Genomic DNA, 136,701 nt, shown 5'->3' on the forward strand with positions numbered 1-136,701 from the left:
ACTGTAGGCGGTTCAAGCATAGGCGATGCTGGGGTCTCCATTTGCCTCAGTAAAGGTGATATTGGGGCTGAGTTCTCTAACTGAGCTGTATGAGGACTGGTATCAGCCTCTTCCACTGACATTATGGCGTCACGTACCGGCGTGGGTACTGAGAGAAGCAGTGGCATGTCGCACCTGCGTCTGACGTCATTCGTAGGACAGGCGGAAAAGCTTTCTGCCGCACGACTGGAGGGCTCCGAGGAATATTCGAGGTGTGGCTCTACTTCAGCTCGGTGTGAGAATGGGGGTGTGTCGGTGAATGGCAATGCAGCACAGTCAAGATGATTCTCTGTGGCTGTTTTGTTGGAGCAACGCCCTTCAAAAGGTCCGACTTCGGTAGCGACCTCTGGCCGCAGTGAACTTACTTCGGGTATCGACAAAGAGTCTAACTTCTCGTGTGGTAAGCTGCAGCGAACAGCTGCATCCTCGAAGTGAAAAGCCTCTAAAGCTTGCTCTTCGATACCGGCCAGGTTGGACGGGGTGGTGGGGAGAGGTGGTAAGGAGTACGACCAAAATCAGCTATAAGCTTGCAGCTCTACTCTGCCCATGACTGCTGCTTCGAGCCTTCATACCGGTGCCACGCCGCTGCACCTTACCGAAGACGGTCTATGGCCATATACCATTTCTGATTCTCTGTCCAGGCCGCGCGCATTGCTAGCGCGTTGACGGTTGCCACCCAGCTGTCGGCGTCGTTCCGGACCCCGTGGAATGCCGGTAGTTCGCAGATGGCTGGTGATTGTGGGGTGGCAGGTGGCAACGCAGAAATCACCGACGCGAAGCAGTCGAGCTGGTGTGAGTGCTCGATGAGAGTAGGCGGAAGCTGCCTGCGTTGCTCCGGTGTGCTTGCCTCAAAGTTGTATGAGGCAGCTACATTCAACACTGCGTTAATGTCACACAATGCTGGCAACATTGTAGGAGCTCGCTCGGCGATCAACGCTGTCAGTTCCCTAGTCTCGACGCGGAGTAGCACGACGGTACGCCGCAGGTCCGCGGTGCTGTCGGGCGTGAAGCCCGACGAGTCAGCGGTCGTGGTCGTTAAGTAGCAATTGCGGCACTCACCCCGGAGAGGTCGACGAGCAGGGAAGCCTGGGCCGCGTTCCGTGGCGGCTCGTTTGTTGAAAGAGTACCGCAACGGGGATGTAGGCCATGGGGAACGTGAGCGGCATTCCCAAGGGACAGGAGCCGGTTCGGATCCCTGCCGTGAAACGATGGCAGGGTTTCAATCAGGTCATGGCCTAGAACCACAGGGGAGACCTGGACGCCACCCACAGGTGGTCTGAAGGGTGGCTGAAGCGGTGAGTGGGACCCCATCGCTAAGGAAGCGTGAACGGCGTTCCTTGATGGAGACGCCCGCGCTGCCGACGAACCACGAAGACACGTACCGGTGGCTTTCTGCAGAGGGTTCACTTGTAGGCTTGCGCTGACAGCAGAATCCATAGCCAAAGACACGTACACGGCGTTCCTTGTGAAATGGTACCGATAACGTGTACTGCAGCCGCCTAGGAGGCCTTGACGCTGTCCCCGAAATGTGGTGGCAGTGGCGGCAGGTGAACAGCTGCCGAGGAGGCCTTGACGCCGTCCTCATGCGGCGCTTATCACGGCTCTCCTGGCTGACGAAGCAGGGACGTAAGACTTCTTCTTCGTCAACTGCGCCATTGTAATGTACTAGACAGAGAACAAGAGACAACACCCGATCCCGGGCCAGCTGTTCTTATTATGTCTTCTTTTTTTCTCTACCTTCCTTTAGCTGCCCACGTGCCGAAGCGCCAGCGTCTTTCTTAATCATGACAATATATATATATATATATATATATATATATATATATATATATATATATATATATATATATATATATATATATATATATATATAACTGGAATTTTTTAACGTACAATGATACCACACAGTACACGTGCCTATATCATTTCATTTTACCTCCATCGAAATGTGACCACCGTAGGCGGGATCGAACCCGTGACCTTCGAATGAACAGACGAGCACCCTTACCGCTTCACCACTGCAGCGGTTTCTCCCGCTCTTCTGATGGAGAATCCCGCACGCCTACTTTACATCGTAATACCTACTGTAACTGGGAAGAACTGGTCACATTGGTGCTAGGTGAGAGTAATTTTATCAACGGGTTGAACCAGCAGTACACAACATAGTTCTACTCAGATAATAGTTGTAGGCTTGATTCGACTAGCCGCTGCTGCCCCCTTCACGGAGCCGACAGGCCGAAATGTTTGAGTACTTATATCCGGTACTTATATTGATACTTATATCGTTGATACGCTCATTAGTATGTCTTTGTCGCAGGTAAGTGTTCTTCCCTGCGTTCTCTCGCACTATTCTTTTCTTTTGCTTCTTATTACTTAATCACACTTTTTTGCTCAATATAACTGCATTTGATCTGTATTTATTTTAATTTCATATGTCCGTTGCCTTACTTTCAGTCCTTCTGTTCGTCTGTGACATTGCCGATCATCCGCGGTGCGCTAAGCAATAATTCACGTGGTATAAAGCGGCAACGGCGTAGTGGTTAGAGCATCCGCCTCGCATGCAAGAGGTCCGTGGTTCAAATCCCGGTGCCGCGCAGTTCCCAACCGGATTAAAAAAAAAATCCGCGTGTTGATGCAATTGCATTAAGAGGCCTGGGGTGCGGCATCACCGGTAACCACCGCAGGGAACGCACTCCCTCACCAGAGAAGGATTAGCCACGCTGATGCAGCATCTGGCCACTAACTCCCACATGCATACGTCAAATAACTCACGGCCCTAAGTCCCCAGCAGCTGCGAAACAACTGACTACGGTGGCGGTAAGATCTGCAACGCAGCAGAGGGTGCTAAGAATCTCTGGATCCGGACAGGCCACCATTAGAACCTGAACTTGGCAACGTTTAACGCTAGAACCCTATCTAGTCAGGGAAGTCTAGCTGTACTACTCGAGGAGCTAGAGGGTGTTAAATGGGATATAATAAGGCTGAGTGAGGTTAGGAGGACAGATGAGGCCTATACGGTGGTACAGAATGGGCACGTCCTTTGCTATCAGAGCTTGGCAGACAGAAGAAACATAGCTGGCAACGCGCGAATGCACCTCCGCCATCACTGCGCAGCGATATATGATGGGGTGACACAACCTCATGGAGCTCACTGTAGACGACGCGTATTTCAACTGCCCTAACAAGCAGAGAATTCATAAAACACCGCAAGTTGGAACGCACATGGCGCACTTAGTCTGCGAATCTTTCCAACAAGATATTACTCGTGTCAGAAAACTCAACGTGCTTACCTCAAGCATTTGTGTCGTCAGCTCTTTGGTAAACGGGGCAGTTGGAACTCTACTGACGGGAACGGCTGTGTGCCCGTGATGCATACATCATCAAGTTGTACAATAGTATGGCAGTCACGCGTTTTTTGTCAATGTATTTCTCTGGACAAAAACCTGCACAAATAACGGAACGCTTTCAGCGTATGTCAGTAAGTTGAATTGTAACTCATCTGTCATCATTCGAACCACCTTTTTGCCTAGACCACTTTCTCTCATGACTGAAAGCTTGAAGTTTATCAATGACGAGAAGTCAATTAAGCGATGTCAGCAATTCTAAACGATGGTGTTCAATCCAGGCGCCGGTTGTTTGCTGCAGTGTTGCACACGCATCGAAAAAAAAACAATCACAAGATGCCTTGAGTGCGCCTGTTTTCCCCTTGTAGCACCCGCTGACAACGATGAGTTTCGGGTCAAACACCACGCAGAGACTCAAAACATCACAAAAAGAAGCATGATGCAAGGTCGAGTAAGGCTATGACGAGTATAACCGGCAAGAATTATCCGTACTGAATTATCCCTATCTGAAGCTGTGCTACGAGTGGACGGTTCTTTCGGAATTTCACTCTCCAGGAACCAATATGACCGATATAGTGTTAGACTATGAAGGGAGGGTAATGAATAAAGGTGTATTCTCCGCTAGACTGATAAATATTAACATATTTAGTGACTCTTGAAATGAAAAAGAAATGGCAGCTGATCCACAAATGCAGATGGAATGCGAAGGTATCCGGAGGCCCATAATGTCCACGTTGAAGTCGCCGACTAGTATGAAGAACGGACGCGCGCGCAGACAGATGGACGGACGGCCAGACTGAGGAATGGATCGATTGACAGATACACTGGTTGACAGATAGGTGCATCGACAGACATGCTTGGAGGGGCAGAGTGATGCATGGACGGACGCATGAACAGTTGGGCAGACAAGTGCACGGATTGACGGGTGGACAGACGGACAGATGTACGTACAGGTGGACGGATAAGTGCATTGAGCGATCTCGGTCTTACGGTCTACTTTTAAACCGTATGAACTTTATCAACACTCCACGTACGGTATGTGCATTTACCACCTGCATTTTGGTCCGACGTGGAGCTACGACAACGACGCTGTCATCAGACGTGGAGCTAACCTAAAGAGCTTACTCCTAAATTTTGCCCATATAAGGGAAGCGCTCGTCCTCGGCACGCCATCTTTGGTGCCCACACTTCATCCTGCTTTGTTATTCAAAAATACACACTTAACAACATTCCACACACTCCGGAGCTGAGTTCAATAGTTTGAGGAAATACATGTTTTATGCGGTCGTACAGCTTCGGATCCCCTTGGCATGCTTATTTTACAATCGCGAATGACTACACCCTGAGTCTTTATTAAATGCACTGTCTATATTAGTCTTTTATAAACCACACCTGGAAAAAAGTTTCGACGACGACTTTCAAGTTATCTTACAGTTCTTTCGCATTTTCTTAGTCAATTGTGCATGTAAGCTTTGTCACAGACGTATAAGAGCCGTTGCGTCATCAAAATACACTTTCGTGGTATTTCTAACGTAGAGCGAATGCTCTTTATATCCATAAATCAGAAAACCACTTGCGGACTATTCTATGGTACTTGCTCTATCAGAAAAGCTTTAACAAGTGCAGGTGGTGGTGATGTCACAACAGGCGGCGTTAGCCTGCCCTGCATGGCCGGCAGTTGTTTCGCCTTTAACAAGTTCACTATAAACAAGTGCACTATTAAACACTACATACACTTGCTTACTACTATCACCGTTTCAAAGGGCACAGGTCATGCAAAATTTGCTTTCGTGACCTGCTATGGTCTAGAGATAAGAATATGATCTCAAGAATGATGTGCCACTGGTGTACTTTTCGCCTTCATTCGAAACCACGCACAAATAAAACACTTACAAGTTGCACGTTGCTCAGCTCTCAGCACTCAAAACAGCAGGAATCATGATTATCACTGCATCTAAGGCGCTGTGAAGCACGTTTCAGTGTGCCGACAGAGCGAGGAGGAGAGTGAGGGGTTCGGCAGTAGCACTTGTGTTCTTGCCACTCACGAGGCGAGCTACCTCAAGGCGAAATTGTATCGTAACAATACCTTTGTCATCGATACATGTGCTCTCTTGGCCCGGAGATAATTTTGCATCATGTACATCAGCGTGGTACTCTGTTATCGCGTTGTAGTCTCTTTGCTTCAGCACTGCTTCTGCGCAAAATTATCGCGCTGACCTGTCAAATGCTTGCTTTTGCACGGCTGCTTCTCAGTTATTAGCTTGAGTCCAGCTTGATGAGTTTGAAGAAAGTGTGACCTAAATCTACTGTTCTTGAGCCCCATTTTTCAATTGAATGACCGGAATACCTTGTTCTGGCAGTCAGCTTTGCTAATAGGTCATACATATTAATGTCATTCAGCTGCGAGAGTTGTTTCGGTACGTTACACATGTGTAATGCAGCTTGTCCGAAGAAAGCAGAGGTACCTAAGAGCCCCTGTAGAATTCTGTTCTTCGCATGATATCGGATCTTGAAATCTCAACGGCAGATTAGTGTTAGTGGCCACAATTTTTTGGATTGCGCTCATTCGGGCAAACATGGTTGAGCTTAAATCTCCCATCTGGTATGATCCCAAAAGTAAGCTTATGTCAGTTTCAGCCTATAATTCAGAAATGAATGCTAAATCGGAAATAAACACGTTTTGATGCAGCAGATCTTGCGCAATCGTCTTCTTGTGTGGAAGTTCCATCAGCTGCTCACAGAGAAATTGTACTTCTATCGCTTTTGTCATGTTTTGAATAATTGAATAGATTCTTGAACACCGCCTTGACGATGTTCACTTGTTTTTTTGGCACCCCGCCCAATCCTTTATATCCAGTTATGCTCATTTCAATGATGCACAATGTTGGTAGGTTTTATCACTGAGATATGTGTGTTCTCTAATGTAAGTTCGTATATTTTTGTTACGAAATACCCCTCGGACAAAGCACGAGTCCCATTCGTGTAGCAATGATGGCTGGATTGTTTGTAGTAGAACCACGTTCACTTTACGTCGCGATGAGTACTTATTCATTTTAGCTTGTAAGCTAGGGGTCCTCGCTTCGCTTCAGCACTGCTTCTGAGCGTATTAGGTGTTGCGAACAACGGTTGCGTGCTTCAATGCGCTTAAGCCATATCGATTATTGACAGAATTCGTTAGAGCGATGGCCCTTGTTCGTTCACTTGAATGTTTGCTAGCAATGGCTAAGCGACTATTCTTCCGCCCAAGAGCATGACTCTGTAGTGCGGGTTGATGAAAGACAAGAGAAGCAACTACCTTGTTCATTTCTCACGTGGCTAACCAAAGCAAAAGCTGTAGCTTGAACCTCGTGAAGCGTGCCTTGCCGATGATCTCGGGCAACACTACCATAGGTATTCACAAAGGCACTTGTCTCACGATATTCTACCTTCGTGCACCCATAATTGAGAAATTCCTGCAGTTCTACCTTTGTTGATTCAAGCGCTTTGACGTGAATCTTTCGGTTTTTTTGCTTCAAACACTCCACGAAGATATCGTCTTGGATTGCTCTTGTTGGGACCTCGATGGTCATGACAGCAGTGTACAGCTCTAAGCATCGAGCACTTTAATTCATCTGATGTTTATGTGGACCCTGTCTAATAGGTTGCACAACGAAGCCACATCAGGGGATGACTCTACTGGCTTGGGACTTAACAGTTTTGCCTAGTATTGCTGCTAAATGATGTTCTTGTTTTTAAGTACATTCAATGGAAGAGCGATGACACCTCCATAGGACGAATCCGTGGCTTCAATGCCGCCGATATCCTTCGCAGTCTGTCCGATAAGAAGCTTCTTCAAATAGCGATACCATTCGATGTTTGAAAGCCTGCAATTGTCATGGATGGAACATTTCTACGCGTGCAAGAAAGGCTACCGCTGTGTAGGGTTTCCAATGAAGTAAGGCATCTCCAGTTTAGGGAAACGAGAACTGAGGAGCTTGTGTCTCACCTGATCTTCAAAGGCGTAGCTTCCTGTGGTCACAATACCTTCGTTCTTGCCGTCCATAGTTGAACCACTTCGATGATCCTTGGCGCTAGCGTTTTGAGCTCTTCCATGTAATGGTAGAGCAACGGAAACGTAGTAGCAGCGGTCATCATATTCAGCTATGGAGAGATATTATTCTGCGTCTTTCTGACGATTCTATGCGACAGGGCAATGAAAGGCACCCTATTTCACTCCTAACTGATTCAAAACGAGTCCTTCAAATACTCATGTTTCAAACTCGCCGGCACACAATGTATCACATTGTAAAGAAATACTTAGGTATAACTTTGTTGCCAAAGCTCTCCGCTTATTGTCAAAGGTATCCCGAAGTGCAAGGTACAATGTAATAAATTCAAGTGCCGTATGCGCGGGTGTGCCTCTTCAACCTTTCCCCGTGCGAAATAATGTGTGCTGTTATTTCTTTCATTCTTACACAGCACGTCCTCCTACAACGACAAGCCCTATGACTGCATCAAGTACAGCAGCGACGAGGGCTACGACACTAAGTACGGCAAAGGCAACCATGACACGAAGAACCATGGAAACGACTCTGACCCCAACCACAGCGATGATCATTACAACAACGACAGCGAAGACGACTGCGATATTAACCACGACGAAGACAACTATGGCACCAACCACAGTGAAGGCGACCACAACGCCAACTATGACGAAGGCCACAACGACACCAACAGCGGCTAAGATGCCTATGACACCAATCACGATGAAGACGCCTACGACATCAACCACGAAAAATATGACTATGACACCAGCTACGACTAAGATGCCTACGACCCCGACCACGTGGAAGACGACTACCACAACCAGCACGACGAAGACGCTACAACATGAAGGAGAATGACGATGGTGACTACAACAACCACGATGAAGACACGTATGATATCAACCACAAAGACGACTATGGGACCAATTACGGCGAAGATGACTACGACGCCAACCCTCCTCTTAACCGCCGCTCGCCATCACCTCGACGCCGCTCGCTATCGCAGATGCGTCGTCGTCCTTCATCGCCGGAGCGGGAAAACTAATTGCCACAGTTCCAGAGGCAGGAACTGCGTCTCCAGCGAAAAGACCAAGGCCTCTCACTTCACCAACGAATGTTCTGGACGTACATGTGGACGGCGTCGTTGCACTCGCTCTTGTCGACACTGGTGCCGCAGTTTCAGTGATAAGTGCTAGACTCTGCCACTTGCTCAAAAAAGTTATGACGCCATTAGCAAGTACATCACTTCGTACAGCCAGCGCAGATCACGTCACACCGGCCGCTGCCTGTACTGCTCGCATCGCGATTGATGGCCTCATTTATGCGTTCAATTGCTAGTGTTGGATTCCTGCTCTCATGACCTCATTTTGGACTGGGATTTTCTCTCCGCTAATAAGGCCAACATCGACTGCTCTCGCACTGAGGTGGCATTTGAAGTGTTTGACGACGCTCCGTTATATGATGCTCATGAAACCGGGGACAAACTATTTGTTGCTGAAGACGTCATCATACCGCCGCACTCTTTTGCCCTTACCATGGTGTCGTGCAACTCTCTCGGCGAGTCTAGTGCCCTTTTCACTCCATCTGCTCTTTTCGTTCGTCGCAAGAGTTCGCCGCTGCCTTATACCCTTCTAGAACTTCATGACGGCGTCAGCAGACTGCTCATCTCGAACCTGTTGTCATGTCCTGTAACACTACTTCGGGGTGAGTGCGTCGGGCGTGTTTACAGTCTCGACCCTTCTGCAATTATTGACATGTCAACTGGTTCTTTCGCCGAACACGAAGTCGCTGGAGTGACCTGTGCCTCTTCGCCACAGACTACTAGGCACGACGTACTGAGCAGCTCCATCGCCGACATGTTAACCGTTTCGCAACGTGCTCAACTTCTGCGACTGCTGAACAAGTTCCGTTATTCCTTCGACTGCCAGCATACTCTCCTCGGCCGCACGTCAGCCGTGTGTCACCGCATCAACACGGGTACCAATGCGCCATTGCGTCAAAGACCCTATCGCGTGTCCGCAGCCGAGCGCCAGGTTATCGATGACCAAGTAGCTGACATGCTCAAGCGTGGCGTCATCCAGCCTTCGAACAGCCCCTGGGCATCTCCTGTCGTTTCGGGCAGTTGCAGAGTTTCCTAAACCTGTGTCTCTGGAGGATCTGCGTAGCTTTCTTGGCCTCTGCTCGTATTTCTGCCGCTTCATTCGGAATTTTGCTATGATCACCGCCCCCTTGACTGAACGTCTACGTAGTGACTCGAAACGTTACGCTTGGTCACCTGCCTGTGACGATGCTTTCGAAAAGTTGCGCCGCCTGTCAACCTCGCCGCCAATCTTGCGTCATTTCGACCCAACTGCCCCGACAGAGGTACACACCGATGCCAGTGGTGTTGGACTCGGCGTCGTGCTCGCGCAGCGCAAATCGGAATTCCAGGAGTACGCGGTCGCATACGCAAGCCGTACCCTCACCAAAGCGGAGAAGAACTATTCTGGAACAGAGAAGGAGTGTCTGGCAATTATATGGGCTCTAGGTAAATTTAGACCGTACCTATATGGTCGCCCTTTCGACGTAGTCACCGATCACCATGCGCTTTGTTGGTTATCCACGTTGAAGGACCCCTCCGGCCTGGAGGGGTCCTTCCAGCTCGCTGGGCTTTGCGGTTTCAAGAGTTCGACATGCGTGTTGTCTACAGGTCTGGCCGACGTCACACTGATGCAGACGCTCTATCACGCTCACCTATGTCCTCCGAAAGCTCTGCATGTTTATCTGCCCTGGAGGAAATGGTCGCGTTCCCAGAAAACTGTGACATGGCGTCTGAGCAACGCAAGGATGACTAGATCAGCTTTCTTCTGCGATTCCTTTCAGATCCGTCGACTTCATCTTCTCGAACGTTGCGCCGTCAAACGGCTCACTTTGAGGTCCGCGATGACCTCCTTTATCGCAGAAATTACAAGTCTAACGGCCAAAAGTGGTTACCTGTCATACCTCGCCATCTTCGTGCTGCAATATGTTCAGCTTTCCACGCTGACCCTCAGTGCGCACATGCGGGCATCTTCAAAACATAAGCTCGGCTTTCCTCCCGGTTTTATTGGCGAGGCATGTACACCTCTTTACGCAAGTACATTCAGTCATGCCCGCACTGCCAACGACGCAAAGCTCTGCCTCACCATACCTCTGGTCCGATCCAGCCAATCCCTTGCCCAGCCAGGCCTTTTGACCGCATTGGGATTGATCTGTGCGGGCCTCTTCTATTCACGGCTTCCGGAAACCGTTGGATTGTTGTCGCTGTCGACCATTTGACGCGATACGCAGAAATAGCCGCTTCGCCTGCTGCCACGGCACACGACGTATCTGCTTTTCACCTGCGGCACTTAATTCTCTGTCACGGCGCACCGCGTGAACTTCTCAGCGACAGAGGACGTGTATTCTTCTCTGAAGTCGTCAGCGCACTCCTTGCCGAATGCCGTATCATTCACTGGACTACCACCGCCTACCATCCGCAGACGAATGGATTGACGGAAAGATTCGACCGTACCGTAGGGGATATGATATCAAAGTATGCTGCCTCAGACCACTCCGACTGGGACCACATTCTACCTTTTGTGACATACGCCACAATACTGCTCCACAGGCGACTACGGACTTTTCACCATTTTTCTTGTTATATGGCCGAGACCCTTCCACCACACTAGATACCACTCTACCCTACCACCCCGATTCCTCCGAGTCTACGCCCATCTCTGAAGCTGCCCGCCGCACCGAGGAATGGGCCCGCCGCGCCGAGAAATGTGCCCGCCACGCAGAGGAAGCTGCCCGCCGCACCGAGGAACACCTGCACTTTTCGCCTTCTTCCTAAGATAGCTGCTCCCTACATGAAAGTCCCTGGAGTGCATCTCGACAAATAGGCCTAAGCTGGCGAGGCCCGTGATGGCCGCATAACAAGGAATAGAGACAAAAGAATTGTCAAAAGAATGCTGATGGACGGCAACCGATGACCCCTTCTGGGGTGTCAAGGACTCTGACAACGAAATACCTCGTCGTAGTTATATGTTCGCATACAAAAAGTACGATGTTCGACTATTGGGTGATCGCATAATGGTAGCCACTGATGGGTTATGTTCGCTAAAGGCAGCTTAGCGCTAAAAACGATTTCAGTTGGATTGCAATTTTTTCTGCTTTCGTTTCGCTGTATAGACGTATAATGTGTGCAGGTTCTTATTGTGAGTAAAGTTTAAGGGTTGGATTATGATTTGCTATTTTATGCAATCTAAAGATGTGTTTGCTGTGCTACCTCCGATGCTCGCCTCTGTCTCTCTTAACTCGGTTCGCTGCAAGTATTCTTGAGATAATCGTGACGCGTCCAGCGGGCTTAAGGCAAAAACGATTAGGAAAATGTGATCTAATTCACCCAAAAAATTTCAGACTTTACAACGCTGTCACCTAAACTCACTCTCGCAAGTGTTCTACCTAAGCGCAAGCACTCCCAGTGAACATCACCCCAGGTTCTCTCTGTGTGGCTCGATGGTCCTCTCAAACACAAATAATCATACCAGTCGGACGCACACTGTCTTGAACTCAGCCAGGCCCTTTGTAATCACCAGTATTCTGCCCCGCTTGACTCACTGAGAATGAGACTCAAAGTTTGGTTTCATTCTGAATGCATGTGAGTGTGCTTGCTAAAGAGAATGCTTGTGTTTTTTTGGGAGAAAAGATTCTTGAAATGAAAATTGTTGAAGAGTGGGTTAAGTAATGCAGTAGCTGTCTCTAAGGCGAAAACACCAGAAGAGCCACACTTGAGGGGAAAAGGAGGAAAAGGGTAGGGGAAGAATTGAAGGGGAGGGAAATGTCTATACGTGAAGAGTAGAGGCGACAGGAACTCCTAAATGGATGAAAATAGAACGAAAATGGGAGAGACATCAACTGACTGAGCCTAGCTGTCAGGTGCCATCTTGATTTAGATATGAAAAGAGGACAGTGATTTGTTAAGCAAGCCAAAGACCCAACGAGACATCGCGGTTTCTGTTACCAAAACGTGAATCGCCTCTTTTCCCTCCTCACTGTTGTTGCTTGATGCCACTTTGGAACGAGTGTCAGTGAACATAGTTCGAAACAGGCACGTTGAAACATGAGACTTATGCCTATGAAAAACGTCAACCACTCCTCCCGTAAACGTTGTCTTTGTATGAGCCGAACGCCACCTATGCATTGAACTAGCTCAAAGCATCACTGTTAGTTGAGTTTGTGCCCGTTTAAACTTGCCTCACGTTCTACATGGCGGCAGCTTTACTTTGGGGAAAAGAAAGAGGCAAGCAATCTGCTTAGAGACTTCTTTTGCAGAATCATTATACGTCTTCTTGTCAAGAAGCGCAGAAAATGTGCTTCGAACCATTCGTATTATAGTGATGAATCTTCGTACGCTCACATGTCTTTGTACTCTTTATGCCAGAAGCAAAATTTAAGCTTAGGCAAGGGTAGTAGCATACCATAGCTGTTTTTGTCGGGTTTTGTTTTTTATAGATAGTTGAGAGCGCGCATCGTAAATGTTTTTATTCATGAGCATTCTTCTGTCTTCGCAGCACGTTCATGGCAGACATCGTCGTTGCCATCACTTCAGCAGGGTGGACAGGTTTTGAGGGACTTTGCAGCAGCGTGCCACCCAATTCAATATACACGGATAACTTATGCCATACCGTACTGGTAAGCTTTATTTATGGCAACTATAATGAAGGTGGACGGATATTGCAGGAAAAGAAAAACAGAAGGACAGGGAGGTTAGCCAAATTCAGAGGGCAGAAATTGAAGTGATAGATACTTTAGGGGATGCTCTGTTGTGGTTAGCTGCCGTGCAGCAAGTATGACGTGGCTGACGACTAATCATAGTTTATCAAGCTGTCGATCAGAACTGAACCCACGAACTTGGAAAGCTGGAAGGTACTGTGTTCTTACATCTGCTCGCACTTCAGCACTTGGGTGGGTCAAAAGTTCACCATAGAATTGCTGTGATGTAAAAGAATCACAAAGTCACAGTCATCATCGAGAGCAGCAGCAATACAGGATAGGATTTCTAAGTGGAAGTAGAATGGATGCACGATAGACATTATAAGTGTACACTTCAGCAGCAACACAACAGGTTTAAAAACAACAGGTTTAAAAATTTCGGGTTCTGGCGGCCTTTATGTGAAGCGCTTTGGCAAACTCCGCTAAATGATTGGAAATTCGTGAAGAGGTTTAAAAATACCAAAGAAAAGTCACAGTTTCGCCGCAAAAGCGAAGCAACGAATGCGATAGAAAGAACTTGGAATGTAACACGGAGAACGGCAAGCACATCCAAACATGCAGCACGCGGCTCACGCACGAATGACGCGTGTAAACAACACACACGCAGAGGGTGAGCGAACTAACAACGTTTCCCGCTCGACACTTAAGGCGCTGTATAAAAAAATGACGCGCGAAACGTAATCACAAGTTCAGATCAGCGCAATCTAACAGGTAGCCCAGCTGTTACTTCGCTGTGTATGAGAAGTGCGCTCATTTCGCAAACAGGGCCTATGCAGCGAGCGAACTGAACTTTGTGTGCTCAGTAACTAACGCAATCGTGTCGGTGAAATTTCAAGGCACACGATTCTCCCCTCCGAAAGTTAAGCGAGCGCACTCGAGCATCTCACCCCTCCCACCCCCATCCCCTACATTCACGGGACAAAATACGCGTGGGAGATGAACGCCCGTCAGCGCATCGCGACGAAATGGGTGCCGAGAGCGTGCGGGTTTTTTTTCTGTCTTGAGTTTTCATAATATATATATATATATATATATATATATATATATATATATATATATATATATATATATATTGTAATGTAGTATACACAGAACAAGAGACAACACCCGGTTCCGGTCCAGCTGTTCTTATTCTGTCTTCCTCTACCTTCCCTTAGCTGCCCACGCGCCGAAGCGCCAGCGTCTTTCTTGGTTATAACACTCGGCCATGACTGCGCGCGCACGGATCTGGCGGTAAGGTTTCTGGTGGGTGGGGCTTGGCTGCATCGTGGTGGTAAGCCCGGACCACAATGCGACATGGAGCGACGGTCTCGGGGAAACGTCTCTGGTGGATGGCACTGGCTGCTTCGAGCTGGTCGCTTTTTTTCCACGCCACGATGTTTCTTGTAAAAGTGCTGTGGACTCAGGCGGCCGGCACTGGCTGCCCCGTTGCGGCCGACGCTCTCGGCCGTGCCGCGATTTGGTCCCGGTATCCCAAAGGTAGATCTGGCGGTCGATATACTGGCTGCATCTCAGAGGTCGGCCTTGGCCACGCTGAAACTGGGTGCCAGAGTCTTCCACAAGTATATCGGGAGGTAGAGACTGGCTGCATCGTTGTGGTCTGTCTCGGCCATGCAGAGACTCTCTGTGGGAAGCAAACATGCACCTGACAGCGCGCCTCAGATGGGCCGCAAAATCAGCGGCAGACGTTGAACTCTGGACGAGGGTAGTCGAAAGAGTATCCCAAAAGACGCGCTGGATACCTTGGCTTGTGTGGAGAATGTGTACTCAAGTTCTGAAATGTGTGCCAGAGAACATAAATTACGACTGGTTTGGCATCTGCGGCAGGATATTTTGGGAAGCTGTCATCGTATTAGCTGCTGTCTGCATCTTGAGCGCCAACTTTCTCTTCATGATATTGATCAGTTAGACCAGCAGTGGTTACATTGGGCCCTACCGGCGCCATGACTGTAGGCGGTTCAAGCATAGGCGATGCTGGGGTCTCCATTTGCCTCAGTAAAGGTGATATTGGGGCTGAGTTCTCTAACTGAGCTGTATGAGGACTGGTATCAGCCTCTTCCACTGACATTATGGCGTCACGTACCGGCGTGGGTACTGAGAGAAGCAGTGGCATGTCGCACCTGCGTCTGACGTCATTCGTAGGACAGGCGGAAAAGCTTTCTGCCGCACGACTGGAGGGCTCCGAGGAATATTCGAGGTGTGGCTCTACTTCAGCTCGGTGTGAGAATGGGGGTGTGTCGGTGAATGGCAATGCAGCACAGTCAAGATGATTCTCTGTGGCTGTTTTGTTGGAGCAACGCCCTTCAAAAGGTCCGACTTCGGTAGCGACCTCTGGCCGCAGTGAACTTACTTCGGGTATCGACAAAGAGTCTAACTTCTCGTGTGGTAAGCTGCAGCGCACAGCTGCAGCCTCGAAGTGAAAAGCCTCTAAAGCTTGCTCTTCGATACCGGCCAGGTTGGACGGGGTGGTGGGGAGAGGTGGTAAGGAGTACGACCAAAATCAGCTATAAGCTTGCAGCTCTACTCTGCCCATGACTGCTGCTTCGAGCCTTCATACCGGTGCCACGCCGCTGCACCTTACCGAAGACGGTCTATGGCCATATACCATTTCTGATTCTCTGTCCAGGCCGCGCGCTTTGCTAGCGCGTTGACGGTTGCCACCCAGCTGTCGGCGTCGTTCCGGACCCCGTGGAATTCCGGTAGTTCGCAGATGGCTGGTGATTGTGGGGTGGCAGGTGGCAACGCAGAAATCACCGACGCGAAGCAGTCGAGCTGGTGTGAGTGCTCGATGAGAGTAGGCGGAAGCTGCCTGCGTTGCTCCGGTGTGCTTGCCTCAAAGTTGTATGAGGCAGCTACATTCAACACTGCGTTAATGTCACACAATGCTGGCAACATTGTAGGAGCTCGCTCGGCGATCAACGCTGTCAGTTCCCTAGTCTCGACGCGGAGTAGCACGACGGTACGCCGCAGGTCCGCGGTGCTGTCGGGTGTGAAGCCCGACGAGTCAGCGGTCGTGGTCGTTAAGTAGCAATTGCGGCACTCACCCCGGAGAGGTCGACGAGCAGGGAAGCCTGGGCCGCGTTCCGGGGCGGCTCGTTTGTTGAAAGAGTACCGCAACGGGGATGTAGGCCATGGGGAACGTGAGCGGCATTCCCAAGGGACAGGAGCCGGTTCGGATCCCTGCCGTGAAACAATGGCAGGGTTTCAATCAGGTCATGGCCTAGAACCACAGGGGAGACCTGGACGCCACCCACAGGTGGTCTGAAGGGTGGCTGAAGCGGTGAGTGGGACCCCATCGCTAAGGAAGCGTGAACGGCGTTCCTTGATGGAGACGCCCGCGCTGCCGACGAACCACGAAGACACGTACCGGTGGCTTTCTGCAGAGGGTTCACTTGTAGGCTTGCGCTGACAGCAGAATCCATAGCCAAAGACACGTAGACGGCGTTCCTTGTGAAATGGTACCGATAACGTGTACTGCAGCCGCCAAGGAGGCCTTGACGCTGTCCCCGAAATGTGGTGGCAGTGGCGGCAGGTGAACAGCTGCCGAGGAGGCCTTGACGCCGTCCTCATGCGGTGCTTATCACGGCTGTCCTGCTGACGAAGCAGGGACGTAAGACTTCTTCTTCGTCAACTGCGCCATTGTAATGTACTAGACAGAGAACAAGAGACAACACCCGATCCCGGGCCAGCTGTTCTTATTATGTCTTCTTTTTTTCTCTACCTTCCTTTAGCTGCCCACGTGCCGAAGCGCCAGCGTCTTTCTTAATCATGACAATATATATATATATATATATATATATATATATATATATATATATATATATATATATATATATATAACTGGAATTTTTTAACGTACAATGATACCACACAGTACACGTGCCTATATCATTTCATTTTACCTCCATCGAAATGTGACCACCGTAGGCGGGATCGAACCCGTGACCTTCGAATGAACAGACGAGCACCCTTACCGCTTCACCACTGCAGCGGTTTCTCCCGCTCTTCTGATGGAGAATCCCGCACGCCTACTTTACATCGTAATACCTACTGTAACTGGGAAGAACTGGTCACATTGGTGCTAGGTGAGAGTAATTTTATCAACGGGTTGAACCAGCAGTACACAACATAGTTCTACTCAGATAATAGTTGTAGGCTTGATTCGACTAGCCGCTGCTGCCCCCTTCACGGAGCCGACAGGCCGAAATGTTTGAGTACTTATATCCGGTACTTATATTGATACTTATATCGTTGATACGCCCATTAGTATGTCTTTGTCGCAGGTAAGTGTTCTCCCCTGCGTTCTCTCGCACTATTCTTTTCTTTTGCTTCTTATTACTTAATCACACTTTTTGCTTAATATAACTGCATTTGATCTGTATTTCTTTTAATTTCATATGTCCGTTGCCTTACTTTCAGTCCTTCTGTTCGTCTGTGACATTGCCGATCATCCGCGGTGCGCTAAGCAATAATTCACGTGGTATAAAGCGGCAACGGCGTAGTGGTTAGAGCATCCGCCTCGCATGCAAGAGGTCCGTGGTTCAAATCCCGGTGCCGCGCAGTTCCTAACCGGATTAAAAAAATCCGCGTGTTGATGCAATTGCATTAAGAGGCCTGGGGTGCGGCATCACCGGTAACCACCGCAGGGAACGCACTCCCTCACCAGAGAAGGATTAGCCACGCTGATGCAGCATCTGGCCACTAACTCCCACATGCATACGTCAAATAACTGACGGCCCTAAGTCCTCAGCAGCTGCAAAACAACTGACCACGGTGGCGGTAAGATCTGCAACGCAGCAGAGGATGCTAAGAATCTCTGGATCCGGACAGGCCACCATTGGAACCTGAACTTGGCAACGTTTAACGCTAGAACCCTATCTAGTCAGGGAAGTCTAGCTGTACTACTCGAGGAGCTAGAGGGTGTTAAATGGGATATAATAAGGCTGAGTGAGGTTAGGAGGACAGATGAGGCCTATACGGTGGTACAGAATGGGCACGTTCTTTGCTATCAGAGCTTGGCAGACAGAAGAAACATAGCTGGCAACATAGGGAAATACAATAGCAATAATTAAAGGGTGGTAGGTATCGTAATAAACTGAATAAAAGATACAAGATGAAGGTAGTACAGGCTTACGCGCCTACATCAAGCCATGATGACGCTTCAGCTGAAAGCTTCTCTAAAGACGTGGAATCGGCAATGAGTAAAATAAAAACACAATACACTATAGTGATGGGTGACTTTAATGCAAAGGTAGGGAAGAAGCAGGCTGGAGACTAGGCAGTAGGAGTATATGGCATCGGTACTGGAAACGCCAGAGGAGAGCTACTAGTAGAATTCGCAGAACGCCATTATTTACGGATTTTGAATGCCTTCTACCGAAAACGAGAAAACCGCAAGGGGACATGGAGGAGCCCTAATGGCGAAAATGAGAACGAAATAGACTTTATAATGAGTGCACACCCAGGAATCGTGCAGGATGTGGAAGTGGCTGCCAAAGTACAATGCAGTGACCATAGAATGGTTTGGTCTCGAATTCGCCTAGACTTGAAGAAGGAACGACAGAAACTGATACGCAAGAAGCCAATCAATGAGCTAGCACTATGAGGGAAAGTACAGGAATTCAGAGTGTCGCTGCAGAACAGGTACTCGGTTCTTAGTGACGAAACCAACCTTAGCGTAGACACAATGAATGATAATGTGACGAGTATCATTACGAAGTGTGCAGTGGAAGTTGGAGGCTGGGTAGTTAGACAGGACACTAGCAAGCTTTCCCAGGAAACAAAGAACCTAATTAAAAAGCGTCAAATCATGAAAGCGTCAAGTACAACAGACAAAATAGAACTGGCAGAGCTTTCGTAGTTAATTAATAGACCTAAGGTATGCGATGTAAGAAGGTATAACATGGAGAGAATTGAACACGCTCTGAAAAACAGAGGAAGCGTCAAAGCAGTGAAGAGGAAACTTGGGATAGACAAATGTCGGATGTATGTATTAAGGGACAAAGAAGGCAAAATAACTACCAACATGGATAGGATAGTTAAAATAGCGGGGGAGTTTTACAGAGATCTGTACAGTAGCCGACACAACCACGACCTTAATACTATAAGAACTAGCAGTAACCCAGATGACACCCCATCAGTAATGATAGAAGAAGTCAGAGAAGCTTTGGAGAGCATGCAAAGAGGCAAAGCTGCTGGTGAGGATCAGGTAACATCTGATCTGCTGAAGGATAGAGGACAGATTGTGTTAGAAAAACTAGCCACCCTGTTTACGAGGTGTCTCCTGACGGGAAGAGAACCAGAGTGTTGGAAGAACGCTAACATCATCCTAATACATAAGAAAGGAGATGACAAGGACTTGAAGAATTACAGGCCGATCATCTTGCTCTCTGTAGTATAAAAGCTATTTACAAAAGTAATTGCCAACAGAGTAAAGAAAACATTAGAATTCAATCAACCAAAGGAACAAGGAAGATTTCGAACAGGCTACTCAACAAATGACCACATTCATACTATCAATCAGGTAATAGCGAAATGCTCGGAGTATAACTAACCACTATACATAGCCTTCGTAGATAACGAGAAGGCGTTTGATTCAGTAGAAATATCGGCCGTCATGCAGACAGTGCGGAATCAGGGCATCGATGAAGTATATATAAACATCTTGGAAGAAATCTACAGGGGATCAACGGCTACCATAGTGCTTCATAAAGAAAGCAACAGAATACCAATCAAGGAGGGTGTAAGGCAGGGGGACACAATCTCCCCAATGCTATTTACCGCGTGCTTACAGGAGGTTTTCAGAAGCCTAGAATGGGAACAGTTAGGGATAAGAGTTAATGGAGAGTACCTTTGTAACCTGCGCTTCGCCGATGACATCGCATTGCTGAGTAACTCAGGGGACGAATTGCAACTCATGATTACGAAGTTAGACAAGGAGAGCAAAAAGATGGGTTTTAAAATGAATCTGCAGAAAACGAAAGTAATGTACAACAACCTCGGAAAAGAGCAGCGCATCGAGACGGGTAATAGTGCACTTCAAGTTGTAAAAGATTATGTCTACTTAGGGCAGGTGATAACTGCAGAGCCAAACCACCAGATTTAAGTAACTAGAAGAATAAGAATGTGGTGGAGCACATTTGGCAAGCACTCTCAACTTATGATAGGTAGATTGCCACTATCTCTCAAGAGGAAGGTATATAACAGCTATATCTTGCTGGTACTTAGCTACGGAGCAGAAACCTGGAGACTTACAAAGAAGGTTCAGCTTAAATTGAGGACGACGCAGCGAGCAATGGAAAGAAAAATGGTAGGTGTAACCTTAAGAGACAAGAAGAGAGCAGAGTGGATTAGGGAACAAACGGGGGTTAGGGATATCATAGCTGAAATCAAGAAGAATAAATTGACATGGGCCGGGCATGTAGCGCGTAGACAGCATAACCGCTGGTCGTTAAGGGTAACTGACTGGATTCCCAGAGAAGGCAAGCGGGTTAGGGGGAGGCAGACGGTTAGGTGGGCAGATGAGATTAAGGAGTGTTTGGGTGTAAATTGGCAGCAGCAAGCACGGGACCGGGTTAACTGGCGGAACATGGGAGAAGCCTTTGTCCTGCAGTGGACGTAGTCAGGCTGATGATGATATATATATATATATATATATATATATATATATATATATATATATAGAGAGAGAGAGAGAGAGAGAGAGATACGTATTTACTTACGGTGCATGACGCTGCCCCCGGCGGCAAAAACCAGCTGAGAGTATCCATATAGTTTTTATCGCAATAATAGTTGCATACGTCATAGGACATGGTGCTTCTGAGAAGCCAAGTGCACCGAGTCTAGTAGGGCCAAACTTTTGAAATACTGAATAGAATTGGAGGGATAGAGGTGGATGGTGAAGGAAACAGTGCGCAGCGTGCAGAATGATTAGGCTATATTAACATAGTTTGTTCGGTCTAGCTGAAGATAGACTTTTTACGCATGCCCTGTTTTGATGGCACATCGTACTTAGCCGATAAGGGCTGCTAAAGGACTCTTCCTACACCCATATCGCTAAGCTTGCTGGCGTAAAACCTCCGCTTCGGGGCTCTCATGGGGGACAGATAAAGTATATAGATAAAAAAGTGAACACAGAGACGTGGGCTTAGGAAAGCACACCATTGTACACTCAGAATGCTAGAGAGGTGTAGCTGATCTAGTTTCTGTGAGCAGTTTTTTTTAATGCAGCACCAAAAGAATGGTCATTGTAGTCGAGAGGTACGTTGGTGCTTGGAGTGTCGTTCATCAGAGAATCACTGCACGTTATAACAATGAAGTTCCCATTACGTAATGATTCGGACGAATTAACTGTGTTCAAAATATGGGACCGTTGTGGTGTAGGGAGAGCGTTTCAATTTTGTGAAACTGTATGCGTGTTCGTGCTGTTGATAACCTCCCATAACGAAGATGCGAATTCATTATAGCGTCCCGTGTGAATTAAGATGCCTGAAAATCAATTTTCTGCGTTTGTCTGCACGTTGTCAGATAGGGTGTTGGCATTATTATGTACGAGAACACACAGATGTGTTTTTGTCTATGTTCTTTTTTATCAAATTCAGCCCATTTAGTTCACAGCGTCGTGGCAAATGAAGTGCAGCTAACTCAAACTGCTGGTCGTAAAACTGCTAATTGGGCGATCTTTTGCACACCAAAATATGTGACAAAAGTGGCTACCATAAAGTAGGCTGCATTATTGTATATATGACCAAGCGTTGTGTGTGATGCAACTTATGTGAGAGCTTACAATGTGGGCTCAACTTTGCGGCTCGTGAAGGTCGGAGAATTAACTGCTCGCACAGGACACATATTGTCGGTAGAGCTTTCTGACTAAGTCAACACTACGATACATTCTTATTTGGCCTTGGTCATCTCAAAACGCAGAGTTTTAGCAGGTGGCAGACAGAAACAATAAACTGAAAAAGTGATTGCACAGCAGCTCCTTTAGAGACGCAAACAGCGGCTGCATCTTGCAGATGCAAGCTGTAATGGCGACCATTAGAGCTTCTGTGCACCCCTTTAAATCGCTGCTGCAATTTGTGCTAGTAACCTGCATGCGTCAACTTTACATAGTAATACGATGCCCTCTAACGTGCTGTATGTAGCCCTCGACATGGTCATTTCTTTTCTTAGGGGCGAAGCTCCTTACAGCGGCACCCATTCGTCTTCCGTAGCCGTAGTAGTAGTCGTAGTGTGGAACCAGCATTACATTTTGACCTCCAAGGCGGTGCCGGTGAGATATTTCTTCTGTGCGTTGTTGAAGAATAAAAGATAGTGCTCAATGTACATGCCAATGGCTGTTAAGGGGAAATGAGAGACAAGAGAATTCTGTTTTTAGTTAACGCGTACGCTGGGAATTTTTTATTGATCGACAACGCACAGAAGACAAGAAAGGGTTGCTACGTAATACTCGCTGGGCTTAACCTCCTAGGCTTTAGAAAGGTTTAGCGAGCGTTGGGCCGCAGTGCCATGAATATAGTAAACTACTATATACCATGAACTCGAGGTGGTTAAAGGTGGGACGTAGACACGAAACGCAAGCCGTGAGAAAGTGTGCATGCATCTCCTCTCGCTCATTCCTTGGAATGTCCGCTGGATAGCAGTGCTTCTATATGAGGAATATATGATGATAAGATGCGAGAAGGTGGTACTTGGAGTGTTGAATAGGTGGACGAACGGACACACAAACAGATGCATGGATGAACACACGGATGGCTGCACGGCGGGTGAACGCATGGACTGACACAGGAGCGGATGCATGGACGAAAGCAGTGACGGACGCACAAATGAACGTGCGGATGCATGAACACATTCACGCACAGACCACCGGATGGACGCACGGGTGGCCGCACAGACGCGCGCATAGATGGACGGAAGCAAGAACAAATGGACCGACGGATGCTTCACCCCACTATCCATCATTAACTCCGTGAATATGCTACTATTTCTCTATTTCCTGGATATAGCCAGCACTGCAGCAAAAAAATGTCTAGCAATGATGAACAAAATCCCTTGATGCGCACATTGTTATGAGGTGAGGACACCTGTCGCGTCTTCTGCAGCATGGCTGCCATACGTTAGCCCACGGTGTCGTTTCGCCGTATAGCCATTCAACAGTGACTCTGCTGAGAGGCGCGAGACTCGAGGCAAAAAAGCGGTTTGGCGGTGGCGTCAGTCCATTCAAAGGGTGACAACACCTGAAAGATGGCGGAGGCATTGAGGCACATTAGTAATAGTAATGCTACCGTGACATATACATTGCAAGACAATGGTTCACAATGACTGGTGGAAAGTGTCTCCACCAATTATCGCGACAGTTGCGAAAGAGGCAATGGCAAAGGCGATTTGCAAAGGCGGACATAACGTTTGGCGCAAGGGTGATGCGAAGGTGACAAGGGGCTACGAGAATTCTTTTCGAGGCCTTTATCCTACGCAGATGATATCCGCCACAACCTATGCAGCAACACTGATGGAAAAACTACCCGTGTCCCTAGTTGGTCACCTGCCTCGACCAATTGTCTTTTAGCGTATCGGTGTGTACCAACTTTGCTCTTCTTCGTACTGAGCGCTGCTTAGTAATCAAACTATGAGTGTGTCTGGTAGAAGTTCTCCCAGTGCCCCTCCACGAGTAGCCTTTGACAGCACTTCTTTTTATGGCTCTTTTCAGGGATCTCATTGGTTCGCTGTGTCAGCAAGAACTACGTTCATGAAGCCGTCGATAATCACAGGCCTGTCCTTTGAACTGTCCGCCCTAAAATACGTCATGGAGAAAATCCCGGCATCACTTAACGATAGCGTCTTTCAGCCGTGCTTGTCCGTAAAGAAGGCTGGACGAGAAGCGGTGTGTACGTTTTGCCTTCATTTACATTCACTTTCTCCGGCACGTGTAATAAACTAAATTGTGGGTGACTGTAATCGTCACTTCTGTGTCTGACACCGTCAACTTAAGTGTCCCCTGGCTTATTAGCCGCGTATATGCGCTTTTCGCTACAAGTAGACACTTTTAGTCGGGCGTACGTAGCGAGCCCACGTACGCAACACTTCCGCGGTACAGAACTGCGCATGTGCAGTACGTAACGTATTCATTCCAGAGATGCGCGCGTACGCCCGTAACAAGACTATGCGTACGTAACGCTACGCTATCTGCGTTATGTTCTCGCGAGACCTAAAAGAAACCAGAACGAGAGTATATGGTTGCTGCAGTAGCGTTCAACGAAGACAGAAACAGCTGAACTGATGCAAGGCATGTGTACTTCAAAGTTAAAGGCGGTGTTTTCATGCCAGCGAAGGTATATTCAAGCGTTTCGTTCAGGCATCCATAGAGTTTCCTTATTTAGCAAACTATATGCCGGCATCCTGATGATTCAGAAGAAACTTCCTGGCGTCCAACAAAAATCCCAAAGAATCACCTTTTATAGGAAGGATAGACGCCGTTCTTACATTGCGCACCGAATTTTAAAACAGTATAGGTGAACGTGTGCAGACAGTGCACCCAGGAATGATGCTAAAGATCTACACAACGAACGCCATGGCCAGACTTGTACGCTGGTGGCCCTTACCCTGGGAGTCAAGATGTTTTTCGTGCACTTCACGGAGGCCGAACAGTACTGGGATCTAGCATACTTCTAACGTTGGTGGTGCTGATAAGAATTCCATACCCTTGTATCTCGCAAATCATTTATCTAATCGAGTGAAGTTCATCAAGGTACGTCAAACTAAACGTGTTGACACACACTGCAATTGCAGCGTACGCAACGTAATTTCGTCAGCGTACACAACTCCGCCATACGCCCAACTAAAGATGCCTAATGTCGTCGAAAAACGATAGTATTTTGGTCGGCCTACTTTGGTGCTTTACGTAACATTTTCACCACATCCTAAAGCACTACCGTTTTAAAAATTATGTAACTATGTGCTTTATATTGAAGGAAGAATCCGCACAATATCTACGTATTCGCGTTGAACTTTCAATATGCGTAATATTTGCTTTTTCATAGATTAACGGTGAGAAGTATAAACGCAGCAACAGTTCAAGATGGCTAGGTGTTCAGCAAGTGCTTAAACATTGGGTAGCTTCGTATGACAGACAGATGGATCAAAATATTCGTGTTCAAGTGTGTCAAGAAATACTATTGTCCCTTATGATTTGGGCATGAATATAATGCTTCACGTGGCTGTCTCGCACTCCCACGTCGACGATTGTCTGACCTGGTGTATTCCTTTTGTCAACTAAACGCTCTGTGCACTGCTGAAACCCATTTTAGAGGCCCTGTAAAGACGCGCGCGTCATTGGGATGGGCTCTGCCCGATAGCAAGACGATCGCATGTGCTCAAACAGTTTTCAGTGAACTCCATTATTTAGAATAATTAGAGCAACTGTTACTTCGGCTTCATCTAAATAAAATGTATGGTTCGGTATTATATCTACTCACTGTACATGTTAACTTGAAACGGAACCATCTATGAATAATTTTGTATACAATGACGCGTTTTGAAAGTAAATGTGCAGCAGAAATTGATGGCTCTCTATGAAGAGGTACATCTTTATCAGACAATAAGTTTTCCGACGCAAGATGTCACTTATGGCTTTTATGTAAATGAGTTCCCTGAAAATGCATACGGTTTTTTGTGTGACCACCTTTCACTTATCTTTATTTTCGTTTGTCATTACAATTGTTCGAATGCTGTTATAAGGTGGTTCCAATCAAGATGCGATAGTTTGATTGATATACGGAGTTTAACGTCCCAAAACCTCCTTATGATTACGAGAGACTCCGTAGTTGAGGGCTCCGGTAATTTCAACCACCTGGGGTTTTTTAGGGTGCACCGAAATATAGGACACGGACCTAAAGCATTTTCGCCTTCATCAAAAATGCAGCCGCTGCAGCCACGATTTGATCCCGATAACACGATAACCAAAGTGGTAGTGACACTACCAGATCGGGTTCGAAAATTTTTTCCTCCTTCAATGTTTTTTATGTCTTATTACATTCTGTGCAAGTGAAAGTTTGAGTCGTTTTTAACCACTTTTTTTCGCTCTTCCAGCTTTACAAGCATAGAGATTTCAAAGGTGGCACCAAAAACTACCTCGGTGATCCTCTACATGTATACGGCGTTTTCTTCAATACCTCGAAAACGCTTACACTGTGCGAATACAAGAACTCGTTGGTTAAAAAGGTCAATAGGCGCCATCGGCCCTTCTTCATTTGAAAACTTGCTCTGTTTTCTTTTTCGCACTGTCTCAGATACAGTGGAAATATTGTCTGAAATATTGAGCTACATTGCCATAACGACAAAGCAAAGCATTGCTAATTACTGACAGGAATGATGTAGGACGCTTTCTGGTCCCATTCAATCAGTTAGCAGATGCAACGAATGTTTTTAACAACAATTCAACTAGGCGACACCTGTCTACGTAATTACACACAACGCTGTGACGCAGCAATTGAGGAAAACCTGAAGTATGGGCTGATTTTAGCAGTTGTAAAGACTCTACGGTCGAAATAGGCAAGGAGCAAAAACAACGAATTTACCCGTTTGCAAAGCAGACACAGATAATTTTATGTCGCTGAATGAATAAAATTTCATTTTTTTTTCTGACCTGAGCATTACAAGCAACCATGTGCCGTTTCAGCGGGATGTCAGAGAACAGTGTACCACCTACAGCGCAAGAGATTGGGGGCGGCATTTTATACAGAAATGCTTATTAAGACTCCGACCCAAATAACTGTGTTCGCGGAGGTGAACCAAAAAAGTTGTGAAACGGGGAGACGTAGAAAGACGTCGTGACACGTGCGTTGCTCTTGAAAAAGAATCACGCGCACTTCATGCGCCGTTGTAGTTCTAGCACAAAGAAAGCAATAGTCGGTGTTTTCAATGGAGCAGGAAAATATTAAACCGTGTTTGGAACGAGTGTTTGGAACTGTTGTCAAAAAAGCGCGACTTTCATGTCGCTCATACGAGGGTGTGTTATTACGTTTCAACATATCAAAAGCCTTTTGAAAGTGATGTGCCACGGTTGAACAGTTCTATGGGCGGCCTCTAGTAGTTCACAAGAACCATTTCGCGTGTTTGACGTAGTGCCCTACAAACTTCAAACAATTAGTTCTGGTTATGATAAAAGAAAGAGCACGTACAATGCAGTGGAGACGCACCTATAGAAGAGGAAAAAAGCAGAAAAGCAGGGATATGAGCAATGGAAATATGAGAAGACAAACTCAGACCAACAGTACATCGCTGGCGTTTTGTTAGAACTTACTGCGCATGTGCTATTGCACCCAAACCACTGGCATCACAGGTTCTTGCGGAGATGTCGCTTCTGAGCTCGCCCCTCGTGCGACTTGAAGCAAGAAACCGCGTACGAGGTGCCTGCGACATTTTCATTACCAATTAACTATGTTTCTCCAGACACCGTAGTTAATCTTGAGACAGCTCACGTAGCCATGCACGCTCGTGTTCATAACTCCTTGTACCATAGGTCTTGTCACAAGGCAGCTGGCGGTATCTCCTTACTATTCCCGTGGCCGCCTTTACACAGAAATTGGAGCCTTGCAACTGATGCAGGCGCACTTTTTCATACGTGCAAAAAGAGCTGGTGCTAAGCTGAGCGAGCTAGTACAGGCAGAGAAGGCGAACATCCCGTGTACGTTTGCAAATCACATTGTAATACCACTCTATTGATATTGCAGCGCAAGTGTTGTCGTTGCAGCCGCTGTAGGCATCGCCGTAAAATTCCGTATTGAGACGAAACAGGCGACAACACTCACAGCTAGCTATTTTCAATGCACCAAGCGGAGGGATGACACAACCCCCCTTTTCATTCCCGCGAAAATATTATCGGGAGTACTGGGAGCACCGCTTAAGAAATGACTGCGCAATTTCATCTCTTGGTCCCGGTCGCATGCGCGCTATCTTGACCAGAATGAGCATGCGGCTAACGCCTTAATCTTGCTGGCTTGTCACCTTACTAGCACTCAAGGTTCAGACAGCACAAAATGAACTCCCTTCCAATGCCACGATGACATTTTCTTGCGAGAGAGATTTGTGGATAGATAGATATGTGGGGTTTGACGTCTCAAAACCACCATATGATTATGAGAGACGCCATAGTGGAGGGCTCCGGAACTTTCGACAACCTGGCGTTCTTTAACGTGCACCCAAATATGAGCACACAGGCCAACAACATTTCCGCCTCCAGCGGAAATGCAGCCGCTGCAGCCGGGATTTGGTCCTGCGACTAGCGGGTCAGCAGCCGAGTACCTATAGCCACTAGACCACCGCGACGGGGCAGACCGATTTGTGGAGTAAGGCCACATGGGATACTAAAAGAGGTCCGATAGTCTTATTGCGTATAGCATTTCAGTTTTTCGTCGTAGTCGCTGGTGTACCTTTGCAGCATGTCCGGACGTATACTAAAGAAAAAAGTTATCAGGTGCTAAACTATTTGTAAGAAAACGTTTCAGTCAATAATGGTGGAAAGCACATGATTTAGGAAAGCCAGCTAGCCCCGCCGCGGTGGTCTAGTGGCTAAGGTACTCGGCTGCTGACCCGCAGGTCGCGGGTTCGATTCCCGGCGGCGGCGGCTGCATTTCCGATGGAGGCGGAAATGTTGTAGGCCCGTGTACTCAGATTTGGGTGCACGTTAAAGAACCCCAGGTGGTCAAAATTTCCGGAGCCCTCCACTACGGCGTCTCTCATAATCAAATGGTGGTTTTGGGACGTTAAACCCCACAGATAAATCGATCAGGAAAGCCAGCTACCTGTTGGAAAAGCCACTTATGAAAGAGAAGTCTTAAAGGGCCAGTTAATAGGCACCAAACTTTTCATTACACCCCCCAAACAAGCTCGCGCATTCTTGCTACGCCTGACCAACCTTCTTCCACACGCAGTGACCTCAACTCGGCGATCAGGGACGTCGACTTCATTACTCTTTGTTCAGACCTGGTTCAGACCAATCGACGAGCTGCGTGCTGCCTCACGCCGCCAATCGCCGAGTGGACGTCACCGTGCGTGGAGGGAGGTTGGTCTTGCTAGGAAAGATACGCGAGCTTGTTTTGGGCGAGGGGGGGGGGTGTTAAAAAAGTCGGAGCCTGTTGACTGGCCATATGAATGGGGCTCTGGTTTTTTTTTTGTGCAGCAACATGGGAGAGGTAGGCAGCAACTTCGTTCTTGCTGTTCTTTGCGATTCCTGTCTCCTTATCTTCAATCTGATCAACTTTCTTAAATTTTTGTGGCTTGTAGCCAGCGTCTAGAGAGCGGATTCAACCTCGATGTCAGTCGAGCCAAGACAAGCACTTGCGTTTACAGTTATGTCTTTTTTTATTTTTGCACATTTTTATCATCGCCTATGCACAGTTATTTCCCGTTTTAAAGATAATTTTAAAGTATACGATGCTTTAGTGGTCTTGGTACGCTGCGATGCTTATTGTAATCCAAACACCCCAATATATATAGCAATAAATTCATTACAGTGCTTGAGCACGTCTAATTTGCAATGATAGTGAACATGTCATTACATTCAAATGGCAACCGCAATAATATTTGGAATTGTTCGGCGTCAACATATGCTTGGAATGCATTTACTCGATTGAGTGGTATTGTTCGTGTGCCATACGATAATTCTTAATGGCGCCTTTTCAATATATACAAAAAAAATCACTAGTGGCATGGCAGGGCTGACGAGTGTTCAACCCAGCGCTCGCGAGCAGCTTGACAGGTGTATCATTAGAACATTCCACACGATTCAGCCCTTATGCAAAGGACATGCGTTCTACATTGCAGCAAATATAGTCAAAGGCAAAGAAATATATATTACCACTAAGTGATTGAGTCGTCAAGGGTGCGTTGATCACCATAATTGTCGCTAAATCCCTATGCTAGAAAACATTTGTATAGGGTATAGCGTGTGATATGGGAGGACAAAGGAAATACAGAATGCTTTTGATAATACGGATATACTTGTTATATGCTTCGTTTTGAAGGTTTGTTGTTAAATGTGTAAGATTGTTAAATATGTCCTACAAAGTACATTTAGGCATCTCTCCCTTCAGATCGTTTCATGTATTTGAAAACACATCTGTCATTTCAGAAAATTATTAATCTCCCATTCAATGTTGCTCACTTTGTGCATATCAGCTTCTCTGTCATTGTGCAGTCGTGTTGCGCAGTTGCGCAAAATAATGTATGACATAACATTTCATCGTTTACAGTTCGTCAAAGCCGTAAAGGACATCGCAGTCTTGCGCAAGAGAACTGCGTGGCTCCTCTACAATGTGCACAACCAGGGCCCCAGCACCCAATGTCCTGAACGTCCATGCACGGTCCTCAAACTCTTTAGTGCGGCACTAAAACGCTCGTAAGAAGCAACATACCACTCATAAAGCTGCTGTTTATATGAATGTTATTCCATTCCCGTGTTAGTAAGGGCATTCTCACTCAGCTATTTGTTTTATTTAGAAGATACAGTCTGAATAAAGATGAACACACTACAATTAACTTATTGATGCCTCGAATTGCTATCGCGGAAAATGTACTCGTGGAATTTTGAAAAAAAAAATGGCAGCATATCCCCGGAGTGAATGATGGAGAGTGGCGCAAAGTATTCGTCCTTTCATTCATTCTTGCTTCCGTGTGTCCATGCGTCCGTCTGATCGACTGTCCATGCGTCTATCCACCCGTCCGTGCGTGCGTCTGCTATAAAGAGTTTCGGGAGCTGCTATAAGAAGTTTCGCCCCTAAAAAAACAGTTTCGCCGCAAGGGTGGTGTACCAAATGCGATAGCAATAACGTGGAGTGTGACGCTAAGAGCGGCAAGCAGATTTAAACGTGCAGAGCGCTGCTCACGCACAATTGATGCTCGTAAACAACACACGAAGGACGAGAACCAACTAACAACGCTTCCAGCTCGACATCTGACGCACCGTATAGAAAAAAAGTAACAGCTTAGCCGCAAATACGAAGCAATGAACGCGATAGCAATAAATTGGAAGGTCACGCGCCGAATGGCAAGCAGATCGAAACGTGCCCCGCGTTTCTCATGCACAAATGACGCACGAAAAGTACGCACAGGTACAGATTAACGCAAATAAGCGTCTCAGTTGTTACTTCACTGTGCCTGAAAAGCGCTCTTTATTCACAAACGAAGACTGTGCAACTATTGCAGTGACCTTGGTGCACCCGGTAACTACAACAAAAACGTTCCAGTGAAAGCCATACACCAGCCAAGACGTACAATCATCCCACCATGAGTTAAAAGCGTGTCAGCGAGCATCCACCTTCTCCACTCCGATAACAACGCACGCGTGGGAGGTGAAAATGCGCTCTGCCATGCGTTCGTTGCGCCATCTTGCTGGTAATGCTGAAAACTCAATAGCTCCCCTCACTTTACGAGATGCCCATCACCAGCAGTAAGTGGTAGATACAAACAGCTTGCCATTTGAGCGTTGAAGGACGAGCTGCTCGGTGGCTCAGTGGTTAACGCCTCGCACTCACGTCTTGAAGGTCTCACGTTTGATTCTGCACGCCAGTGTCTTTTTCATGATTTTTTCTTTCTTGCGTTTTCATATATGTAGACACGGATACACATACGGTGAGTGACGGTGACGCCGACGGCAAAATCTAGGGGAGAGTGTCGATATAAATGCTATCGCAATCAAATGACGCACGAAACTTTATCACAAGAACATATATGAGGGCGAAGTAACAAGTGTCCCAGTTGGTATTTGCTGTGTTCGAAAAGCGCACTGCTTTCATGAACGTGGCCTGTCGCGTGAGCAGAGTAATCTTGTGCCGCCTGTAACTAAACGCAATTGTTCCGACCCAAACCGAAGGAGCAGATTTTCCCCTACAACAGGATAAGTGCGCTGATAAGGCTCCTCACCTCCGCGCAGCAAAGCACGCGTGGGAGATGAGCGTGCGTCGACGCATCGCGACGAGCTAGGCACCGACCACTACTTCGAGCGCACTTTTCCTGCCATCTAGCCAGTAATGCTAAAAACATGCTATTTCCTCCGTGGTAGGTATAACTAGCTCACCGTTTCAACGTTGAAGGAGGTGATCCTTCGTCTCTCAGTGGCTGACGCCACGGGCTCACGAACGAAAAGTCGACGCTCGATTCAGCACACCAGAAACATTTCCTTTATTATTTTTAGTTCTCGCGTTTTCATACATGTAGATACGTATACATATACGATGAATGATGGCGACTCCGACACCGGCAGCAAAATTCAGCCGAGAGTGTTCAAATAATTGCTATCACAATGAGGAAAACTTCGTCCTACTTAACATGCGCTATGGCAGTCATTATATACGGTACTCTACGAGGACATGCAGACTCCAGAATTCTGACTTTGATAGCGTATTGCGTAGATGGGTGCGTAGTGAGTCCCTACTTGCTAACTGTGCACTGTGGTACACAAAGTCTAGTTACGTTTCACTGTAACACCGGGACTCATGTTCAAAAGCAGACAGCAACGCTTGCGAGAGTAGGTGGACACCACGGCACGCTGAAGCGCGTTTCATATTGTAAGCTTGCGAAAGCAATAGAGACGCATAATCTGAATAGAATCACAAAATCTTCGTTTTGGGTTCTGCAAATATTATTATTATTCGTTGCTCATTGCTCATTTCATTAGAAAGTATTGCTGAAATCAGGCCTGCCGAAGCCATATAAGGCTTGAGCGGCAGTGCCTGGCAGCAGCGGAAGGCAACAATTGTTGAAGCCTTGTATTTTCTTATATAAAAAGTACAAAAAAACGGTGCAGGAAAGAGAAAAACTACTCCGTTTAGGGCGATTTGCCCAAGAACCTATTCTAACTTTTGTTTTGTCCGGTGTCACAGTACACTTGGAGGCAGCCTATGGAAGTGCATAGAAACGCTAAAGGGTCGAATGCACTCAGCGTACCTAACACGAGGCCTGGCTAAAAAATAAGTCTTTGCGACGGAAACATTTTGAAAAAAATTCTAAATTGGTTTTCAAACTATAATTCCAAAAGTATCAAATCGTAACACTTTCCACTAGTGAGCAAAGTCCAGCATACAAAAAGTTCGTAAATCATTGTTTTTGGCATTGAGGTTAAGGTCATAACTGATGTCGAAGATATGTCAAAAAATGTAGTTTAGCCTCATTTGTCAGCATACTACAGAGCAGCTGTACCCTCTAAATCACAAGCTATTACTATCTGGTGCTGTTTTTTTGAGCCAATAAAATAAGCTAAGATACGCCATAGATAACCAAAAGAAGTTTGTGCTTGACAAAAGTAGTCAACACCGACTGATACCACTTCTACATTGAAAAATGCTTGACTAAAGTTCGGGAGGACTGGAAAACACTACGATAGAGCTATAGAGTGTGAGCCAAAAAAGGTTCAGTAGAGAAAGTCACAGTGTCACCGCGAGTGCCAAGGAGTGATTAAGTTAGCAACAATTTAGTCACACGATTAAGAGGAAGCAAAGGGGTATTTTAGGAGCTTCTCTGAGGCGCGAAGAATGAACTAAAAAGAGGCACCCACAGGGCCAGAGCGAAATATCAGTTGTTGCAGCTTGACACTCGCACCACGCTGCACAAATATAAAAAATGACGCTAGCAAACGCGCAGGTATAGACAAGACGAATGCGAACTGAGCATAGTCACAGTGGCTACTTCCTGTTTTATTCACGCTAAAAGTGTTGATTACGCCAGTGCCGCCTCGTGAAACCTGTAGTACACGAAGTGATGCACCTGCGCCTCCTGTGGCATTCGAAATGTTGCTGCGCTGAAGTTCCACATCGTTTATGGGTACAGAAAAGGGCATTTATTAATGCATCTATCAAAAAGTAAGCGTTCTAAACATGAACCACAAACTGACGAACTTTCGCTTCTAGTTCATGAAGCAACGAAGGAAGCAAACAGAAAGGTAGAAGTCAGAGAGGTTCAGCAGAAAGACTTCCGGTCGGCTACCATACATTTGATAGCACCTCCCATGTTAGTGCACCTCCAGCGTGTTTATGCACACCGTTAGCATTCGAAAAAGTGAGCGGCACGTGGCGAAGCTGCATTGAGCGGCAGGCGACGAAGTGAGAGGTCGCAGGTTCAAACTCGGGAGGCGCACTTCGCCACTTCCTATTTTACTTTATTTATATTATGTAATGTACTTGTGGCATCACAAGCTCTCTGTCTCAATACGACTCACATGATCTGGAACTTGCAGTACTCATGGGCACGTTTATACAAGTATTTACAAGCCTCGGACAAAACGCCATCTATGTTGACTGGCACTTAGGCTCTGACAGTTCATAACGGGGAGTGTAGCATGAAAGAAATAACGCCCAATAAATTAACGCCCAAGACAGATAGTCGTGAACTGAAGTCCAGGCTTTTCAGACACTTTAGTTTGGGACTTCTGTACACTCGTGCAAATAAGGTGAAAATTGTAGCTGGGAGTTATTCGTCGTGGGGAGAATTTGTGAAAGGATGATAAGGACTGTAAGAGGCTGCCTGCAGAAAATATTAGGGAACTGTTAGTGAAATTATCGGGGTGGAGGATGTAGAAAATTGCTCGTTACACGGACTGAACAGTCGAAGAAGGGTAGTAGGGTAGGGGTTTGTTTGTTCTTGGACTTTTGAATGTAAATCAGTAATAATCGGTTAGGTATGGGGAGACAAACTCTTCTCTCAGTGTACTGCATGTACGTTCGCCCGCTGCTTGAGTTTGGGCGCGCGGTATTCGCTGGGGCACTTGCTTATCAGACAAATCCACTGGAAGTCATCGAGAGACAAGCCTTAAAATCTTTTAAGTTTGTCGCAATCAAGATCTCGTATCTACATTCGAAGCTTCCCTAACTTACTAGCCGTTTTAAAGTATTAGCGGCACAGTCATTTCTCGGGGAGTAATATTCTACGGTAACGCCCTTAGAATACGTTTTTGTTGCCCGTCTTGACTGCTTTTTCGGACAATTCTGGCCGAGATTTCATGCGGCTTAAATTCCAGATAAACAGCGTTTTCTGGACGTGTTAAGAGTTCAAATTCATGTCGTGCTTTTAATCAGTTACAGGAGTAAAGCTATTAAAACGCAGTTTCATGATATCTTACCAAACAATTCAGAATTGATTCCACCCAGATTTTTAGAAGCTATATGAAGGAATCACCTCGTACATACGCCAAGGAAAACAGCCGTATGAACTGACGCGTCATAATCGGAAGAAAAGTGCGAAATTGGTAATTTCTCTGCGATCCTAGAGTGGTTTTGCTTTCTTCGCCTCTCAAATTTTGAGCCTATTTTTTAAGCGAAAAGTTTTGAAGAAAAAAAAAACGCACAACAACCTCGGAAGAGAACATTGCTTCGAGATAGTGTGAAAATTGGCAGATCCTACGTACTGTGGGAATTATTGATATGCGAAGCACGAATGAGGAAGGGTGAAAGGTCACTTTAGAGTCAGCACAACGTGAAGAGGCGGAGGTAAATAATGTCGTACATGACTTTGATGTCATGATTATCATGTTTGAAAATTTCATTTACCTTCGTCATCTATTAACGTCACCTGATACCAACTTTGGTATATATGGAGCTAGCAGAATGGCCGTGAGCATGTAATGAGCGTAACATGCAGTCATATATACCAGGACAAGCATATCATGATTATCATGTTTGGATGGGTCATTTACATTCGTCATCAATTCACTACACGTAATACCAAATTTGGTATATGTGAAATTAGTGAAACGGCTGCGGGAACGCTATGGGCGTAGCATGTAATCAAGTTTTACAGGAAACACATATTATGATTATCAGGTTTCGACGTGTCATTTACCTTCGTCGTCTATTCATTTCCCGTGATAACAAATTTGGTACATGTAGAGCTGGCGCAACGGCGGCGAGCACGTCATGAAAGGCCCAATATACTCCGACGCAATGTTGACGCACGCGCAAGCTGGGTGCAGCGACGCCAGGCTAGAAAAATTGCCCGCAGCTTCCCTCGGGGGAACACTGAGGAGGATGCGGAGCATATAATTGGTTAACGGGGTGTTAAAGTGCGACTTACTTGGGTCGATGGCTAAATTGGTTAACGTGGTTGTGAAATGGGGTGTTAAATTGCGACTTACTTGGGTCGACGGCTAAATTGGTTAACGTGGTTGTAGGAGGGGGTGTTAAATGAGTGAACACGTAGACACGTATGCGAAAGGGCGGCGCTGGTCGAAGGGACGTCAATCATTGTGTTTGTGGATTCGTTGGAATTCATTTCACCGCGACCTTGGACGTCGACGCGCCGTACAAACCAACCGACGAGCGGCAACTGAGCGAGCGAGCGCCGACCTTGAGTATATATACAGCTCGACGGCGCATGCACTGTCAGCTGTTGAATGTTCTCGAAGCGCGACGCCACATGCGCGTCCACTGGAGAATCAGGAGAATTGTAGATGTCGAACGCGGTGTGTAGAGGAGGAAGGGTACACAGATGGTGGAGGAGTGAAGCACGCGCGGTGTGTAGAGGAGGAAGGGATGCACAGATGGTGGAAGAGTGGGCGACGGCGCGACGGCGCATGCGCGCGCGTCAGCTGTCGAATGTTTGAGAAGCGGTGCGGACGGCGCGGACGGCGCACTACAAGGCGCGAATATAAGATGCTTCCGCATCTAAAAACGCGAACACTATTTAATGTGACGCAAGGCGCGACCGGTGCGACCAGCGTCTGTCGGCGCGGCCCGGTGGCCCGGAAACGTGACATGCTGCTTTTCGCACCGACGACGTTACTTAGACAGCACCGCGTCTGCCTCTCTTCGTGACGGAGGAACGCCGTGTGCGCTCAAACGTGCATGCGCCAAAGCAATGCAGCGCTGCGCACGCCTGCGAGTATATGGCATGCAGATCCACACAAAATACCAGTGGGCAGATCTTTAATATAGGGAGATATCGGCGCCTGGCGTGGCATCACGGACACGACGCGATAAAACGAACGTCGGCGCGCACGCGTGCCGGCTCACGTCGAAGTGTATGGGCTCCTTGAGTTTGGCGTCTAATAATGTTCTTACATGACATGCATGTCAAGATTATCACCACGAAGGTATGCACCAGTCACATACCTTCGTCATTCATTACGTGAGGTAGTACTAAATTTTGGCATGTTTGAAGCTAGCGAAACGGCCGCGATTGCATCATGAGTGCGGGACGTAGTCATGTTGGTACATGACGCGCATGTCATGATCGTCATGTCTGTACCTGTAATTTACCTATGTCGTCTGTTCGCGTCAAGTAGTACCGAATTTTGTACATTAAAGCTAGCGAAACTGCCGTGAGCGCATGATGAGCGTAGCATGTCGTCATGGTTTTACATGATACACATCTCATGATTACCATGTTTGCACCAGTCAAATACCTTCGTCATCCATTAATGTCCCGTAATATCGAATTTGGTTCATGAGAAGCTAGCGAAACGGCCGCGAGCTCATCATGAGTGTGGCATGTAGTATTGTTGTTACATGACACGCATGTCATGATTTTGATGTGAGGGTCTATCGCTTGTGTTCGCCATGTCGTCATGTCATGCCACACCAGTTTTTCAACAAATTTTGAGCATGAGACCACCGCAAGAGCAGCAAGACTATGGCATGTGAATCATGTCCTTCATGACACACATATCATTGTTTTCATGTTAAGACTAGTCAAATGTGTTCTTCATACAGTCCTGTAATGCCATACACAGTTTAGTATTGATAACATTGTCGAAATGGCCAGGAGAGCTAGATGTCGTAGGTGGCTAGACAGACAGACAGACAGACAGACAGACAGACAGACAGACAGACAGACAGACAGACAGACAGACAGACAGATAGATAGATAGATAGATAGATAGATAGATAGATAGATAGATAGATAGATAGATAGATAGATAGATAGATAGATAGATAGATAGATAGATAGATAGATAGTGAAATGCGTCGCATTTAAAAGTACGTCTACTTAGTACAGGTAGCTCTACGGAGCCAAACCACGACATTGAAGTAACTAGAATAAGAATTGGTGGAGCACATTCATCAATCATTCTCAAATAATGAACGTAAATTGCCAGTATTTTCAACAGGAACGTATAATTGCTGTAACTTATCGGTACTAACCTACGAAGCAGAAACTAGAGGATTCATATGGTGGTTTTGGGACGTTAAACCTCACAAATCAATCAATCAGAAAGTAAAAAAATGCAAAAAGGATTCAATTTGAGTTGAGACTACGAAGCGAACAATGGAAAGAAAATTCACAGGTTTAACCTGAAGGCACAAAATAGTGAAGACTGTATCAGGGAACAAAAGCGTGTGAAGAATATTACAGTCCAAACGAAGAAGAAGAAATGAACATGCGTGGGCACGTAGCGCTAAGGCAAGATAACCACTGGTCACTAAGGATCACGGACTGGATTTCAAGAGAAGGTTAGCAGGTGAAGTGGAGACGGAAAGTTAGGTGGGCACATGAGATTAGAAAAATTGGGCACGAGAAATGGGAGCAGCAGCAAACACATGAGCGAGTCGACTGGCGGAACATAGAAGAGGGCTTTTCCCTGCCATAGACGTAGTCTGGCTGATAATGGAACTGATTCTTCAAAAATCGACAGATCCCGCACACTTGGCCTATGGTTTCTTCCTTTGATTTGGGACGGCCTTATGATCTCCCATAGTAGAGTACCTAGTACAATACATTATTATCTCGTTTTTCTAAATACGCAGCTAGTTGCAAAAGAAGTAGTGAGGGAGTATTTGTCATGCGGTATTTTTCGTTTTGGAGTCAAGCGTTACGAGTTCAATAAAGTTGTTTTTCTTTATTAGAAAAGTGGTGTGCGCATCAGGTGGTTACCAATTGCGCAAGGCCACAGCCACTTAAAGGATAAAATATAGTCTGACGTGCAATTAAGTTCGTAGTTAGGAGCGTAAAACACACAAGATACAAGAGATTGACTACAGAAGATCTTATCTTCTCTTTTTATTGCTTCTAGCAACATAGATCAGTACGAACTCGTAAAATGTTTATGCTTCTATATTTGAGGTAAAATAAGTACTAAGCTCAAAACATGGACATCAGTTTGATATATTGAGGTGCACGTGCTACGGTGCGATGATACAATTGGTAGCATTCGTTAACGCGTCTTCTATGGTCGAACGACGTTTTTACATAACTTCCCGAATCATGTAAGTAAATATCTAACCTTTATTGCGCTGTTACAAAAAATTATCAAGCTCTAATATTAGAATGTACGTTGATCTGATAGTACACCTGTACCATAGGGGTACCTACGTATTGTTTTCTTATAAAATTAGATAGCCAGGATTGCAACCACAATGAACGGTGCTCCGACAGAGGAAGTTTTTGCTGCACAGGATCTTTGAAATTAAGCGTGACTCTGTGGCACGATAATTTATGTCCACGCAGAATTCATCGGTACGACTTCTGCTGTACCACACTGTTGTTATACACGCACTTACGGCAGAGCTTTAGATATTATACTACGCTCACACTCGTGCCTCGCAAATCAATTGCATTTATCGCTAAGGAACTTCAGTGTCTATGCTTGCTATTGAACTGCCATTGGCTGTACATTCACTTCGCACGTCTTCATTGCGCTTTTTCTTGTCCTTGCACAGTAGTACGGGCTTAAAATATGGCTGTACGAGACTCAAGATTTTGTGTAACACGCATATTTTATACTTGCCTAAGTATGTTGCAACTCTCTGGTTGGTCTTGTTCTGCTTTTGAGTGGCCTTTAGAATCCCTATGCATGCGCACATTTGTAGTGGATTTCGCTGTACATGCCTTGATGATCTGCCATAGCTTATATCATTTCTTGTTGATCTATTCTGGCAAGTTTATCTATTTAAACAACACTGTTTTCATTGCAGGTTTTATTGTAATCACCTTTCTGTCATTTATTTATCTTTTAAGCTACAAGAAACTTGCATTTTAAGCAATAAAAAAGTTGTTTGTGGGCACTGACAGTGTGTGTTTTAACCTTCTTGTCCTCATTAACTTTCTTCTGTACGATGCAACTTACCAAAGCATCTCTTCAGCCCGAATCCGTGACAACGAAGTCTTTATTAGTATAGCATTAAAATGACTTTCAAAAGGCCAGTCCTCACTATTTGCTGACTGTGCTGCTGTTTGCGCGTAGGCCTGGCGTTGCTGCGCGAGATGTTTAACAGCTGATTTTGCAAAATTCCGATGTCAGCGTCGTAGGTGTCAGTGCTATTGGTTGTGAGCAAAAAACCGTCGCCCTGATAACCAAAAAATTGAGAAAGATGCAAATAAAAAAATAAATAATTAAAAGATTACGAGTCTGAATGACGACTAAAGCCAGGCTGTTAGCGTAGCAAACGAAAGCTAGCATTACCACAGAGCCACCAAATTTGCTGATAACACTTAAAAAATCTATATAAATGCCATCTTTTTGAAGGAATGTACCTAACGCATCACATATGCATGCCAAATACACTGACAAGTAGTGCTGTTTCTAACAAATTGACGAGCCCTTAAATTATTGCTTCTTTCCTTGACATTGCGTGGCAGAAGTGCAGAATTGAGCCAGGTGTCAAAATATGGTAGAAGATCAGTGAGTTGACGTCCTAAAGGCTAAGCCGTTACAGTGTTCTCCGACATATCTAAGCCTAATCAACAGCAGAATCATAAATAAAGTGAACAGTTCACGTGTTGTTTATGCACACGTAGTGGGCCTTTCGAATATTTGCAAAAGGTAAAACTATGGAGTAATTGGCACCTAATATTTGTGCTCGCAATAGGCATTTGAATATACAATGAAAGAATCAATCTTCCGCGTACAGTCAATCATTTTCTTACGGCATGGTTAGGCATGCTCTCAAATCTGAAGCAGGCTAGCAGTTGAGATGGCGATGTGCACGAGGCCTGATTACGCTACCGCGATCTGTTCTCTTAGACGAATGTGAAACATTCTCTAAATTTTGTTTTTATTTATTCAGGGAAATGTTGAGGAATTCGTCGATTTTCATAGCAAACTCACCTTGATTATTCTAGAATTTTTGCAAATGACTATGTTTATACGTGATTCTTTAACGGAGCCATTTCTTGACTGAACCTGAAAGTTGGTTGCCACCTATTCATGTAGTTAGCAATGATTACCACCTGCTGAAATCAGAAGTTCAAATTCGCTTTACGGAATAATTTGCTCAATCATCCGTCTTTCAAATATTTTGTTACCGATAATTCATAGCTAATTAGTTGTATGAGTTGATTTTGCTTATGCGAGTACAAAGAACATACTAAAAAAATCACCTACGACTGGGCGAACACCCTGAATTGGTTATTAGCAATGAGGTAAAGGGCAGAAGAAACAGAAAAACCACCCCATTTACCGCAAAGCTTTACCTATCCCTCTGAGTGAGCAAGCTACATAGTGGAGGCATCATCAACGTCATCATTAACCAATGGTATCCAGCGTCCACATATGTAGACAAAACATACGAGCTCAGTGCGACGATTCTAGCGAACTGTTCACTGTAAAAGTGAGTTACAATATGAGCGCTACTATGGTGTTTCATAAAAATGCCACCAAATGGCAATAGCATTTCAAGGCGCACCTGCAAATGGCCACAGAAGCATGGCATTCTTCGCAAGTTATGCCTCGAAGTAAATGCCTGCCTTTTTTATAAGTTTGCCGTAAATGCCGAAGAATGTGCTTGATATTTTGTGTAAGTCTAAAGAAAAAAATCAGTGTATATATATATATATATATATATATATATATATATATATATATATATATATATATATATATATATATATATATATTTATATATATATATATATATATTAAGTGTGAATATACATCATAAGCGACACAAAACCATCCACCGCCGTCAGCGGCGTCCGCAGTCTTCTCTCTCTCTCTCTCTCTATATATATATATATATATATATATGATGTTACGGGGAATAAAGTATACACAATGGATTTACTGGCGAGCAAAATGCGTACAACGCTGCTGCAGTCCGAGCACGTTCCCCAGAGCACTTCGTCGTCGTCAACCTCAGGCATCTACTTTGCCCGTGACATTACCGCCGGCGGCGGAAGCACCGTCCCGGTGCGATCGATTCTCGGGGCGTGAGTAGTATGGTTTAAGCCGTGAGACGTGCACTATATCGGTCGAGACTGAAGCTGGTACTGACGTGGTATGGAGTGGAGCTATCTCATAGGTCACGCTGGTGACCTTGCGTACGACGCGATATGGGCCATCGTAACGGGACATCAGTTTTTCGCAGAGACCAACACGACGCGATGGTAACCACAGCAAGACGAGCGACTCCGGAGAGTACTGTACGTCGCGGTGCCGGCGATCGTAAGAACTCTTTTGGTTAAGCTGCGAGGCACATAAACGATCCCGGGCGAATTGGCGGGCGATGTCAGCTCGGGCCAGGGCATCACGAGCATAAGCAGTCGATGAGGGGGCGTCAGATTGGAGCATGGTGTCCATGGGCAAAGGCGGGTCATAACCAAACAGTAGGTAAAAAGGAGAAAATCCAGCTGTATCATGACGTGAACTGTTGTATGCAAAGGTAACGAAAGGTAAGTGTATGTCCCAATCTTTGTGATCCTTGGAGACGTACATCGCTAACATATTCGTCAGGGTACGGTTGAGGCGTTCCGTGAGGCCGTTGGTTTGCGGATGGTACGCTGTAGTGAACTTGTGGTGGGTAGAGCAGGATCTCGTCGACTACGTTAGATAGAAAACAGCGGCCGCGGTCGGTGATCAACTGACGAGGAGCACCATGACGCAGAATGATGTCATGAAGAAGAAAATCGGCTACATCAGTAGCGCAGCTGGTGGGGAGGGCGCGTGTAACGGCATACCGCGTTGCGTAGTCGTTAGCAATAGCAATCCACTTATTACCGGTGGCCGACACAGGAAAAGGTCCTAGAAGATCGAGGCCGACTCGGAAAAATGGCTCATCTGGTACTTCAATGGGCTGGAGGGTACCAGCAGGTCTCAGAGAAGGTGTCTTGCGGCGCTGGCAGAGGTCGCATGCCGCAACGTACTGTCGCACAGAACGGTAGAGGCCAGGCCAAAAGAATCGGCGGCAAACGTGGTCATACGTGCGTGACACCCCTAGGTGTCCAGCTGAGGGGGCATCATGGAGCTGGTCCAAAACATCTGAGCGAAGATGCGCAGGAACAACGAGTAAAAGCTCAGCACCATCTGGGCGGGCGTTGTAGCGGTGCAAGATGTCGTTGTGAAGAACGAACAGTTATAAGGAGTGGTCAGGGTGGGGGCAGTGCAGACCATTGATAATAGCACGCAAAGACGGGTCGCGGCGTTGTTCAGCAGCTATGTCAGTGAAGTCGGTAATTGAAAGAACGAGTACCTCTTGTCCATCTTTCATCATGTCAGGGGGATCAACTGGGTAACGGGACAAGCAGTCGGCATCCTTGTGAAGTTGTCCGGATTTATAGGATACGGAAAAAGTGTACTCTTGCAAGCGCAGCGCCCAACGACCAAGGCGTCCCGTAGAGTCCTTGAGTGAGGAGAGCCAGCAAAGCACATGGTGGTCCGTAATAACTGAGAATGGTCGGCCATAGAGGTACGGTCGGAATTTCGCAATTGCCCAGACGAGAGCTAAGCACTCGCGTTCTGTGATCGAATAATTTTGTTCCGAGCGCGACAACAGTCGGCTTGCGTACGCGGTGACGCGGTGCATTCCTTGTTGCCGCTGCGCCAGCACTGCGCCTCTGCCGTGGCACCTGGCGTCAGTACGAAGCTCCGTGGCGGCAGATGGGTAGAAGTGTGCTAGAACTAGTGGATTGGTGAGAATCTCAACGAGCGACGAGAAGGCGTTTGCTTGCTGTTGGCCCCAGGTGAATGCGACATCCCTTTTGAGGAGGCAGGTTAGAGGACGGGCTACTTCAGCAAACTTCTTGACAAAACGACAGAAATAGGAGCACAGTCACAGAAAACTTCAGATGTCTTTGGCTGAGCGGGGTGTGGGGAAGTCGCGAACTGCTCGGACTTTCGCAGGGTCTGGTTGAACGCCCGAAGCGTTAACAAGATGGCCGAGTACGCAGATTTGGCGTTGCCCAAAGCGGCATTTGGACGAGTTAAGTTGCAAGTTGGCACGTCGGAAAACATCAAGCACTGTGGACAGACGGGTAAGATGGTCGTCAAAAGTAGTCGAAAAAACAATAACGTCGTCAAAATAGCAGAGGCAAATGGTCCACTTCATGCCTCGAAGGAGAGAGTCCATCATGCGCTCAAAAGTTGCGGGGGCATTGCATAATCCAAAAGGCATCATCTTGAACTGATAAAGTCCATCAGGAGTCACGAAGGCCGTCTTTTCTTTGTCTTTGTCGTCCACAGCAATCTGCCAGTAGCCTGACCGAAGGTCTATTGAAGAGAAATATTTGGCACCATGTAAGCAATCGAGTGCATCATCTATGCGCGGTAGGGGATAGACATCTTTCTTGGTAATATGGTTGATATGGTGGTAATCAACACAAAATCTCCAGCTATTGCCTTTCTTTTTAACAAGTACAACGGGTGAAGACCAGGTTCGATTATGCCCTTATGAAGCATTTTATTGACTTCTTGCTGTATAATAGCACGCTCCGGGGCTGACACAAAGTAGGGCCGTCGGCGAATGGGCCGAGCGTCACCGGTGTCGATGCGATGAGTTACCACGGATGTCTGGCCCAAATTACGGTCGCCGAAGTCAAAGATCTCTCGATAAGAAGCAAGTACACGGCAGAGAGCAGAGACTTGTTCAGAGGTGAGCTTGTCAGATAGCATTGGCTTGAAAAGGTCGGAACAGGAACATGACGAGAGCGACGTTGATGGAAAATCGGGTGGCGGATCGGTGGTTAGGGCGGAAACTGTGTGGTCGACCAGTGGTGTCAGATGCGCAAGTGACATGCCGCGAGGAATAACTTGCACTGAGAATCCAAAATTGAGGACGGCAAATGAAGTTCGGTTGTCCTTGATGGTAACCACCGTGTTGGGGAGTGCCACATTAAGTGTCATGGCCACGTCAGAAATTTTGGCAGCAACATAATCACCATCGGGTACTGCAAGATAAGACGAGAGTTGGACTTGGATTGCGGCTCGCGGCGGAAGTCTGGGGAAATCGACAGAGCGTAGGCGAGGTGGGCTGGTAAAGACGGTCTCTGAGAAGGATGGTAGTTCGAGCCGAAGAAGACCTTTGGAACAGTCAACGAGCGCAGTGTGTGAAGTCAGAAAGTCGAGTCCAAGGATGAGGTCTTGAGGGCAATTTTCCAGTACAGCAAACAGAACTTAAGTTTGACGCTCAGAAATCGTTATTCGCGCAGTGCACATTCCAAGGACAGCAGGAGTACTCCCATCCGCTGTACGAACGGTAGGTGCAATTGCAGGCGTCAGAACTTTTTGGAGGCGACGGCGGAGGTCTGAGCTCATCACAGATATTTGCGCACCGGTATCAATAAGAGCAGTTACACGTAAACCATCAACGAGAATTGTCAGAAGGTTGCACCACTGGTCGGGAGTAATCAGAGGATTTGCAGTCCGAGTCGTGTATGCAGCGTCACATCCGGGGGCTGCACCGGCTAGTTTTCCGAGCGACGGTCGTAGGGAGACCGAGAACGGCGGGGTTGGGGCGAGCGGGACTGACGACGCACGGGCGATGGCGAGCGGCTGGTCCGACGTTCTGAATTTTGCTCTGCACCTGTCTCTGCTTGGTAGGACGCGGCATAAGGTGCACGTTCGGAGCGAGGTCCCCAATCGTGGAATCTCGGTCGAGGTGATGAGGTCCAACGGCTACGGCAATGGCGAGCGATGTGTCCTATCCGATGGCACGTTAAACATATGGGCCGATCATCATGAGTGCGCCATTCAGCTGGGTTTTGTCTTGGCGCGAACGTACGGTTTGGAGTGGCAGCCGCAACGACTGGAGCCAAGCTGGAAGTAGCAGGGGCATTTTGATGAGGTGGCGAAATGCCCATATTCGCGATCTCTTGGCGAACCATGGCCTGTATCATTGAAACAGCATCGAGGTTGTGTCCTGGCGCGCTGACGCTAGACATAGCGGGTGCCATAGCCTCGAGTTCCCGACGGATTATTCTGGTGACGTTGTCCGGCGCTGGTGGTCGATGTAGTGTGAGCAAATCTTCGCAAGCAGCCGTGTTGGGAAGGCGTTCAAATCAGTGAACTATGCACCTACTTTTCGCCTGTTCGAAGCGACGACATGCTTCAATGACCGACTCCACCGTCGAGCAGTCCTTGCACAGCAGAAAATTGAAAGCGTCATCGGCAATTTCTTTCAGGATGTGTTCAACTTTGTCCTCGTCGAGCATGTCCTTGTCAACCTTGCGGCACAAAGCCAACACGTCCTGGATGTACGCGATGTATGGCTCTGTGGATGTCTGGGCACGAGTCGCAAGCTCTTTCTTTGCGGCCACTTGACGTCCGATGGGTTTCCCAAACAGATAGCGCAATTTCTGCTTACAGACGTCCCAGCTGGTCAACTCTTCCTGATGTGTTTCGTACCAGAGTTTTGCCGTGCCATGCAAGTAGGAGATGATGTTCGCCAACATAAGCGTCGGATCCCAATGATTGCTGCTGCTGACGCGCTCATATAGGACCAGCCAGTCGTCGACGTCTATGCCACTTGTGCCGTTGAATGGGCCTGGGTCACGAGGTCGCGCCACAACGATCGGTTGCGGGGCTGACGGCTCTTGTTGACATTGAGTAGCCTGGACAGTCATCGTGGTAGCTGCAATGCGCCGTCCGCTGCGAAGATCCAGCTCGTGGGGCTGTATAGCGAGTTGTACCCCGCACCTTCCACTAATGATGTTACGGGGAATAAAGTATACACAATGGATATACTGGCGAGCGAAATGCGTACAACGCTGCTGCAGTCCAAGCACGTTCCCCAGAGCACTTCGTCGTCGTCAACCTCAGGCATCTACTTTGCCCGTGACAATATATATATATGTATATATATATATTTATATATATATATATGTGTGTGTGTGTGACGTATGAAGTGATGGTTGGTAGAAGCAGAGGAAGAAGAAGTGCTAAGATAGAATAAACATGGGGTATGAGCCAGGCCACGTCTCCCAGTCGTCATAGTGTTACACGAGTCGACAGGATGGAGACCTCCCAGCCACTTCATCAGTGTCTCATCATCGACGCAGTTCTACACAAGACACCCTGACCATAGATCGACTACGAAATCATCTCCTAGCCGCACACAGAGACCAGCACCATGACAGAATCATCGACCGGCCTTCCCATCCCCAAGTACACAGGAGCAGCGGACGATGCACCTATACAGGACTGGTTCGACCTGTTCAAGTTCCACGCTACCGTTGCATCTTGGTCGGAACGGGAAATGGTTACGAACTTCAGCGACTACGTCACCGGTGAGGCATTTAAATTTTAGCTCACCCACATATTCTACCACGATAAGTCTTGGCAAAAGATAAAACAAGAAATGATCGTTTGGTTTACAAAATACGATGACGACTACGATGAAGACTTGCTTGTAACCCACCATCCACAGACAACTGCACTCAGTCGTCAATTTTACAGGCAGTCTTCAACCATTCGAACGCACAACAATATTCGACCTTTGACAAAAGACGAAGTGGCACACGAGTTCAGTGGCAGACGACAACGCGATTTTGGGAAAAACACAGTCATTGAGCGCACCTCCCTTCTGCACGAAAGTCGGCATTTGCGAAGTCATCGCTTCAGCATATGACCCCAGACGTTGCCCAACCACCTGATGCCGTTCATTCTTCGTCTGGCATACGTGGTTCACCACCTGGGTTTTCACCACGCGGTTCTTCAAGCGCTCCTAACGCTCACCACTTGCCTTATAAGGACGCCTTGCTCATGGTAGACCAGCTGACGCATGAAGAAAATACCGAACAACATCATGACCACTCGAAGAATGAAAATATTGGTTTTACATCACTTCGCTCTTTCGTCGCTCACAACGCCCATCTCGCGTCTCACACACCCACTACTGTCGGGATAGAGCTTCGGAACTCCGAATATACTCAGCCAAGTCCAGGGCCAACCGTCCACATTAATGCGTCAGAACAGCTTACTTCCAAAGTTGCGGACACAGTGAAACAGCCCCAAGTAAAATCTGACCAAACCAAGCCTCTCGCAGCGTCACCGTCGAGTTCACAGCAACCCGAGAGCCCAACCAACACAGTAGGCTCAGAAGGATCAACACCAAAGCTCTGCCCTGTGCCAGGAACGCCCATCAAGAATGGTGTTGCAACAGCTTCAGCAGATTTTTCTGCCAATACTGGCACACTATCTTCATTAACTGACTCAAATCGCTACACCCTATCAAGTGTCAACTATTTGCTGGTCACGTCAACCTACAAAGAAAAGCGGGCTCATGGTTCCAAAGGAAGTCCACCTCGTCAGACAGTGCAGCATCAGCAATGTGAACAAAAGCAACAAGAGGAACCCCAACAGCTAAAACGCCCACACCAACATCGGCAACGAACAATTAAAACTACATCGCGAGGATACTTGCGGTCTGAAGAGTGTCGTGATCAACATACACTAAAGAAAAGACTGATTCCGCATCTGAGCTATCTTCGCAGAAAGAAAAGCCAAGGAACTTTTCCGCACCAGCGTTCAAGATTGCGCCTTCGGTCTGAACATCTGCGTCATCACCATAGTAAACTCCCCAAGAGCCACAAAACAACCGCTTGTGCTCTGCAGAAACACAAGCAGCGCCTAATCAGCCACGATCAACGGGCGCGCAAATTGCAAGCATGGCGTTTGTATGACATACGACAAAAAATGCGACGTCAACGAAATATTCCATCCTGCAAAGCGTTCCAACCTCGTTCGTTATTTGCAAGAATACCGGCTGTGTTTCCATCTGTTTGCACGTCCAAAGCATTTTTGTGTTATCCAGGACGCAACCACCAGCCTCGCCCACCAGAGTTGTTATAGAGTTCACCGGACTGCTCCCTCGGGCTTGAAGATTTAAAAAGACTGTGGAACTCTGTCGGGACGTGATACTGTGAATTTGGACATTGTCTGTTTATTGGCTTCAATTTTTCGTAGGTTATAAACGGTGCCATCTTTCGGGGGGAGGGGGAATCGTGTGACGTATGAAGTGATTGTTGGTAGAAGCAGAGGAAGAAGAAGTGCTAAGATAGAATAAACATGGGGTATGAGCCAGGCCACGTTTCCCAGTCATCATAGCGTTACACATATATATATATATATATATATATATATATATATATACATATTGGTGTCAGTAACGCGCCTTATATCCAGATGGTAGCGTTGCCTCCGGGACATCCACCGCACGACCCGCTCTCGACGGAAGACTGAGAGAGAAGGCGGGCGCGCGAGAGAGAGGGGTGCGCGCGCAACTGCAGCGAGCGAGGAGAGCGGAGGATTTGGTTTGGAAAAACTTTATTGACAAGTCCGAAGGCGTGCGCCCTAGCACACGGCGGGCCGCTCCCACGATGGGACAGTAAGGCCGAGCCCTAGCGCCGCATCGTGGGCCCTCTGGACAGCCCAAAGTTGCGATGTTATGTCTGGACTCCGGAGAGCGGAGTCCCACTTTCTGGACGATGCTGTATCGGTGCCACGTACCGAAGGGCACTCCCAGAGCATGTGGTGTAAGGTGGCTAAACCGCCACATTTTGTACACGAGTTGGTTAAATAAACATCAGGATAAAGCTTGTGAAGAAAGGCAGGGTTAGGGTACGTTTCTGTTTGAAGTAATCGCAATGTAAGCGCCTGCGCTCTATTTAGCTTCGCATGTGGAGGTGGAAAGATTCTCCTATCCATAGCGAAATGTTGGGTTATTTCATTATATGTAGTTGGCGGATCCCTGTTTACGAAATCTCCAGTTCGACCCAAAGGTCCTCCATGGCCGCGGACAGCTAACCCTCGCGCCCTGGAGTGGGCCAACTCATTGAGATTTATGATCCCTCCGTCCATGTTTCCCATATGAGCTGGGAACCATGTAATGGTATGGGTTGTAAGCAACTTATCACCGAGTATATTTTTGGCCTCTTTGCACACAGCTCCAACACTGAAGGCACGAATGGCAGCTCTAGAATCGCTAAATATGTGTTCATTACGCTGATCTAAAAGAGCCAAGGCGATGGCAACCTGCTCAGCTGCATTGGCAGTTCTGGCGCATACCGACGCCGCATTAATTGTAATGCCTTTGTGGTTGATTGCCACTACCGTGAATCGGTCTCTCTGGCCATCATATTGCGCCGCGTCTACGAAACAGGCCCCCCCGTCAAGATCCGCAACTTGGCGAAGAAGGGCCCGAGCGCGCGCTCTCCTCCTTCCAACATTACGTTGGGGATGCATGTTCCGCGGGGCAGGCGAGACAATGATGTTTTCCTTCTGATCCCTCGTCAACCCTTGGTACAGAGCCTCAATCTGAGCTGGTGGAATACCCATTTCTGCGAGAATCATCCTCCCCGCTTTTGAGCCAGACAGCCTAATTACCTGTGTTCTTTCTTGTGCTTCCGCAATTTCCTCCAATGTATTATGAATTCCCAACTGCAGGAGACGATTGGTGTGGGTGTAGTTGGGGAGCCCAAGGGCATTCTTTACAGCTCTCCTGATCATTGCATTAAGCTTGTCCCTTTCCATTCTCTTCCAGACATGCATTGCCGCCACATATGCAAAATGACACAGCAGAAAAGCATGTATAAGCCTGACCAAGTTGTCCTCTGATAGTCCTGTCCTTCGGTTAGCCACCCGTCTTATGAGCCTAATAACACTGTCTGTCTTTTTTTCCAACCTTTTAATCGTGATGGTGTTGGTGCCCGTTGCTTCTAGCGTCATACCTAAGATCCGAATGGAAACGACTTTGGGGATTGATCGTCCACTTTTGGTACTTTCCCTAAAGCATATGATAGCGTGGAGCACTGTATTTTGATAGATAGATTAGAATACCTTGATTTCCCATCATACATAGAAGAGTGGGTTCACAATTTTCTTGCAGACAGAAAAAATTATTGTTTTAAAGATGGGTTTTCATCATCTACTTATACCCAAACAAGGGGAGTACCACAAGGGTCGGTGCTTTCCCCGGTGCTATTTCATTTACTATTGAGCACCATTTCACGTAAACAGGCTATAACAACTTATGTTTATGCAGATGATATCGCATTTTCTTGCAAAGGCAGATAACATTGAGACCTTATATAAACGGTTGCAGACTTACCTTAATATATTGGAAAACTGGCTTGATTGCAACTGCTTTCTACTTAATCCGAGTAAATTTGCCCTCTTTGTTTTCCCGCTGCAATACCCTGTGAACATCTCTCTGTTTTACCATCATGACAATATACCACAGGTGGAATCTGTTAAATACATTGGAGTAAATTATCACACATCACTTAACTTGCGACCTCATATCGAATATATCGCCGGAGAAGGTGAGCGGGCCATTGGCATATTACGTAGGCTAAGCAACTACCACATAGGAATGAGAAGAGACACATTGGTAATGATATATCGCATGTACGTTCGTCCCATTTTGGAATTTGTTTGTGTACTTTTCTCTGGAGTTCCAGCATACAAGTTTCGGCCTCTAATTCTTCTGGAAAGGAAAGCTTTGCGCTTATGCCTTGGCCTTCCCAAAACAGTTGCCAACAATGTGTTGTATCTCGAATCGAGGGTCCCTCCGCTTTCTTGTAGAATTCGCCTCCTGACTGTTCAGACATTTTTAAGAATTTCTGAATCACTATTACGACATTCAGAAACAGCCTTTATGTCCACTCCGGAATCATTTTTTGCTGCTAGATTGCCGCGATTTCACACGCGACAAATTATATTTGTGCAAAATTTACTGGAGCCTCTAAACGTACGTATATGCTACACCATGCCGAGTCATGATTATTCAGCCTCGGTGGAAATTCAATTCGACGACATTTTTCCTATTAATGCCAAATTACTTCCCCATAATACTTTGGATGGTTTGCTACAAGATCACCTGCGAAGTATTACAACGAACGTTATTATTACTACAGACGCCTCGCATTATGACGAAAAGTCAGGGGTTGGTACTTTCAGCCCGATTTTAAATTGGATTTATTCCCTTCGACTACACGATTTCATACCCATTTTTGTGGCTGAATTTCTGGCAATAGTGCTCGCCTTACACAAGTTGTTTACAGCAATTGCATCAGCTGTCATAATAACACAATCCCTTTCTCTTTATGCGGCACTTTCTGTTGGTGCTGATAATCACGTAACAAAGGCGTTCCGTGCACTAGTATATGCGCATTTGAGAAAAGTACGATTAGTTTGGGTGCCTTAACATAAAGGCTTGTTTCTAAATGAAATAGCCGATTCCTTAGCTAAGTCGTCAATCAGTGAACCGATTCTACCGCTCTGTCCATCATCCGCTTATGTGACTGCTGCTCGATTCCGCAGACGTACGCTTATGGAAGTCTTTAAAAGTTCAGCACTAACAAACTCTACAGAATGTCGCCGTTTATTATATCCCTGGCAAAGAGACTTTTGCCGCACTCGAAAACAAAAAGTAGCTATCACAAGGCGGCGCTGCCGGGTCCAAATCTCAATTTCTATAAACAAAGGTCTGCTCAGGCACGTTCGCCACTGTGCGCATAATGTGATGAACTGGAAACAATAGATCATTTCTTTTTGACCTGCAGGCGGTTTAACACATTACGAAAAACCTTTTTAGAAATACCTTTACGTGGTATTGCTATGGACTTATCTGTGCCTGTCATTTTGTCTTTTGGAGCTTCCATTTCTGGTTTCTCTTATGCGACAGTATGAGGGGTGGTGCGGGACTAAATTGATAAAACTAATAGGTTGACTAATAACCAGTTTCATTATCCTAACATATCCCCATATAATCTGATTTTTTATACGTGTAAAATCAGATTATTACTCTTTTCTAAGTATAAATTCGTTTATGTACATATTTGTATGCATTACATTAGGCACCACACTTTCCTGGGCTATCGGTAATCTTTTTGTTATACCTCCATTATTCTAAATCTGAACCGTAATTTTTAAAACCACTCTATTATTGGCCAATGCCCCGTAGCGGGTATGCACCACTGACACTAGGTGAACAACAACAACAGCTCTTCTCCCTGGTTACGGTTCATGTGAAACCGACTGTACAACGTATCTAGCAGGTAAAAACCCGGCTACTTCAGCAGCTTCATTTGTTAGAACTTGAGTGAGCTAATCGACTGAGCAAATGGGCAGCATTATGGTCACGTTTAGAACCAGGCAGAGATAGAAGCAAGGGTTCGCTTCTTCGTCAGAGCTGTTCCCTGTTGCTCTTGAATGCAAAAGCGCTTTCGGGCTTTTGCACTGTGTTTACAGTAACGATCTGTGTTCTTGCCTTAAACTAGACGGGACAAAAACCACTTTGATTGAATGAAATAAGGAACCACCATGAACGAAATATCTCTTTTTGAAAGCCACTAGGAGCTCCGAGCTATGAATTACCTTCTTTTTTGACTAGGAGGGGATACGCGCTATCTTAAATCACTAGCCGCCATGACATATTAATTATTCAAATTCTGATATTTATTGATCGGCGTATTCTCTTGTCGTGCTATATACCGTTTTGTACCTGATATATTTGTGCCCTCCCTGTGGTGGGTCATGGCGTCTCTCATAATCATATAGTGATTTTGGGATGTTAAACCCCACATATCGATTAGTGCGCTGTGTCGTGTTCTGTTTATTTCTGTTCGAATTATGATTTCAAGGTCACTTGCGTTGTATCCAAAAAAGTTCCGGTCACCTCATTTACCGGCTCCTGACGTTGAAACTGAAAGCACGTTTCCAATTACTTTTCAAGCATAAGAAAACCCTCTCTTTTGTTTTTGACATAAAAGAAGCGTGCGTAAAGTACATAGAAATTCTTCGTAATTTTTTGTAGTCCAGAACAACTTTTATTTGAATATACTCTGCCAAATAAAGGAAGGGAACCGTAGGATATCAGCGGGCTATTTTCTAAAGCTTATGTGAACCACAAATGCTAATAAAGCACATCGGCGGGAAAATTGGAAGTCATGAAGTGGCTGTGTTTGTAAACCTTGAAATGGTCTATATATGTGTAAATAAAAGAGTTGGTCACGAGCGATCACACAAGGCGCACGTGTACATTGGCACTCTGTGTCTCGTTGTGTGGTGGCATTGCGGTGCTCCCGCCGGCTGCGTCGGCGCGCTGCGTTCTACTTATTGCATCTTGACGCCGGGGCCGCCAAGACGCAATACAACAATCCCCTTATCTGTGAGGGGATAATAAGAAATGCATTTTAAGGAGGAGTAAGGATCCGTCTAGAGGAGCCACTTACACCCGTCGACAAGTTTATCAGTTGGTGCCTGTTTATGGGGTGCACAATATTACGTCAGGCTTTTTTTATCATTGCGCGTGGGTTAAGTTCACCATGTGTTCAACAAATGAAAAAACAATGACCCTGGTTTTCAATATGAACGGCCATTACGACTGCTCAGAGACTTCGTGACCTTATTGTCCGTAGAAGTGTGCGCATTATTTAGTCAATGATTGAGAGGAGAGCCTGCCTTTATTCAAAATATAGCCCTCATCGAATATTACCATTGAGCCATCATTCATACGGTAGGCATCCTCAACTCAGTACTGGTCGGTTACAACGGTAACTATTGTGGGAAACATTGAAGCCTATTCATACATGTTCTACTGTTGCAAGGTGCGGCATTCTCATTATAGTGCAATTAGACATGTAACCGCTATATAAAGAGGGCATCAACCTGAGAAGGGCATCACTCGCAACTCAGTCTATTTTCAGTTCAGCTGTAATAGATGTAGCCGTGTTAAACATGTGTATTGGCATCGCTTCACAGGCAGCTCAAGGGATGCTCGATAAGGGGAAAGCCCAAGTTAAAAAAAAAAACAGCCACTTTCATACAGAACTAAACGAGTGTAGGTTGCACACATTTATTTATAACATTAAAACTTGAAAAGATTTGTGACTGCCCCTGTTTTGGATGACTATTTTTAATGGCTGCTTCACTGTGAGGTTTAAATCATGACTTAACTAGAACAACCCTTCATAACAAGACTTTTGCTGTATGTAAGATGCTTAAAATGATTTAGTCTTCAACACGCATTATATATTTCCTGTTTTCTTCAAAAAACGCATTTGAACCTCGAAACAACATGAATATGTGGGGACTACGTGTGGTGGTTCATTTTCAGGTCCTGGCTCTGTGGACTGTGAAAGTAACCCAACCACTGCCTGGTAGCAAGGGTTGCGAGAGTTCATCAGCACTCGAGTCGCCTCTTAGCGAAAATATAGTGTAGGGAATCCTCATAATGGGTAAGCAATTTCTGAGCCAATGGCATACTTTCTTAGGCTTTTAACTAGTAATAGCACCATCAGCTTGGCGACTATATCGAATGCAGTGCATGAGACGCCGGCATCTGGTGTACAGCCGAAAATTCAACTTCGAGAAAAGGTGCGATGAAGGTAGTTTGCTTTAAAATATGTTGCTTGTCCTACGAATTACACAGCCCTGCCCTGGGCACTTTGTTGTGAATATCGACAAGAACATCACCTACCTCCCTCCTTTTGGGATCCGGTGTCGTACCGTGGCCACCTGTAAATTACATGCCAACATTTTTGTTTTGCTCTAGGAAGACATGCGTGTTCGTTTATCATATTATGAGACCATTTGTCGTCTTCAACTTGACTGCTCTTGACAGTATGTTTTAATTCAATGGTGTCGCACATTTGGAGGTATGGACAGTGGTACATTTCAAGTCATGATTTGCTAATGTCAACCCGAATCGCACAGGTTCATCTGTATACTCCGACGTAAACTAGCCTTTCATATATGCAGGCTTCACTGTTACTTTGTTCAGTAGACAGGCGTATTTAGGCGCAGATTGAAGGCGATGTTTGCTGCTTATGAGTAGCTCTGCTTTTGCTAACGTAGCGAGTATTCGTCATGCCGTATTGCAGCGCGTTTCACAATTTCTGACGCGCAAGGCAGCACATGAAGATGTTTTAAGCATTGTTAGGGCGCTGTAAAGCGCGTTGCCCTAAAACCACCAGCGTATTAAAAAGCTTGACGCGTTTTAGAGTGGTGACAAATGGTAATCTGTATCGTGTTGCGTACCATTCAACTACGAGTCTTCCATGACCACTGATGGGGCTGGTGACCACTTCAATGCAGGTTACGCTCTTTCAATGACGCTGGTGTATCGATCTCCTGACATAATGCTAGGACTTTTCCGTAGGGTTGATCACTAGGTAAACGGTTTGCTCTAGCACCTTCTTTGCAACGCACTGCGACCGTATGTCTTCTCTAGAAAACCTTTCGAAGCAATGTTCTCAAAATACATTGCGTAGTGACCTTTGGCTAAAGGCATGCACGTTCTTCTTTCACAGAGGAGTCCGCATTCGCATCTGACATCGCGAAGCCTCCTAAATCAGACTCCGGAATTTCGTGTAAGTGCCCCTCCTAATGATTGACGCTTTGTTTAGGACTGTAAAAGTAAATAACAGAAAATACTGGCTACAATTGCAGTTATTGTAAAAAGTAAGGTGTCTCAGCACGAGTAAGCAGTGAGGACCCGTTTCAATCGTTGCCTGACACAAAAGTTCATTGGAAGTGAGGCAGTCGAAATAACACGTACAATGAACTAATCCTTTGCAGCGTGGTAAAGACATGCACTAATTGATCGTTAAACATAATAAAAAAAGGTTATACAAAATTGCAATGTGTACTTCACCTCTATCTCGTTAATATATATATATGCATATATATACATATATATGTGTGTGTGTGTGTGTGTGTGTGTGTGTGTGTGTGTTTCACTTCATGTCCGTGAATTTCAAATGATTGTCGTTTAACAGGTAATTTAAGATCAGTTGGTGGAAGACATAAGTGTATGAGGTTGCTACCTTTCCAGGCCCTTCAAACGAAAACAAACTTTGTGGCGCATATTTACCAGCAACTTGTTGACATTCTGTCATGGAATATTTGGTGTTTCAATGCAACAGAAGCGAATGCATCGGAAATTTTCCGACAGTGTAGCCAGCAGAGGAGTAAATGCGAAGCAACACTTTAAGCTTATTCTACTATTCTGACGCATACGTGGGTACATAATCACCATTAAAGGGAAGGTATTAGGGAAAGAAACAATACCATATCTCCTGCTCGCAGCTCTCATGCACCTACTTCCACGCTTGAAAAGGAATGGTTCCTGCAAAGCATAAAGGTAGAGACAACGAAGTCGCCTTTAGAATTGTCCAGTAATTTATTTGTAAGTGAGCTCTGCGGCAGTGTCTTCATCGTCTTGTCTGTGATCAGTATGTTGGCATAGTAGCCATTTATATGGCATTCTAGAATCACTTCGGAACGTGTGACAAGAACATGTATTTTGTAACATGTGTCCAGGAAGTCTCCCGTAGCTCCGTGCTGAGTCTAGTGCATGCGATTCTTCGGTTCCTTATTTGTTTCCGTTTGTCATGTTTTTATATGTATTGCCAACCGTGCTTGAACGTTAAGTCCGAATCAAGAATTAGCAATTATTTAAATACATATTCATCATGTAATAAACGTCATTTCGAACAGAATATCCTACATCAAAACGTAATCTTATTTCGTGAAGGTATCTTGGGGTTAGTTTAAAACTTCATCCTTGTACTTTTAGATAATTTTCAGCACTTTCCTCTCATTCACTCATAAATTGTGCAAAAATATTTCGCAAAACAGGTTTTCTTGAAGCACCGTATCTTTGACGGCTCATCCAATGTTTCCTTATTTTCTTCAGCTTCGGAGCCCTCTGATTCGTAAGTTATCATTTTCGCAGTAGCTACACTTTTTTTGACTTCCAAGGGTAAAAAATACTGATAACGTCGCTCAGAAAAACAACGAGAACTGGAGATGCACTAACAAGTTGTATTGTCTTTACATTTACTGAAGCACGTTTTCTACCATCTTTGACAAAGTCTCACGCATACCAACTATCTGTCGATTGCTTGTAATGGTACAACTTGACACCATAGCGGAACTAATGACAGTTATTAACCATAAGCCGGAATAACTACAACAAACTAAAACATCTCTAAGAAATGGCTAGCTACATGAATTTTTTTATCATAATGAGTTTGAACTGTTGTCAGCTTTTCGGCCAAGCCTTTCCACAGTAACGTTAACTGCTATGAAGTTAAGAAAACGAAACTGGTTAATTGAGGTGACCAGTTTTCATATGGTACAGCACATATACCATGACAATGTTACAATGACGTCACGGCAAGCTCAAGTGTTTTAGTCGACATACATACTTATAGCAGTAATGCTGGCTTGATGGATAAAGTGCCCGTAGTTCCTGGCTGGAAATCTTCTGGTTTGACTCCAGCCCTGTGATAGGCTTTTGGATGTAGGCAAAGTGCCATAAACCAGTCTTAGATGCAATTTCAGCGAACGAGCCAGGAGCCCTGAAGGCCGATGTTACCTGCATTTGATTTAGGATATAAACCACATCAAATTTGCCTAACTAGGCGGATCGGCAATCAGTATACTGTCATATCCTAAATAATAATAATATTAATAATAATAATAATAATAATAATAATAATAATAATAATAATAATATACGACAGAATATTAATATTACTTTTAATATTGTCCTCACCAATATTATTGCAATTTGTTGACTTTACATCAAAAACCATGACTTGGTTAGGGGCCGTGCTGTCGTGGACAATTCCAGAGCAATTTTGACATGAGGAATTTTTTTTAATGCGCACCTCATGTTCGTGCCTTGTGGTGAACGTGGTAGCTTAATGTGGCTGCACTGATCTTCTAAAAGCTCAGCTGGAAACACACGCCTTCATAAGGAAGCCATTCTACAACTCAGTGTAGAGCTTTAAGATATCAGAACGCAAACATTTGGTTCTCTGGCAGCAGCCTTAGTCAGCATTGCTTGTGTATTCTTAGCCAATAACAAATATGCAAGATCGGTCAACTTTATGCAGTCGTGGCAGTCCAATTTGTGAGTAGCAGCTACGGCGAGGTTGTTTACTTTCGTAGTTTTGCCACGAACTACGAATCTACGGTGTTATTTCCTAAGCGATTTCCTGTGTCGCACTCTCACAAACTTACTGGTAACATTACTACAAAGCATTCTTATGCATTATCAAAATGTACACGAGCAAGTTTGAAATAATGTTTGCAGAGTACTCACTGAACCAGTTAAGACAATGTTTACATGTCTGACAGCTTATAGGTTAGGCATTAAGCATTTATTACTTGCCTCGAACGAATTACTTTCGTCATACATCTTTTTATGACGTGTAAATGTTTTGATGTACTTATTAAGTAAGCAAACTCCCATGCAGTGAGTCTGATCGCCGAGAAATCTTACTGGCAACCCTAATGTGTGTCAACCTGGTGGCCATGATCAGCCTTGTGGCTCTCTTCGTCATTGGTGCCAGCAATATTGGTGAGCAACGCTTCTTCGTGGCACACTCTCGGAGCGTGCGACACGTGTGAACTCTGCGCCATTTCAATACGTTTTGAGAATGCTCAATAAACGCAGCTGATAGGTAGCCCAGTCACCATAGAACACGCGAGGGAAACATTTTAGTGTGGAACATTGAATTGATTGTGTACATAGTTTTCAAAATTGGATAGAAATGTTCAGCTGTTCTTGCTACAGGTGACAATGTTGCAATTTTTTATTGAGCTACACATCTTGAAATGACGCCAAACAGATGTACAAATGATGAACGCTCAGATATATGTTGAAGAGTTGCAGATGTCTATTTAACCAGTTGTTTATACTTGCGCAACGTTGCCGACTGTAAAATGCCTGTTAGCAACACCAGAAGCTGATATGAAGCGCTGATCCTCGCGAAGATACTGGACAAAGACACTGCTACATAATTCAACTTCAGCGCGTCGCAACTAATCACAATTGACGTTAACCCGACGTGACGGCTGTGTCAAAGAAGTACATACGTAATGTTTATTAAATTTGGTAGGCAGCACTGCAACCACAATTGACGTTTCACAAAGATTAGCGCCTATTTGAAAAGTAGTTCCGAGACATGGCGTAGCTCAGTGGTAAAATGCTTCATTTCCACGCAGAATTCTTGTGTTCGATTCCAGCTGGGACTCTGACATTTATTCTTTGCATTCGTGGGGTCGATGCTACCCGTTCGTTGGTATGGGCCACTGTGTGGCGGGAAGCGTTTGACGAAGTACGCGACAGGGTTGTGACATTGTTCATCGCTTGATCAATGCGTCATATTCGTCAAACCATTTTTCACTTCCATGTAAATTTTGGTTCAAGCCAAGTTAAGGCGATGACCACGAGAGCACGCACACATAAACGGCAAGGTAGATAGATAATAGATAGATAGATAGATAGATAGATGATAGGCTCAATGTCACTAAAATTCCCTGAAAATGGTTAGCATTTCAAAAAATTCACAGACCTCACGTGCAGTCGTACAGTGGGAATCGATGACATGCGAAGCATGAATAAAAATGTTGATATCTCACTTTAAAATCAGCATAATGTTACGAGGTGGAGGTAACTGATGCCGTACATGACTTCCGTGTGATTATTATTACGTTTAAATGCGTCGTTTGCCTTCTTCATTTATTTTTGTCACGTGAAAGGAAATTTAGTATAAGTCAAGCTAGCGAAACAGCCGCGAGCACGCTATGAGCATGGTATGTTGGCCTGTTCTTACATGACATGCGTGTCAAGATTATCATGGCTGTACTAGTCATATATTTTGTCCTTCATTAAAGTTACATAACACCAAATCTGGTATATGTGGAGCTAGCAAAACGGCCGCGAGTGCATCATGAACGGGCCCACTCCAATGTAGCGTTGACGCGCGCGCACGCTGGGCACAGCGACGCAACGTTAGCGAAACGCGAGCACTCTATAGTCTGACGCCAGGCGTGACCAGCGTCCGTCGGCGCGGCCTGACAGCAACCGGTGTGATGTGCGACATGCTGCATTTCGCACCGCTGCATCACCAGAGAACACTGCGTCCACCTCTTATCGTGATTAAGGGACCCCGGACGCGCTGCGACGCGTATGCGTCAACGCAGCGTGGCACGCGCCTGCGATTATATGGCAGGACCGGCACCTGGCGTGGCAACGCCGGCATTACGCGACGAAATGAACGCCGGCGAGCACGCGCACCGCATCACCTCGGAGTGACTGGCGGCTTGACTGTGGCATGTAGTCATGTTCTCACATGACACGCATTTCTTGATTATCATGTTTGCACCTTTCACATACCTTCGTCATCCATTGGCGTCGCGTATACCAAACTTGGCATATGTAGAGCTAGCTCAACGACCACAAGCACATCATGAGTGTGGCATGTAGTCATGTTGCTACCTTGAACGCATGTCGTAATTATCATGTTTGGATGTGTCGTTTACCTATCTCGTGCGTTCGAGTAGCGTAATACCGAGTTTGGTAATTATGAAGCTAGCGAAACGGCCACGAGCGCATCATGAGCGTAGCATGTAGTCTTGTTGTTACCGGACACGCATCGCATGTTTATCATGTTTGCACCAGTATCATACCTTTGTCATTCATTCACGTCGTGTGCTACGAACTTTCATGTAAGTGAAGCTTCCGAAACGGCCGCCAGTGCTTCATAAGCGTGGCATGTAGCTACGTTGTTACATGAAACTCATCGCATGATTACCTTGTTTGCATCAGTCACATACCTTCGTCATCCATTCGCGTACTGTAGTACTAATTTTGGTATATGTGACGCTATCGAAACGGCCGTGAGCGCATGATGACCTCAGCAAAGTAGTCATGTTGTTACATTACACGCATTTCATGATTTTCTAGTTAGTGTGTGTAACTTGTGTTCGCCATGTAATCATGCCGTACCATACCGGTTTTGCAACTCTTCATGTGAATGGAACCATCATAACAGCTGCAGGAGCATGAAATGCAAAGCATGACTTTTATGACAAGTAGGTCATCATTTGCATGTTATGACTTGTAAAATATGTTTTTCATACAATCATGTTATGTCATACGAAGTTTGGTATCGATACCATTATCGAAACGGCTAGGAGAGCTAAATGTCCTAGGCGGCTAGATAGATAGATAGATAGATAGATAGATAGATAGATAGATAGATAGATAGATAGATAGATAGATAGATAGATAGATAGATAGATAGATACACTCAAAGTCGCCGAAGTTCGCCTGAAAATTCTTCGCATTAAAAAAATGGCCGTGTATTCGAGTGCTTCACAGCGAAGGACGTCGAAAGGTGAAGGTCTTCTGTCTGTAGGGGCTGTGTCAGATATAGACGCTGTCCGACCGTAATATCAAGGATGGCAATATTTTAAGCGCGAAGCTCCTTAAAGTGGCACGCGTTCGTCCCTCGTCGCAGTCGTAGTGCGTAACCAGTTTTATGTTTTGATCTGCAAGGTGGTGCTGGTGGGAGGTTTTTCCTGTGCGTTGTTGAACAATAAAAAATGCGCAGTGTGCGCGTTACCTAAAAGCCGAATTCTCTTCTCTCTCATTCCCCATTAGCAGCCATTAACATGTACCTTGAGCACTATCTGACAAGAAAAGGTTGCTACGTTATACTCGCTGCGCGCGTTGGATTTAGAAACGTTTAGCGAGCGTTGGGTCGCGGTGCCATGAATACAGTGAACTAGTATTTGCCATGAACTCGAGGTGGTTAAAGGTAAAAGTAGCCATTAAGCCAAAGCCATAAGAAAGTATGCGTGTGCCGACTCTCGTTTTGTCCTTGGAATGCCCGCTGGATGGAGATGCTTCTATATGCGCAATATATGATGAAAAGATGCGAGATGGTGGTACTTGGAGTGTTGACTAGATGGACGAACGGACACACAGACAGATGCATGGACGAACGCACAAATGGCTGCACGGACGGATAGATGCATGAATGGACTCAGGGGCGGATGCATGGACGAACGCAGGCACGGACGGGCGGATGGACGGTCGACAGACGGGTGCATGGACAGATGAAAGCAAGAACGAATGGACGGACGGATGCTTCGCCCCACTCTCCATCGCCCACCCCGTGGATATGCTGCCATTTTTAAAAACACAGAGCAACTGTTAGATAACAGCACCCTGTCGTTTTAGCGAAGCGTAAGAAACACGGGCGTTTTCATAAATATTGTCGCATTGTAAGCGCAGCGTAAATATTACTGTGCTCATTGGAATTTCGCATCTGCGCATTTTCTTAATTAAGAAACACACTACTTATCACTAACGTATTGATGTTGCGCCTCAATTATGCGATATAAATTCTTTTTGAAGGACAATGTTCACAAGAATGAGCGCAGCTACTAGACCAAGATAATTGGGCTTCGAGCATGGGTGTCAACATTCACCGAGTGGACGAATCATTCGGCACGCACCATCTGATAGATAGATGAATAGTCAGACAGACAGCAAGACAGACTAAAATTTTCACGTTGAAGTATGCTCAAGGTGACGATCAGTGCTTACGAACGGAAGTGTCTCTTTTTGCTCTTGTTATCTTACTCCCTGCGTACCTTCCAACGCGCCCCTTAGTACGAAAATAGAAATAAAGAGCTTCAAATATGCGCTCCACTGCTCTTATACTTGACGTGTTCAGAAAAGATGTGAGGGTTAATTTGCGGGAAAAAAAGACTCGATGAAGCTATTCCTTGTCTACTTGAAAAGGTGTTGCACCTCACTTTTAAACAAAATGCTTACGCAGAACAATGATGCACTCAGAGTGAATATTCTTAGAGTTATCTTTGACAACTGTAACCTAATATTCATCATCTGACTATTTTATTGAATAAATAATATTGTTTGGCAATAATGAGAATGTACCCTACGAAAGTGCATTGAACATAGTTTCTTGCATTTTTTGTTTGAAACAGCTGTGTAGTAATCATGAAAAAAAGTGAAAGTAACACAACTGGACAAATAAACTTTGTGATAGTGCGAACTGAGTCCACAGCCTTCAAATCAAATCACGTGCGTGTGGCTCTGTAGATCTGCTATCGCTGCAATGTCTCCCTCCCCCTATGATACACACAAGGCGTTAATTCCCTGTGTGCATCCAAATGATATTAACTAGCACCACTGCTGGCGAATAAAGTGTATGCGAATTCTCCTGTCGTTTTTTTACATGGCATTATGTACCACATGATGTACTTGTTCTGTGTTGTCTGAAGATTTCTGTAGTTTTTTGTACCAACAGCATTATATAGTGGTACTACTGTGCCTTCCTTGTATGCGTATTACTGCCCTTGGTGCGTTACGAGTTAAATAATGTGCATTGTTTATGCTGACAGGAATGTTATTTTGGTATTGTATTTCCTGAATTGTATTAGGAACACGTTTTATTCGAGGACAAATTTATGTTCTGGGGTATGTTACAAAAACAAGAATTTAAAAGCGAGCAGCTGAAAAATATGTCCTTGTATGCACTCAAAGGGCATTGAGTGTGCTGGGAAGATACCCTCGCTGTGACACTACGAAAGTAAGTAAATTGATCACAGAATACGTTTTCATTGATCGATGTCCTAATGTAGCAAACAGATAGCAGTGTGAATATAGAGATTTTTTTCAATTGTGGTGTAATAAAGATAAGTTGAAAGAAATAAAGCGCTTTTGCAACTGAAATTTAAGACAACCAATCTCGTCCAATTAAAGTTCTTGATTCGGGCATAAAAAAGGAAGCAGTTTGTTCGTGTCTTTTGTTTGCTAGTTTGAAAACTTTTCTAGGATTCTGCATGGTGTGATTCACGGAATTGAGAATACCCGTGACTGGGGCAGGTGTTAGATTCCTGCCTCTTTTGTCACAGGTAAGGGTGATGCGGGAGACGCCGTCACAGATGAACTCGACGAACTGAAGCGAACCACAAAATTCGAAGAAACTGTCTCAACAACGCCACGAATGGGAGGAAGTTCAAGGGTCACGGTACAGCCAATGTTCACTGCAACGCCTACAGGTTAGTGCACTTTTTTATCTCACGGGGTAAGTGATACAGTGAAAAATAGCATACATAGTTACTGTACAATACTGAGTACAGCTATGTGCAACTTCTCTAGAGCATATTATGAGCCAACCCTTAACTACTGAAAACTGAAGAGTGTATGTTCTCAAATCACAATCAGTAGTGCTTAAATCAATCACCCGCAAACGCTGAAGCTATCTCAAGATTTTGCAGGAAGCTGGGCCATAATAAGCCTGGTATAAAAAAATAAAGAAATGAATTTGTACAACTCACCAAAAGTTTGCTTTCATAAGCCCAAGAGGCAACCTAATGTGAATCATTGCGTTTTCGTTTTGGGGTGAAGCACCTCTTAATTTAACCTCATCATGCGTCACCTGTAACCGAGAGGAGAAGAGACAAGAAAGAAAAGAAGGCAGTATCTCTCGAACAGTACAATAGACTGGGCTGTCTTGTTGAAGTGCATTCGAACTGCAATAGAGTGAGGATAATCTAGACGGAGCTGTGCCGCTACTTTTCGACTGGCTGCTGCGCGGGCTTTGTCGGGGTAAGGGGAGAACGAGTGCCTTTCTCTGTCTCCTGAATAGCCGTTGTATGTGGTGTATCGTTGGTGGGACATGTACGAAGTAAAGTGTCGGGCACGTTCACGACGCTTGCGCTCGGCTTCCATGGCTCTCGTCTCGTCGGTGTTACTCACGCGCCGTCTGCATTCTCGAACGTGATCGGACGCATGAACGAATGCACGGACAAAAGGGCATGCACGGACGGAAGGATGGACGGACTCTTTGCCCCACTCATCATCAATAATTCTATGTATAATATGCTGTGATTTTTAAGTGCGCTCTATGTATAATAAGCTGTGATTTTTTAAGTGTGCACATTTAGCAAGTCATGGCACAAAAAATGAAATACATGAAACTAATATGGCGAACCTCTGGCCTAATTTCGCATAGTTACAATGTAGGCCCATAATGTTGTGCTTTCTGGCTCCCAAAACATGCATCCGAAGCCATATAAGAATCGGATGGTTATTGGAATTCATACATAAAACTTTATGGCCGTTATTTGACACAATGAGTTCAATATTATAAAAAACGTATAGTAGGTTTACTATTCTGAACAGGTCAAAGGACATCACATGGGTACCCATTTCGTGAAGCTTCCACTGTACCTTTCGCCAAAGCGTCCATGTCACCAATAGAGTTGACTGTTTGAATAGAAATTTTGTGCTTTGACATAGAAACATAGTGAGAGCGCAACAGAATACGACACACAAAAAGAGACAGATGAGAACATGAGAAAAGTACCAAGTGGTAGTTTGCGCCTGTCCTCATCTGTCTGTTTGTGTGTGTCGGGTTTCGATGGGCTCTCATTACGGTTTCAATAACGCAAATGTTTGAGGTACGCATATAGATGATATCCGGCAGAAATAATAATTGGCTAAGTAGTTCACATACTCAATGTTGAATACGAACATTTTCTTTAGCCGCGCTTTTTCTGCCTGCGTTCGTTTGTTCCTGCATTCAACGTAGCCACGTAGTGACGTACCACCGCACCAGCTCAGACGCAGGGTGAGGAGCTTCTGTTCATCCACTTGTTGAAGCGGAGGCACCCTCTCTCGCAGACCGCTGCAGTCAGCCCTATGTGACCGAAACGTTTTCGTGATCAGTTGATTAATGCGATTACATTTTGCCTATTCCTTTAAAAAAATAAGCCGTGTATGTGCGGGATTTCAGGAAGGACGATAATATCCTGTATTGATAGAGAGAATAAAACGCTCAATTTGCGTTCTACTTAAGACGTATGTATGGCAAGTGCTGCGTGAAATTTGGCGCCAAGTGGGTGGTAATATGAAGCAATCAAATTTTTTAGAACGAAGAGCTACTGCTAAGTGACAGCAGCATGCTGATTTAGCGAGAGATACTGTATATGCTCCCTACGGGAGGGTCGCGCGTAGGTTCGCCATTATGTTCAATAGCCGTGCAGTGAAGCCACTCATCATCCTCGCAGGAGAAAAATACTTCGTGAAGTTGCGGCGTGGGCGGCGTGCCACAGACTTATTCGCGCGCGCTGAGCAAGATGCACTGTTGCAGTAAGGCGGTATATTGCTGTACGTAGCGAAAACCTTTGAGGCCCATGTGTTCAAATTTAGGTGAACGTTAAAAAAACCCTGGTGGCAGAAATTTTTGGAGCCATCCACTACGGCGTCTCGCATGATTGTATAGTGGTATTGGGAGGTTAAACTCAAGCATTAAATCAATGAGGTGAAAATCAATAAAAGGTAACTCATTCGTATTAACGTCGCAGCGTGACTTTTACACCAGACGTACGATGCACTATGTTCCTGCAATGACACTTTTGCGACTGCCTGGTTCATTTTCAACCCGCTAGATGGCGCCAGCTGTACAGCCTGTTGGGTGTTCACATGTTTGTGGCTTCGATGTTCTAGCCATTGTGGCTTTGATAATCCTGCTGAAACAATGTAATCACTATTGGCGCTCACACTTTGGCTTATATATGGACACAATGTATGGAATAACCGCAACGCGGGTATCACAAGTTTTCACGAATGAAGGGGGATTTGAAAAAAAAAGCGCCGCAAACGTAAAGCCTACCCTGCGGGTAGTTTACGTTTAGGAAAGGTTTACGTTCTGTAAAGACCCGCGCATGCGCAGATTATATCCGGTACCTTGATAACACAAGTTCATTACGTACAAGATAAAAGTCCCTAATGATGGTCTCGATGAGAAAGAAGTGAGTGTGGGCAGAGAACGCGGGGACGCCATGCCATCATGCACGGAAAGATGGCTTCGCTGCTGAATATGTCATTTGACGCCATTTTGCACCACGTGACAGCGCTCGCCGAATAGCGGCATGAGCAGCGAAACAAAAAAGTACGCGCAACTCTGCTACCTGAATGTAGCAGAGTTTTGCGCTTCTAGATCAGTATTTTTTAGTTTTCGCGAAGGGTGGGAAATATCCGCTTTGTCGTTCAGAGCATCACATGGCCAGCGCAGTGTAATAAACAGTGCCATGTTTAAAATAACATATCTATAAACTTTCTAAACAAATATATGCTCCCCACAATACTTCCGTTTTGATTTTGTGCCTGAAACATGCATGGTGTGAGCTTTTTGTTCACAATGATAAAAAAAGGTAAAGCAGTTATCAAAGCAGGTTATAGGTGGACCTTAAGCATGGGCTTAAACTTTCGCCGGGTCGCTGAATTGTTGGTCACGGATACAAACAGACAGAACATCTAAAGTTCGCGAGTGAAAATATGCCAAGAAACACTACCGTCTTTGATATACAGTTTAAAATTTTAGACCTGGTTCGTTCATTTAAAGCACAGTTTAAACACAGCGAGCCTGGTTGTGACCTCAAGCGCTTTATATTGGTTGGAATTCCACCACATGAGATTTATGAATGAACTGCAATCTGGGTCCTTGATGTGCTGCCAATTGTTTAAATATAATGTTTTCCATTCCTTAAAGTTTATTGGTGCTGTTATTTTACACATTCACGTTCGCTATAGGCCCTATCGCTGTTTATAAACACGAGTGCTGGATGATTTCGGGTTCTGTGTGCTGCCATGGCCTAATAGTATTGGTGAGGAACGAAGCCTTAACGAGTGCCCAGTTCATTTTCAAGAGTTTTCTCTCTGTGCATGGTCAAATGTTTCAAATACACTTTCTTTTAAGCTGGATATAACATTATAAGGGCTAGTTTCTAAGTTTGAGCGTCTCCTTTTTACCTGAAAGTGGAAAAAGAGTGTTTCCTTACTCCAGCACAACTTTAAACACAACATTTCTCCTTCGGTGTTAAGGAATAATAAATGAAGTGACCGCAAGTTTCTTGGGCAAAAACACGCATGGCTGCTATCACTCTGATGAAACCAACCGAAAAGGCGAATTGTCATCGCAGGCAAGAACCACTTCCTGGCCGTTTTTAAGGATGAACATTGTTTGCGGAAATAACCATGCATATGTTAGCAATGAAGCTCCCATATCTTTCTCGAAGGCGTATTCAAAGCTTTTTATAAATCGCCTAATTTCATTACAAGCATTCGCGATGTCAGAGGTGGCGCCGAACGTCAACCTAGGATAAATAGGAAGAAACAACTTGGCATGATTTGTGCGGGGTATAGTGGGAGTGGGTTTATTACTGATACTGTGAGGAACTGGTTCATTCAGACAGGCTGGAGCTAAATCACGCTGGTGATGATATTTTTAGGTGAAGAAGATGTACAGGTGATGATGATATCAAGGAAAATAAAGAGTCATTCGTTTGTCGCGCTCACACTAATTCCCCGCGTGGTGAAAGCGGCCGCCTGGTCGCTTGACAGTATTATGAAATACGTCGCGCATAAGGCTTTAAACGAGATACGTGCACTATCTCTGTTCCTCGGCAACGATGATCAGGACTAGCGCTAAGAGGAGAAACGCGGTAATTGACAGGAGATGTGTGTTCGACCACCGTGTACGGCCCAATGAAGCGACTGATGAATTTGTCGCATAGGCTGGGGACGCGCAGTGGAGTCCATAGAAGAACTTCGTCACCGGGGGAAAAACTCACAACACGTGAGACGAGTCGTAGCGAGATTTTCGAGTGTCTTGAGAGAGGCCGGTGTTAACACGGGCCTGGTGACGGCACTGTGCGAGACGAGATAGGAATTCTTCAGAGAAAGGAGCCGTCGAGGGAGCAGGGGCCGAAAAGAAAGAGACATACAGAGCGAAACTCGGCGAGCGACCATGGACGAGAAAAAATGGAGAAAAGCCGGTAGTGCGTTCAGCAGCCGTATTATAGGCGACTGTCACGAAGGGTAGAATTGCATACGAGTTCGTGTGGTTTAGGTGAATGTACATGGCGATGATGTCCGATAGGGTCCGATGAAACCGTTCAGTCAATCCGTTGGTCTGCGAGTGGTAGCTAGAAGTGGTCTTGTGAACAGTGTTCGAGGCACGCAAAACTTGCTCGACAATGGAAGAGAGGAAGACTTTGCCACAATCACTCAGGAAAATGCCTGGAGCTCCATGACGCAAAAAGATGTGGCGAAGAAAGAAATCAGTGATCTCAATGGCAGTCCCAGATGGTATAGAAGCTGTTTCTGCGTAGCGGGTAAGGTGGTCAACGGCCGTGACAATCAAGCGATTCCCATTGGATGATATAAGAAGAGGGCCATACAAGTCGATTCCAATGACCTCAAAAGGCGAGGTGGGACAAGGAAGAGGTTGCATTAAGCCAGCCGGAGCAGTTGTCGGTCGTTTTCGCCGTTGGCAATGGACACAAGAGGCAACGTACTAAGCGACGGCTGAAGAAAGGCCAGGCCAAAACTACGACTTCGTATTTTGTCGTAAGTCTTGTGATAGCCTAGATGAGCGGCGGTTAGATCATCATGAAAGGCTTTCAGAACTTCACGTTGCAGAGAACGTGGGATGACGGGTACCCACTTGTTTCCATCGATGTGGTAAATGTAGCGACATAAAGCATCACCGACAAGCTTGCGTGTTTAAGTTGTCAATGGAGTCTGGTGTTTAGAGGAGTAGTAGAGCCGGTCAAGCGGTCAACAATGATACGGCAGTATGGGTCGACACGTTGTTGTGAAAGAAGGACGGTTAGGGTGGCAGGTGATGAACTTAGCGCTGCGATTGGAGAGGTGCTGTCGTTTTGGAGTATCGATGGGGAGTGGCTTCCGCTGGGCAAAGGACAGCGTAATAGATCACCAGCATCTTGATGCTTCTTCCCAGATCTGTAGGCGACATCGAAATCCTAATCCTGCATGCAAAGCGCCCAGCGACCTAGGCGACCTGATAAGTTTTTCAGCGATGAAAGCCAGCATAAGGCGCTATGGTCGGTCACGACGGTAAAATGACGGCCGTGAAGATATGGTCGAATTCTTTTCACTGCCCAAACAACAGCAAGGCATCCTGCTCGGTGATAGTGTAGTTCTTTTCTGGAGCGATAAGAGCACGACTTGCGTAAGCAACGATGCGTTCGCGTGAGTTTTTGTCACGCTGTAAGAGTACCGCACCAAGACCATGACTACTTGCGTAGGTGTGAAGGATGGTGGGTGCGGTAGGATCGAAGTGGCACAGTACCGGATCCGACGTGAGGGCTTGCTTCAATGCCGTGAAAGCGCTTTTGCAGTCTTCGGACCAAATGAAGGGGACGTTCCTTGCGAGGAGTTGATGGAGCGGAGACGCAAGTTCCGCGAAGCTGCGTATGAAGCACCGGAAGTAAAAAGATAACCCAAGAAAGCTGTGCAGGTCCTTTTGACGTAGTGGACGAGGAAAATCGAGGACAGCGGCAAGCTTCTCGGGGTCAGGCCGAATTCCTTCTTTGCTGACAAGGTGACTGAGAACCTTGATTTTTTGTTAGCAAAGGTACATTTCTTGGTGTTAAGCTGTAGACCGGCTTTTGCAAGGCGTGTGAGGACTTCGTCAAGACGTTGTAGATGCTGCGAGAACGTGGATGAAAACACGACTACGTCATTGAGATAGCACAGACAAGTTTTCCATTTCAAACCACGCAATACGCCGTCTATCATGCGTTCGAAGGTGGCGGGCGCATTACAGAGTCCAAAAGGTATCCCATTGGACTCGTACAACCCATCTGGCGTTGAAAAAGGCGGTCTTCTCTTCATCAGACTCCGGCATTGGTATCTGCCAGTAGCCTGACCTAAGGTCGAGGCTAGGAAAATACTCTGCGCCCTGCAATGAACCAGTGCATCGTCGATCCGAGGGAGGGGATAAACATCCTTGCGCGTTATTTTGTTTAGCGCACGGTAATCGACGCAGAAACGCACTGTCCCATCTTTCTCTTAAACGAGAACAACTGGGGATGACCAGGTAGTCGAGGAAGGACGTATGATGTGTCGTCGTAACATGTATGAGCCGTTTTCCTTGATGATCTTGCGTTCTGCCTGAGACGCGATATGGACGCCGATGTACAATACGAGAGGCATCAGTCTGGATGCTGTGAGTAGCGGTGGTAGTCATGCTGAGGGCGGGCGAGTTCACGTCAAAAAGAGAACGGTGTCTATTGAACAGCGCGAGCAAATCTTCAGTTTGAGCAGATGTTATGTCATTGCTTATTGTTGCCGACACAGGTGTGGCAGAGGCATTGAATGGCAGTGATTGTGACTTCGGAACATCGTTGTGGTTGTTGTTCGGAAGAGTAACAATCGCAACAGGCTCCCTGTCGACCGCTCAAGATACTGTTGAGCCACAGGGGAGCAGTACACACTCGGGCGTTTGATTTATGGCAGTCAGGTACGTAGACACATCGAAGAAGCGAATAAGCCCTGGTGTGATCACAATGCCCCTATGTAGGGTATGACCGTAAGGGAGAATTAGTACGCCACCATCCACAATGTCGGTGCAATTAACACTTATAGTTTCTTCGATGTTCTTCGGGAAAGTAGCCGCGTTGCTCGTCTTGTTGGCGCCTTCGACAAAACCGAGCGATATGTCCTTGATAGCCGCAGTAGTAACAGATTGGTCGACGTGGGCGCTGAGGTGCGTAGTAAGGTGGTGCACGCACTGGCGGTGATAACGAAACCAGAGGCTTATGGTATGCTGTTGTAGACACAGAAACGGCGCGTGCGGCAGAGAGCGTGGCAACTTGGGCGTACGTGCGCGTCTGGCGGACGCAAAAACTGTTGGAACACGTCGGACGCGATGCGAAGGCGATCTCTTGTTTAATCAGGTCTCGCAAGCTATCTTTTTCTCTTTGATATCATCGTCACCTGTACATCTTCTTCATCTGAAATTATCATCACCATACTTTTACCCATTACCTGTGACAATATAGTAGCTTTTCAGAGTTCCGGCTCATTGTTAATCCATGCACCTCATGTGGCATGCTTACACTCGCAGTAAAGTGCGCAATACAGGTTACTGAGATGCTTGCAATGCGCAAAGCCAGGTCAAATTGAGTGAAGGTTTAAATAATGTATATATCCGTAACAACAAAAAAGTAATGACAAATATTAACTAAACGTTGCTAAAAAGTCACAGAATCTTCAAAAAGACAACGATGATGAGTGGGGTGAAGCTTCGTGGGCTCTCAGCTCAACATCTGCCAGTCTTTGTGCGAGTTTCACCGTCACCTCTCACATCCGTCTGTCTGTCCGTTTGCCTGTCCGTCTGCCGTCTGTCCGTCCAAGCGCCAACTATCGCTTTCATAACACACTAACTCCACAGGCAACACGCGCCGGCATGCCATCTAGTGATCAATTGACGTAATGTCAAAGCACAGAACCGAAAGGAACCTAGATGACACCACCAGTAATGACAAAAAAAGTCAGGAAAGCTTTAGAGGAAATCCAAGTACGTAAAGCTGCTGTTGATCATCAGGTAAGATCCGATCTGCTGAAAGGCGGAGAACAGATTGTGTTAGAAAAACTGGCCACTCTGTTTAAGAAGTGTCTCTGACGGAGAGGGTACTAGATTCTTGAAAGAAGGCTAACATAACCTCAAAACATAAGATAAGAGATCACAACGACTTGAATGCAGTTCGATCAGTTTGCTGTCCGTTGTATATAAGCTATTTACAATGGCAATTGCTAACAGAATTAAAACATCATTAGAATTCAATCAACCAACGGAACAAGCAGGATTTAGAACGGCCTACACAGCAACTAACCACATTCATACTATCACTCAGATAATGAAGAAATGCTCAGAATAGAGCCAGCCACTATGCACAGCCTCGATAGATTACGAGAAAGCATCTGATTCAGTAGAAAAATCAGCAGTCTTGCAGACACAGTGAAATTGGGGTGTTGACGAAGCAAATATAAATATCCTGGAAGTAATCTACAGATGATCAACTTTCATCATAGTACCTTATAAAGAAAGGGACAGAATACCAATCAAGAAGAGTGTGTTTGATTGATATGTGGGCTTTAGCGTCCCAAAACCACCATATGAATATGAGAGACGCAGTAGTGGAGGGCTCAAGGAATTTCGACCACCTGGGGTTTTTCAATGTGCACTTAAATCTGAGCATACGGGCCTAAAACGTTTCTGCTTCCGTCGCAAATGCAGTCGCCGCAGCCGGAATTCATTATAGATACCTGCGAATCAGCAGACGAGTACCTTAGCCACTAGACCATCGCAGCGGGGAATCAAGAAGGGTGTAAGACAAGGAGATAGAATCTCCCCAATGCTATTTAGCGCATGCTTACAGGAGGATTTCAGAGGCTTAGAATGTGGGAAGAGCTAGAGATGAAAGTTAATGGAGAGTACCTTAGTAACCCGCGCTTCGCCGATGACATTGCACTGTTAAATAACTCAGGGAACGCATGGCAACTGATCATTACAAAAAACAGGAGAGCAGAAACGTAGCTCTTAACAGTAATCTGCACAAAATAAAATTATTGTACAAGAACCGCAAAGAACAGTGCTTCGAGATAGATAATAGTGCACTTATAGACTACATCTGCTTAGGACAGGTAGTGATCGCGGAGGCGAACCACGGGATTGAAGTAAGTAGAAGAATGAAAATGGGGTGGAGCACAATCAGCCAGCACTTTCAAATCATGACTAGTAGTTGGCCACCATTCTTAAAGAGGAAGACATATAACAGCTGCATCTCGCCCAGTGGCATCCAACTCTTTCGCAAGGGGGAGGGGCAAACCTGCCTCTGTCTCTCTCTCTCTCTCTCTCTCTCTCTCTCTCTATATATATATATATATATATATATATATATATATATAGTCCAGTAGATCTTGCGTGAGTGGTCACAACGTGGTTTATTTCGACGTTTCGGCCTAGAGTCTGGCCTTCATCAGGATCTATATATATATATATATATATATATATATATATATATATATATATATATATATATATATATATAAGAGAAATAAGTGTACACCTAAGGGCTCGTTTTTCCGAGTTTTAACACAATAATAATGAGACCTAACAGACAGTAATGTCAAGGAATGTACAAGGGAAGTGATTAGAACCAATGGAATGTAAAAGATAACGCCAAAGATAACCAGCCGTGAGCAGGAATCAAACCTACGACCTTCGATCAACGCGTTCAATGCTCTAACCGCTGAGCTACCACAGCGGCCTTCCCTCCATGCACTTTTTTGGGTTTATATGTGACTTTAGAAGTAGGAGTGACAGTCGGCGCCATCTATAAGCCAAAGAACGAGTGTGAAAACACTCTTATGCGCATGTTTGGCACCACGTAGCACGTGAACTTATTATGAGTGGGCAGCTGATTAATTGTCCCTCTTATACAACGTTATTCGAAGGTCGTACGCTCGATTCCTGCTCACGGCTGGTTATTTTTTTCATCCATTTTTCTTTCTTCCTATTTACACTCTATTGGTTCTAATAACTTCCCCTGTACATTCCTTGGCATTACTGTCAGTTAGATCTCATAATATATATATATATATATATATATATATATATATATATATATATATATATATATATATCAAGAGAGAAAACTTCGTCACCTCGCTGGCACTTTGATATGAACTAGCATACGTTGAGGTAATGAAACAACGCCCAATTTTCGCGCGCGATTTGCGACGCTTACCTTGCTATCGCGCCTCTTTCCTTTAATAAGCTTGGGTGGTTAACATATACAGATACCAGAATAGTTTGTTCAATAAATTCGTCATGGATGCTAGTTGTCGGGATGAAGATGTACCAAGCGTTAACGAGGATACAGCCACGTTGAACGGGGCTATAGCTGCCAAACATTGATATATACATTAGGCAAACCCTCTGTATAAATTTACAATAAACATTTATTTACCCCTTAAAAGACGCGTTTAACTTTTGTGTTATATCGTGATTTCTATGACAGAAGGATCAGCCATGTTTTTTCAATAAGTGATAGCTGTGATATTTTATAATAAAATAAGTATTACACTTTTTTCCATATATGAAGGTGTGTGTACTATAATTTGCCTTATTTGCTAATATTACGAACACTCTTTCTGGAGCGTGCTATTATTTTAATATTGCTGTTATATTACTGCTATCAGTTTATTATAAATTACTCAACCCTTTTCATTAAAATGTATATTTTGTGGTGTTAGGTGCATTGTACATTGTTTTTACTAATTGTATCTATATTAAAATTCCTTAACGGGGCCACAGGCACTTCCATAAATACGCCAATACAAGCGGTGTAATCGAAGTTTTCCTCTGAATGAACGAAATGTGAGTGATTATAACGTTAAACTATCTCTCGTTCCTTCCTTTTGAAATGGTACTTTGCTGTATATGTTTGGTGTAAAAGGTATTTGTCATGCACCCAGCACCAGCTTGTTAGGCGAGGCAACAAATGACGTGAAAGGGATTCATCGTGTAATAACCAATTATGCACGACTACGTAAAAAAATAAGAGAATAAATTATTTTCGATACGGCATAAAGTTTGTCACTGGTTCTCAGGCATTTAAAATTATCTGTGTGCCACAAAATCGCCTGCTTGTTACAAGATGTGACGAAGCCGCAGAGTATCTCCTTCGGATTGTCTTTCAAATAGGCTAGCTGCTAATCACAGAAGCAAAGGCTACGTATAGCAGCTGACGAGATGAATTATGAATTTATTAAAATATTTCCACTTGCAGCATTAAGGTTTTTAGTAGTTTGTGCGCGTCTAAATCCCTGTGAGCTCATCCTTGCTGAGAGAAAGAGTATTAGAGAGAAATAGGCAGCGCTGCACATGTGTGCTTCATTGCTCTCGGAGATGTATTGTCAGCTCTAAAGGACAATATAAGTTGAGTGAAAACCAGCTAGCCCGATCCTTAACCAAGCCTTCACAGCTCTAAGAACCACGGTCTTACACCTTATGCCTGGTCCGGTGGGTGAAGTTGTGGGGCAAACCACAAAGCTTGGTGTTCTACTAAGATTGAGTTCAGTTCTTTATTAGTGGCCACTTTGCAAGCTGCCGCCATGGCTCAATGTTACCTTAAGCGAGTCTAATCAGGTTTATGAGAGACTATACCAGAAAATATTTTTTTGCGTTTCTGTACAGAAAAACTTCAACATTAAAAACAATTCGTCATACTCATTGGCTCGCTACAGCTTCGAAGAGCAGTGGTGTTGATATATCCTTTTCAAAGAAAATTATTTTCCCGAAGCAGAAAATGCTTTGACCACTTCATGAAAAGTTTGCTCGATCCCATCCATAACTGCATCAACAAGTCAAAGCAGAATAAAAACATGAACAAGTTATATAACAATATAGCGGCCCTGTTTAGCGCTTGCCTGCTCTGCAATACTACAGCACATGACGCGAGATTGTTGCATAGGCGACCCACGTGGCAAAGCGCCTACAAGAAAAATCATCACAGTGGAAATGCTGGTGGAATTTCGCTATGTTGGGACATTGCCGTGTAACACTTTCACTCTTCCATGAGAACATAATGAGTGACTACTGTTGTGACGGAAAATTTCGTCGTAGTTGTTGCTTGCCCCAGCGTGCAACCAAGAGTGACCACTGTCGAAATGGGGGGGGGGGGGATCAGGCCCCCAACTTTTCTCAGTTGGGAGGTGGCGCTCCCATTATCCCTCCGGCTGATACTCCTACTATCTTGCCAGTGTCTACCTACAAGGCAGAAACCTGGAGGCTTACAAAGAGGGTTCAGCTTAAATACAGGACGACTCAGCGAACGATGGAAAGAAATGTAATAGGCGTAACCTTAAAAGACAAGAAAAGAGCAGAACGAATCAGGGAACTAACCAGGGTTAAGGATATCGTACTTGAAATCAAGAAGAAGAAATATACATGGGCCGGGCGTGAGCGCGTAGGCAGGATAACCGCTCGTCATTAGGGGTAACTGACTGGATTTCTGGAGAAGACAAGCGGTTTAGAGGGAGACAAAGTTAGGTGGGCAGATGATATTAGGGAGTTTCTGAGTATAAAGTCGCAGCAAGAAGCACTGACCCGAGTTTACTGGTGGAACATGGAAGAAGCCTTTGTCTTGAGGTGGACGTACTCCGGCTGATGATGACGATGATTTTCACCGCGCAGTGCCGTCTATAGTGAACATTGCGAGAAGCGCGGCGGTGGTGGGGGTGGCTACGAAGATCAACGGAGGAGAGGCCGAGCCACAATGTAAGGAGTTTGCCCCTAAAATGTTTTGAAAAATTATGACTGAGTAAGCGACTGTGCCAGGAAATGTGCCATCATCTCACCGAACGCGCGAATACACCTCCCCAATTATTGCGCAGCTATATATGATGGGGTGAAACAATCTCACGGAGCTCACTGTAGACGACGCGAATTTCAACTGCCCTCACAAGCAGACAATTGATAAAACATCGTAAGTTGTAACACACATGGCGCACACTCAGTCTGCGAATTTTTCCAACAAAATATTACTCGTGTCAGAAAACTCGACATGGTTACCTCAAGCACTTGCGTCGCCAGCTCTTTGGTAAACAGGGCAGTGGGAACTCTACTGATAAGAACGGCTGTGTGCCCGTGATGCATACATCATCAAGTTTTACAATAGTATGGCAGTCACACGTTTTTTTTTCAATGTATTGCTCTGGACGAAAACCTGCACAAGTAACAAAACACTTTCAGCGTATGTCAGTAATTTGAATTGTAGCTCATCTGTCAATAATCAAACAACCTTTTTGCCTAGACCCTTTTGCCTCATGACTGAAAGCTTAAAGTTTATCAATGACGAGCAGTCAATTAAGCGACGTCAGCAATTCTAAACAGTGGTGTCCAATCCAGGTGCCGGTTGTTTGCTACGGTGGTGCACACGCATCGAAAAAAAAAACAATTACGAGACTTCTTGAGTGCGCCTGTTTTTTCCTTGTAGCATCTGCCGACAACGATGAGTTTCGGGTCAAACACCTGGCAGAGACTCGAAACATCAGAAAAGGAAGCACGATGCAAAGTCGAATAACGCTACGACGAGTATAACCGGCAAGAATCATCCGTAGCTTTCCCTAGCTTAAGCTGCGCTACGAGTGGACGGTTAATTCGGAATTTCACTCTCCAGGAACCAATATGACCGATATAGTGATACGCTATGAAGGAAGGGTAATGAATAAAGTTGTATTCACCTGTAGAATGATAAATAGGTACATAATTATTGACTCTTTAAATGAAAAAAAAATGGCAGCTGATTCATAAATGCTGATGAAATGCGAAGGTATCCAAATGCCCGTGATGTCTACGTTGAAGTCACCGACTGGTATTAAGAACGGACGCACGCACGGACAAATGTACGGACGGCCAGACGGATGAATGGATGGATGAACAGATACACTGGTTGACAAATACTAGGTGCACGGACAGACACGCATGGACTGACAGAGTGATGCATCGACGGACGCATGAACAGTTGGACGGACAAGTGCACGGATTGACGGGTGGACAGACGGACAGATGTACGTACAGCTGGACGGATAAGTGCATTGAGAGATCTCGGTCTTACGGTCTACTTTAAACCATATGAACGTTATCAACGCTTCACGTACGGTATGTGCATTTACAACCTGCATTTTGGTCCGACTTGTAGCTACGACAACGATGGTGTCATCAGACGTGGAGCTAACCTTAAGAGCTTCAAAATGTGCCCATATAAAGGAAGCGCTCGTCTTCGGCCCACCATCTTTGATGCCTGCACTTTATCCTGCTTTGTTATTCAAAAATACACATTCTACAACATTCTACACACTCCGGACCTGAGGTCAATAATTTTAAAAAATGCAGTTTTTATGTGGTCATACAGCTTCAGATCCCCTTGGCATGCTTATTTTACATTCGCCTATGACTACACCCTTAGTCTTTAATAAATGCACTGTCTATGCTAGTCCTTTATAAACCACGCCTGCAAAAAATTTTCGACGATGACTTTCTAAGTTATCTTACAGTTCTTTCGTATTTTCTTATTCAATGGTGCATGTAAGCTTTCTCGCTGACGTTTAAGATCTGTTGCCTCATCAAAATAAACTTTCGTGGTATTTCTAACGTAGAGCAAATCCTCTTTAAATCCATTGATCAGAAAAGAACTTGCGGACTATTCTATGGTACTTGCACTATCCGGAAAGCTTTAACAAGTGCTGGTGGTGGTGGTGGTGGTGTCACAGCTGGCGGGGTTAGCCTGGCCTGCATGGCCGGCAAGGGTTCCGCCTTTAACAAGTTCACTATTGAACAAGTGCACTATTAAACACTACATACACTTGCTCAGTACTATCATCGTTTCAAAGGGCACAAGTCATGCAAAATTTGCTTTCGTAACCTTCAATGGTCTAGAGATAAGCATATTATCTCAAGAATGATGTGCCACAGGTGTACTTTCCGCCTTTATTTGAAACCACGCACAAATAAAACACTTACAAGTGGCACGTTGCTCGGCTCTCAGCACTCAAAACAGCAGGAATCATGGTTAGCACTGCATCTAAGGCACTGTGAAGCACTTTTCGGAGTGCCGACAAAGCGATGACGAGAGTGAGTAGTTCGGCAGTAGCACTGGTGTTTTCTTGCCACACACGAGGCGAGCTTCCTCAATGCGAATTGGTATCCTAACAGTACATTTGTCATCGATACATGTGCTCTCTTATCCCAGAGATAATATTGCGGCATGCCCGACAGCTTGGTACTCTGTTATCGCGTTGTAGTTTCTTGCTTTAGCACTGCCTCTCCGCAAACTTATTGCGCTGACCTGTAAAGTGTTTGGTTTTGCGCGGCTGCTTCTGAGTTATTAGCTTGAGTCCAGCTCGGTGACTTTGAAGAAAGTGTGACCTGACATATATCTATGGTTTTTGAGCCCCAGTTTTCAATTGAATGGCCGGAATAACTTGTTCTGGCAGTCAGCTTTACTAATAGGTCGTACATATCAATGTCATTTAGCTGCGAGAGTTGTTTTGGTACGTGACACATGTGTAATGCAGTTTGTCCGAAGAAAGCACAGGTACCTAAGAGCTCCTGTAGAATTCTGTTCTTCGCATGATATCGGATCTTGAAATTTCAATGCCAGATTAGTGTTAATGGGCACGTTTTTTTTGTAATGCGCTCATTCGGGTAAACATGGTTGAGCTTAAATCTCCCATCTGGTATGATCCCAAAAGTAAGCTTATGTCAGTTTCAGCCTATAATTCAGAAATGAATGCTAAATTGGAAATAAACACGTTTTGATGCAGCAGATCTTGCGCAAACGTCTTCCTGTGTGGAAGTTACATGAGCTGCTTGCAGAGAAATTGTACATCGATCGCTCTTGTAATGCTTTGATTGATTGAATTGATTCATGAACACCCCCTTGACGTTGTTCACAAGTTTTTTTGGGGCCGCGCTCAATCCTCTAAATTCAATTACGCTCTCTTAAATGAAGCACAATGTTGGTAGGTTCTCTCACTAAGATATGTGTGTTCTCTAACGTAAGTTCGTTGATTTTCATTGTGAAATACCTCTCGGATAAAGCACGAGTCCCATTCGTGTAGAAATGATGTCTGAATTGTCTGTAGTCGAACCACGTTTACTTCACGTCGCCATGAGTACTTATTCATTTTAGCTTGTAAGCTAGGGGTCCTCGCTTCGCTTCAGTTTGCTTCTGAGCGTATTCGATGTTGCAAAGAACAGTGGCGTGCTCTTCATTGCACTTTAGACACATCAGTTATTGACAAAATTCTTAAGAGTGATGGCCGTTGTTTGTTCACTTGAATGTTTGCTGGCTCTTGCTAAGCGATTATTCTTCCGCCTGAGAGAATGGCTCCGTAGTGCGAGTTGAAGAAAGACAAAAGAAGCAACTACCTTGTTCATTATTCGCATGACTAACCAAAGCAAAAGCTTTAGCTTGAGCCTCGTGGAACGTGCCTTGTTGGTAACCTAGGGCAACACTACCATAGGTGTTCACAAAGGCACTTGTCTCACGAGCTTCTACCTTCGTGCAGGTTTAACTGAAAAGTTCCTGCAGTCCTATCTTCATTGATTCAAGCGCTTCGATGCTAATTTTTCGGTTCTTTTGCTTCAAACATTGCACGAAGATACCGCCTCAGATTGCTTTTGTGAGGAACTCGCCGGGCATGACAGCAGAGTATATCTCTGAGCATCGAGCACTGTGGCTCCTCTGATGTTTATGGGGACCCTGTCCTATAGGTTGCGCAGCGAATTCACATCAGTGAATGACTCTACCGGCTTGGGAGTTAGCAGGTTTGCCTACCATTGCTGCTAAATGATGTTCTTGTTTCTAAATAGGTTTTATAAAAGTGCGACGGTACCTCCGTAGGACGACTCCGTGGCTTGAATGCCACCGATAACCTTTGCAGTCTGTCCGATGAGAAGCTTCTTCAAATAGCGATACCATTTGATGTTTGAAAGCCTGCAATTTTCATGAATGGAACGTTTCTACGCGTCCAAGAAAGGCTGCCACTGTGTAGGGTTTCTAATGACGTAAAGCATCTCCAGTTTATGAAAACAAGAGCCGAGAAGCTTGTGTCTCACGTGATCTCCAAGGGCATAGCTTCCTGCGGTCACGATACCTTCGTTCTTGCCGTCGGTAGTTGCACCACTTCGGTGATCCTTGGCGCTAGCGTTTTTAGCTCTTCCATGCGATGGTAGAGTAACGGCCACGTAGCAGCAGTGTTGACATCATATTCTGCTACGGAGAGATTTTATTCTATGTCTTTCTGACGATTATATGCGAGAGGGCAATGAAGGTACCCTATCCTTTCACTCCTAACCGATTACCAACGGGTCCTTCAAATACTCATGGCTCAATAGCGCCGGCACACAATACATCGCAGAGTAAAGAAATACTTAAGTATAACTTTTCTCTTGCCGCAGCTCTCCGCTTATTGTCAATGGTATCACGAAGCGCAAAGTACAATGCCATAAATTCAAGTGCCGTATGTGCCGGTGTACCTACTTAACTTTTCCCCATGCGAAATAATGTGTGCTGTTATTTTTTTTCATTCTTACACAGCACGTCCTCCTAGAATGACAAGCCCTATAACTGCATCAAGTACAGCAGTGACAAGGGCTACGACACTAAGTACAGCGAAGACAACGTTGACACGAACAACAATGGAAACAACTCTGACCCCAACCACGGCGAAGATTACTACAACGACGACGGCGAAGACGACTGTGATATTAACCACTGCGAAGATGACTACGATACCAACCACAGTGAAGGCGACTACAACGCCAACACTGACGAAGGCCCCTACGACACCAACAACGACTAAGACGCCTACGACACCAAGCACGACGAAGACGCCTACGACATCAACCATGGCGAAGATGACTACAAGAGTCACGATGAAGATACCTACGACATCAAACACAAAAAAGACGACTATGACACCAGCTACGACTAAGATGCCTACGACTCCGACCACGTGGAAGACCACTACGACAACCAGCACGACGAAGACGCCTACGACATCAACGACAATGACGATGGTGACTACAACAACCACGATGAAGACACGTACGACATCAATCACAAAGATGACTATGGGACCAATTACGGCGAAGATGACTACGACGCCAACCACGACGACGATGACCACGACGCCAACCACGGCGAAAACAATTACGACGCCAACCATGGCGAAAACAATTACGACGCCAACCACGACGAAGACCAGTACGACACCAACAACGGTGACGACTGCTACGAAAATAACCATGGCAAAGACGACTAGGACGCCAACCACAGCGACGACGACTACGATGCCAACAACGACGAAGGCACGTACGACACCAACTACGGCGACGACTACTACGAAAACAACTACGGCGATGGCAACTACGAAAACAACCATGGTGAAGACGACTACGACGCCAACCACAGCGAAGACGACTAGGACGTCAACCACGACGAAGACACGTACGACACCAACTACGGTGACGACTACTACGAAAACAACTACGGTGATGGCAACTACGAAAACAACCATGGCGAAGACGACTACGACGCCAACCACAGCGAAGACGACTACGACGCCAACAACGACGAAGGCACGTACGACACCAACTACGGCGACGACTACTACGAAAACAACTACGGCGATGGCAACTACGAAAACAACCATGGCGAAGACGACTACGACGCCAACCACAGCGAAGACGACTAGGACGTCAACCACGACGAAGACACGTACGACACCAACTACGGCGACGACTACTACGAAAACAACTACGGTGATGGCAACTACGAAAACAACCACGGCGAAGACGACTACGACGCCAACTACAGCGAAGATGACTAGGACGTCAACCACGACGAAGACACGTACGACACCAACTACGGCGACGACTACTACGAAAACAACTACGGTGATGGCAACGACGACAATAGTGACCCCGGGCCCAGGTAAGCTCGTGTGCTTTACGCTACTTTGGCACCAAATATTTTATTATAAAAATGCCGGCTGCTTTTCTATCGAAAGCTGTACGCAGCGGCCTAAGACCTTTACGAAGCTAGCTTGAGGGCTGAGGTTGTCTATTTAGCATTTTAATGCAGTACAAAAATGACGTAGAGCCAAACTGAGGTAATAACGTCATAAGCGGAGAAATACATAAGTTATTATACTATTGAAAATGGCGTCCCTTCAGTCATTAAAACCTAATAAGACTGTAGGTTCTCTTTTATGATGCAAAGTTCGCCGTAAGATACTGTCACGCAGCAAAGGACGACGCAGTTGTCTATAAGGAAAACAAGTTTATTGAAGCGAGCTTGTGCTCCCCTAACAACTGAAAGAATACACAGGCGGCGAAGCAGCGGTCGGCAAAGAGTCGTGCACGCTAGTGAGCGTCGGCGATCGAATGTCACGGCATCGGCTGTGCGGGAATTGATATCCCTCGGCGCGACCATTTCTCAAATAGTCGAATTGTATCGAGAACGCTGTGATAGCGTTTGTTTGAAACGCTGTGTGTTCGGAACGCTCGAAGCGCTGTTCGATAGCGTTTGTTCGAAACGCTGTGATAGCGTTTGTTTGAAACGCTGTTTGTTCGGAACGCTCGAGGCGCTGTTCGATAGCGTTTGTTCGAAACGCTGTGAAAGCAGTGATAGCACAGGCCGGCGCAGCCAGGCCGAAAAAGCGAAACACAAATAAACAAACCCAATGCATGGTTCGCGGCATTACCCCCCTCTAAGAGTGTATCGACCCGATGCTAACATAAGGGAGCAAACATAAAATAAGTCCAGACATAAAATAAGTCCAAACAAATTAAAATAAAAGTTCGTCATCGTCCGTAGAAAGGTTTTAAGCGAACCACATGGACGACTTCGGGCCGCGTGCGTCGTCGTGATGTACGGGAGTCACCATCGGGGATCACTTCGTACGTTAGTTCGCCAACACGTCGTAGAATCCGGTAGGGTCCGAAATAGCGTCGTAGAAGTTTCTCACTGGGTCCACGTCGTCGAATGGGAGTCCAAACCCACACACGATCTCCAGGATGGTAGTCGGCGTCTCGGCGTCGGAGATTGTAGCATCCGGCATCCACCAGTTGCTGGTCCGTTATGCGAACTCGAGCGAGCTGGCGGGCCTCCTCCACACGTTGGAGGTATCCTTGGACGTCGGCGTTGAGGTCGTCGTCTTCTACGTGCGGAAGCATGGCGTCGAGCATCGTAGTCAGCCGTCTTCCGTAGACGAGTTCGAACGGTGTCATCTGCGTGGTTTCTTGGATAGCCGTGTTGTACGCAAGCGGGACGTACGGGAGGACTTCGTCCCACGTCTTATGTTTAACGTCGACGTACATAGACAGCATATCCGCGATTGTCTTATTCAGCCGTTCCATTAGTCCGTTCGTTTAGGGGTGATACGCCGTCGTTCTTCGGTGATCCGTGTTGCTGTAGCGTAAGATTACTTGCATGAGCTCCTCAGTGAAGGTCGTTCCGCGGTCTGTGATTAGGACCTCTGGGGCTCCATGTCGCAGCAAAACTTGGTTAATAAAGAACTTTGCAACTTCTCGTGAAGTTCCCCTCGGAAGAGCAGTGGTCTCTGCGTAGCGCGTCATGTAGTCTGCCGCTCCGACAATCCATTTGTTCGCGGATCGGGATGTAGGGAACGGGCCCAGAAGGTCCATTCCGATCTGTTGGAAGGGCCTCGTTGGGCCGCCGATCGGCTGCAGAAGTCCGGCGGGTCTCGTCGGTGGTGTTTTTCATTGCTGGCAGTCACAGCAGCTCCGGACGTAGTGGGTGACATCGGGTGTAAGGCGGGGCCAGAAGTATTTAGCCTTAATTTTTGTAATCGTGCAAGCTGTTCCGAGATGTCCGGAAGACGGGTCGTCGTGGCACGCTTCCAAATTTTCGTCACGAAGGTCTGCGGGGATGACAAGTAGATAATTCGTTCTCATTCCGGGGTTGACATTCTTCTTCACTAGGATGGAGTTCTTGAGGCTGAACGCTGGTAAGTTGCGCTTGAACGCCCTAGGCACGGCGACGTTGCGTCCTTCGAGGTAGTCGATCATGTCGCGGAGGTCAGGGTCAGCACGCTGCTGGGCGGCTAGGTCGCCCTCTGTCACAACTCCGAAGAACGCGCTGTCTTCATCGGAGTCCTGTGGTGGTGGGTCGACGGGGGCGCGGGACAGGCAGTCGGCGTCGGAGTGTTTCCTGCCGGATTTGTAGAATATTGTAACGTCGAACTCTTGCAGGCGCAAGCTCCACCGCCCAAGACGGCCAGAGGGGTCCTTCAAATTGGCGAGCCAACACAGCGCATGATGGTCTGTCACAACCTTAAACGGTCTACCATAGACGTATGGGCGAAATTTTGAAATGGCCCATATGATAGGCAGGCACTCTTTCTCGGAGGCAGAGTAGTTTTTCTGCTCCTTCGACATACCACGGCTTGCATAGGCGATTACCTTTTCGTAACTGCTTTGCTTTTGGACGAGGATGGCACCCAAACCGATATCACTGGCGTCCGTGTGCATTTCCGTTTCGGCGTTTTCGTCGAAATGTGCGAGCACGGGCGGGTTTTGCAGGCGTTGTTGCAGCTCGCAGAATGCCTTTTCTTGGTCGTTTTCCCAGCTGAAAGGGGTGCTTTTTTTCGTCCGGCGCGTGAGTGGCTCTGCAATGCGTGCGAAGTGTGCGACGAAGCGCCGGTAGTATGCGCACAGTCCGAGAAACCTTCGTACACCTTTTTTATCTTTCTGCCTTGGGAAGTTCGCAATGGCTGATGTTTTTGCCGGGTCAGGTAGTACTCCCGCGGCGTTCACGACGTGACCTATGAACTTGAGTTCCTCGTACGCGAAACGGCACTTCTCAGGCTTCAGCGTTAACCCCGACGTACGAATGGCCTCGAGTACAGATTCCAACCTTGTGAGGTGTTCGTCGAAAGTCCGGGCGAATACGACAACGTCGTCGAGGTATACGAGGCAAGTGTGCCACTTCCGGCCTGCTAGCACAGTGTCCATGACTCTCTGAAACGTTGCGGGCGCCGTGCACAGCCCAAACAGCATCATCTTGAAGTCGTATAGACCATCCGGGGTTATAAATGCAGTCTTCTCTCGGTCTCTCTCGTCCACTTCAATTTGCCAGTAGCCGGTCTTCAGATCCATGGATGAGAAATACTTGGCGTGGCAGAGGTGGTGGAGGGCGTCGTCGATTCGTGGCAGGAGGTACACGTCCTTTTTGTTGATTTTGTTTAGTCTGCGGTAGTCAACGCAGAATCTTAAAGTGCCATCTTTTTTTCTTCACGAGTACAACAGGCGCAGCCCACGGACTTTTCGATGGCTGTATTATGTCGTCGCTGAGCATGTCATCTACTTGAGTCCGGATGGCTTCGCGCTCGTGTGAAAAAACGCGGTACGGTGACTGTCTGGTAGGTCGGGCTCCATCTTCGGTTATTATCCGGTGTTTCGCCAAAGGTGTCTGCCGTAACTTCGAGTTCGAGGAAAAACACTCGCTGTAGCGACGGAGCAACTCCAGTAATCTGTCCCGATTTTCTTGCGACAGCGCCGGGTTCACGTCGAAAGGATGTGGCAGCTTGGAAGCATCTGTGCATGCGCGTTCAAAGGTGGCGACCGTGATCACTTGACTCGCTTCTTGCGTTTCTTCGAGGAACGCAATAGCAGTGCCCTTGTTTAGATACTGGTACTCCTCGGTGAAATTGGTGACCAAAACGTGGGATCTGCGTTGCTTAAACCGCGCAATGCCTCTTGCGACAGACACACCGTGGTCTAGAAGCAACCTTTTGTCAGTCTCCACGATAGCGTCAACGTCAGGAGCCGCACCTTCACAATAGACGGCGACCATCAAGCTTGCGCGGGGTGGCAGGGTGACGTGATCGTCGGCGATTCTTACAGCAGCACGGTGTCCGATGTTCGGCTGCGGCATCTTGGAGTGATCGGAAGAAAACGTTATCGACCTGGTCTGCAGATCAATAATTGCGCCCTTGTCCGTCAAAAAGTCCATTCCGAGTATTACGTCGCGGGAGCAGTTAGGCAAAATGACGAACTCCGCAGGGTACGTAGTGCCGTCTATGGTGACGCGCGATGTGCACATTCCACTTGGGGTCACGAGGTGGCCTCCTGCTGTGCGTATGTGGGGACCGTCCCATCTGGTCATAACTTTCTTTAGCTTGGACGCGAATGACCCGCTCATGACCGAGTAGTCGGCTCCCGTGTCGATGAAGGCGACTACGTCAAGACCGTCGATGGACACCTGGACGTCGGATGCTGCTTTCCTCGAATTTCGGGTGCGTCGGGGCGCCGTATCGCGGCTTGCGCGTGTTGGTGGTCGGGCACTATGCGTCGTCATCGTCGTCTTCTCAGCGGCAGGCTTCGTCTTTTCGGTACGCGTCGCGCAGCGTAGCTGTCATCGTTTTCGGGGGTCTCGTCAGGGTGTCGTCGGGTAGTCGGGATGAGGGCATGTTGTGAATCACGGTCTTGCGTCGTTGGAGGGTTTTCATTTTCTCGCCGTTGTGCAACTTCACCTACAGAAGTTGCTGCTTTTAGTTTCCCCCTCGTGGGCTGGGGGACCTTCCACGGGCGAAGTCAACATTGCTGCGACGGTTGGGGGATTGGTACGGGTAGGGCAACGGCGAGCGGTTGAAACGGGATGGTCCACGGCTGGTGTTCAACAGGTATTCTTCGATCTCAAATGGGCGCTGGCCGGCTCGCGGGCGGGATGCGTCGACGGAGAACCCACGCAAACCCAGCCTCTTGTACGGGCAGCGGCGGTAGACGTGGTCGGCCTCTCCGCAGTGGTAGCACAGCGGACGATTATCTGGCGTTCGCCACACCTCAGTCTTCCTGGGCGCCTGGTTTCGGGTTACAGGGGGTCGGGCGGGCGACATTGGGCGGCGGTACGGCGGGGCCTCTTGATTACGGGTTGGGACGGGTCAGGGTCGACGAGCAGCAGCGGAGTAGGTCATCGCTTGTGGTTCGTAAGATGCTTCCGACGGCGTAGAATTCCTTAGTGCTTGCTGAACCTCCTCGCGGACGACGTCAGTGAGGGAGGCGACTTGGAGCTGCGGCGTTGCTGGGAACAATTTCCTCAGTTCCTCGCGAACAACGGCGCGGATGGTCTCCCGCAAGTCTTCCGTCGCCAATCTAGGGGCGTTTACCGGGTTCACCGAAAGGGTGTTGAGTGGTCTATCGTATTGCCACGAACGCATATCCAAGGTCCTCTCGATCATCGAAGCCTCGGTGACGAACTCAGCGACGGTCTTAGGGGGTTGCGGATGAGTGCAGCGAAGAGCTCTTGTTTAACACTCCGCATCAGAGAGCGCACCTTCTTCTCTTCTGCCATTTCGGGGTCAGCTCTGCGGAACAGCATCTTGATCTCCTCAGCAAACAGTACAACACCTTTGTTAGGGTGTTGCATTCGCGTCTCCAACAAAAGGGCAGCTCGTTCTTTCCGCACAACCGTAGGGAATGTTTTGAGGAATTCGCTCTTAAAGACAGTCCAGTCGGTTAGGGAGCCTTCATGGTTCTCAAACCACGTTCGAGCTGCATCCTCCAAATCGAAGAAGACAGGACGAAACGCTTCTTCGTCATCCCACCTGTTAAAGATGCGGATGAGCTCTAGGTTCTCCAGCCACTCTTCCGGGTCTTCACCAGGAGATCCTCGGAATGATGGGGGCTCACGAGGTTGTTGCAGAACGACGGGAGGGTTGGTAGCGCTAGTCATGGTGCCTGCTATGATCATCGTGGTTTTTACGTCTTCTTTCCTTTTTTTATCCGGGAGCAGTCCAAACTCTGGCTGAAGACCTTGCTGTCGGCGGCTGACACGAGTTGGGCGTGCTTGTCGGCTTGGCAATGGCTTAGGGTTCATGTACCCCGCACCTCCACCAGATGTCACGCAGCAAAGGACGACGCAGTTGTCTATAAGGAAAACAAGTTTATTGGAGCGAGCTTGTGCTCCCCTAACAACTGAAAGAATACACAGGCAGCGAAGCAGCGGTCGGCAAAGAGACGTGCACGCTAGTGAGCGTCGGCGATCGAATGTCGCGGCATCGGCTGTGCGGGAATTTATATTCCTCGGCGCGACCGTTTCTCGAATAGTCAAATTGTATCGAGAGCGCTGTGATAGCGTTTGTTTGAAACGCTGTTCGGAACGCTCGAAGCGCTGTTCGATAGCGTTTGTTCGAAACGCTGTGATAGCGTTTGTTCGAAACGCTGTGAAAGCAGTGATAACACAGTCCGGCGCAGCCAGGCCGAAAAAGCAAAACGCAAATAAACAAACCCAGTGCATGGTTCGAGGCAATACCATGTTAGGGCAATAGCTTATGAGCCTCACTGTTAACTCTAACAGCATTTCCAAGTTAAGGCCATGCTTATAAAATAGTGTTTCTATTATGAGTAAAAACCATTCCACATTACCTAAATGTAAATAGTGATCACAAGAAGAGGCCCTGAAAACACGTAATAAGGAAATTTGCTGGCGACATGATGTTTCAACTTTTGTACCGAGCGGCTGTCGGAACACTATTTCGCCAGCGTCGACTGGGGTGTACAAAATTTATAATAGACCTAATGGATCTGCAATGTACTCAAGGTGGCCCCTGGAACGATATACAAATATGCAAGAAATTTTCGTCCAATCAATGTCTTTTAAACAATAACAGCAATTTAACATGAACGTCCGCGACATAACGCTGACATTTATGCGCTAAAATTTTGGAGCGAATTTCCCAGTGGGGCAATTCGCTGCATTATGTTTTTTTTTTGCAGACTAATGATGGTATGCTTGAAAACATCAGCACTTTAAAAAAACCTAATTTGTCGAAGAACACTTGCTGTATCGTCTTTATTTCCAATAAACTCGAAGAATGTCGTCATAGGCCGAAGGTCTCTTGAGAGTGAACATAGTTTAGATACATCCTGTACAGTGCATACCGTACAGAAAGCATACCTTGAAAGCGAGTATGAAAGAGAGCTTTTTCGGTGTTAACAGAAGTTCTGCGCAACAATGTTAACTTCCACCCATGCAATGCTACAGTAATATGGGTGAGTTTCGAATGCTCTCGGTGAAAAATTAACGAAAGAACATGCAACCCTATCGATAAATCAGTCCTAAGAAATGCTTGATTCCTCAACGTGGGCTAGAGCATTGGTATTCTTTCAAACTTCAAATTTCGGTAGAGCCAAATTTGTTCTCATTTTTGGCTGAGAACCAGTGGTTCACAGGAAGCGCAATTACTGCGTCTAAACGTGAAACATTTAGCCCCTTTCATTGCATTACTCAGAGTCGGCGTCGGGGTTGACGCGAGTGACACGAAAAATCATCATAACGTGCTAGTGCCTCTCTGTAGCATATCAGACGCCACAATCAGCAAATTATGCGACTTCATCATGACATCGTAACATGACAATGTCATGACATGACGTCATCGCATATTAGCGGGATGGTCCATCCCGAAGGCAGTGAAAAACAATATGCAACACCATTAATTTGGATTGCATACCCATGTTACCCATGTAGGCAGTGTTACCCATGCAGGCAGTGCATACCCATGTTAGGCGCACGACGCTTTCTCTGAGGCTGGGAGGATCAATACACCGAGTCACAAGAAAAAGAAAGGAACTGATTTCCGCATCGAGTCGTCTATAGTAAATATATAATAATGCTTGTGAGTTTTGAATGGATCCTCGCGAGTCTTTTCTGGCATTCGAATGAGTTTTTAAAATGGAGTTTTAGACCAACCTGTTGGCGTTGCGCCTGTACGAGTTCGTTCAATGGTAACTTTAGATATAATACAGCAAAACATCAGTTACTTTGAGTGCATCAACCTAAAATGCTCATTTTTTGTTTTCTAATCCTCAAAACCAGTGAGGGCAATCATCTGCACCGTAGGGGACACAGCCACCCACAAACACATGTACCCGGCGGACTACTGTGACTACCTTTTCTACACCGAGGTGTACCCAAAAGATGGCCGTATTGATTCCAGAAGACACGAATACAGCTGGGAGCTTTTCCAGATAATGGTCGCTAGGCGAAAGAAATTTCAGTTTGGGATTTCATTCGCCTTTGAGTAAGTTTCATCGGTTTTTATCACTAATACATGTAAAATTAAAAAAAATGTCCTCTACTGAGTTATATCATGGGACTCATGTACGGCAGGGTGATATATTCTGATAAGAATGAAGAATTGTTTTAAACTGCACTGATGAAGATATTGCCATCACATTATGCCATCACGAGTTCAGTATACCCGTAGCCTAGGCGGTGTCCGCTATGTTGGCGTTGCGGCTGTGGTAGCGACTATGAGCGTAGCATTGATTGATTGATATGTGGGGTTTAACGTCCCAAAACCGCCATATGATTATGAGAGACGCTGTAGTGGAGGGATCCGCAAACTTTGACCACCTGGGGTTCTTTAACGTGCACCCAAATCTGAGCACACGGGCCTACAACGTTCGCGCCTCCATCGGAAAAGCAGCCGCCACCGCCACCGGGATTCCATCCCGCGACCTGTGGGTCAGCTGCCGAGTACCTTAGCCACTAGACCACCGCGGCGGGGCATGAGCGTAGCATGTAGTCATGTTTTACATGACGGGCATCTCATGATTATCATGTTTGCACCAGTCATATACTTTTGTCGTTCATTCGCGTCACTTTTTACTAAATTTGGTATATGTGAAGCTAGCGAAACGGCCGCGAGTGCACTATGGGCGTGGCACGTAGTCATGTTCCTACATGACATGCATGGCATTATTAACATGTTTGCACCACTCTTATGGCTTCGTCATCTGTTCACGTCACGAGTTACGAAATTTGGTATATGTGAAGCTAGAAAAACGTCCGCCAGCGCGCCTTGAGCTTCGCGCAGAGTCATTATTCACATAACATGCACGCCGTGATTTCCACGTTAGGGCCTGTCAGCAATGTTCAGTCATCTAATACCATACATGTCTTGCGATATCTCATAGGAACAAATCCACCACATGAGCAGCAAGACCATGACATATCTATCGTATCATGGCTTTCCTAATATACAAGTAATGATTTTATTGCCATTACTAGTCACTTATGCTCATCACACAGTGAAGTTATGCCATACCATTTTTGGTATATACCTCATTCTCGAATCAGTCTGGAGAGCTAAAAAACGTAGGCAGCTATGAAGGTAGACAGATGCAGTAAATGTCTCCAAAGTTCACCAAGAAATGCTTCACATTAAAAAAATAATTTTGCATTACAAACACCCACTCATACAAAAAGATTACAATTATATTTACGCTCTTGAGACAAATGCTAAAAACTTTTTTTCAGGAAAACTTATTGGGTTTCTATATGCGGCTATTGATGCACCGAGCTGCTTGTCTGACGCATTTATAAAACTAGGTTAGCTGTATCTGGCAAATTGCATCTTTTATGCATTTAGCGATGTCAGACTCTTCTGTCCAAGCGAAGCTATAATATTTTGCGTTAGGTACAGCGTTGCAGAAAGGTTCTATCTGAATAGAAGTGCGCTAATTACTTCAATGTCATGCCGGCTGGCAACATTCATTAAACCACGACAAAAATGATCAACATCTTTGCGCAGCGCTTCTTTGCCGTGCTAAGGCCGTTCAGTAATCTTGTTGGTTAGTCATCATTTTCTACCCGTAGTGCGCAGAAACCACTCTGCTAATAGCCTCGTTTGTGCTCTTCTTCATGTGCCCCTCAACTGTGAACGATAAAATAGCAGTTAGTTGATCACCTTATGCTACTCCTATCATCGTACCATTCTAAAACTACCATTCTATAAGTACTCCGTAGGTACACGTTAGACGGTGTAGAGTTCTATCGTAAGAATGTTACTGTGATAACTAGTTAACGTGGTCATTTGGTGCAGAATTGCTATTTATTTTACTATATACGTTGTTTGATGTTACCTCTGTTCTGAAAGTACCTAATAAGATGCCATTAAATTGCACCTCGCAGCCTTGTTACACCGGAGAATTTGGAGGAATCGGCCGGCTCTCTGAATGCACTGCGGAGTGCTGGAATCAGACATTACGGACTCCTCACTGTGCTTGCGTTTCCAGTCGATTACAACTTGAAGGTTTCAAACGCGCGAGCGATTATTGCGGTACGTAATATTGGCATGACTGTGTATCAACCACTGTTTGGATTGAAAGTGAATTTCGTTCATCTTGGAACGTATGAAGACACATAGAAGATAACGATGAACTCGTACATCACACACGCAACTTCTATAGAAACAACGAGTACTTATTTTCCTGCGTTTCTGCTGCTTTAAACAAAATACACCCATGCCTTGTAGACCCCGTCACGGTGGTCTAGTGGCTAAGGTACTCGGCTGCTGACCCGCAGGTCGTGCGATCAAATCCCGGTTATGGCGGTTGCATTTCCGATGGAGGCGTAAATGGTGTAGGCCCGTGTACTCAGATTTGGGTGCACGTTAAAGAACCCCAGGTGGTCGAAATTTCTGGAGCCCTTCACTACGGCGTCTCTCATAATCATATCGTGATTATGGGACGTTAAATCCCACAAATCAATCAACCATGCCTTGTATCGCAGCTGTCGACCTTGCTACATATAGTCAAGAAGTGGTGAAGTGGCAGAGAGTGCAATGAACAAACATTGCAATCAATCTCGACATTAAAAAGTCTCCTCACTTGCAGTAGGTTCTGTTTAGGTTTTGTTGGCAGAAATAGCTTGGATAATACCAGCCACCGCGTGGTTGGACAGCCGCAAAATGAGTGAAGTGCTCCTAAACATTTATAGGCTAACATCACCAGACGTAAAGTTCGAAGCAGAAATCTGCTAACTGGGGTCATTGGGAAAATAAGAACTATAGCATGATAAATACCGACAGACCTTAACTCGTGATAACTGCAGGAGGCAAACGTTTTAGCTTATCTGGTAATGTTGTTTTACAAATAACATACACTAAGCTGATGAGAAATTCCTAAATGGTGTCTGTTTGCTGAAGTATTTGTTTCGACAAGTTTGCTTTTCCGAGGCTGCAACCTGATCAGGTGTTCAAGAAATTTCCAGTCGCAGCTACGCAAAAGGCAAGTCGGCTTGGGAAAACATCTGTTTTAGCAAACACCCTCTGGTTACGAATTTGTCATCGCTATAGCTTGCACATTTACAATCCTACCTTCTTTTTAGTACTCAGGTATGAGTCTGACGTCTTTTAATAATTTCGCACTGGCCTCCCAGGACCCAGTTTAGTCACGCTATAGTTGGAGCATAGGCGAAGGACGTGGGCAACATTGGCACCTACATGTTCAAAATTTTACTTTCGTCGAAGCTGAACCATTCCTTAAGTAATTATGGAAGTATATCCAGTGTTTACAGAATTAGCCAAAATCTGCCCGCAGAATAAGTGATAATTGAATGACATATTGCCGGGTTTGTATTCAAATGTAATTTAATGGGAAAATATGTGTTATACAATTATTATGCTTCTCTTCTCCAATTGGGAGAGGCTAGATATCATGACACGTTTTCTTAGTGAGGTGCAGGCAAAGTGGTGATGCGTAGGGTTTTGAGAAAACATAGTGTATCATTGCTTAATTATATCATTTGTCTGATGTAGAACGCGTTTCAATTATGTTTTGGATTGTTGTTAATACTTGCACACCTTGGGTATTTCTCCAGGAAACAGACACTCATGGCACAGAAAGTTTGCCATTGAACTCGATCTGCTTCGAATTATGGAGCTGGTGCCACGTATAGAAAATAATTCAATTGCACTGTGCCTAAAAGGCACACAATTGCTGTGTAGGAGAACATATGCGCCTGTTCGTACAGTTAGCTAATGATTTCATTATCGTGCACTGTAGACCACTGCGGCCGTCAGCGAATTGTTTCAGTTATCTAAAATTTATACGCGGATGATTCGTGCAATTAAAAGCTATGATTTAAAGTATCTTCAAAAAGCGAGAACGTGCCATATATTCTGTTAATTTCTTCATCATGTGCTCAGTAGTCATTGAAATGCCTCACTTTCGTGTGATCTCCTGAGTCTGATAAGATTACAAAGATGTGGCGTACTGAAACACATAATAAAAATGTATCTTCAGTTCTTTTTTACGTTACGATATTCGAAAACTGAGTACCTAATAGTCTGCAAAAGATAGTTTAGCGTTACGACTGCAAGAGAGAATTGTAATAGTGACTTCGAGTCAGTGTTACAGTCTGGGCATGCATTTGGGGATGACCACACGACCGCAGAACCATGGGGCGTATGTAGGGGTTACTGAATGGAGATAGCAGTCGCATTACCATTTAAGGAATAGAAAACGAGTGGCATTAAAGCTGAAATTATGGGTTGAAACTTCCAAGCCATAGAAAAGCACGTCTCGTTCATTTAAACTCAGCTGTGCTTTGAAGGTTACTGTTGATTAGAGGAGGATGAAAGAAAAGAAACATGGTTGATTCCTCCATTTTAGGAGGTGGTACAACACGAAAGTAAACCATGTTCATGCAGAAGTACAATGTTTACCGCACATTGATGTGCAGTAAACCATTTACTTGAGTAGTTGAGTAATTTACCCTCACTTAACCCATCCGCCTTCTTGCGGATTTTCGCAGAACTCATTTGCAATAGGAGTCTCCGTTTTGTGTAAGCATTGTCGTTTGATGGCTATAGCACCGCTCAAAGTGAACGCATCCACGTTGACGTTTAGTCATCGTTAGCTCGAGGACTAACGTCTTTAATTATAGTTAAAAAATTTTTGTCATAGATGGGAAGGTAATGGTGAGAGTGGAACGAGATAAGGTGATGTGACAGCCAGAAAGCGTCACTGATCGGATACCAAGCATTGACTGAAGTCACCTACTGCCGGCATGTTGTATTCATTGAAAATTAGGGGCCCACCTGAGGGAAAGGTAACGCGCGTGGTTTCGTGCCTTTGGCCGGCCGCAATAATCCGCTGGGTGAGCGTAAGCGGGTAAGGCTGAGTTTAAGCCAAACGAAGCAGGTGGCGTCGTTGAGCTATTGTTGGTATGCATAGATGCTATGCACGCCACCGGCGCTTGAAATGAGGTCACCACTTGGGTCTGTTTATGTTGTTCGTAAAATTGCCCTTAAATCGGAAACAGGCCTAATGCGATGAATGTTTTGAGTAGATGCGTTAAAGAGGTAATCGAGGATGTGATGGTTTCGATGGATTACTGCACTTCCCCGAGAACGCTCTGAGTAGGCATCAGTAGATATAAAATGTGTAACTTTAGAGGATACAAAGTATGCCACCGCTGCGCAGTGAATGGCGTGCCCGGCATGCGTTGCTACCTGCCCAGAGGTCATGGGCTCGACTCGAGCGTATTATCGAGCGTATTTTCTCGACGTCATTTTTGCGATGGTAATAAGTCAATGAAGGCTTATGTGGACTCTGTCATAAAACGCTTTTTGGGAGAAAATTTGTCTCCCGCAAGATGAAATTGGCCTCACTGTCCCCATAAAATGAAAACCTTGGTTCTTAGCAATTACTTAGTAACTAAGGTGTAAACACTGAAAATGTAGTGCAATCCGCGCATGTTAATATAAGACCCAATATTTCGATCATAATTTTGGAACCCCATATATTCTGACACCCTAATGTGTGAGTGACAAGCTTCGGTGCTGATGATGATTTGATACATATGCCTCTTGCCGCAGTATTTTTATCACCTTTTCCCGTATACGTATTTTATGGAGAACACATTTGCCCTTCCTTTAGGGAGAAAACAGTATTTCATGTCTGTACAGTGGCTGCGTAGAGCACACAGGCACATATCACATGCCAGTGTCTGCCACACCTATTTCTTATACACCCCCTGTAGACAAAGCGAGACGTGGCAGTCGCTATGGTGAAGACCTCCGTAGACGTATTATTCATTGCAATAAACTCTTTTGTCTAAATTTTGGTAGTGTTATGCATCTTATTGAACGTAAATTTCAGCCTTTATGTGATTAGTATGACCATAATGTAGACATTAGGCAGTGTTACGTACTTTAAACGTATTAAGACAACTTCAAAAATACTATGGTGATAGCTCATTGCTGTGTTGTTAATTTCTAAGTTTTTGTCTTTTTTCTAGAAATTGAAAAAGCTACAAGGCTCGGACTGGACAGCGAAGACCGTTCTAGCCTTTGGCACCTACGAATATAGCGAGTATTTTATGCCCACCATCAAAGCCGTATTCACAGACGTGGCGAAGTGAGATACCTCTCTCCCCTTTCTTCTCGTTCAAAATGGGTCGTTATCGGTATTCGCAAGCAGAAAGAATTGTCACGCAAATGCTGATGGACGGCAACCGATGACCCCTTGTAGGGCGTCAAGGGCTTTGACAACGAAATACCTCGTCGTAGCTATATGTTGGCATAAAAAAAGTACGACGTACGACTATTGGGTGATCGCATGATAGTAGCCACTGGTAGGTTATGTTGGCTAAAGGCAGCTTAGGGCTATAAACGATATCAGTTGGATTGCAATTTTTTCTGATTTCGTTTCGCTGTATAGATGGTTAATGTATGCAGGTTTCTTTTATGAGTAAAGCTTAAGTGTTAGATTATCATTTGCTATTTTATGTATTCTAAAGATGTGTTTGCTGTGCTACCTCCGACGCTCGTCTCTGTCTCTTTCAACTCGGTCCACTGCAAGTACTCTTGATATAATCGTGACGCGTCCTGCTTGCTTAAGGCAATAACAATTAGGCAAACGTGATTTAATTCACCCCAAAAAATCTCAAATTTTACAACGCTGTCGCTCAAACTTTCTCTCGCCAGTATTCTACCCAAACGCAAGAGCTCCTAGTGAACATCACCCCAGTTTTCCCCTGTGTGGCTCAATGGTCCTCTCAAACAGAAATAAACATACTGGTCAGGCGCACATTGTCTTGAACTTAGCCTAGGCCTTCATAACCACCAGTATTCTGCCACGCCTGACTCACTGAGAGTGAGATTTAAGTGTTAGTTTCGTTCTGAATGCATGCGAGTGTGTTTGCTAAAGAGCAAGCTTGCGTTTGTTTGGGGGAAGAAATTCTTGAAATGAAAAATGTTGAAGAGTGGGTTAAGTAACTGTCTCTAAGGCGAAAACACCATAAGCGTGGCACATGAGGGGAGAAGGAGGAAAATGGTAGGTAAAGAATTGGAGGGGAGTGAAATGTCTAAACATGAAGATTAGAGGAAAGAGGAGCTCTTAAGTGGATGAATATAAAATGAAAATGGGAGAAAAATCAACTGACTGAGTCCATCTGCTAGCTGCCATCTTGATTTAGATCTGAAAAGAGGACAGTGATTTGTTAAGCAAGCCATAGTCCCCACAAGAAACCGCGGTTTCTCTTACCTAAACGTGCGTCGCCTCACTGCCCTCCTCTCTGTTGTAGCCTGATGCCACTTTGGAACGAGTGTGAGTGAACATGCACTCACATGAGACAGGCAATGAAACAGGCGCGTTGAAACATGGCACTTATACCTATGAAAAAACGTCAACCGCTCCTCCCGTAAACGTTGTATTCGTATGAGCTGAACGCCACCTGCGCCTCCAACTAGCTCAAAGCATCACTGTTAGTTGATTTTGTGCCTGTTGAAACCGCCTCACAATTTACATGGCGTGAGATTTATTTTGGAAAAAACAGCGTGGCAAGGAATATGCCTAAAGACTTGTTTTGCAGAATCATCATACGTCTTTTTACCAAAAAGCACGGAGCATGTGTTTCCAATTGATCGTATTGTAGCGATGCATCTTCTTATGCTAACGTGTCTTCCTCCTCTTTATGCCAGAAGCAAAATTTAAGCTTAGGCAAGGGTAGTAGCATACCATAGCTGTTGTTTTTTCGAGTTTTGGATTTTGTGGATAGTTGATAAGGCCCGTCGTGAATGTTTTTGTTCATGAGCATCCTTCTGCCTTCACAGCACGTTCGTGGCAGACATCGTCATTGCCATCACCTCAACAGGGTGGATAGGTTTCGAGGGACTCTGCAGCAGCGTGCCACCTAATTCAATATACACGGATAACGTAGGCCATACCGTACTGGTGAGATTTATTTATAAGTACTTGTAATGAAGGTGGACAGACATTGCAGGAAAAGAAAAACAGAAGGACAGGGAGGTTAGCCCATTTTCACAAGGCAGAAATTGGCAGAAATAGAAGTGATAGATATCTTAGGAAATGCTTTGTTGTCGTTAGGTGCGGTGCAGTGAGTATGACGTGGATGACGACCAATCATAGGTTAGAGAGCTGTCGATGAGAACTCAACCCACAAGCTTGGAAAGCTGGAAGGTACTGTTTGCTTACATCTGCTCGCACTTCAGCACTTGGGCGAGTCAACACTTCACCACAGAGATCCTGTGAGGTAAAAGAATTGCAAAGGCACACTCGCCATCGAGAACAGCAGCAATAAAAGATATGATTTCTAAGTGGAAGTAGAATGACTGCTCGATAGACATTGAAGGTGTACACTTCAGCAGCAACACAGTAGCTTTAAAGATTTTGGGATCTCGTGGCGTTTATCTGAAGCGTTTTGGCAATCTGCGCTAAATGATTGGAAATTTGCGAAGTGGTTCAAAAGTACCAAAGAAATGTCACAGTCCAAGTTTCGTCTATCGCAACGAATGCGATAGAAGCAACTTGGAATGTAAAATTGAGAACGGCAAGCAGGTCGAAACGTGCAGCACGCTGCTCACGCACAAATGACGCACGTAAACAACACACACGCAGAGGGTGGGCCAACTAACAGCGTTTCCCGCACGACACTTAACGCGCTGTTTAAACAAAAATGATGCGCGAAACGTATACACAGGTACAGATCAGTGCAATCTAACAGGTAGCCCAGTTGTTACTTCGCTGTGTATGAAAAGCCTGTTCATTTCGCAAACGGGGCCTATGCGGCGCGCGAACTGACCTTTGTGGGCCCAGCATCTAACGCAATTGTTGCGGTGAAAACTCAAGGCACACGATTCTCCCCACCGAAAGATAAGCGAGCGCGCTCAAGCATCTAACCCCTCCCATGCCCACTCCCTACATTCACGGGACGAAATACGCGTGGGAGATGAACGCTCGTCAGTGTATCGCGACAAACTGGGTGCCGAGGGCGGGCGGTTTTTATTTTTTGAGTTTTTATAAATATTTAGATTAGAGATACGTATACATATATGGTGCATGATGCTGCCCCTGGTGGCAAAATTCAGCCGAGAGTATCCATATAATTGCTATCACGATAATACTAGCATAAGTAATAAAGCATGATGTATCGGAGAAGCCAAGTGCACCGAGTTTTGTACGCCAAATCCCTTGAAATACCGAGTGAAATTGTACAGATGGAGATGGAGGGGGAAGGAAACATTGCGCAGCGTGCACAATGATTAGGCTATATTGACATAGCTTGTTTGGTCTAGCTGAGGCTAGACAATTTAGGCGTGCCCTGTTTTGATGGCACATTATACATAGCCGATAAGGGCTGCTGAAGGACTCTTTCCGCACACCCATCGTTAAGCTTGGCAGCATGAAGCCTCCGCTTCGAGGCTCACATGGGGGGCTGAACAAGTATACAGGGTGTCCCAGGTACCTTTAGCCAGATTTTAAAAATATGCCAGAACACGTAATTACGACGTGACCAAATGCATGCTGCTCACCGTTGCCTGGAGTTCGTCAGACATTTTTTTGTGTTCTAAAATAATGTAAGATGGCATACAGTACCCTCAAGACTCTTCTTTATTGTCTCGAGTATGTGCCCCACAACCTAAACTGGAGTGGTGATGATGAGAATGTAAAGATAAAAAGATGGAACGAGTAATGATGCTCACACTTAATTTCACCGCGAACTTGAGCGGCTGGCCCGGCCGAGACTTAGGCGCGAAAGGTACGGCGAACAAAAGGTTTAGAGCGTGAAACGTGAACTATCTCGGATGCACGGTAACGACGGTCCGAGGTACCCTCGACGGGAGTGAAGGGTAATTGACAGGAGATGTTCGTTCACTTCAACGTAAGGTCCGTGAAAGCGTGACTGGAACTTTTCACACAATCCGGGTGTACAAACAGGCGTCCAAAGTAGTACTTCATCTCCAGGACGGAAGGTGATGTCTCGACGAAAGCTGTCATAGCGTTGCTTGCGGTCTAGTTGACTGGCCTCCGTGTTGAGTTGAGCACGTTGCCGTGCGTCAGCGAGCCTGGAGACGAAAATTTCTGTCGTAGTCGTGGACGTTTTTTCGTTACTTCGAAGAAAGAGGCGTCAATAGTGAATGTCGACGCACGACCATAGACGAGGAAGAAATGGGAATACCCGGTGGTTCGTTGAACAGCAGTGTCGTGTGCAAACGTTACGAACGGCAAGATTTTGTCCCAGTTATCGTGGTTCAGTCCGATGTACATGGATATCATGTCGATTAGAGTCCGGTGGAATCGCTCTGTCAGGCCATTTGCCTGCGGTTGGTAAGCGGATGTGGTCTTGTGAACTGTGCCACAAGTTTTTAGAATTTCGTCAAGAATCGTCGACATGAAGGCCTTGCCCCGGTCACTCAACAACGTGCGAGGTGCCCCATGACGCAACACAATGGCTTCTAAAAAAAGGCGGCAACGTCTGAGGCGGAGCTAGTGCGTAGAGGAGCGGTCTCCGCGTATCGTGTGAGGTGGTCGACGGCTGTGACGATCCAGCGGTGGCCCGCTGGCGCTACGGGAAGTGGTCCGACGAGGTCTTTTCCGACAACGACAAAAGGTGTATCTGGACATGGAATGGGTTGTAATAATCCAGCAGGAGCAGAAGCTGGTCGTTTCTGGCGTTGACACAGTACACAAAAAGCGATATAATTAGCCACTAAGGTAGAAAGACCAGGCCACAAGAAACGGCTCCTGACGCAGTTGTAGGTCTTCTGAAATCCAAAGTGTCTAGCTGATGGATCGTCGTGGAGTGCTTCGAGAACTTGTTTTCTTAGTGAACGGGGAAGTACTGGCACCCACCGATGCCCAGCATTGTAAGTATAGCGCCGCAGGACATTGTTGTCTATCTTGAACTGCCGTAGCTGACGACGTAGTCTGGCATTAGGTGGAGAAGGCGAGTCATTCAAGTACCCGATGATGCGGTTACAGTATGGGTCGTCACGTTGGCACACGTCAAACTGAGCGCTGCTGTTTAAAGGTAGTGACGCAGCAACTGCCAGGGGGGATAACTTGAATGCAGAGGAAGCCTCTTGATCACCTGAGGGGCATAGAGGATGCGTGGTTGGAAATGAAAGTGGCAGACGGCAGAAAGAGAGAGCGTCGGCATCCTGGTGCTGTTTGCCAGATCTGTACACAACGTCAAAAGTGTACTCTTGCAAATTGAGTATCCAGCGACCGAGTCGCCCAGACAAATTCTTCAGCGAGGACAACCAGCATAGGGCATGGTGGTCGGTAATGACAATGAAGTGGCGTTCATACAGGGTCGAAACTTCTGGATGGCCCAAACGACAGCAAGACGTTCCTGCTCTGCTATCGAGTAGTTTTGCTCCGCAGGTGTTAGTGCGCGGCTGGCATGGACAACTACTCGCTCACGAGAGGTGTCGTCGCGCTGGAGGAGGACGGCACCGATTCCGTGGCCGCTGGCATCTGTGTGAAGGAAAGTGGGTGTGCTTTCATCGAAGTGACGCAGAACGGGGCCTGACGTCAAAGCACGTTTAAGGGCTTGGAAAGTACACTCGCACTCGTCAGTCCAAGTGAAGGCCGTTCCTGACGTCAGAAGCTTGTGTAACAGCCCCGCAATGGCAGCAAAGTGACTGATAAAGCGGCGGAAGTAAGACGCCAGGCCCACGAAACTTCGCAATGGTTTTTGATTGGCCGGACGTGGAAAATTAATTACGACAGCAACCTTGTCGGGGTCGGGTCGAACGCCATCTTTGCTGACAAGTTGATCCAATACTTTGGTGCTCCTGCTGGCGAAGTGGCACTTCTTTGTATTGAGCTGAAGCCCAGCGTTCGAAATGCACGTAAGAACTTCGTCCAAACGCTTAAGGTACTGAGGAAAAGTAGAATAAATGACGATGTCGTCTAAACAACATGAACAGGTTTTCCATTTGAGACTACGTAAGACAGTATCTATCATGCGCTCGAATGTCGCTGGAGCGTTGCATAAGCCAAAAGGCATGACGTTGAATTCGTAAATCCTGTCAGGCGTCGCAAACGCTGCTTTCTCCTTGTCTGCTTCGCGCATAGATATTTGTCAATACACGGATCGAAGGTCAAGGCTGGAATGTATTCTGCGCCTTGTAGGGAGTCCAGGGTATCATCTATGCGTGGCAACGGATATACATCTTTTTTCGTTATCTTATTGAGCGCTCTGTAATCAACACAAAAGCGGACAGAGCCATTCTTTTTCCAGACCAACACCACAGGAGACGACCAAGAGCTGAATGAAGGTCGAGTAATATCTCGTTTGAGCATGTTGGCGATGTTTTCCTCAATCATTTGCCGTTCCGCCGAAGACAGTTGGTATGGGCGGCGGCGCACAATGAAGTTCCCTTCGATTTCGATGCTGTGCTCTGCAACAGAGGTGCGGCCCAAAGCTTTGGAATGTACGTCGAATGAAAAGCTGTGCTTTTGGAGGTCTAAGAGGTCTCTCTTTTGCTCAGCAGTGAGGTGAGGACTTATGGTAGCATTTAAAGCAGCAGTGGTTGCCTTGGTATCGGTTCTAGCAGAGAAAGGCGGCGATTCTGCGTGAAGGGAAACTAGCGAAAAAGGCTCGCTGTCAACTAAGGAGCTCACAACAGTGCCCTGTGGCAGCATCACTGGCGAAGTAGTTGGGCTCAAGGCGGTGACCATTGCCTTACCGTTGTTAAACCGCACGAGGCCGGGTGCAATGATAAGCCCTGCAGGTTTGGAGCGAACTGATGGAGCAATGAACACGTCACCGTTAACTATAGTATTCGAAGCAATTGTGAGAATGAGTTCATCACCTGGCGAACTTAAACAATTCGCGGCAGCAACGAAACGGAAGCTGTGTGAATCGACATTAGATGAACTCTCAGTAGCTGACATATGAATTACTCGCTGACGACACAATATGAAAGCTCATGCCGAAGAAAGGAAGTCCCATCCTAAAATGACTGTGTGAGTGCACAAAGGAAGTACAAGAAACTGAATGTGGTGAAGGATGTCATCTATGAAAACGCGGACTGTACAAACACTTGAAGGCTGAATAGGGACTCCATCTGCGCAACGAAGGGGAGGGCCATCGTATGGCTTTCTAACTTTTTTCAAGTGGGCACAAAAGTCTGCACGAATTACGGAAAGTGATGCGCCTGTGTCTACTAGTGCCTCTGTGTGTATACCTTCAACATACACTAATAAAACATTTGATGGGCGGTTTGTAGCGTGGTTTAAAAACCACGTTTTTGCGACGCTGCTCAAGTAGAATGCAACGTAGGTGAGTTTCGCAGGCTCATCCCAGTTGTTGATGGCACTCACGCAGTCATACTCTTCGAGCCAGTCTTCCACGTCCTCACCCGGAAGCCCTGTGAACAGCGGAGAATCCTTTTGAAGGCTGTTGACCAGGTGAGAAGGGTTTCTTGGTGGTGGGAGTGGTGGCGCAGCTGCTGCGCTGGGCTGGTCGGCTTGCGACCTTACCGGACCCAGGTCGTTTAAGCGGCGGCCTGAACGGAGCTCCAGGGATGTGTTCTAGAAGACGCTGGGGTTGTGCGAGAGCGCGAGAGGACGCAGGAATCAAACAGCACTCTCCACAACTTGTGAGATGGCATCCAGTGCCCTCAAGACTCTTCTTTATTGACTCGAGTATGTGCCCTACAACCTAAACTGGAGCGGTGATGATTAGTATGTACAGATGAAGAGATGGAACGAGTAGTGATGCTCACAATATTGTTGAATTAGAGCAGTTAAATTACCTAACTTTTGAAGGAACAGTGATGAATAAAAATTGAATAAAAAGCTGTAGGTTGGCTTGCAAAACGTCCAAATAGATAGTTTTGAACTTTATCTGTGTTAAGTCACAGTGTTTTTCTGCTAATTACAAATGCCCATGAAATAGAAATACCACGTGACAAACCAACTTGTGTGCCAGTGTACACAATTATTCTAGTGCTCCCTAACGTTCCGCGTACGAACGACCATAGCATTTGCCGCATTGTGCTGTCTCGGCAGGGCCGCAATGATGGTAGTGGCTCTACTATGAACACGTCTTGTTATCGGCCACAAAAACGATAACCGCTGTGACTGCTTATCGCTGTCATGAACTGGCGCGCGGGAAGCGTGTCCTTCACGTGCGGAACGTTGGGGAGCGCTAGAATCATGGCGCGCACTGACGCGTGAACGGGTTTGTCGCGTGGTATTTTTCTGTAATTTTCGGGCATTCCTAATTAACACAAAAACGCTAATTATTAACAGATACAGAGTTCAAAGCTATCTATTTGGACCTTTTGCAAACAGGTCTACAACTTTCCCATTGAAATTTTTTATCCATATTCGTGCCTTGAAAAGTTAGGTAATTAACAGATCTGACTAAACAATATTTGAGAACACAAGAAATAGTCTAACTCCAGGCGACGGTGAGCAACATGCATTGGTCGTGTTGTACTTACGTGTTCCGGGATAGTTTTAAACTCTGGCTAAAGCTACGTAAGACACCCTATACAGCTAAAAGAGTAAACACAGACACGTGGGCTTCGGGAAGCACATCATTATATTTACAGAGTGCTGGAGAGGTGTAGCTGATCTAGTTTCTATCAGTTGTTCTTTTTTCCAAGCAGCACAAAAAGCATAGTCATTGTAGTGGGGAGGGACGTTGGTACATGGAGTGCCATTTCTAAAAAATTCGCCGCACCTTTTAACAACGACATTACGTTATGATTTGGGACGATTTAACTGTTTTCAATATAACGGAACATTGTGGCTTATGAGTAGCATTTCACTTATGGAACCACATGCGTGTTTGTGTGGTCGATAACGTCACATAACGAAAAACTAAATCGTTTAGTTCATTTCCGTGGGAATAAGATGCCTGAAAATAATTTTTCTGCGTTTATCCGTACGTTGCGAGATTGGGTGTGGGCATTATCATGTACTAGAACACACACATGTGTTTCTGTCTATGTTTTTTTTTACCAAAGTGCGCCCGTTTAGTTCAAGTGTCGTGACAAAGAAGTGCAGGTAACTCATACTGCGAGTGCTACAACTGTTGATTGGATGAACTTTTGCACACCAAAAGATGTGACAAAAGTTGCTACCATCAAGTATAGGCTGTTTTATTGTATGACCAAGTGGTGTGCGTCTTGGAACTTATGTGAGAGCTTACACTGTAGGATCAACTTTGCGGCTAACGAAGGTCACAGCATCAACTGCTCGCACAGGACACACAAGGATGTCTTGTAGTTTCGACTCAGTCGAAACAACAAGACATTCTTATTTGCCCTTGGCTAACCCAGAACGCTGAGTTTTAGCAGGGGGCAGACTGAAACAATCAACTGGAAAAGTGATTGCACCTCAGCTACTTTATAGACGCAAACAGCGAATGCATCTTGCAACTGCACGCCGCATTGGCGATCATTAGAGCTTCTGTGCACCCCTTTAAATCACCGCTGCAATTTGTGCGAGTAAACTGCATGCGTCAATCGCACAGTGCTGTATGTAGTCCTGAAAACGGTCATTTTTTTTCTTTTATTTCCTGTATATAGCCAGCAGTGCATGAAAAACAATGGCTAGCAGTGATGAATAGAATGTCTTGATGCGCACTTTGTTATTAGGTGAGGACACCTGCCGCGTCTTCTGCAGCACGGCTGCCATACTTGAGCGCACGGCGTCGTTTTGGTGTATAACCATTCAACAGCGGCTCTGCTGAGAGGCGCGAGACTAGAGGCAAAAAAATGGTGTTGCGGTGGCCTCAGTCCATTCAAGGAGCGACAACACCTGAAAAATGGCATAGTTATCGAGGCCCACTAGTATTGTTAATGTTATCGCGGCATATACGTTGCAATCCAATGGTGCACAATGACTGGTGGAAAGTGTCTTCACCAAGTATCGCGACAGTTGTGAAAGAGGCAATGACGATGGCGATTTGCAAAGGGGGACATAACTTTTGGCGCAAGGGTGATGCGAAAGGGCCAAGGGGCTACGAGAATTGTTTTTCGAGGCCTTTATCCTACGCAGATGATATGCACCACAACCTATGAAGCAACACTCATGGAAAAACTACCCGTGTCCCTAGTTGTTCACCTGCTTCGACCAATTGTCTTTTAGCGTATCGGTGTGTACCAACTTTGCTCTTCTTCGTACTGAGCACAGCTTAGTATTCAAAATATGAGTGTGTCTGGTAGATGTTCTCGCAGTGCCCCTCCACGAGTAGCCTTTGACAGCACTTCCTTTTATGGCTCTTTTCAGGAATCTCATTGGTTCGCTGTGTCAGCAAGAACTACGTTCTTGAATCCGTCGATAATCACAGGCCTGTCTTTCGAGCTGTCCGCCCTAAAGTACGTCATGGAGAAGATCCCGGCATCACTTAACGATAGCGTCTTTCAGCCGTGCTTGTCCGTAAAGAAGTCTGGACGAGAAGCGGTGTGTACGTTTTGCCATCATTTATATTCACTTTCTCCGGCACGTGTAATAAACTAAATTGTGGGTGACTGTAATCGTCACTTTGGTGTCTGACACTGTCGACTTAAGTCTCCTCTGGTTTATTTGCCGCGTATATGCGCTTTTCGCTACAAGTAAACACTTTTAGTTGGGCGTACGTAGCGAGACCACGTATGCAATACTTCTGCGGTACAGAACTGCGTTTGTGCAGTACGTAACGTATCGATTCCAGAGCTGCTCGCATACGCCCGTAACAAGACTATGCGTACGTAACGCTACGCTTACTGCATTACGTTCTCGCGAGACCTCCAAGAAACCAGAACGAGAGTATATTGTGGCTGTAGTTGCGTTCAACGCAGACAGAAACAGCAGAACTGATGCAAGGTATGTGTACTTCAAAGTTAAAGGCGGTGTTTTCATGGCAGCGAAGGTAGGTACATTCAAGCGGCTTATTCAGGCATCCATAAAGTTTCCTTCTTTAGGAAACTCTGTGCCGGCATCCTGATGAATCAGAAGAAATCGCCTGGCCTCCAACAAAATTCCAAAAGAATCGCCTTCGATAGGTAGGATAGACGCCGTTCTTACATTGCGCACCGAAGTTCGAAATAGCATAGATGAACCTGCGCACTCAGGGCACCCAGGAACGATGCATAAGATCTGCACAGCGAACGCCCCGGCCAGAGTTGTACGCTGGTGGCCCTTACCCTTATGGATCAAGATGTTTTTCGCGCTGATCATGGAGGCCACATGGTACCGGGACCTAGCCTACTTCTAACGTTGGTGGCGCTGATAAGCATTCCAAACCCTTGCATCTCGCAAATGATTAGCTAATTGAGTGAAATTCATCAAGGTACGTCAAACTAAATGTGTTGTCACAGGCTTCACTTGCAGCGTACGCAACGCAATTTTGTCAGCGTACAAAACTCCGCAATACGCCCAACTAAAAGTGCCTAATGGCCTCGAAAGACGATAGTTTTCGGCCGGCCTCCTTTGGTGCTTTACGTAACAATTTCACCGCACCCTAAAAAAACTATCATTTTTAAAATTATGTATCTATGTACTTTATATTGAAGGAACAATTCACGTAGTATATACGTATTCGCGTTGAACCTTCAATATGCGTAATATTTGCTTTTTCATAGATTACGGTGAGAACTATGAACGCAGCAACCAGTTCAGGATGGCTAGATGTTCAGCAAGTGCATAAACATTGGGGCATGGCTAAGTGGCTTCGTGTGACAGACAAACAGATCAAAATATTCGCGTGCAGGTGCATCAAGGAATACTATTGTCCTTTACAATTTGGGCATGAATCTTATGCTTCACATGAGTGTCTGGAGCTCCCACGTCGACGTTTGTCTGCCCTGGTGTATTTTTTTGTCAACTCTAGGTTCTGTGCGCTGCTGAAAGGCATTTTGGAGGCCCTGTAGAGAGGCGCGCGTAATTGGGATGGGCTCTGCCCGATACCAAGACGATCGCATGTACTCAAACAGTTGTCAGTGAACTCCATTATTTTGAATAATTATTACAACTGTTATTACGGCTTTATCTAAAGTAAATGTATGGTTCAGTATTATATCTACTCACTGTACACGTTAAGTTGAAGTAGAACAATCTATGAATCATTTTTTATACAATGACGCGTTTTGAAAGTAAATGTGCAGCAAAATTGCTGGCTCTCGATGAAGAGGTACATCTTCACCAGAGAATAAGTTTTCTGATGCAATGTGTCACTTAAGGCTTTTATGTAAATGAGTTCACTGAAAATGCATACAGTTTTTGTGTGACCCCTTTCATTTGTCATTACAATAGTTCGAATGCCGTTATAGGCTAGTTCAAAACGAGATGCGATAATTTGATTGATATATGGAGTTTAACGTCCCAAAACCACCTAATGATTACGAGAGACTCCGTATTTGAGGGTTCCAGCAATTTCAACCACCTGGAGTTCTTTAGGGTGCACCCAAATCTAAGACACGGACCTACAGTATTTTCGCCTTCATTGGAAATGCAGCCGCTGCAGCCGCGATTTGATCCCGCGACCTGCGGGTCAGCAACCGAGAACGTTAGCCACTAGACCACCACGGCGGGGACAAACAAGATCCAAAAAAAAAACGACACGAACTTGGTGGTTTACGGTACACCAATTCTAAAATAGGCAAAAAAAGACATTTCAGAAAGAAATTAAATAAAATGGGAGAATAGGTACAATGCAAAGAATAAAAGCCAGATATATCATCCCATGACTACCGTGAGATGAAGTTGCTGTAATACAAACATTACTTAGAGTTTTGACGACGTAAATTGAATCTAAAAACGAAAAGCTATGTCTGTCTTGCCAAAGTGAAAAGTTTACATATTCCAGTTTGAAACTCGCCTACAACATTTACTGTCAGGTGTTCGCGTGGGATTCCTCTGATATTGTCGAGAAGAAAAAAATGTATATGCATATATTTGTCCAGGAATTGGTAAATAAGGTATTGATCTCCACTTCCGATGATTTGGGACACTCGCTGTCTTATACAGTTTTAGGTATTAAAAAAACTAGTAACAATGAATCAAATACAGAAGTTTTATTTTATGTTTCGTTCAGAAAGTAGAGGCACTAATAATTTCTTAATCATCTCAGTTATAGAATAGGCTTAGGGTTGTTACAACACCTGTCAGAGTAGATCTCAATCATTGGTGTCTTTCGACATTCCTCTGCAAATCTGCTTTGGCAGAGAATGAACATTGACACTAGGGCTAGGGTATGGGCCAGTTGGTTATACGTAGTAAAATCTTTTAGCGTGGAACAATGAAATCAATTTGGCAAAAAAAACGAACAATATGGGGCAACACAAGCGCTTCTGTTGTCCCGTATCACTCTCTCAAGGTCAATTTTGTTTGATTGAAGCGGGAAAAATTCCCACACGTTTACCGGAGGAAAAAACGAGGACACACGATAACCAAAGTGGTAGTGACACTACCAGATCAGGTTCGAAAATTTCTTCCTCCTTCAATGTTTTTTTTTTGATGTCTTATTACTTTCTGTGCAAGTGAAAGTTTGAGCCATTCGCAACCAATTTCTTTCGCTATTTCTTCCAGCTTTGCAAGCATAGCGATTTCAAAGGTGGCCCCAAAAACTACCTCAGTGATCCTCTACATGTATATGGCGTTTTCTTCAATACCTCGAAAACGCTTACACTGTGCGAATACAAGGACTCCTTGGTTAAAAAGGTCAGTCGGCGCCATCGGCTCTCCTTCGTTTGAAAACCTGCTCTGTTTTCTTCCTCTCACTGCATGAGATAAAGTGAAAAAACTGTCTGAAATATTGAGCTATATCGCCATAACGACAAAGCAAAGCATCGCTATTTACTGACAGGAATGATGTAAGACGCTTTCTGGGCCCATTCTCTAAGTTAGCAGATGCAATGAATATTTTTAACAATAATTCAACTAGGTGACGCCTGTTTACGTAATTACACACAACGCCGTGATGCAGCATTTGAGGAAAATTTGAAGTATGGGCTGATTTTGGCAGTTGTAGAGACTCTACGGTCGAAATGGGCAAGAAGCAAGACCAACGAATTTACCCAAGTTTGCAAAGCAGACACAGATAATTTTATGTCGCTGGATGAATAGAATTTTTTTTTCTGTCCTGAGCATTACGAGCAACCATGCGCCGTTACAGGGGGACGTCAGAGAACAGGGTACCACCTACAGCGCAAGAGATTGGGGGCGGCATTTTATACAGAAGCGCTTAATAACAGACTCCGACCCAAATAACTGTGTTCGCGGAGGTGAACCAAAAAAGTTGTGAAATGGGGAGACGTAGAAAGACGTCGTGACACGTGCGTTGCTTTTGAAAAAGAATCACGTGCACTTAGTGCGCCGTTGTAGTTCGAACACAAAGAAAGCAATAGTTGGTGTTTTCAATGGAGCAGGAAAATATTAAACCGTGTTTGGAACGAGTGAACTATAGTAAAAAAAAGCGAAACTTTCATGTCGCTCATACGAGGGTGTGTGATTACGTTGCCAAATATCAAAAGCATTTTGAAAGTGATATGCCATGGTTGAACAGTTCTATGGGTGGCTTCTAGTAGTTCACAAGACCCATTTCGCGTGTTTGGCGTTGTGCCCTACAAACGTCAAACAATTAGTTCTGGTTATGATAAAAGAAAGAGCACGTACAATGCAGTGGAGACGCACCTATAGAAGAGGAAAAAAGCAGAAAAGCAGGGATATGAGCAATGGAAATATGAGAAGACAAACTCAGACCAACAGTACATCGCTGGCGTTTTGTTAGAACTTACTGCGCATGTGCTATTGCACGCGAACCACTGGCATCAGAGATTCTTGCAGAAATGTCGCTTCTAAGCTCGCCCCTGGTGCGGCTTGAAGCAAGAAGCCGCGTACGAGGTGTCTACGACATTTTCATTACCAATTAACTATGTTTCTCCAGCCACCGTAGTTAATCTTGAGACAGCTCACGTAGCCATGCACGCTCGTGTTCATAACTTTTTGTACCATAGGTCTTGTCACAAGGCAGCTGGCGGTATCTCCTTACAATTCCCGTGGCCGCTTTTACACAGAAATTGGAGCCTTGCAGTTGATGCAGGCGCATTTTTTCGTACGTGCGAAAAGAGCTGGTGCAAAGCTGAGCGAGCTAGTACAGGGCAGAGAAGGCGAACATCCCGTGTACGTTTGCAAATCACATTGTAATACCACTCTATTGATATTGCAGCGCAAGTGTTGTCGTTGCAGCCACTGTAGGCATCGCCGTAAAGTTCCGTAATGAGACGAAGCAGGCGACAACCCTCACAGTTTGCTATTTTCAATGCACCAAGCGGAGGGATGACACAACCCCCCTTTTCATTCGCGCGAAAATATTATCGGGAGTACCGGGAGCACCGCTTCAAAAATGACTGCGCAATTTCATCTCTTGGTCGCGGTCGCATGCGCGCTATCTTGACCAGAATGAGCACGTGGCTAACACCTTAATCTTGCTGGCTTGTCACCTTACTAGCATTCAAGGTTTAGACAGCACAAAATGAACTCCCTTGAAATGCCGCGATGACATTTCTTGCAAGAGAGATTTGTGGATAGATAGATATGTGGGGTTTAACGCCCCAAAACCACCATATGTATATGAAAGACGCCGTAGTGGAGGGCTCCGGAACTTTCGACAACCTGGCGTTCTTTAACGTGCACCCAAATATGAGCACACGGGCCTACAACATTTTCGCCTCCATCAGAAATGCAGCCGCTGCAGCCGGGATTTGGTCCTGCGACTAGCGGGTCAGCAGCCGAGTACCTAGTCACTAGACCACCGCGGCGGGGCAAACCGATTTGTGGAGTGGGGCCACATGAGATACTAAAAGAGATCCAATAGTTTTATTACGTATAGCATTTCAGTTTTTCGTCGAAGTCACTGGTGTACCTTTGCAGCGTGTCTGGACGTATACTAAAGAAAACGTTATCAGGTGCAAAACTATTTGTAAGAAAGCGTTTCAGTCAATACTGGTGGAAAGCGCATGATTTAGGAAAGCTAGCTGCCAGCTGCCTGTTGGAAAAGCTACTTATGAAAGAGAAGTCTTAAAGGGCCAGTTAATAGGCACCAAAATTTTCATTACACCCCCCAAACAAGCTCGCGCATTCTTTCTACGCCTGACCAACCTCCTTCACACGCAGTGACGTCAACTCGGTGATCGGTGACGTTCACTTCATTACTCTTTGTTGAGACCTGGTTTTGACCGACCGACGAGCTGCGTGCTGCCTCACGCCGCCAATCGCCGAGTGGATGTCACCGTGCGTGGAAGGAGGTTGGTCACGCTAGGAAAGATACGCGAGCTGGTTTGGGGAAGTGGAAGGGGTGTTAAAAATTCGGAGCCTGTTGCCTGGCCCTATAAATGGGGTTATGTTTTTTTTTTCTGTGTAGCAACATGGGAGAGGTAGGCAGCAGGTTTGTTCTTGCCGTTCTTTGCGAGTCCTGTCTCCTTATCTTCAATCTGATCAACTTTCTTAAATTTTTGTGGCTTGTAGCCAGCGTCTAGAGAGCGGACTCAACCTCGATGTCAGTCGTGACAAGACAAGCACTTGCGTTTACAATTATGTCTTTTTTTATTTATGAGCATTTTTATCATCGCCTATGCACAGTTCCCCCTGTCAAGGTAATATTAAAGTATACGGTGCTCTAGGGGTTTTGGTACGCTGCGATGTTTATTTTAATCTTAACACCCCAATAACTATATCAATACATTAATTACAGTGCTTGAGCACGTCTAATTTGTAATAATAGTGGACATGTCATTACATTCAAATGGCAATTGTAATAATATTTCGAATTGTACGGCGTCAACATATGCTTGGAATGCATTTACTCGATTGAGTGGTATTGTTCGTGTGCCATACGATAATTCTTAATGGCGCCTTTTCAATATATACAAAAAAAATAACTAGTGGCATGGCAGGGCTGACGAGTGTTCAACCCAGCGCTCGCGAGCAGCTTGACAGGTGTATCATTAGAACATTCCACACGATTCAGCCCTTATGCAAAGGACATGCGTTCTACATTGCAGCAAATATAGTCAAAGGCAAAGAAATATATATTACCACTAAGTGATTGAGTGCGTTGATCACCATAATTGTCGCTAAATCCCTATGCTAGAAAACATTTGTATAGGGTATAGCGTGTGATATGGGAGGACAAAGGAAATACAGAATGCTTTTGATAATACGGATATACTTGTTATATGCTTCGTTTTGAAGGTTTGTTGTTAAATGTGTAAGATTGTTAAATATGTCCTAAATAGTACATTTAGGCATCTCTCCATTCAGGTCATTTCGTGTATTTGAATACACATAGGATATTTCTAAAAATGATAAATCTCCCGTTCAATGTTGCTCACTGTGCGCATGTTAGTTTCTTTGTTTTTGTGCATTCGTGTTGCGGAGTTGCGCAAAATAATGTATGACATAACATTTCACCATTTACAGTTCGTCAAAGCCGTAAAGGACATCGCAGTCTTGCGTAAGAGAACTGCGTGGCTCCTCTACAATGTGCACAACCAGGGCCCCAGCACCCAATGTCCTGAACGTCCATTCACGGTCCTGAAACTCTTTAGTGCGGCACTAAAACGCTCGTAAGAAGCAACATGCCATTCATAAAGCTGCTGTTTATATGATTGTGATTCTATTCCCGTGTTAGTGAGGGCATTCTCATTGAGCTATTTGTTTTAATTTAGAAGATACAGTCTGAATAAAGATGAACACACTACAATTGACTTATTGATGCCTCGAATTTCTGTCTCGGAAAATATACTCGTGGAATTTTGAAAAAAAAGGTCACAATTTCGCCACAAGGGTGGTGTACCAAATGCGATAGCAATAACGTGGAGTGTGACGCTAAGAGCGGCAAGCAGATTTAAACGTTCAGAGCACTGCTCACGCACAATTGATGCTCGAAAGCAACACACGAAGGATGAGAACCAATTAACAACGCTTCCAGCTTGACACCTCATGCACTGTATAAACAAAAAGTAACAGCTTTGCCGCGCAGACAAAGCAATCAACGCGAAAACAACAAATTGTAAGGTCATGCGCCGAATGGCAAGCAGATCGAAACGTGCCCCTTGTTTCTCTCGCACAAATGAAGCACGAAAAGTACTCGCAGGTACAAATTAACGCAAATAAGCGTCTCAGTTGTTACATCACTGTGTCTGAAAAGCGCACCGTTTTTACAAACGAATACTGTGCAACGATTGCAGTGACCTTGGTGCACCCGGTAGCTACCACAGAAACGTTTCAGTGAGAGCCCAACGCCAGCCAAGACGCACGATCATCTCACCCTGAGTTAAAAGCGTGCCAGCGAACATCCACCTTCTCCCCTCTGAGGGACAAAGTACGCGTGGAAGGTAAAAATGCGCTCCACCGCGCGCTCGTTGCGAAATCTTGCTGGTAATGCTGAAAAGGCGATAGTTCCTCTACCCCCCCCCCCCCCTCCCCTCAAGACGTGCACCTCCGTGCTCTCATTGCGCCATCTTTCTGGTAATGCTGAAAACACGATAGTTCTCTCCCCCATGTACGAGATGCCCATCACCAGCGGTAAGTGGCAGATATAAATAGCTTGCTGTTTGAGCGTTGAAGGGTGAGCTGCTCGGTGGCTCAGTGGTTAACGCCTCGCACTCACGTCTTAGAGGTGTCACGTACAATTCCACACGCCGGTGTCTTTTTCAGAATTTTTTTTTCTTTTTTTGCGTTTTCATATATGTAGATACCTATACATATACGTTGGGTGACGGTGACGCCGATGGGAAAATCTAGCGAAGGGTGTCAATATAAGTGCTATCGCACTAAAACGACGCACGAAACTTAATGACAGGAACATATATGAGGGCGAAGTAACAAGTGTCCCAATTGGCATTTCGCTGTGTTCGAAAAGCGCACTCCTTTCTTGAACGGGGCCTATCGTGCGAGTATAGTAATCTTTGTGCCGTAACTAAACGCCATTGTTCAGATCAAAACATAAGGCACGGATTTTCCCACACAACAGGATAAGTGTGCGGATAAGTCTCCTGTCCTCCGCGCAGCAAAGCACGCGTGGGAGATGAGCGTGCGTCAGCGCATCACGACGAGCATGGCGCCTACAATTACGCCGAGCACGCTTTTCATGCGATCTCGCCGGAAATGCTGAAAACACGCTATTTCCGCCGTGGTAGATATAACTAGCTCACCGTTTCAACGTTGAAGGAGGTGATCTTTCGTCTCTCAGTGGCTGACGCCATGCTCTCACGAAAGAAAGGTCGGACGTTCGATTCAGCACACCACAGTCTTTTTCTGGATTATTTTTTGTTCTCGCGTTTTCATACATATAGATACGTATACATATACTGAATGATGCGACTCCGACGGCGATGCGGGCGGCAAAATTCAGCCGACAGTTTTCATATAATTGCTATCGCAATCAGGACAACATCGTCCTACGTAACATGCGCCATGGCAGTCATTGTTATATACGGTTGTCTACGAGGACATGCAGACTCCACAGTTCTGAATCGGATAGCGTATTGCATAGGTTGGTGCGTAGTGTGTCCCTACTTGCTAAGTGTGCACTGTCGTACACAAAGGCTAGTTACGTTTCAATGTAACACTGGGACTCATGTTCAAAAGCAGACAGCAATGCTTGCGAGAATAGGTAGACGCCACGGCGCGCTGAAGCGCGTTTCATATTGTAACCTTGCGAAAGCAATAGAGACGCACAATTCGAATAGAATAACGAAATCTTCGTTTTATGTTCTGCAAATATTATTATTATTCATTGCTCATTTCATTAGAAAGTATTGCTGAAATGAGGCCTGCCGAAGCCACATAAGGCTTGAGCAGCAAACGCTGAAGCCAGCAAACGTTGAAGCCATGTAATTTCTTATATAACAAAATACAAAAAAGGCACAGGAAAGAGAACAACTACTGCGCTTAGGGCGATTCTCCCAAGAACCTATTCAAACTTTTGTTTTGTCCGCTGTCGCAGTACACTTGGAGGCAGCCTACGGAAGTGCATAGAAACGTAAGGGTCGTATGCTCTCGGCGTACCTAGCACGAGGTCTGGGTACCAAAAATGAGCCTTTGCGACGGAAACATTTTGAAAAAAAATCGAAAATGATTTCTCCAACCAGGCGTTACGTATCCTGCGCAATGCGGACCCGAGTGCCCTGAAGCACCACACTATCATCTGGTTTCCCGCCCATCTCGGCCAGGTGCCGGGTGCCCTATCCAACCTCAACGAGATCGCCCATGATGCAGCGCGCGCACTTACCGACCGCACTGCCACAGCGCAACCTCATCTTGCTGGGTTGGATACCAATCGGGATGCACCAATTACGTACAATGAAATTACAAAGCACTTTTACTTTGAACGCCGCATTTTTCCACCCCCACATCGGAAACTTAACCGACCGCAGGCATTAACCCTACGCCTATTACAGACACACACGTACCCAACCTTGCCACGCTTCACGTTTATTATCCCGATGCATACCCCAGCGACACATGCCCATCATGTGGACACACAGCGACACTCGAACACATGCTCTGGGAGTGTAGAACAACTCCTCCCGACTCTACCTCAAGCAAGTGGGAGAGGTCCCTCAGAAGCTCACTTCTCGCCGACCAGCGATGGGCCGTCCAGCAGGCCCACGAAGCGGCCGCCAGGTACTCCCTGTCGGTCCCTACGTGGGAGACGCCCGCTACACGCTAAGCGCGTCCTGCAGGACCGAAATAAAGTTTTTTCATTCCATTCCATTTCATTCCAAAAGTGTCAAATCGCAACACTTTCCACTTTCCAAAGTCCGGCATACAAAAGGTTCGTAAATCATCGTTTTTGGCATGGAGGTTAAGATCATAACTGATGTTACGAACATATGTCAAACAATGTAGTTTAGCCTCACTTGTCAGCGTGCCGCAGAGTAGCCGTAACCTCCGATCACAAGCTATTATTATTTAGTGCTGTTTTCTGGAGCCAATAAAATAAGCTAAGACACGCCGTATATAACCAAAAGAAGTTTGTGCTTGCCAAAAGTAGTAAACACTGACTGATACCACTTCTACATTGAAAATTGCTTGACGAAAGTTAGGGAGGACTGGAAAACACTAACATAGAGCTACGCAATGTGAGCCAAGAAAGGTCACAGTGTCACCGCAAGTGGCAAGCAGTGATTAAGTTAGTAACAAATTAGTTAGTCACACGAGTAAGAAACGGCAAAGTGATATTTTAGGAGCTCCTCTGAGGCACGAAGAATGAACTAAAAAGAGGCACTCAATGGACCAGAGCGAAATATCAGCTGTTGCAGCTTGACACTCGCACCACGCTGCACGAACATAAAAGATGACGCTCGAAAACGCGCAGGTATATACATGACGAATGCGAACTGAGCATAGTCACAGTGGCTACCTCATGTTTGATTCACGCTAAAAGTGTTGATTACGCCAGTGCCGCCTCATGAAACCTGTGGTACACGAAGTGATGCACCTGCGCCTCCTGTGGCGTTCGAAATGTTGCTGCGCTGAAGTTCCACGTCGTTAATGGGTACAGAAAATGGCCCCTTATTAATGCATCTACCAAAGAGTAAGTGTTCTAAACATCAACCACAAACTGACGAACTTTCGCTTCTAGTTCATGATGCAATGAAGCAAGCAAACAGAAAGGTAGAAGTCAGAGAGGTTCAGCCGAAAGACTTCCGGTTGGCTACCATACATTTGATAGCACCTCCCATGTTAGTGCATCTCCAGCGTGTCTATGCACACCGTTGGCATTCGAAAAAATGAGCGGCACGTGGCGAAGCTGCATTTTGCGGCAGGCGACGAAGTGAGGGGTCGCATGTTCAAACTCTGGAGGCGCACTTCGCCACTTCGTATTTTAATTTATTTATATTATGTAATGTACTTGTGGCATAACAAGTTCTCTGTCTCAATACGACTCACGTGATCTAGATTTTGCAGTACTCATGGGCACGTTTATACAAGTATCTACAAGCCTCGGACGAAACACCATGTGTGTTGACGGGCACTTAGGCTCTGACAGTTCATAACGCTGAGTGTAGTATGAAGGAAGCAACGCCCAATAAAGTAACGCCCAAGACAGATAGTCGTGAACTGAAGTCGAGGCTTTTCAGACACTTTAGTTTGAGACTTCTGTACACTCGTGCAAATAAGGGGAAAATTGTAGTTGGTAGTCATTGGTCGTGGGGAGAATTTGTGAAAGGATGATAACGACTGTAAGAGGCTGCCTGCGGAGAATATTAGGGAACTGTTAGTGAAATTATGGGGGTGGAGGATGTGGAAAATTGCTCGTGACATGGACTGTACAGACGAAGCAGGGTAGAAGGGTACGGGTTTGTTGGTTGTTGGACTTTTTGAATGTAAATAAGTAATAATCGGTTAGGTATGTGGAGACAAACTCTTCTCTCAGTGTACTGCATGTACGTTCGCCCGCTGCTTGAGTTTGGGTGCCCGGTATTTGCTGGGGCACCTGCTTATTAGATAAATCCACTGGAAGTCATCGAGAGACAAGCCTTAAAAACTTCTAAGTGTGTCGCAATCAGATCTGCTATCTGCATTCAAGGCTTCCCTAACTTTCTAGCCATTTCAAAGTATTAGCGGCACAGTCATTTCTCGGGGAATAATAATCTACGGTAAGGCCCTTGTATTACGTTTTTGTTACCCGCCTTGACTGCTTTTTTTGACAATTTTGGCCGAGATTTTATGCGGCGCAAATTCTAGATAAACAGCGTTTTCTGAACGTATTAAATGTTCAAATTCATGTCGAGGTTTCAATCACTTACAGGAGGAAAGCTATTAAAACGCAGTTTCATGATATATTACCAAACAATTCAGAATTGGTGCCCCCAGATATTTAGGAGCTATATTCCGGAATTACCTCGTACATACGCCAATGAAAACAGCCGTACAGACTGATGCGTCATAATCTGAAGAAAAAAGTGAAATTGGTATTTTCTCTGCGACCCTGGATTGGTTCTTGTTTCTTCGCCTTCCAGATTTTGTGCCTAATTTTGAAGCAAAAAGTGTTGAAGCAAAAAAACCCACAACAACCTCGGAAGAGAATATTGCTTGAAGATAGTGTAAAAATTGGCAGATCTTACGTACTGTGAGAATTGATGATATGCGAAGCACGAATGTGGAAGGGTGATAGGTCACTTTAAATTTAGCACAACGTGAAGAGGTGGAGGTAAATTATGTCGTACATCACTTTGATGCCATGATTATCATGTTTAGAAATTTCATTTACCTTTGACATCTATTAACGTCACCTGATACCAACTTCGGTATATATGGAGCTAGCGAAATGGCCGTGAGCATGTAATGAGCGTAACATGCAGTCGTATTTTACAGGACAAGCATATCGTGATTATCATGTTTGGACGGGTCATTTACATTCGTCATCAATTCACTACGCGTAATACGAAATTTGGTATATGTGAAATTAGTGAAACGGCTGCGGGAACGCTGTAGGCGTAGCATGTAGTCAAGTTTTACAGAAAACACAAATTATGATTATCAGGTTTCAACGTGTCATTTACCTTCGTCGTCTATTCGTTTCCCGTGATAACAAATTTGGTACATGTAGAGCTGGCGCGACGGCGGCGAGCACGTCATGAAAGGCGCAATATACTCCGACGCAACGTTGACGCACGCGCAAGCTGGGCGCAGCGACGCCAAGCTAGAAAAACGCGAACACTATTTAATGTGACGCAAGGCGCGACCGGCGCGACCAGCGTCTCTCGGCACGGCCCGGTGGCAACCGGCGCGAATTGCGACATGCTGCATTTCGCGCCGATGACGTTACTTACACAGCACTGCGTCTGCCTCTCTTCGTGACGCAGGGACGCTGTGTGCGCTCAAACGTGCATGCGTCAAAGCAACGCAGCGCTGCGCACGCCTGCGAATATATGGCATGCTGATCCACATGAAATATCTGTGGGCAGATCCACTGATCTCTACTAGGGAGATATCAGCACCTGGAGTAGCATAACGGGCATGACGCGATAAAACGAAGGTCGACGCGCACGCGCGCCGGCTCACGTCAAAGTGTATGGGCACCTTGAGTGTGGCGTCTAATAATGTTCTTACAAACACGCATCTCATGATTATCATGTTCGCACCAGTCACATACATTCGTCATCCATTCACGTGAGGTAATACTAAATGTTGGCATGTGTGAAGGTAGCGAAACGGCCGCGAGTGCATCATGAGTGCGAGACGTAGTCATGTTATTACATGACGCACATGTTATTATCATCATGTTTGGACCTGTCATTTACCTATGTCGTGTGTTCGCATCAAGTAGTACCGAATTTGGTTCACGGACTGGATTTCAAGAGAAGGTTAGCAGGTGAAGTAGAGATGGAAAGTGAGGTCGGTACATGGGATTAGAAAATTTGGGCACAAGAAATGGGAGCAGCAGCAAGCACATGCTCGAGTTTACTGGCGAAACATGGAAGAAGGTTTTTTCCTGCAATAGGCGTAGTCTGGCTGATAATGGAGATGACTTTTTTTTCAAAAATCGGCACATCCCGCACACTTGGTCTATTGCTTCTTCCTGTTATTTGGGGTGGCTTTGTGCTCTCCCATAGCCGAGTACCTAGTACTATAAATCATTATTCACTTTTTCTAAAAACGCAGTTAGTTGCAAAAGAAGTAGTCAGGGAGTGTTTGTCATGCGGCATTTTTCGGTTTGAAGTCAAGCGTTACCAGTTCTATAAACTTGTTTTTCTTTATTAGAAAAGTGGTGTGCACATCACGTGGTTACCGATTGCGCAATGCCACAGCAACTTAAAGGGTAAAGTATAGTCTGAGGTGCAAGTACGCAGTTAAAACCGTAAAACTCACAAGATACAAGAGATTGACTACAGAAGGTCTTATCTTCTCTGTTTATTGCTGCTAGCAACACAGATCAATACGAACTCGTAAAATGTCTATGCTTCTATATCTGAGGTAAAATAAGTATTAAGCTCCAAACATGGTAACAGTTTTATAGGAATGAAGTGCACGTGCTACGGTGAGATGATATCATAGGTGGCATATGTTTGCGCGTCCTCCGTGGTCGAACGACGTTTTCACATAACTATCCGAATCATGGAAGTAAATATCTAACTTTTATTTGGCTGTTACAAAAGATTGTCCAGCTCTAAAATACAATGTACGTTGACCTGATAGTACACTTGTATCATGGGGGAACCCTTGTATTGTTTCTTTTTATAAAATTAGATCACCAGGACTGCAACCACAATGAATGTTGCATCGACAGTGGAAGATTTTGCCGCACAGGATCTTCAAAGTCAAGCGTGACTCTGCTGCAAGATACTTAATTGCCACGCAGAATTCTCCGGTACGACTTCTGCTATACCATACTGCTGTTCTACAGGCACTTACAGCAAGCTTCAGATATTCTATAGCATTCAGACTCGTGCCTCGCAAATCAATAGCATTTATCGGTAAGGAACTGCCGTGCCTATGCTTGTTTTTGAACTTCCATTGGCTGTACAATCACTTCGCATGTCTTCCTTGCGCCTTTTCTTGTCTATGCACAGTATTGCGGGCTTAAAACATGGCTGTACAAAACTCAAGATTCTGTGTAACACGAATTTTATTTTACTTGTCTAGGTCAGTTGCAACTATCTGATTAGTTTTGTTCTTTTTTTCAGTGGCCTTTAGAATCTCTACGCATGCACACATTTCTAGTGATTTCACTCTACATACCTTGAGGGTCTGCCATAGCTTACACCATTTCTTCTCGATCTATTTGGCAAGCCTTGGCACACACCATTTTCGTCGCAGGTTTTCTTTTATTGACCTTACTGTCATCTATTTCTCCTTTATGCTACAAGAACTCTTGCACTCCAAGCAATAAAAAAGTTGTTTGTGGGCACTGAATTTGTGTGCCTAAACCTTCTTGCCCTCATTAACTTTGATCTGCCCGATGAAACTTACCAAAGCATCTCTTCAGCCTGACTCCGTGGCAATGACCTCTTTAACAACATCGCATTGAAATGGCTCTCAAAAGGCCAGTCCTCAGCTTTTGCTTTGACTGTGCTGCACTTTGCACGTAGACCTGGCGCTGTTGCGCGATGTTGAACAGCTGATTTTGCAAAATTTTGATGTGACTATTGTCGGTGTCAGTGCCATTGACTGTGGGCAAAAAATAATATTTTTGGTGACTAAAAAATTGAGAAAGTTACAAATAAATAAATAAATGAATAAAAGCTTGCGAGCCTGAATGACGACGAAAGCCAGGCCTTCAGATTATCAAACAGAAGTTTTAGAGCAGAGCCACCACAATCGTTGAAAACACTTAAGAGAGAGAGTGAGAAAGGAAAGGCCGGGAGGTTAACCAGATATTGGCATCTGGTTTGCTACCCAGCGCTGGGGGCGGGGAAGTAGGGGCAAGAAAGAGGGGTTAGATAGAAAAAAAACGCACGCGCGCTCATAAAAAAAACGAAAACACACACAGGAAGGGCGTCCTAGCTACAACCGTTCAGTAAGGCTGGTCGATCGCAAAAAGTGTAGTAGCGCTTTCAAGGCCCTCTTTTGTGAAGTCCCATTCTGACGATACTGCAGAATTCCCTGCTCCGACAGAGGTTGATCATATAATTTGTTGAGTTCCTTGCGAAGCATAGTCGTTGATTACTATACGCTAGGCAGTCACAAAGTATATGTTGGATTGCTTCATCTTTGCCATAGTGGCCACAGGCTGCGGTGTCGGCCATCCCAATGCGGAAAGCGTAGGCGTTGGTAAACGCAACGCCCAACCACAGCCTACATAACAGGGTCTGGTCTGCTCGGCAATGCCTCGACGGGACTTGAAGACTTAGCGTAGGGTCAAGCGAGTACAGTCGGGCGTGCTTGAAGTTTGGCTGATTCCATTGCGATGTGGTTTGCTGGCGAGCAAGCCTGCGGAGCTTTCGTGCAGCATCTGTCCTACAAAGTGGCAGTCGCAGTTTATGATCTTCTGTGTGGGCTGAGCGGGCAGCTTGATCGGCTCGTTCATTCACGATAATTCCGCAGTGATTGGGCAACCACTGAAATGTAATTTGGTGCCCTTTCTCAGTCAGGTGGTGTATAACCTCTGCTATCTCCAGTACCAGCTGCTCGTTTGGTCCACGGCGTAAGGCTGATAGTAGAGACTGCAGTGCCACCTTCGAGTCGCAGAAAATAGTCCACTTGCGTGTAGGTTGATCAACTACAAATTGCAACGCGGCACGAAGTGCTGCCTATTCTGCCGACGTTGATGTTGTTGCATGAGATGTCTTGAATTTAATTGTCGTGGCCAACCTTGGTATCACTACTGCTCCTGTAGAGCTGTCCGGCTGAACCGATCCGTCAGTGTAGATATGTGTGGAGTCTTGATATTTCTCATACAAGAGAAGTAGTGTGAGCTGTTTAAGAGCCGGTGGCGACAAATGGGCCTTTTTCTGGATGCCAGGTATGTTATTATTAATGATTGGTTGAGCGGGGCACCATGGCGGAGTCACAGGTCTAGCGGCAGGAGAGAACGAAGTTGGGATCGACTCACCATGTGCGGTCACTGTTTTGCAGTAAGATGTGCATGGTCAGACTACTGGTAGAGGGGCTAGGTGATGTCGAGGGGTTCGAGCAAGGTGTCGTATATGTGTCCTCAGCACTTCCACATTAATGTGGGTCTTGATGAGGTTGTCCCTTGTGATGGCGAGAGTTGCCGCTGTTGACGCACTTTGGGGCAAGCCTAAACATATCCGGAGTGCTTGAGCCTGGACACTTTGAAGCATTCGTATGCTTGTTTTACTTGCGTTGGTTAACACAGGTAGGCTGTACCGATGGAATCCAAGGAGAAGAATCCTGTATAGTCGCAACATAGCAATTGTGGACATTCCCCAGTTCTTTCCAGCGAAGAACTTGAACAAATGACAGATGCCTGTGAATTGCCTTTTCATGTATGATACATGTGAGCTCCATGAGAGGTCTCTGTCAATTATAACACCTGGGAACCTGTATGATCGGAGCTGACGTATTTATTCGCTGTTTATCAGAACGCTGTAGTTATGCATTGGTTGGCGCGTAAATGCCACTAGTGCACATTTCTCAGAGGAAATTTCCAGACCTCGTTGACGGAGGTAAATAGCAACTTGAGTGGCAGCTCTCTGAATTCGCGCTCGCAGCTGTAGACGTGTTACTGCAGACGTCCAAACGCAGATGTCGTCCGCGTACATTGACAATATGACAGTACTTGGCAGATGCTCATTGAGAGCTATTAGCGTCAGGTTGAATAGTACAGGGCTAAGTATGCCACCCTGGGGAACACCACGGTGGCTGTAATGTAGCGAAGTGTCACCATCCTCGATTCTCACGAAAATAATCGCTCAGAGAGATAGCTGCGTAGCCTCTGAAACACCCGACCACCCACTCCTACCTCCTTGGGAGCGGTGAGGACAGCTTCATGTGTGACGTTATCGTACGCCCCTTTAACATCAAGAAATAAAGAAGCGCAGAGACGCTTATGACCTTTTTCGTGTTGCACGTAGCTGACCAGGTCTATGACGCTATCAATTAATGACCGGCCATGGCGAAATCCCATCATAGCGTCCGGGTAGTTGTTGTGATGCTTCAGGAACCATCCTAGCCGTCCAAGTACCATCCTCTCCATCACATTGCCCAAGCAACTAGCCAGCGCAATCGGGCGGTATGATGTGAGCACCAATCGTGACTTGCCAGACTTCAGTAATGGAACCAAACGGCTGGTCTTCCAGTTAACTGGGAGGGTGCCCTTTCACCACGAATTATTGTATGTCTCGAGGAGGGCACTCCTCGCACACTCACCAAGGTGACACAGTGCTCTGTATGATAATCCATTAGGCCCGGGTGCTGACGTCCGTCTACACAAAGCCAGTGCTGCTTTAAGATCATGAATAGAAAAAAAATTGGTCCATGTGGTAATCGTGTGATGTCGTGCCACGACGTGAGAGCGTGGAGATGTTGGGATCTGCGAGATGACCAGATAAGTTGGCACAGAACTCTTCTGCCACGTCGACCTCCGATCTCTGCTTGTCTATGCGGCGTTGTATCTTCTTCTGAAGACGTCTAGCGATTCGTAAATCGTCGAATACTTTCGTGCGTCATTACCTTTGTTCCGCACGCTGTCGGAGAGCCCGAAGTCGTTTTATTTCCACATCAAATGCGGTTACTCTCGAAGAGCATGTGAGGGTGCACACTGTGTCTTGCACTGTGGACTTGATCACCTCTTTTAAGTCAAATGAGGTGTTCTCTTGACAGCGTTCTTCCATGAGAGATTCAAACTTGGTCCAGTACACTCTTTGGATAGTTTCGCGTACCTTGCAAGGTGATAATCCTCTGATCTTGACATAAGTGGGAATGTGGTCGCTCCCGTGTGTTTCTATGTCCGCAAACCATCCGGCACATCTGACGAGACCTCGAGAAACAAAAGCCAAGTCAAGGCAACTGCTGTATCCAGGGCCACGTAAAAATGTTGGGCTGCTATCATTAAACAAGCACAGCTCGTTGTCTGAAGCAAACGTTATCAGACTTCTACCCTTTGCGCTGATCTTCGGGCTCCTCCATAGCGTATGGTAGGCATTGAAGTCTCCGATGATCACGCATGGGCCAGGAGCGGATGATAGGATGTGTCCTAGTCTTCTGGGGTCAAATATACTTGATGGCGACAGGTATGCACCGCCAACAGTGACAATAAGACCCTTTTTCTTCACTGTTAAGCATATATACTGGTTATCGTTGTCAGGTGGTACAGGCCGAAGAATGTAGGTCAGGTCACGTCGAATAAACAGCAGGACCTTGCTGTTTCCACTATAACAAGCCGGCGTAAATGATTCATATCCGGAGAGTCTAATAGCGCTCGATAAATTTGGCTCGCAGATGACGATGATGGGAAACATATTGGAGGAAATATGCAATGTGTGATTTCAGTCCCCGTGCGTTTCACTAAAAAATTGTTGCTTTTTCGACCTTTTCCCTGAAAGACAGTGGCTGGTGGGCCATTATCTACTCAAGAGCCGCCAGTACTGGACTCAGAGTGTCCAGTACTTGAAGTGCACTTCTGGCTGACGTTGTGCGCATGTTGTTTAACACCGTGCGAATGGCAATAATTATGGGTCGTAGAAGAGCAATCACTTGCTTATCCAAGGTCCGCCGCTCCTCTGTTGTCGCAGCTTGCTATGACGAATGCGGCTTCTGATGTGATTCTTCCACAAGTTGCGTGCGCGTAAGTGGCGGCCACTCTTCAGTAGAGGGAGATCTACTTGTTTTCTCTCTTCCATCGTCAGCGTTCGCCGCGGTGTACCCTGAAGTGGGCGCCGTTCCCAGATGCGTTGACTTACTTCTTGTAGTTGACTGTGTTCTTCGCGAAGATCTTTGACGGTGACATCGTCGTCTTCGCCGGACTTTTTCCGCGGCCTCTTTGTGGGTGGAGCTGTCTCGCACCATTTGTGTAAGAATAGTAAACTCCTTCTTTATGCGTGGACAGTCTTTGGAAGATGCACTGTGGGCAACTTGACAATTAGGGCACTTTAGTATGGTTGCGCTGCATTTGTCTTCGGTGTGTGGTTCTGAGCATCGGGGGCACACTTCGGAGTTCCTGCACGTTCCCTGCACGTGGCCGATCTTCTGGAACTTATGACATCGCATAGGTTTTGGTATAAATGATCGGACCTGGTGACGAAAGTGGCCAACCTTCACACGGGAGGGAAGACAGTCCCCTTTGAACGTAATTCTCACACAATGTGTGTTACCAAGGCGGCTGACATTAACATTGACGTTATCTTAAGTTGCCGGTTTCATTGGCACTGAGAGATCCGAGTTTGGAATTTCAGTGGCGATGTCATAAATGACTCCTGTTGAAGTGGTGCTATCAGCTGGTATTATAGACTTGACATTGATGCTACCCAGTTGCGTTACTTTCTGAAGCGCGTTTAGCGCACATGGGTTCAGCACATCGATTGCCAAGATGTTCCTTTTGGCGTTTAGACGTACTTCTTTGATCTGATTTGGCGTATTCTTCTCGAGATACACAGAGTGCTTGCCTGTTCAGCCCGCGTAGACTGTCGGTAGCCTTGAGCGGCACAAACAGGATAGAGTGAGACCATCGCTGAGGGGCAGTTTTCACGGTAGTCGTGCTTGATGCCGAAGATGCATTGACGATCCGTCGTTTAGCCTTGCGGTACAGGACGGGTTGGCAGCCGTCGTCCGAGGACTCGTCGCTTGATGCGGAGTACAACTCAGTGTCCTCACTCTCACTAGACGCGTTTCCTTGCTTCCTCGAAGCATTCCCCGCGGTCGAACCGGACTCGGACGGTGCCCCGTGAGGTTAAACATCCATCACCACAATATATGGGGCGATAGACCCCACAAGTGCGGCGAAAAATCTAGAAAAGCACAAAGACGAGCAAGATGTGTTCCGTAAACGAATCACTACCAAAAAACACTTAAAAACTATATAAGTGCCATTTGGTTGAATAAGTGTTCTTAACGCATCAAATATTGCGTGAAAATTATACAGAGAAGTAATGCTGTTTCTAACAGATTGACGAGTCCTTAAGTATACGCTTGCTTTTTCATTTTATTGCGTGGAAGAGGCCCAGAATTGAGCCAAGTGTCAAAATATGGTAGATGATCAGTGAGTTCCTGTCTAAAGGCCAAGCCGTTACAATGTTTTCCGACATACCTAAGCCTAATAAATAGCATATTCATGAGAAAAGTGAGCAGTTCACGTGTTGTTTATGCACACGTAGTGGGCCCTTCGAACATTCGCAAAAGGTAAAATTATGAAGTAATCGCCACCTAATATTTGTGCTCGAAATAGAAATTTAAATATACAATGAAAGAGTCAATTCTGCGCGTACAGTCAATCCTTTCCTTACGGTATGGTTGAGGCTGAAGCAGGCTAGCAGTTGAGAAGGCGATGTGCACGAGGCCTGATTACGCTATAGCGATTTGTTCTTGTAGGTGAAGATGAAGCATTCTCTAAGTTTAGATTTTATTTATTTAGGGAAATATTGATGAATTCATCAATTTTCATAGCAAACTCACCTTGATTATTCTAGAATTTTTCGCAAATGACTACGCTTATACGTGATTCCTTAACTGAGCCATTTCTTGGCTGAACCTGAAAGGTGGTTGCCAGTTATTCATGTAATTTGTCATGATTACCATCTGCTGAAATCAGAAGTTCAAATTCACTTTAAAGCAAACTTTGCTCAATCATCCCTGTTTTAAATTTTTTGTTACCAATAATTCATAGGTAATTTAGTTGAATGAATTGATTTTGCTTATGCGATAAGATAACATATTGAAAAAAAAATCACCTACGACTCGGCGAACTCCCTGCATTCGTTAAATCAGGTGAGGAGCAGAAGAAACAGAAAAACCACCCCATTTCCCGCAAAGCTTTACCTATCCCTGTGAGTGAGCAAGTGCCATAGTGGAGACATCATCATCGTCATCATTGACCATTTGTATCCAGCGTCCACATATGTAGACGAAACATACCAGCACAGTGCGACTATTCTAGCGAACGGTTCACCGTAAAATTGAGTTCCGATATTGGCGCGGCTATGGCATTTGATAAAAACGCCACCAAATGGCAATAGCTTTACAAGGCGCACCTGCAAACGACCACAGAAGCATGGCATTCTTCGCAAGTCATGCCTCGAGAGAGTTGCCTGCCTTTGTTTAAAAGTTTGCCGTGAATGCCGTGGAACGTGTTTGATATTTATTCTAATTCAAAGAAAAAAGGGTGTATCTTGTTTTTATGCATGAGTTCTTGCAATGTGAGCATCTGTCGTTTTCTAACAAAAGTCGTTGTGGCCGCCACTACGTGTTTGTACGGCAGTCTACAGAGTTCAGTGGTGTCAGGGGAGCGCTGCATGGTGGTAGAAGCCGCGCTGCTGCCGCGCGGCTCTGCACGGAAGTTTTTCTGTAACGCGGTGAAATGCGTATTTCAGATGCAAAGCAGCCTATGTAACGCTGTCGCTCTGTTCGCACCACTCCCCTTCCTGCAGGTGTTGGAGCGGTGCTAAGCAGCTCCCACCGTCTTAGCTGTGTGCGGTGACGTCGCTCTCTCTCGCCTACCGCGTGCTCGCCGTGAGTCAGCACTCCCTCGCGTCACCCTCTCCACCAATCGCAACGCTAGAGCCAACTGCTCACGTGGGCATCATCTCACCCTCGCCAACTCTCTCCATCTGTCGGCGAGAAGAATCCACAGGCCAGCCCGTGTGCACGCTGCGCGCGCCTCCAGAATCTCGCGGTGCTGACAATGGTGACAGCGCACCGCTGCTTACCACATGTGCGCGCCAAGGGGCGGGACGCCGTCGCTGCATGCTTCCTGCTAGTGTGCGCTCGCCTTTTCCGGGTATCGCAAGCATTGCGAGGGCTAGCGAAGCCAATCGCGTTCGCGAATGGCGAAGTCTACACCAAGGAGGAACGCTCTACACCGACGAGGCGCGAGCCAAGGAAGCCGAGAGCAAGCGTCTTCTACGCCTCCCGCCTCCCGGGTTCGCGTTTCAAACAAATGTTTACTCCAATAAATGCTACACCAAGTTTCGCTTCAAACTATTTTTCCAATAACCACATCGACACTCGTTTCAACTGGGTCAACGCCGTGTGCTTCACCGCTGCTTCGCTATTCATCAGGGTTCTTTTATGGGCGAAGCTCCTTATAGCGACACCCGTTCGTCCCTCTTAGCCATTGTAGTATGTAACAAGTATAACATTTTGACACCGAAGGTGGTGCCGGTGAGAGATTTCTTCTGTGCGTTGTTGAACAATAAGAAATAGTGTCCAATGTACATGCCAATGACTGCTAATGGTAAATGAGAGACAGGAGCATTCGGCTTTTAGTTAACGCGCACGCTGTGATCCACATTAGCAGCCTTTGGCATGTACACTGATCACTATCTGACAAGAAAGCGTTGCTACGTTATACTCGCTGGGTGTAACCTCCCTAGTTTTAGAAAGGTTTAGCGAGCATTGAGCCGCAGTGCCATGAATACAATAAACTAGTATATACCATGAACTCGAGGTGGTTAAAGGTGGGAGTAGATACAAAGCGGAAGCCGTAAGAAAGTAAAAGCCGAATTCTGCTGTCTTTTATTTCCCCTTAGCAGCCATTGGCACGTACATTGAGCACTATCTGACAGGAAAAGGTTGCTACGTTATGCTCGCTAGGCATAACCTCCTTGATTTTTGAAAGGTTTAGCGAGCATTGGGCCGCAGTGCCATGAATACAGTGAACTAGTATATACCATGAACTCGAGGTGGTTAAAGGTGGGAAGTAGACCCGAAGCGCAAGCCGTAAGAAAGTGTGCGTGTGCCACCACTCATTTAGTCCTTGCAATGTCCGCTGGATGGCGGTGCTTCTATATGGGGAATATATGATGAAAACATGCGAGATGGTGGTACTTCGAGTGTTGAATAGATGGACGAACGTACACACAGACAGATGCATGGACGGACGGATGAACTGACGCAGGGGCGTATGCATGCACGAACGCAGGGACAGACTCACGAACAGACGCACGCGCGGATGGGCGGATGGACGCATGGGCTGTCACACAGACGGCCGCATGGACGGACGGAAGCAAGAGCGAATGAACAGACAAATGCTTCGCCGCACTCTCCATCATTCACTCCGTGGATATGCTGCCATTTTTTTTTGGGGGGGGGGGAGATGGTCCATAGTGTTTGGAACTTGTGTTAAAGCTTTGTTTTCTTCGTTCAGACGTGGACCAAGTGACAATAATATAGACGCCGCTATACTTTTTGTGTGGGCCAGCGGAAGCGAATATGCTACTATAGACAGCTCCGATGACGAGTGATATGACACCCATTAAAATCACCCAGAGAAATGCTTAACGGGACCAAAATGCTATAGAATGCAAACGGAACACACGCACGCAGTGCGAAAAATGCCAAGTCTAACTGTGCATTGAGGAAATGGGTTCACAAACTGCTTCGAACGGTTTCACATATTGTAACCGGTCTTCCTACTGTCCACATGCGTGGAAACTCATTTTCTTGCATATTGCACTTAGGATTTACGAAATTTCTGCTCCTTTGTTTTCTATGTGCTTTTTATTTCATATGCCAAAAAGTGTGTGCACAATTGTATAGCACATGGGCAACAAAGGGTTAGTTATTCGTTCCTTGTCACGTCCCCCAGAACGGGTGTGAACCTTATAAGTAGGTCATGATCATCATCATTATAACTCTAGGCTTGGCGTCTAATTATACGTGAACGCCAGATTTGAGGCCAGTCTCCCATAGCGGGTTGAAGCCAGTATTAAGAAGCAGGTAAGGAAGCAATCACTTCGCTCCCGTGATCTTCAGGGCTGGCCATCACTTTCCCGCGAACACCAAGACGTGCTTGACCTGCTGCCTCCACTGGCAGTGCTTAGTGTGAAATCAGCTGTTTGACACAATCAAAAGGTAAAATTTACGACTACATTAGTAGTATTTTTTTGTAAAAGATGCTGAATGTGTCGAAGAAGAGGCCTAATAGGCAAGGTTCCAAACCGTGAGGCCTTTGCTCATTTTTCACTGTTCATGTTCGACACGGGACCAGACGGTTTTCCGTTCAATTCTAGCCAATCTTCGTGCATAGAATAAATGTTTACATTGATGAGAGAGTGATGCGTTTTAGTAGTCGTCAACGGTCAGTTAGCTGAACACTAGGCGGCTCAAAACCCGATCCCTGATAAGTGTACGCCCCTTACTGAACTGAAAAAATGTTCCTTGCAAGGAGTTCTAACTTGTTCCTGTCGTCTCTTGGGTTCAGATGGATGGCTTTGCCTTAGTTGCGATAGCTATTGCATGGTCAGTCACGATTTCGGCCATGTCCTGTATTAAGTCCAAATTGACAAGCTTTCTTCGCGTAATGTGCGTTCTACCCACTCGCAATAGAGTGCGAGCGGGGACGAAAAACACTGCTGAACCTAAACTCGGATGAGCTGGCCCATCTGCCTCACGGTGCATGCTATGTGATCCTCCTGCCTGTTAAACTGATGTCAAATGCTTAAGGAGAGGGGAAACGCCCCGTGCGTCTTTAACAAGCATAATTAGATGCGAGGTTGTGGAAGGAGACAAGCTCAAGCTCAAGCAGAGATTGTGAACTTTGAATTTACAGATGCGGCTATCATCTCTGGCGCGCACGCTATCTCACTATCGGCAGCCACCAGCGGGTGTATCGTGCAGCCTAAATTCTGCGCCATGAACGCGAAGAGGCTGTGTGTCAATTGTCCCAGGAGCAGCCTTAATCTTTTAGACCAGCTTTTTGTAGAGTTGTGCAACATCGCATGCAAAAGAGTTAGCTTTTTCCAAAGAAGTCACCTTGAATGATATCTGGGGATTACCGTCCCGAAACCACCATACGATTATGAGAGACGACTTAGTGGAGGGCTTTGGAAATGTGGACCACCTGGGGTTTTTTAACGTGCATCGAAACCTGAGCACACGGGCCTACATTTGCGCCTCCATTTCGCCACCCTTGTAGCTCTAGGGTGGCGAAATGGAGTATTTTCAAATTTTCTCACCGCCGTGCCGTAACTGAAACCACTCCCAAGAAAGTAGATATGCTCAGGTAGGCAAAAGCACAGCTGTACCGTATCTGCATATCTTAACCATTACAGAGGCCGAGTGGAGAGACGCATGCAACTGAAATAATTTTTCGGCATGGTCAGAACAAAAAATAACAAAAATAAACTGAAGTCTAATATAATTAGATCTCTTCAGCGACATGAGATGCGCAGTGTAATCACACTCCGTGCTTATTGTGATGTCTTTATTTCTTGGCCCACGCTTGATTCTCACTTTTGCCATAACTCAGAACAGGGCTGGTTGGTGCCTGATCAATATACCGTATGGTTAGGTTCCCCGTTTAAAGTGCACTGTTTTAATCGGTGGTATGCTGATTCTATTTACAGACCTGGTGAATCATGCGCTTATGAAGAGTGGATACGACACTCAGTTTTTTCTAACAGTTTAACTATTCCAAAGCTTTCCTTAATTATGAATGATTTATATTCACGCATTGCGCATTCCACCTTTAGGATAAGCTTCACACAGAGCTGAATAAACCACCGTCGTTTATCTGTTAAAAACTAACCTACGCTCTTTCATCCTCTCGACCTTTCTCTGTTGAGAACGCCTTTTATTCCCAACGTTATATACTTTTCTAACGTACTCTGGGTTTTTAACTTGGTAATAAATAAGCACCCTTTTCTTAACTTCTTGCCAGTACAGGGCACACACTTTGTTGGTTAAATGATATGTCATCTTCTCGTGAATAATCAAGTTCTTGATTTTGATTGATTGATGTATTACTTGAGCCCCTTCAATGTTATGTCTACCGTATTGCTTTCGACTTCTACGCAGTGAGTAAGAAGCTCGGAGTTTACACGTCTACACCATTGTGACTGAAGCGTGGTAATGTGCGGGCTGTGGTGAAATTGTAGCCTAAAACAATTAGCTTATTTTGAAGTTGCCTTATGCAGGGCATATTATGAGGCAGCGACAAAAAGAATCGTCAGCAAGTGGTTATCCATTTCTTCTCAACATCTCCATGGCACTAAACTTTACGACTTTTTGTCTCACATATAGGCGGGCTGCTCTACTGAAAACCTTGAACAGTAGTTCATAAAATTACTAGTGTTTGTAGCACCTTTATGCTGCCTAAAAGTGATTACTTTCGCATGTTAGAAATATTTGGGGAAGGAATAAAATTGAACAGTTTAATTCTTCAATTTTAGACTATCACCGGTTAACCTTTCAGCTATCTACTCTTGCTAAAGTAACTAAATTACAATATGCAGCAAATGTTTCAAGCAGACAACAGCTCATAACCATGTTTGATGCTGATACCGAATTTGAAATATGCATTCCTAATGTGTTCGGTGGCATGGTAATGATGTAGCTTTTGTGTGTATAAGGTAGCGGTTACTCAAAATAAACAAAATTACAAAATTTTGCTTACGTTTCAGGCAGTCAACAACTAATAACCATGTTTGATAGTAATACCAAATATGAAATATGTATTCCTAATGGGCACG

General features: G+C 45.8%; 1 protein-coding gene across 2 annotated transcripts; it reads left to right on the forward strand.

Annotated features, from left to right (window-relative positions):
- Positions 1–23,900: 23,900 nt before the first annotated feature.
- Positions 23,901–116,347, forward strand: LOC142768684 (uncharacterized). Of its 2 annotated transcripts, XM_075870695.1 has the most exons (4): positions 98,663–98,770; positions 108,911–109,084; positions 112,190–112,321; positions 116,081–116,347. In XM_075870695.1, exons 2-4 carry the CDS (start codon positions 109,007–109,009, stop codon positions 116,228–116,230), a joined length of 360 nt encoding a protein of 119 aa, XP_075726810.1. In that variant the 5' UTR covers positions 98,663–98,770; positions 108,911–109,006; the 3' UTR covers positions 116,231–116,347. The 2 variants fall into 2 exon arrangements, 1 of the variants encoding a protein (XP_075726810.1); XR_012885394.1 differs by lacking the exons at positions 98,663–98,770; positions 108,911–109,084 and adding an exon at positions 23,901–24,062.
- Positions 116,348–136,701: the final 20,354 nt, after the last annotated feature.

This window comes from Rhipicephalus microplus, chromosome 8 (assembly GCF_043290135.1).
Source record: "Rhipicephalus microplus isolate Deutch F79 chromosome 8, USDA_Rmic, whole genome shotgun sequence".
NCBI classification, from domain to species: Eukaryota; Metazoa; Arthropoda; class Arachnida; order Ixodida; family Ixodidae; genus Rhipicephalus; species Rhipicephalus microplus.

Bases quoted from the DNA above. Each gene is read 5' to 3' on its own strand.
- LOC142768684 (XM_075870695.1), top strand. From the start codon at position 109,007: ATGGAGAAGATCCCGGCATCACTTAACGATAGCGTCTTTCAGCCGTGC. The intron at 109,085-112,189 runs GTGTGTACGTTT...TATTTCTTCCAG, and splicing joins AGAAGTCTGGACGAGAAGCG to CTTTGCAAGCATAGCGATTT. The intron at 112,322-116,080 runs GTCAGTCGGCGC...CACCATTTACAG, and splicing joins AGGACTCCTTGGTTAAAAAG to TTCGTCAAAGCCGTAAAGGA.